Source organism: Cryptomeria japonica, chromosome 9 (genome assembly GCF_030272615.1).
Source record: "Cryptomeria japonica chromosome 9, Sugi_1.0, whole genome shotgun sequence".
Taxonomy (NCBI): Eukaryota; Viridiplantae; Streptophyta; class Pinopsida; order Cupressales; family Cupressaceae; genus Cryptomeria; species Cryptomeria japonica.
Window position 1 is genome coordinate 464,973,497 of NC_081413.1, and position 144,179 is coordinate 465,117,675.

The 144,179-nt window shown below is 40.3% G+C and overlaps 2 protein-coding genes across 7 annotated transcripts; one reads left to right on the plus strand and one right to left on the minus strand.

Annotated features, from left to right (window-relative positions):
- The first annotated feature begins 6,223 nt into the window (after positions 1 to 6,223).
- On the plus strand, positions 6,224 to 119,248 carry LOC131072032 (dihydroorotase, mitochondrial). Of its 6 annotated transcripts, none has more exons than XM_058008042.2 (10): positions 7,335 to 7,426; positions 40,204 to 40,247; positions 40,400 to 40,457; positions 40,558 to 40,704; positions 40,907 to 41,088; positions 41,384 to 41,520; positions 41,748 to 41,913; positions 42,126 to 42,242; positions 52,852 to 53,012; positions 118,705 to 119,248. In XM_058008042.2, the coding sequence occupies exons 4-10, from the start codon at positions 40,592 to 40,594 to the stop codon at positions 118,894 to 118,896; spliced, it is 1,068 nt and encodes a 355-aa protein (XP_057864025.2). In that variant the 5' UTR covers positions 7,335 to 7,426; positions 40,204 to 40,247; positions 40,400 to 40,457; positions 40,558 to 40,591; the 3' UTR covers positions 118,897 to 119,248. The 6 variants fall into 6 exon arrangements, with proteins under 6 accessions (XP_057864022.2, XP_057864021.2, XP_057864024.2 ...); XM_058008044.2 differs by having other exon boundaries at positions 40,586 to 40,704; XM_058008038.2 differs by lacking the exon at positions 40,400 to 40,457 and having other exon boundaries at positions 6,225 to 7,426.
- A 9,720-nt stretch (positions 119,249 to 128,968) lies between these two features.
- Positions 128,969 to 129,995, minus strand: LOC131858439 (uncharacterized). Its single transcript, XM_059211678.1, has 3 exons — positions 129,396 to 129,995; positions 129,291 to 129,301; positions 128,969 to 129,179 (listed from the first exon to the last, which is right to left on the minus strand). Exons 1-3 carry the CDS (start codon positions 129,993 to 129,995, stop codon positions 128,969 to 128,971), a joined length of 822 nt encoding a protein of 273 aa, XP_059067661.1.
- Positions 129,996 to 144,179: the final 14,184 nt, after the last annotated feature.

Consider the following 144,179-nt stretch of genomic DNA (forward strand, 5'->3'; position numbering starts at 1 on the left):
GGAAGGATCCCTATACTTTTCCATCGTCCTTGCAGGAAATTCAAAATTTTAAATATGTTTTGCAAGACCGAGTGGCTTTCCTTTCTAACATCAAAGATCAACTTATTTGGTGCCCTTCTAAATCGGGAAACTACTTTGTTAAATAAGGATATTTTGTTGTTCAACAAATGGCTAATCAAAATGCTCCTCATCGTGCCTTTTTGTTCTGTTGGAATAATTCAGTATTACCTAAAGCTGGTGTTTTTTCCTGGCTTGCGCTGCAAAATAGAATTTTGACTAGTGATCATTTAGTCGAATTTAATATTGCAGCCTCATTTTCTTGTGTCTTATGTGGTAAAGATCTGGAAGATGTCAATCATCTTTTTCTTCATTGTGAGTTTGCGAGTAGTTGTTGGCATTTTGTCCTCCAAAAGTTATCTCGTTCATTCCCTTTGCCTTTATCTTTATGGGACATGTTTCAGTCTTGGCCAGTTTTGTATTCATCTTCTCTATTTGCTTGTTTGTGGTTTATAATTCCCTCTTCAGTCATATGGGCCATTTGGTGGGAAAGAAACAAGCACATTTTTAGATGTGACTCATCGGATTTATCTGTTGTTCTTGGGATTTTGGAAAGAAGTATTATTGAGCAAGTTAATGCTCATGTTTTGAAATATTTTAATATGAATTCAGAGTTCTCTTCCTTGGACAATTTTATGATTTCTTCTTGGAAAAGTATCATTATTCCTGTATCACCTGCCTTTCCAAGGATTCAGAAAACACCTATAGACAAAAATTCTATAAAATGGCATCCTCCTAATGCCCCTTTTTGTAAATTGAATTTTGATGGATCCTCCCGTGGAAATCCCGGTGATTCAGGAATAGGGATAGTTTTTTGTGATCATTTGGGTTCTTTATTAGCATTAAAAGCTATGCCAATTTCTTTTGGCACAAATAATATGGCCAAGGCTTGTGCTCTTTTAGAAGGTCTTGTTATGGCTAAGGATTTGAATTTCAAATACCTTCATATTGAAGGTGATTCAGCTATTGTCATTAATGCTTGCAAGGCAAGAAAAACTGATAATTGGCATTTCTGGTATTTTCTTGAACAAATATGGACTCTTCTTGATACATTTGATCACCTCATCATCTCACATGTTTATTGTGAAGGTAATGCATTGGTTGATTGCCTCGCTAATATGGGTTGTGACAAAACCGTTATTGATTCCTCTCGATTGGGGTGTGATTTGATGAGCTTCCCAAACCTATTAAGTATAGCCTGTAGAGAGTCGAGTATTTAATCTTTCTTATTATATGATTTCTCGTTTATACAAGTTGATATTCTCTCCTCTTGGTGAGGTATTCCTTTTCATAATTCCATTTGGTTTTGATTTGAGGTACTTTTCTTTACTCGATCATCACTTGGCATTCCTTAATGATGAGCTGGTTGTTATCGATGTTGTTTGTGTGTTTGGTACTCTCTCCTGGTGCAAAATATGGAGATATTTATTTTTACATTGGGAATCTGTCCTTCATATGCCATTTAAAGTTTGGCATGGCGTTGTTTTCATGATTATCTCTATACGCTGCTTCTTTTGGTTTGTCAGATTTTTTATGATATATCTCCTCTTTCTTTTCATTTACGACATAAAAATTTTGGGCTTCATTTCTCTCTATCATTTCTGCATTCACCTCTTCTCTTTTGGCATTTGTCTATAATGGCGGACCGCAAATCTCATGTCATTGGTGTCAGTTATGTTTTGGAGCCTTGTATTTCTTGTAAATTCTCTGTGTTCTGTAGTATATATATATATTTTGGTTGTAGGTGTTTTTTGGTGCAGGGGCATGTTAATTTTGATTGTAGGAGTTCTTTGTTGCAGGGCCTTCAAGATATCCCATGAAGATGGATCTGTCCTTCGATGCTGGTTTAGTCCTCTTGCTTTTTAGAGTTCTCTTCTTCATTCATTGGGCAACCTATGTTATTTCTTTTTCATGTCTTTATTTTGTAAATAAGTTTGCATGCTCCTATTCTGTAAAATGAGCTTGCATGCTCCTATTTGTAAATGAGCTTGCATGCTCCTATTTGTAAATGAGCCAACATGCTCCTTTATCGATCTCTATTTTGTAACTAGCTCCGGCTAGAGGATTGTTCACTACTTCTCTTCTATAGTCATGTTGATGAGCAATGACCAGAGTTTTTCTTGCTGGTTCTTTTCTCTGAGAGCTTAGCTTGAACCAATTTTTAAATATATTGTAAAAATTATATATTATTAATAAAATATATCAAGTGGCATTGCCACTTTGCCCAAAAAATAAAATAATAATTAAGATCTATTAGAATTAATTTAATTTATTCATCTATTAAAATTTTAATAATCATAAACTAATAATATTTTGAATAAAAAGTCTCTTTTACTTCTATGTTCTTTTGATAAGAATAAATTTTAATTTTATCTTCTTTTATTATACCTTGTTTGTTATTATTAATTTATTCTAATTATCATCATCTTCTTCTTTTAAGGTTTAATTTTCATTCACTTAAATTTTTATGTAAATTATTTTTGTCTTTTTATGGAATTACAAATAATAATTAAAAGATAATATATTTAAATTCATTGATAATATTTGTATTATTAAATTTTAATTTATTGTAGAATAATTATCTTTAATTTTTTTATTTTTTTATATAATAAAATAAATTTCAATTTAAAACCTAAATTAAAAGTTTAAATTGAGAGATCAAGAGAGAGGAATTAACTTTTGCTTACTTGTAGATATCATTTGTCCATGGGGAGTTATGCTTAGGGTAGCATGTCATTTGAATATTATCTTCATCTTTATTTCTCTCCCATATTTATATCTCCTTACCTCTCCTCGTATCACTCTCTTCTCCCTCTATTCTTTTTTATTGTATCTATATCTCTATACCTCCCTATTTTTTATCCCTCTCCCTATGTCCCTCTTTCCTATGGCTCCCTCTTTTAATATCTCTCTACTTCTCCTCTAGCCTCTTTTTATTTCTCTACATCTCTGCCCTTCTATATCTATTTATACATATCTTTCTCCCTCTCTATATCTATCTCCATATCTCCCTCACACACACATTCCCCATTTCTCCCTCCCTATCTTTATCTCCATATCTCTCTCACTCATATAGACTCAGTCTCCCTATTTCTCCCTCCCTATCTCTATCTCTATCTCCATCTCTCTCTAAAATGCTCCTCTCCCTTTGTCTCTCCTACACACTCTCTATATATCACTTCCTATATCTTTATCTTTGTCTCTCTACCTCCCTCTCATTCATTGTATCCCTCTTTATTTATCCTTCCATCTCTTCCTCTCTCTCACTCTCTCTAAATTTAATAAGTTATATATACTTGTCTATCCTTTCTATTCCTATCTCTACCTCTTTCTATCCCTGTTTCTCCCTGTTTCTCCTTCTTTTTACCCCCCCTCCCTCTCTCCCCATCACTCCCTTTGTTTATATCTCTCTACTTCTCTTCTCTCTCTAATTCATACACACACACTTGACTTGTTTCTCACTCCGTGTCTCTATCTCTATCTCTATATCTCTATCTTTTCCTATCTTTATTTCTCTCCCTCTCTCTAAACATTTCTCTATTACTTATCTCTATCACTTTATTTCTCTCAATATTGCCCCCTCCATCTCTATCTCCATATCTCTCCCCCCCTTTGCTATCAATATATCATTATCTCCACCTCTCCCTCTTATTCATTTTATCACTTTTGTATGATACATATATCTCTTCATTTCTCTTTATCTCCCTCCCGCTCCTCTCTATATCTCTTTATAGACATCTCTCTTTATCTCCTCTCCCTATCCCTCTTTGTTTATTTATATTTTCTTTTATATATCACTCTCTATTCTTCTCTCTATCTCATTTTATCGATATCTTTCGCCACCTGTATCTCCTTATTTCTTTATTTCTCTCCCTATCCCTCTCCATCTCTCTATATCTCCCTCTATCTATATCTCTCCCTCTTTCTTCATTTGTCCCTGTCCACCCCCCACATTCCCTATGTATCCCCTCCTCTCTCTCTCTCTCTCTATATATATATATATATATATATATATATATCTCCCCTTGTATCTCTATCTCTCTATCACTCCATCTCACCATTTATATCTCTCGAGCTATCTCTCCTTCCTCTATATACCTCTCTATATCTTCCTCTCTGTCTCTCCCTCACTACCCCCTACCTTTATATTTTTATCTCTCCCTCTACATCTCTCTATCTATTTTCCCTCTTCCTCTCTCACTCTATATTCCTTCCCACCTCTATATTCCTCCCTCCTCTCTCTCTCTCTCTCTACATGTGTATCTCTTTGTCTATCCATCTCTCCTCCCCCTATGTCTCTCTCCTTTTAGACCTATATATTCATCTCTCTCTCTCTCTCTCTCTCTCTCTCTCCATCTTCCTCTCCTCTTTCTCCATCTCCACATCTATCTTCTTCTCTATCTTTATCTCTTTGAACCTCTCTCTCTTGCTCTCCCCCCCCCCCCCCCCCCCCCCCCCTCTCTCTCTCTCTCTCTCTCTCCCAATTGCAAACATAACACGAGTTTGTTGGTAACAAAACTTGATTATCTTCCTAATTCAAGGTTTGGTTTCAGTTGTGATTGGATCCTTGCAAGTGGATGCAAAGTAGATTTGAAGCTATCACTTCTCTATTGAGATCTTTGTTGCACAAACATCATCATTTTCTAAATGGCCTACCAATTGACCTCATGTACTACACAAATTTACACAAAAATTGACCAAATTTTCCCTAATTGACCTTCCAAACCTCTTTAGCATACCCATTGCACACCAAGGTACAATTGCTAGTTTAATTTATATCATAAAAGATTTCTTTTTTAAAATTAATATAAATTTATGCATACAATTGAGATTAATTTTATAGTCTTTCATCCTTCTCGTCAATTTTGAACCATTGATTTCAAGAAGTAGGTGGTTCATTTCATTTTAATTTTATATCATAAAAGTTTTTTTTTTTTAAATGTAATATAAATCTACTTATATGGTTGAGATCAATTCTATAGTCTTGCATCCTTCTTCTCAAATTTGAACCATGTTTTCAAGAAGTAGGCGGTTTATTCTTTTTAATTTTATATCATAAAAGATTTATTTTTTAAAATTAATATAAATCTATGCATATGGTTGAGATTAATTCTATAGTCTTGCTTCCTTCTCCTCAAACTTGAACGATTGATTTCAAGAAATAAGTGGTTCACTTCATATAGGGAATGCCTTCAAATTTTATATCATAAAAGATTTCTTTTTTAAATTTATTATAAATTTATGCATATGGTTGAGATTAATTCTATAGTCTTTGCATCCTTCTCGAATTTGAACCATTGATTTAAAAAAATAGACGATTCACTTCATATAGGAGATGCCTTGGATATAATAAAAGTTGACCTAATTTGAAGGTCGATGTCTACTCAAACATCAAGATAGACGGTTAATTGTATTTATTAAATAATTAATTTAAAATAATTAAATTTTTTAATTTTCAATTATTTTAAATTAATAAACAAGTTCATATCTTGATGTCGCCTTGCAAGCACGACTTTCTTAAATCCTTGCCTTTCGATACCCTTGTTTCAATAGAATATTTACATGATACTGTAAACCACTGCAGCCACAAAGGAGGAGCAAACATTGTAAATCGCACTTAAATTTCACCTAGATGCTTTAAAAACCTGTCTTTATTGGCCTAGGCTTGTCTTTAATGATACTCTATGCAAAAAAAAGAAGACTTGGATGCAACAAAATAACAAATGGTTAAGTAAATGGAATATCTACTTGAACACGTGCCCCACCAATGGCAAGGAGTTAAAAGCATTTGTTATAGAAAAGTTTCACAAGTGCACTTGGGATAAAAACCTTGGGAGAAATAAAAAATACTAATTGAAGAGTTTAACCCCACTTGTAATTATCAGCAAAAGAGGTACACAGGGGCCAATATTCCTCGGAGAGCCAAAATCCTTATTACTCAATTAAGAACTAATTCTCACCAACTTCGTAGTGAAACCGGTCGTTGGAAAAGATCTAAAGAAGATTGAGAGAGAGTGTGCATTCTTTGTTCAACGGATAAAGTGGAAACGAAAAAACACTTCATTTTAGAATGTGAAGCTTTCAAGGACACTAGAGACAACTATATTAATATCTTGACAGCTAATTCTTGGAACACTCTTTTAGAGAGGAAATTGTTTGAAGCACTTATCATCAAGCTGGATAAGAAGAGAGCTGAAATGAAAAAAAAAAACAAATTTCTGGCACCCCAAAATCGTGAAACCCCAGCTTCTCGCAAATAACTCAAATCACAGACGAGTCTTCTCTCCTGAAACGCTCTTGTATAACAGAGAACTGAATTTATTCCACGGATTGTTTGGTGCGAAATGTGAAAGCTAAGCACCGTTTGAGAAACGACTATTCGAAAAAATAAACAAGAAATTCCCTCGTCCTTTTCACTGTGTTATTTTCACCAGAAATTTAATCAACTAAAAACGGAACTATTCTGTTTTCTTCAATATACCCTTTTCATTTACCATTCTTTGCTTTTCCTTACGTATCCTTGTGCCTGAGTGCACATGGTTTTCAAGCCTTCCCCATTCACCATTCAACATCAAAAAACACTCCCGCCAAGGATTTGTAGTCCAGTCAACAAAAGCCCATTTGTGTTTTAGCCGTGAATACTCTGTGATTTGTTTGGAATGCCTCGCGAACTCGCTACTCTTAATTCCACACCTACTGATATTTTTTCTGCTTAGGCTCATTTGGTGATTGACCCGCTTATTGGGGAGTCACTAGTAACAAAGAGAAAATCATAAGCTCATGTATGAAATTTGGACAAAATTCAAGAAGGATTTTTTCTTAAGCCTGCATTTTTCCGGATCATAAACAACTCATGAAAACGATGGTATTTATATGAACGACAATCGACATCCAATTCCTTGACAACAGCGATATGAGGGGCTAGTCCTTGAGGGTTGAGTGGAGGGTTTGGCGTCGTGAAAGGTGTCTGCTAGTACAAATCCTTTTGTGGGAATGTGAGAAAATCACAAAATATAGCACCCAATACTGATAAAATTGTGACTACGACATTTCCTCGAGCGCTCACTTTGAATCATTCTGGGGCACGTCAGGGATTGGAGATTGAAAAAAGTAAAAATCCTTTGTTGGTGTTGGAAAAAGTCAAGTTGCAAGACAGCTCCCCGTCATAAAAAGTTATTCGGAATACTAGTAAAATATATATTAACGTTTTAATACTATTGTGAGCATGTCTATAACATGCATGAATTTACATTCACGGTCAGCTTCACGCTACACACATTTTCACGCCTGGGAAGGAGTGAGACAAAAAGGCTTCAATAAGTGTGCTTATATCAGGAGGATTTCAGTTCGAACCGCCCCAAGAGCAACAGTATGTTTTTATATTTCCTTTATTCTTATTGCATGAAAGCCTGTATTCTTTTCACGCAATAATGTTAATGAATTGGCATAAGTTCTATTTTCGTGTGGGGTTAATGCTTCTTAATAAGCTCTTTTCTTCTTTCTATGATTGAGCCATTCTCATTCTTCTATAAATTAAAAGTATAGAGATATAAAGTGCCCCGATCTTTTAGAAGCACATAAAAATCACCAGAGATGATGCTAATCTTAATTTTTCCATCTCTCAAGGTGTCTCAATCATATATTCTGCGAAATATGTTGAATTTTTGAGTTTGAGCTGGTGAGGCTCAATTTTCAATAGCAAGGCCTAGTAGGTACTGAGAAAGATCAATTCTCAATGGCAAGCCCTATTAGCTGCCTAGGTTCACAGAGAAATATTCTCAATATCAAGCCCTACTAAACATGATTTTTTGAGTTTAAGCTAGTGAGGTTCAATTCTCAATAGATATATATATCGAGAGAGAGATAGAGATAGAGAGACTATCATCATCATCATTTTTCGAAGGATGAACATAATACCAGCCTCTGATTTGTAGTCCATGGAACTTGAAAATCTACATATCTCAGAAGAAATACCATTTCCAAAAACAGTAGTGGCCCACCTGAAAAAAATAGAAAAGAAGTGGCTCTAAAATTAAGTTAACTGCAAAGTACAGATGTAAAACCCTTTTTAGATGAGATAAAGAAACTGATGGAGAAGAAGAAAACTAATTTGAAGAGATATTTCAATCACAGCAGTTAGCAGCAGAGAGAGGATATTCTTTCCATCATAAAGCATGAGCCCAGAAGGAGGGGCTTTTTGGTATGATAAATCATGTGCACAACAACCTTACCAAACACCAGAGAGATTATCGTCATCGTCATTTTTTTTCAATGGATGAATATAATACTAGCGTCTGATTGGTAATCCTTAGAACTTGAACATCTACGTTTCTTAAAAGAAATGCCAATTCCATCAAGAGTTGTGGTCCACCAAAATACTTACCTGCAAAGTACAGATGTAGAAATCTGCTAGATGGGATAAAGAAACTGATGGAGAAGAAGGAAACTAATTTGAAGAAATCTTTCAATTGCAGCAGTTAGGGGAAGAGAGAGTAGATTCTTCCCATTAAAAAGTTTGATCCCAGAAAGAGAAGGTTCTTGGTATGATAAATCATCTGCACAACAACCTAAACACGCACCAGAGAGATCATCATCATTATCATCAAGTATTTTCTTAATGGATGAATATAGTTTCAGCGTCTGATTTGGAATCCATAGAACTTGAGCATCTGCATTTCTTAAAAAAAACGTCCATCCCATCAAAAGTAGTGGTCCACCTGAAAAAAATGAATCACAAACAAGAAGTTGTTAAGTGTAGGTTTTTATTTTCCTAGTTGGGTTTATTATTTTCCCTTTTCCTAGGTTTTTCCTACACTTTAATTAAGCTTGTTTAGGTTAATAAAGTATGTTTACTTAAGACAAGTGGGTATTGAGGCGTCGACATGTTATGAGGAGGTGCATTTACTATGTTTAGACCATCATGGTGGTCTCTCCTCATTGGCCGGTATTGCCACCTCCACCCCTCTCTTGAGTCTATATAAACATGCTACCTTGCATTCATATAGTTGGAGATAGTAATTTGATGCTATTTTGCCTTGGAGCACTTCACATCAGTTTTCTCTCGGTATCACTGTTATGCTGTTTATTTCATTTTCATTTACAGTTTATTTGATCTATCTCTTTCAATTCAATTCTGGGTTGTAATCTGTTTTTTAGATTTTAACATAGTATCAGAGCCTGTTTTGAAAGATTAGATTATTGTAGAGATCTTGTAAAATCTTGCTGTATTTTCTTTTGCATTTTGCATAATTTGAAAAACCAGCAAAGGTTTATGAAGATCCGGTAATATTGTTTTACATATATGTTTTTGTTGTAAAACAAGGTTTTTGAAGCTTAGATTTGTGAAGGAACTTTCAAATAGTGTGTTTTCAGGCCTAACAAACCTTTCTTTTGTGTTTGGAAGGCCCCAAAATCTCTATTTTCATATAAAGTGTGTGCAGATCGGACACAAGAAGCTTTGCATGTCGTTTTTCCTTGTTGAAGGCGTTTTTTTTAATACTGTGGCCCCATCTTCCGAAAGTGATAAAGAAAAACGTTTTTTGGGTTTGTTTCGCCGTTGGAAAAAACCATCTAGGTCGTTGCCAGTTTTTTTATTCACTCAACAGATCTTTTGAAAATCATATATTTGACTCACACGAGGTCTGATATTTCATATGTAGTGGGCCTGGTCTCCAGGTTCATGCAGGAGCCACATGAGCTGCATTGGAAAGCAGCTATGCGAATTCTTCACTATGTATAGGGTACTCACAGTTATGGGATTCATTACACAGCGGGCGTGGATATTGACTTGGCGGGATATACAGATTCAGATTGGGCAGGTGATTCTCAGGATCGCAAGTCCACTTCAGGGTATTGCTTCTCTCTTGGTTCTGGTCCAGTTTCTTGGTCGAGCAAGAAACAATCTGCTATTGCTCTTTCATCTACTGAGGCTAAGTATCGAGGAGCAGTTAATGCTTCTACTGAGGCCATTTGGCTTCAAAACATTCTCACTGAGTTTGGCATTTCCTTTCGAAAGCCTACAGTCATCTTTTGTGACAACCAGAGTGCTATTCAGATTTCTCGCAATCTGGTCCATCATCAACGGACCAAGCACATTGAGATTCACATGCACTATATTCGAGAGCTGATTCATGAGTAGGTTCTTGATCTTCAGTACTGTCCGACATCGGATCAAACTGCAGACATCTTCACCAAACCCTTCACTGAAAGCAAGTTCATTCATTTGAGATCTTTGCTTGGGTGGCGAAAGGTGTTCTCTTTTGTTGGGGGGGCTTCTTAGTTCCTTTTTTCTCTCTCTCTCTCTATTCTGGGGGGGTGTACTCTCCTTTGTTGGGGGGAGCTTCTTCTTTGTTGGGGGGGAGGACTATGTACATGGGTACCTCATCAGGCTTCATTTGTCGGGACCCATATTTTCACCCACCTAAGCTATGCTTAAGGGGGGGTGTTAGTGTAGGTTTTTATTTTCCTAGTTGGGTTTATTATTTGCCCTTTTCTTAGGTTTTTCCTACACTTTAATTAAGCTTGCTTAGGTTAATAAAGCATGTTTACTAAAGACAAGTGGGTATTGAGGTGTCGACATGCTATGAGGAGGTGCATTTACTATGTTTAGACCATCATGGTGGTCTCTCCTCATTGGCCGGTATTGCCACCTCCACCCCTCTCTTGAGTCTATATAAACATGCTACCTTGCTTGTATTTTCATATAGTTGGAGATAGTAATCTCATGCTAATTTGCTTTGGAGCACTTCACATCAGTTTTCTCTCGGTATCACTATTATGCTGTTTATTTCATTTGCATTTACAGTTTATTTGATTTATCTCTTTCAATTCAATTCTGGGTTGTAATCTGTTTCTCAGATTTTAACAAAAGTAGAACTTGAGCATCTGCATTTCTTAAAAGAAACGTCCATCCCATCAAAAATAGTGGTCCACCTGAAAAAAATGAATCAGAAACAAGAAGTGTCTCTAAATAAAAGTTACCTGCAAAGTACAGATGTAAAACTCTGTTAGATGGGATAAAGAAACTGATGGAGAAGGAGGAAGCTATTCCGAAGAAATCTTTCAATCATATCAGTAAGCAGCAAGGAGATTCTTCCCCTTATTAAGACAAGCTTCTTGGTATGCTAAATCGTGTACACAACAATCTTGCCAAGCATCACAGTTGTAATAACAAGGTTCTGCTAGGACTGGAATAAGCCTCACCAGTTGCAGAGGAATAAACTAAAGCCTCGGAACTTCAGGCAGCTAAAACAGATAAAGTTCCTTCAATTGCATTATTGTTTTGGTCCTCCTGGTGTTATATACTAACATTCTGTAGAACTTTAATAAAAAATTGTCTCGTTACTTGCGGACTTCAGAAAATTGGTAAGAAACTGAGAGAGAGAATAGAGTGGCACAACCATCTCGAAATTCTTGGTATAGCAAGTTCATGTAAAATGCATTCCCAAGATCAAACAATTCATGAATTGTTTGAGTGGAGTAATATGTTTGCTAAAATCATTTTCTTGCGAGGCTACTAATGTAAAGTTGTAAACCCTTTTGACATGCTAGGATTCTGTCCTATGTTCCATAGTATTTCTGGGATGGGGACAGTAGGGGATGGCAGGATGTGTTTCTAGGAGGGCAGGGGATTAGAGGTCTTCATTTAGCTGACAGCAAGGGATGGCAATAAAAAGTTAAGGAAATTTCATCATTCATATATGAAATTCATCATATACATATAGAACCATATTACATAACATTTAAAGCTGAATTAACAATTTACATAAGAATCCACACAAATTAGCAAAATTTGATTGCTTTCATTGTCAATATGCATATATATTATATTACAATTACAACAAAATGCCCAAAGACCACAAATTACAACTACGATAAGGTAAATGGATAACCTCAGTAGATTTAAAATTTATGTTCACACTTGAATCTGGTTTTCCAAAAAACATAAGTATGAAAGTGACATAATTGTAGATTAGTCCTACTTTGTAATACTGATATAGGATCTCTCAGTTAAGTAAATGATGCATGTTTCCAGCAAGCGTGTCTCATCAAACCATGTCCAAAATATGTCAAAAACACTTGGTTCTGGAGTATTTATTAAAATACCCAATGCAAAATTTCAGTATCATCTGTCACAGCATTGTGCTTTCTGAAACATAAGTATCCATATTATATAAAGGAGAGTATTAAAAACGTCAATTAGCTGTTATAACAAAGATCACACAAATTTAGATATTCAAGACATTTTGACACACTACATCCAAGGGCAGAGTCAAGATTTTGTTCTTTGATTAGCATACCCAAGGATCCACTTAAAATGATCTTTGACAAACCTATTATTGATCTGATCATTAAATAGCTAGACTTTCTATTTTCTAATACATCTTTACATTGATAATGGGCTAAGATACTGGTTCATTCCTTGCCGTGCCCAGGTCTAGGTCCAGGTCATACTTGATCTGGATTAAGGGCTGATTAACAAGGGGATTCTGTTAGGGCACGTGCAGATGATGGTGGGCTCATCCTAGATGAATGGAACCCAGCAGAATAATCATGTGCCCTGCTCAAACCCTTTGCAAATTGTGTTTAAATTTTTCAAAAGTCTCTGTTTTTTGTTTTTGTCTTGACATTTTATAAAGAAAAATGAAAGTGGCTGGTTGCCAAGCACTCACACCAGTGAGCAGGACAGGCAAGTGGAGGCTGCAGCCTGGGCTCTCCACCTACCCTATGTACTGCCAGCGCGATCACCTTCAGTGTATTTACACTCTGTTTATATCTGTGTTTCACCTGCAGCAGGCTTATGTAAACGAGAGACATATGGAAAGCAGCCAGAGAAATGTGATGGATGTGTGCTGCGATATTTTTGATCTTCTATTTGATCATTGTGATTAATAAAATACATTTTTGTCTATTTTTCCATCAATTTTTTAGCTTTCGCTAATTAATAATAGGCTTTTGTGACGAAGGTCATTTATTTATTAATTAAGGAAAGGCCTTTTAAGGTTTGAAAAATTTATAGATGTTTCAAGGATGAAGAATATAATGAATATTTGGATTTAATGAAGGCCATATATGTATGTTTTCTATATGTTTTTTTAACAGGTGACCCAACTTTATATATATATGTTTTTTGCACAGACGAATCCAACCCCATTTTTTTTTTCTTTTTGCCAAATCTATGTACTAAACCTCTGAACTTGAACTTGAACTGGCTACTGTTGTCGGGTAATTAAGCATTAAGGTAAATTGTGTTAGTGTCGGCAGTTAACCCATCGGTTGTCAGCAGTTAACCTGTCGGTTGTTAGCAGTTGGCACCAGGTAACTGACTAGACTCCTTTATATTGTATCTGTTTCTAGTCTTTGGACATGCTATTGTAGTCGAACATATTGCTATCATTGTATGTATTGGCTTATTATGAATCAATAGAATACTTGTGAGTTCCATATATTCTGTGTACATCTGTCATTTATGCAATGTCTTAACCTGACACCCTACGGGGAAAACATTTGGCACCGTTGCCTAAGTAAAAACCTGGGAGCAACGGGAAAAGGACGTACTACATGGCACATGGATAATGGGACAACCATTACCAGAAGGAATGAGTGACCCTGACAGAGAACCCGACGAATTGTTCGAGGGGGAAAAGACACTCACGAAGGATTTCTCCTGCATCCTACAGGCGGCAATCGAAACACACGTACGGAGGGAAGCCACTGCCGAAAATGTCCCAGGGCACAAGGATTTTTGGCTCTCTAGAACCGAAGGGAAGACATCTACCGAGAGAACCGACGATAGCAAATTCTACGAGAATTTAGGGAGCGCCAAGAAGAGGAGCGCAATACATGAACTCTGACGGTCAGCGAGAATAAATAAGAACACCCCCATTGTAATGAGTATGTCAGTGACATACATTATGTACGAGGGATGAAGTAATAAAAGTTTTTTTTGTTTGGTTGTGTACATGGTATGTGCTTGTTGTGTACGGAAGTGATTTATGCCCAATATACTAAATAAAGACAAAAATAAAAAGATACAAAGTGACGAATGGGAAGTGGCACAAAGAGTGTTGAATCTCATACGACATATAGAACGAAGGCGTAGGCTAAGGCAGCTTGTCGACGGACGACCGGCCGAGGGGTTGCTGGAAAGGGAACCCAGGAGGTGTCACGGAGGTTGCGGAGGCAGAGATAGACAGAGAGAATTACACTCTCTACACTGTTGTAGGGTTGCCCGAAGGGAACTTAGAAGAAGTCACAGAGAGTGCCGAAGGAGAACTCTACAGTTCACTAGAATACCACCATAAGATAAGAAGTCGCGAAGAGTTGGTGGAACAAACAAGGCGAAATCTAAACCTGATCGACGCTACAAGAGACCTCCTAAAGAACTTGTCCATTTCGGAGGACAACTAGAGGGAGACAACCAAGCGGAGGGAGACGACTGAAGGTGACGATACAACCGAAGGTGATGAGGGAACACAAGGGTACCGTACGGGAGGCAATTTGTTCGGTTCGGGGTCAACAACCTTCTCCGGAGGACCCATGAGTGGAGGGTGAGGTGTAGGAGGCGGAGGCGGCGGATCACTAGGTACAAGCACACAAGGCATCAGAGGAGCGAGACCCCACGGTGGGATGGCAAGTAAACAGAAATTGCCAAAGTTCACAGGGGACGGCAAGGAGGACCCCGTACGACACTGCCGTACATGTGAAACTATTTGGTCAGCCAACGGAGTGACGGACCAGGATGAGTGGGTACAACAGTTCCCAGCCACGTTACGCGGAGTTGCCATAGATTGGTACTCCGATGTTGACAAGCAAAAAGTGGCCACATGGGCCAATCTACAGAAGGAATTCAAGGAGGAGTTTCGGTTGCTCCATGATGACAATGAAATCGTAGCCGAGATATACAGTACCAAACAAGGTCCCAAGGAGATAGTACGGGTATACAGCCGGAGGTTGAAAGAATTGCTGGGTAAAATGGAAAGCCAACCCACAGATGGGCTGAAGAAACGATGGTTCATTGAAGGGTTGAAATCCTCCCTATCGAAGAAGATGAAAATTGTACCCCCGACGTCATATGACGACGCCTATAATAGGGCGATGGACCTCGAGAGCGAACACAAAACGTCAAAGAAGAAGAAAAGTAGTAAATTCTCATCCGACGATGATGAAGACTCTGACGGAGAAAGCAGCAGCGGTGGCGAATCGAGTAAAAAGGTGCACGCGCTCCAAAAGGATATGGAACGAATGCTAAAAGAATTCAAGGCCATGAAGGGGAGTACAAGTAAGACTGAAGAAAACGACGTGTGGTGTACGGACTGTAGGAGTGACGGACACACCAAGGGGTCTTGCCCCAAGAAGGCTTTCTGCGACATTTGTCAGATTGCCGGACATTTGACAAAGGAATGTCCCTACAATATGAAAACCAGGAGCCAACAAGTTCTCTTAATGCAAGAGCAGCCGACCACCGGAACTTTGCAAACCGCGAACAATAATGCATCATTTGGCAAATACCGGAACAACTAGCGAGGAGGGAAGACCAATAATAACAATAATAATAGGGGTCGGATCCAATATGATGCGAAGGGACGACCAATGATCCAGTGCCGAGCCTGCAATCAATGGGGCCACTTTGCGAGGGAATGCACCTTAGAAGAAACTCCACAAAAACTATGCAAATGGTGTGGGCTTGGAGACCACGATGATGGAACTTGCCCAAAGTCTGGAGTGAACCTGCTCAACATTGATAGGACGGAGGAACGGGTACTGGCAATCACACGGTCACAGGCAAAGAAGGCCACATACCCGGATCCTCACACGGAGAAGCAACGGGCGCTAGAGGTGAAGGCTGAAGTGGCAAAGGAAATGTTGGCACAAGGGAACACTTAGGAAGCGGCAAGTACTTCCCGCTCTGAGGCTGAGGAAAATATCCCGAATCAAATGCTGCAGATTGAAGTACCTGTGAAGATGAAGGACCTCCTGAAAACGATGCCGCAATTATGTACGACACTCCTACGTACAGTGCAAGTAACTCCACAGAGTTGGGTGACCCGGAATACGGATGTTCCTGGCGGAACACCAACAGACCCATTGGTCCTGACACTATACAGTGGTCGGCACTCGGTGGTGGTAGAAATGGGAATACTTGGCACCATTTTGACCGACACCATTGTCAACGGCGGGTCGGGAGTGAATGTGCTTCCGGAAGAAACCTGGAAGAAGCTTGGCAAGCTGGCGTTGTGGCCATCAACCTTCAACTTACTGGGAGCGGATCAACATGGTATCAAACCCCTTGGAACGCTCATGGCGCAACAAGTGACCATCGGGACACAACCATTTGTCCTCGACTTTGTGGTGATTCCGCTCGCAAAGAAAGGATACGACGCCATTCTTGGCAGAGGGTGGTTGGTGGCGGCCAGAGCGAATCACAACTGGAAGCGTAATACACTGTCCATGGAGAAAGCCGGGCGAAAATTTATTATCGACCTGAAAACACAACTCGTGAGTGAAGAACTCGCGTCAAAATCGGAATCGGATGACGAGGGCGGAGTTGATGAAGGAAAGTACAAAAGGGAACCGGATGAGGAAGGCGTCTTGGGAATCCAAGGATGTTCGGAAGATGAGACCGATTCCCTTAATGGGCTCTTCCACTGGCAAATGGAAGACTACGAGCTGCTGTATGGGTGCAACATGTTGGAGGTTGACGAGGAGCCGGACGAAAATGAATTTCCGTCAGCGTACGAGGAATACACAAAAGGGGATGCTCCTATCAACGAGACACCAGCACATAGGTTTGACATGACGAAACCAATCCAGTACGAAGAGTCTGTAAAACCTACAAACCTCGGCATGGAAGCAGAGCCAAGGAACATCCTGGTTGGCGACGACTGGAATCTAGTCCTGAAAGCCGCCGCGTTTAAAATATTCATGGAATACAAGGATGTATTCGCCTGGACGTACAAGGACCTCAAAGGGGTGCCACCAGAACTGTGCGTACACCAAATTTCACTCATACCTGGGGTCGTACCTGTACGGAAGAGGCCGTACAGAATGAATAAAAACTATGCTGCGAGAGTGAATGATGAAATCGAGTGTATGCTCGAAGTTGGGATTATTTTCAAAGTGCAGACCAGCGAGTGGGTATCGCCCATAGTGATATCCCTTAAAAAGGAGGCAAACCAGATCCGAATCTGTGTGGATTTCAGGTGCCTTGACGCGGTCACCATAAAAGACCTGTTTCCAATACCATTTACGGATAACATCTTGGAGGAAGTGGCCGGTCATGAAATTTATTCATTTATGGATTGATTTTTTGGGTATAACCAGATATCCATTGCCGAAGAGGACATTAAAAACGACCTTCATAGTGGAAGATGGCGTGTATGCGTATAATCGAATGCCATTCGGGTTGCGCAACGCGCCAGCGACATTTCAACAGATAATCCTTCACATATTTGACAAGATGTCAGCAGGGAACTTCAAGGCGTTCCTTGACGACTGTTCCATCTACAGCAACCAGGACGCACATCTGGCCACACTTGGCGAATGCATGGAGAGATGCAGGCGAGCCCGCTTAGCACTCAATCCCTAAAAATGCAGATTCATGGTGCCTCAAGGGAAGCTGTTAGGACACATAGTGTGTAAGGTTGGACTCAAGTCTGACCTAGACAAGATTAGGGTGATAGTGGAAATGGAGGCACCGACAGATGTCACGGGAGTCAAATCCTTCCTAGGACACAGGGTATTATAGGCGGTTTATCAAAAATTTTGCTCAAGTATCCTGCCCTCTGGACAAGCTGACGAGGAGAGGTGAATGGTACGCATGGGGGACGACTCAAGAAGAGACCTTCCAAGAATTGAAGTCACGGTTGGTAGGTGCGCCAATCCTGACATATCCGAATTGGGACAGAGTTCCATGTACACGTCGATGCATCAAATTTTGCCATAGGGGCCACATTGGCGCAGGCTAGATCACCCGATATACTTCGCGAGCAGACTCTTGTCAAAAGCGGAAAAAAACTATAGTACGACAGAGAGGGAAGCCCTAGGGATGGTGTACTCCGTCCAAAAGTTTAGACATTACTTACTGGCCACGCCGTTCACATTCTATGTGGACCACCAGGCGTTAATGTACCTGGTGAATAAGCCAATCATTCAGGGGCGAATTAGCCAATGGCTGTTGCTGTTGTAGGAGTTTACATTTAACATTGTTGTACGACCTGGGAAAAGCCATGTGATAGCCGACCAGCTATCTAGAATCAAGTCAGGGGAATCGACGGAAGGAGTAAATGAAGACTTCCCGGACGCCCACTTATTCCGCATTGCCGTCCTTCCTGCCTAGTACACAAGCATCGGGGAATATCTGTCGACATCACAATTCCCTAGAAAGATGCCACCAGGGGAGCAAAGGAAGCTTGTACTAAGGAGTAGGACGTTTCAACTCATTAATGGCCTTTTGTATAAAATGGGACCTGACCAGGTCCTATGGCGATGTGTCCTAGAGGAAGAAATTCAAGGTGTTTTACGGGAAGCACATGAAGGCCTGGCAGGAGGGCACATGGGGCCCGACACCATGGCCAGGAAAGTTCTATTGGCAGGGCTATGGTGGTCAACACTGCACAATGACGCCCGAGAGTAGGTGACAAGTTGTGACACGTGCCAACGGGCAGGGAGGCCGCTGAAGAGGGATTTTATGCCCCTCAACCCGTCGAATGCCCAGGAACTGTTTGAACGATGGGGGCTGGATTTCATCGGACCTTTGAAGGCAAGTTGAGCCCGGCGGTGCAGATACATCGTGGTGGCCACAAAATACTTGACCAAGTGGGTTGAAGCACGGGCTTTGCCAAACAATTCGACCGTTAGTACGGCAAGGTTTATCTACGAGCAAATCATTACACGGTATGGGATTCCAATCCAATTGACAAGTGAACGGGGAGGACATTTTGTTAATTACATAATCCGGTTGCTCACGACAGAGTTCAAGATATTCCACTCCTTATCAAGCCCCTACTATCCTCAAGCGAACGGGCAAGCCGAGGCGACAAACAAAATAATTGTCTCTGTGATTTACAAGTCTTGCGGAGTGGAGAAGGAAGATTGGGAGGAACGCTTACCGTCGGTACTGTGGGCGTACCGGATGACATATAAGGTCACCACAGGACAGACCCCCTTCCAGTTAATGTTCGGGCAGGAGGCGGTGGTGCCAGTGGAATTCATGGTGCCGAGTCTTTGGATCGCCATTGACAATAGACTAGGCGACATGGAGAGTCTCTGAGAGTGGTTGTACGCCTTGAACAAATTGGATGAGCGACGAATGATGGCTCAGTGGGCGACAGAGACGGCACAGCAGAGGCGGAAAACGTGGCACGACAAACACCTACGAAGATTGCAGTTTACTCCCTGACAACTTGTGCTGAAGTTTAACGGATGCAATGAAATAAAGCTTGGCAAGTTCAAGGTAAAGTGGTTGGGTCCATTTAATGTTCGCGAAGTTGGCGTGAACGGAGCCATTAAACTGTGGACGCTCGACGGCAAGGAAATAACCGAGGCAGTCAATGGCTCAAATTTGAAGGTGTACCGGGAACGACGAGAACGCCCAGACCATGAAAATTGAAAAGCGAAAATAAAAAATAAAAAATAAAAAAAAATAAAAAAACAAACAAAAAAATAAAAATAAAAAATTAATAAATTTTTTTGACTTCTCCGATGCCTTCGCCCAACTCAAAAGTGTATTGTAGCTCAAAAATAAACTGGGGGTCTGGGTCAGCGCCCCTGCCGCCAACACCAATTTACCATCTTCAGAACCACACAGAAGTCCCTGGCACACATCATTTTTGTGATATTTCTTTTACAAGCAATCATTGCCAGATTGACGGAAATCACTGCCAGATCAACGGAAATCATTGCCAGATCGACGAAAATCATTGCAAGATTGACGGGAAGCATTGCCAAGTATGGAATGTTACACATTAGTACGACCATATTAGTACAGACAAAGACAGATTAGTACAGACAAAGACATATTAGTACGGACAAAGACATATTCGTACGACATTTTAGTACGTGGTAATTTCGTACAGACCTGTACGGACAAAGGCGTCAATCGAACTACACAAATCCATACGGCCATGAGCCTAGGCATTTTTTTGTACGAAACAATTCCGTACAGCTCCGTACGGACTCAACTCTAGAAAAGAGGAAAGACAATCCCGTACGGTCATTGGTGTATGAAAAAGACCATATGATTCATTAGTACAGGAAAAAAAAGGGAATCGTACGATGGCGAATTAATCCATGGGAAAGAGAAAAGTCCGTAGGGTTTTGAATTGACGATGTTTTGATCTATAGGCCCATATTTCGTACACCATTGCATCAGGGAAAGAGGTCGAAACTGCCATGCCGTACACACTACGGCAGTCGTACCACCATAATGAAATTGGCTATATGCGTACCCCAGGAAACAAAATTCAGTTGATGGAGCAGGCAACTAGAAAGTTGAAGAAATTAGATTAGCGAAAGAGGCTACGGGAAACTCAGAGAGGACAACACGGAAAGGATTCGATGGGTGATCAACAGGATGCGAGCCGGGGGAAGGCCGTGGTGCAGGTTGCACGCACGCACAAAGTCACGCCGAACACTGTGACGTTTGAGGGACTAGCTGGCAGTACGTGTAGACAATGGTGGGAAACGACCCTAACCCCAGCCGACATTGAGGTCAAAGTAGCCTTTCCCAAAGCATGCGTCCATGACGCAATACAAATGCCCATCTTTTCTATTAAGGAATTTGAACCATGCTTGCGCACTATGATCAAAACCTATGATCCAGAGTTGCGTACGTTGTCATTTAAGTTTCAACATACAGATATCATAGTTTCTTTCAATCCGGATGATTTCGAGAGGGTTTTTGGCATTCCAGATAAAGGGAGAAAGATTGACAAAAATACAACAAAGCTGTCCCAAGAACGGAAAACGCAACTGTTTAAAGAAATGTATCAGGATGACTTGACGACAGTTGACTGGGCAAGGATTCTCGCACCGCAGGGCAGAGGGTTAAAGAAAACATTATTGAAACCTGGCATCTGGCAGTGCTTGCTCGATTTGATGCAGAGTCGATTAACTGGTGCAAGTAGGGCGTCGGATGCAACGGTACCTATGATTGCATTGATGCAAGGCTTGAAGAAAGGTACGGTATATGATTGGGCGAGTTTGTTGTTGGATAGAGCCCACGATTTCTTGATGCTGAAGCACAAAGTTTTTTACAAAGTTTTTTACATGCCTTACAGGTAGAGAGTAGTGCAGACGAGAGTGTGGAGTCCGAGGAGACATCGAGGTGTTCTGGAGGGGACACTACTTTCCGACTCTCGGAGCTGGCCGAAGTAGAGGTGGCGACAGGGATCCCTGGTGCGGAAGCTGGCGGCTGCGCAGTGTCTTTTGGCCAAGTACCACGTGGAACCCGTGGGCTGCCAGCAGGGGGTGTGGCACGACCTCCAGGAGAGGGGGTTCGGGCAGGGCAGTTGCTATTCACACCCGCATTCCTGCACGTGGCTGGGGAATTGAAACCACTTTCCTCGTCTGGGGTGACGACGGGAGTCCTCCCTGGGGTGGCCATTCTAGCATTCGGGCAGAGGCATCCTTGTCTTATAATGCAGACACCTGCAGTGACCACCACTCCTTATATTCCAGTGCGCTCACCTGTCACAGACCAGGAAATAGGGACGGAAGGCATGGGGCAGGCAAAGGACAGTGGGGAAGCAGTGGAGGACACAGACACATGGTTGGATCGGTATGCTGCCACACCCATAGTTCCGGTAGGACCACCACCTGCTACACCTCGCCATCCTACACAAGCCGAGGTAGTTGATTTGGGGGAGCATCCTACGCGGGTAGAGGTAGTCAAGTTGGTGGAGCATCCTGTAGAGCTGGTTTTACCCACTAGTGGCAAGGAGGAGATACCTTCACGAATGGGCCTTTAGGACGGAGGTGTAGGGAGGACCCAGCCTACTGCCGTAGCACAATTTTTTGCTGAGATGGAGGGGGCAGTTCAACGGTTGGTAGCCTCCACAGTTGAGGAATCCATTGTTTAGCGAACCTTGGAGAGCCTACGTAAGTTTGCTACTATGGGGGTAGGAGAGGCATTCTAGAGGTGCTTTGAGGCACGGGGATGGCCGACCATATACCTACCTGAGATGAGAGCAGAGTGGCAATTTCAGGAGGCGGCCGAAGAGAGTCGCGTGCATACTTTGGTGAGACAGATTGAGCAGGTTGTGCGGGATGGCTATTACAGACTCCGGGAGGCTCAGATCCAGGCAGATAGAGCTGCGGAGCTGGCCGCTCGCATCCCGTCGTTCGAGACAGAGTTGGCCCAGCAGCAGGCCCGAGCCGACCGTGCGAAGGAGGTTTTGGACACAGTGCAGAGAGAATTGAGCTCTGTGAGAGTAGCATTGGCGGCTGAGTCAGAGATGAGGACCATAGCAGAGACTCGCGTTACCAGCCTTCCGGGAGAGTTGGAGGCGAAGCAAAAGGAGCTCATGGAGGCTGTATTCAGGGTGAAGCAGTCACAGGAGCACCAGTTGGTGGCCGAGCGAGACCTTGCTTATCGAACTAATCAGGTGATGCAGTTGCGGGTGCAGCTGGCTTCGACATCAGCGACCCCTTCTTCTTCAGGGACGCCCTCTTGCCCTCCCCAGTGATTTGTTGTTTTGGGTTTCAGTTTTGCTTGTACATCATTCCCATTTTGGTTGTATGTCGTTCGAAGACAACATTTCTTTTTGGGGGGGATGATGTTGTCGGGTAATTAAGCATTAAGGTAAATTGTGTTAGCGTCGGCAGTTAACCCGTCGGTTGTCGGCAGTTGGCACCGGGTAACTGACCAAACTCCTTTATAGTGTATTTGTTTCCAGTCTTTGGACATGCTATTGTAGTTAAACATATTGCTATGATTGTATGTACTGGCTTATTATGAATCAATAGAATACTTGTGAGTTCCATATATTCTGTGTACTTTTGTCATTTATGCAATGTCTTAACCTGACACCCTACGGGGAAAACAGCTACATATATATATGTCTTTTGTACAGATGAACCGAACCCCACATTTCTTTTTTCTTTTTTTGGTCAGTTCCATGTACTGAACCTCTGAACCCGAACATGAACTTGCAACTTAGATAATGAGCTGAAAGATGGAATTGAGTAACAAAAAACAGATATTTGGTGCAGACTTTACCTGATTTTTACATCTGATATGCCAAATATGGAACAACCAGTGCCAGTACAAATGTTGATACCATTTTCAATAAACATTGAGCAGATTTGTGAGATATTTCATGAACTGGATAGCAGGGATACTTTTTTCATCAATACTTGAAAATGGCCATGTTAGATTGGTGCCATTAGCATGATTGTAATGGTTTGAAAGTAGCATCAGTAAAGCGTTCAGTTTGAGTGGCTTATCTTTTGGGATGATGGACATGTTGATTAGATTTAGGGTCGTGTAAAGGGGTATGGGGGCCTTGTGAGTCCCCCACCCTTTTTTTTCTCACTTTTTTTTTCCCAATTTCTGATATTTTTGCTGGCTGTCCTGGGGACAGAGAGTTGTTTCATACATTGTTTTGGCATTTTCTGGTTGTCGAATATTTTGACAGTTAGAGACAGCCCTAGGGATGCTTCCTAGCCATCCTTGCATCCTTAAAATGTTTCGGGGATAGGAACGATTGGAAAAGTCTGGAGGACTTATCCCTATTTAACAATGGACTTTTCTCATAAATTTTGAGAGTGTTTATTATAACTCATGCTGCATAGTACAGTACTACATATTTCGACTTTGAACTTCAAACCTCAAAATCAATCACAAACTACAAAATACAAATGTCAACTAACAAACTATAAAGTAACACCAAATGGATGGAGTCAATGAAACTAGCTGCTAGGAAATGCAATCCACGATGGGGGCTGCAAGTTGTGATGATGAAGCTCTAACATTCATGTCTCTCCCAATTTGATTCAATTGCACTTCATCAAATACCTCGGTGCTCCTCAAGATAAAAAATTCTTCCACATCAAAAAATGGCTCCTCTTCATTTGTGATCCATTTTAAATTTGGATTGATCTCATCAATTTCAATTGGTTGGTTGTTCTTGATTCTTTGATATAATCAAATCAAATGCATTAGTATGTATATGTAGAAAATAGGTATTCTAATTGCAATTTGCAAGAAAATAATAATGAAACTTTACAATCTAAAATGCAAGTTTTTGTTAAATTGAAGTCTTTTTAAGTGAAGGTGGAGGTTGTGGTGGACAAAAAGAAAACCATTCATCCATTGTTTGTTGAAGTGTATGGGTTTAAACACTCTCCAAAAACACTCACAAGCAAATTAAGTACATGGTTGACAACATTCTATTATCATATTGAATTTCACACTTACAAACAAACTTTGATTTTTGTGAGATAATAAAGGAAAGGTTGTTGTGAACATCTAGTTTTGAATTGGAACCTTTCATGGCACAAACAAGGGCAATAAATCCCTTTCACTACTCATATGAGGCAGCCATGCGATGATTGCCTGTGATCTTGTGATATAGTGTCATACCCCCTTTCTGTAATAATGCTATTAGGTGTCAAAAAGCCTTATTTCGGAATTTTCTTCCTCTCTTACCCAAGAATTTTGTGGTTAGTTTCCTCTCTTCCTCTTTTGGTGTCATTCTAGGTTGCCAAAGTCTTTATGTTTGGTTGAGTTAGGTATTCTTGTAGGAGTTAATGGTGACTCCTCAACACCCCTAAAATCAGCTGCTAGACCAAAATATCTTCCATGAGAGAAAATGGCAGGAATAGCTTGCTTCAACAATGCAAGATTGATTTATTGAAAATATGAAATATACAATGAGTGCGTTGCTTATAAAGGCATGGTGTGATGTTGTATGAACAACTAACATGACACAAACATTAAATGACCAAGGACAAGAAGTAAATAAAAGTCATAGAGATAAGATATGATAGATTTTCTCCCTACAACTAAGACTTCTAGAAGAACACATAGGACCTAAGTAAACTTAAGTTGTAAATAAGTTCCCTGCTAGAAACTAGCTAGGTACAACATTGTTACTAGGTACAAAACCTTATTCACACTAGCACCCCCCTTAAGTGCAACTTAAAACTGTTGTGACGTTTTTGCACATCACCCCATTGCAAATGGGGACACCCACTTTTTGCTTTTAGGGTAGTCATTTTCTTAGTTTGCTTGGCTTGGCAAAGTTGTTAACCTTTCCTAGTGAGAGGGGGTGCGTCTTGTGAATGTCAGGGTTGAAAATTGCTGTAATGTCCTCGATATAATTAAATAGTCAATTTAAATAATTTATTGTGCGGCCTCATACTTAATAATATCTTTTGGGCCCTTTTTGTTAATTGTTAGTTATAAACTTTTTGGTGTCGGCCCGTTTGTAACCCTTCGGGAAACTTCCTGGAGCCCATTTATAAGGCCGGGTTTGGCATAGTTGTAGGCATGGTGAATTTGATGTTTTCTTGGTATTTGCGAATTCTAGTTGGAGTTCCGTTCTGTTGCAGTTTCGGAGGTGCAAATCCTTTCTATTCTATATTTGTAGTTTCGGTGGGAGTACCTCCTCACCCTATTCTGCTCGTGGTCTGAATCTGTAATGCCTTCATTTGAAGACGCGTGTCATCGAGTTCTAGATGAAATACATGTTCTCAGAGCTTTCATTCTGTGCACTGAACTAATATAAATATGTATATATATCCGAAGAGTATATTGCGTATTTGACATCAAATTCGAAAGTGTTTCCAGAAGATTGCCGTACGCAAGACTTGGTAGAACTATTTGCGCAAGGTGAAAAGGGTGACTGTACTACCTGTGGTCGGGAGTAGTAATCGTACAGATACGCTGTATGGAGGTGCAAGTAAGACTTCACCGTATGGGTGAGACATAGTCACTGTACGGGTGAAGTATTGGATCCTCTCACCGTACAAATGGAGTGTAGCCACCTTACAGGCCTGTTTGCATAGTCATCGTACGGAGCAGCATATCACACCGTACGATGAGTTATTAGCCACTGTGCGGGGTGTGAGTAGGGCGTGTCGTATGGCTGGGAGAGCTGTCGAGACATTATAGTGGTATTAGAGCCTGTAATTCTGCGAGCCTATCAGGTAGTGGATGCAGAGCGAGCTCAAAGTATACACCAGAAGGAGATACCATTCTGTGGATAGAATTGGGGATCTCGATGTTGAAATCACGACATTGTTGAGGGGGCTAGCCAGAAGTCAAGTTGAGCTCAACGAAGCTATGGTCAAAGGGGAACAACAACAAAAACTCATGGAAGAGACATTGCAAAAATTGGCAGAGGGTAGAACAAATGGAGAACACAATGGACATGGCGATAATTCTGTCACGGGAAGGTCTAACACAACGCTCATATTCTCGACTGTTGATGTCGACATTTCCCCAAAGAACAAAAGCCACTCGCAGGGAACGAGAGCCCACTTTTCAGGAGATGCAGAGGCAGCTGAGACAAGATTGGAGAGATGCGGATCTTGAGGGGGATATATCCTTCAAGGATTATGTAGACCTATGGATGAAGTATTCGGATGGCAGGAGTCGTGGCTACTACAATGATGACATCAAATAGAAAATTGGCAAGATACACTTATCATCCTTTGATGGGACTGAATCAATGTCTGCGTGAGCATGGGTACAGGAAGCAGATACCTACTTCCAACTCAACCTGATGCCTGAGATTAAATAATAATTTCTAAGGAAAAGCCTAGCAATGAATTGTGGGCGATCAAGTTTGCAGCGCTTCAACTGGAAGGAGTCGCTCACGAATGGTGGCATCACGATATGGTCACCCTTGGTCACGGTCAAGTAACTTCATATGCTGATTTCACAGAGAGACTTATAGACCGCTTTGATGGAAAAGATCCAGAGCTCAACATCAAGGAATTGGCTCAACTGAAGCAGTCTGGATCAATGGAGAATTACATCACAGAGTTTCAGAGAGTGTCAGTGTTGGTGACAGACATCTCGGAAAGGAGACTAGGTGTGTTGTTCATGGATGGGCTGATGGAACCCTTGAAGGATTGGGTCAAGGGTTTCAACCCCAACACGCTCACTAAAGCGATTAAGAAGGCTCGTGACATGGTCACCTCATCTTCTTCCGCCAAGAGTTACTCGCATGACAAACCACCCCTTGCCCCAAAGGAGAAAGACAACAAACCCCATCTAAAGAAGCCATTATTGGATGAGGCCACAAGGTAGGAACTCAAGAGGAAGAAACTCTGTTTTACCTGTAGGGAGTCGTGGGAACCAGGGCATCGATGCTTAGGCAAGGGAAAGATCCACTACATTGAAGTGGTGTCCGATGACGAAGAGGAGATTGAGGAAGATGGTCAACAAGGTACTAAGGAGGCTAAAGAAAACATAAACCGTGTAGAGAGAATTTCCACACTGGTACGGAGGGGAGGCGCTATCGCGATATTGCTAGGCACTCCAAGGTGCAGTATATTCCTAGTATGTGGCACACTCCAAGGACAATGGGTTGTAGTCATGCTCAACAGTGGGGCCACACTCAACTTCATCAACTCATCACTCGTCACCTGGAGGGGTTTGTGAATGGAGGAACACAGTCATGTCAAAGTCAATGTGGCGGGAGGAAATCTCTTGTCATGTACCCATTTGGTCCTGCAACTGAGCAGCATAATGGGAAATTACACAGTGGCCGATGATTTCTTTGTGGTAGATCTGGATGATACAGATGTCATATTGGGCATTCAATGGATGGAGACCCTCGACCAGTACATAGAGCTTCAAGAGGATGGAATTCTCATTCGAAGTGGATGGCAAGAAGGTGGTACTAAGTGGAATGCCCAATGGCGGCGTGAGGGAAATTTCGGCCAAACAGATGGAGGCAATCTTCAGACATGATGACATCGTCTGGGCAACACACTACTTGGTCTCGAACAAACTATTGTGTGGGCAACATGCATACTACCAGGATGATGAGCTTCAGGCGGTGTTGGGCAAACAGAGTTTGGTTTTTGCAGACATTCACCTGGTATTCGCTCACACTGAGGTTTTGAGCACGCAATCGAGCTAGAGGAAGGAGCCAAGCCTGTTATCACCACGCCCTATCGCCACCCTAAGAAATTTAAAGATGAGATAGAGAAGACGATCCAAGAACTCCTCGACATAGGATGGATCAGGCCCAACGCTAGTCCCTTTGCATCCTCTATAGTTTTGGTAAAGAAGAAGGACGGGTCCCTCAGGATGTGTGTCGACTACCGTGCATTAAACAAAAGGACTATAAAAAATAGATACCCCATCCCCAGGGTTGATGAGCTGTTGGACGAACTACATGGCACAGTTTACTTTACCAAAATTGATCTTCGCTCCGGCTACCACCAGATTTGCATTAGGGAAAAAGATGTCGAGAAGACAACTTTTCGTTACCACTACAGACACTACGAGTTCTTGCTCATGCCATTTGAGTTAACCAATGCTCCAACCACTTTCCAATCCTGCATGAACCACATTTTCAACAAGCAAAAGCACAAGTTTTTGTTGGTGTTCTTCGACGACATACTCATTGCGATTAGATATGAATGTCGAGTAAGCATGAAAGGTTCTACAACAACATCAAGGTTGAAAGCTTCACCACGTAAGAAGGAGATCAACACATTCAAGTAAAGGATGAATTCACAAGTATTAAAAGGGCATTCAAGTTTCAAAAGAGTGAAGCACATGGAAGGAAGCAAATGAAGATGCTGCAGCAATGAAGAGGTTGAGGTTCAAGTCACACAAGAAGGTGGATAGATAATTCATCAACAGCATGCAAGAGGGAGGCACCAAGGAATTCAACATGTGCAAGACAAGGAATCAAGTGCAAAAGGAGTTGACTAAGGCAAACACTGTCAAGCAATTTTACAAGAGGACTACACAATGATATTAAAGGTCATTTCAAGGAGGTGAGTACAAGTGAAATATTATCAACATACACATAATAAAGATGAGGAAATTTGACAATCATGAATTTCCGAAGGAAATCCAAGGATCATTGCTAGTACAACAAGGAAGTAATCTAAGACAAGAGCTTCAAGATGAGAAGGTTTGAGATCAATGCTAGGTTCAAGATGGAGGTTTATTATACAAGGAAGTGAATTCCCAAGCATGAGGATGGGAAAATCCAAGTATGATTAGGAAGGGATAGTTTCAAAGGAGCTAAGTAAAGTTAGGTGCTTGATCATGATGATAGAATTTGGGAATATGCCCCATCTCCATCGCATTGAGCAATTGGATAATGTTGAGTATCAAGAGAGATTGCTCAACCACATACTTCGTGATGATCTACAAGGCAAGCTAAGGTGGCATCCTATTCACGTTGAAACCATTCAAATTGTGAAAAGTCAACATGTAATGTCCCCTTTCTAGCTCATGTTGTATAATGTTGTCGTTAGCCGATTCCGCCATGGTCCCATAGGCTAACTAAGACATTTAAGGGATCTTGAGGATATTTGGCCTAGGCAGTTTCAGTTGCAAGCGATTTTGAGGTGTTTTGATGTGTTTTTGGGACATTTATTATTTATAAGTCAGTTGGGCTAGGTTTGGATCATCAGTGATAGTGTCATGTCGATGGTAAATGTTCAAAATTGACTTGAGAATTTAATATCATTGATATGATTTATTTGTGCATTGATAAAGTTAAGTTCTTAAGTTAAATATAAATATTTAAATTTATTAATGCAGGGACTATAGTAAGTGGGAAATATTAAAATATTAAAAGGTCCTCTTATTTAATATTACATTGGAGACTTAAAATGCAAATGGGAGTAATTTTATTTATCCCACATTGGCGAGTTGAGTGAGTGAGCTCTTATGTGGGCATTATAAAAGACTCCAAGAGCTCATTTTCAGATATGCTTGGTTATTTGATAATTTGATATTGGAATTTCTCCATAGTTGCTGGTGTGACAGTGACAACTATTTTCAAGGACGAAAACCCTTGGGAATGTGTGTTGGACGGAAACCCAACTCCACGTAGAGAGGTGGATTCATTCAGAATTCATTTTGGGGCTTATTTGTAGTGACATGAACAGTGCATGAATAGTGGCGTGAACAGTAACGTGAACAGTGATGCTATAGTGGCGTGAACAGTGCGTGCAGTAGGTGTAGATTTGTTTGAGCAAGGGTTTTGTTAGTATTTCATTGCTAAGTTGTGCTAGGGTTTGGAGGAGATTTTGGAGAGTTTGGCATCACCAAATTATAATCAGCATTGTATTTCAGACCTTCTAGATATCTACGGAAATCTCAGACTTGTTGGAGTCCATATTTGAGTTTGTTTCATCATCATATGGTCTTCTACATTGCTCATCTCATTGCCATTGGAGTTATGCATCATTCGGGTATGTTGTAATTGTTGGACACTCAAATACTTAGGGTTTGTACTTGCTGTTACAGTGATAATTACCTGATTTATTTGTAATCAGACTTCTTATTTCACCAATAAAGGGTTCTTTGGTATTGTTGAGTTGTTTGTTATGTTCTCTCTTATTTGGTACATGTAATTGCAACACAGTCAATCCAAAATTCAAACAACAAAACTCAGAAATTCAGATCAGACCCAGAAAAATCAGAATTCAGAGGTTTGCATGCCAAGTGTTTGGCAAAATGCCAAACCATCAAAACTGAAAAGTAAGGGCTGAATTAGCTGGGGTTCCTACACAACACATCTAGATACATTGAACTTGACTCATTCAATGATGGAGCAAGTAGCACATGGTACTTCATCAAATATTATTTTATGTACCTAACCTCAATTCCTATTGGTTAGAACTCTAAGATGGACGTGTGTCCCAAATAATGTAATTATTTCATAGGTCGGATGGAGTTTGTTGTAACAAAACTTAATCAGAGTTTTACTGTTAGATCTCGACCATTGATTTGAGTCATTTGAGCCATTCATAGTAAAGAGACCTCTATATGAGGCTCAACTTTGTCATTTGTAAAGGTTAATAGTTAGTAGCCAAAGAAATCAGTAGATCATGAGCAATTAGAGTAGAGTAGGATGAAGGAGATTGTTGCCAAGGCTCATTGTAATAAATATACTTTCTTCAATTGAAGTTATGGTGATTTGGATATGCTATTTCAACTTGTTGCATGGTCTCTACTTCCCATAGTGTAAATTTTTGTTAGATGAATGAAAGACTTTATTGTTGATGAATGCTGAAACCTATGTTCATACCGCTTGGAGTTTGTTGATTGCAAATTGCAGTGTGTGGTTAAAGTGAATTTGATTAAAAGCTTAACTGCAATTACTTTATGCTCATTGTTCATAATGTTGGTGTGCATGGGTGATATGAAAATCATTCGCTCATCCTTAGGAGATTGCACCATCTTTTTGTAGTTGTTCTTGCATGGCAAAGCAAAGCTTGGTTTGGTTGCACCAAGTCGATGATCATTTCTTACATTCTTAGGATTAGATTAGCTTTCCTAACCCTTTATCTCTTTTGTCTTTATTTCCAAGTGAGATAGTATAGATCCCACGCTTTAGTAGAGTTCAAGCAAAGCGTAAGTCCCCTTGTGATTCCAACAAAATCACATCATATTACTGTGTCTATCCCAAGCATTTAAGTTGCATAGTTCGCATTGTAAACCTTGGTGTTTCCTTATTTGATCATATCATTCAACATATAAGGTTTCTTTGTTCAAGAGAGGATAGAATACCTTGGTATTTTATTCTGTGTTCAAGGTGTCCTAAAAAACACATCAACAAGAACCACGTTAGATACCCATTTACAATGCAAATCTCTCACAAACAGAGAAAAGAAGAAAACCCATTGGGACAAAACTCCTCTCCAAAAGAGAGAAAGTTACAATGAAGTGATGGAAAATGGAGGACTCAATGATACGCCCCAAGGAATGCATCCATCACAAATTCAATAAATCTCCTCTCCATACGAAGATACAAGAGAAACTATACAACCCCCTTAATGAGATAACATGCTGGAAAGAAGCACTGGAAGTACATTGTGGACTAAACTTTAGAATCCTCAATCTAAGCAACGAAGGACAAGATATATTTGATGCATGGAATACTGGAAACTCTCAATCATGGAGTATCTTTGGAATCATATAAGATAATAAAAAAGTCTCGCTGTGAAGGAACAACTAGAAAACTCTTGATTGGCACAACTCTAGAATTTGATGAAGCAACAATTGATTGATCGATGATTTGGAACTGAAATGAAGTGCGTAGATGAAAACGACACCTTCTCTAGTAATAGTATGTCCAAGAAACCCTCTAGGCTACCCATTAGGCAAGAGCTGAAATAAAATGTACCTAGGGTTGAAATTGGAAAAAAGTGCATGAATAGTAGGATAGAGCTCCTTAATACCTTTCGAATGCCGCAAGAATTGCAAAAATTGGAGATTGCGGCGAAAAGTAATGAGATCAGAAGTCCAAAACGAAGATCTGACTTCAAATAGAATAATTTGGTACCAAACAACAAAACCTGCAAAAATTACCTACTCCACTGGAAAGTACATTGAACTAGCTTTTCGATAGTATCTCAATTTTGAAAAATTGACTCCATGTGCAAAATTTATGGCCTTTTTCCCAACTAGGGTAAAATTGCCAAAAATGGAATTTTTCTAGGCCCCAAGGGTTTGGCCATCGGACCCACTTGATTTGTGGCTCCATTGGCACAAAAAAGGCTTATTGCCCACAGTGGTGGCTGCTGGGCAGCATGCCAATTGAGTTGGTGGCGCTGCTAAGTGTTGGCCTCCCATTTACACTCAACCAAATTTGATTTTTCTCAAGCTTGCCATACACCATTGCTCAATATTTCAAATTTTCATCTCTGTTTGCACTTTTGAAACAATTTTCCAAAACTTTTCCAAAACAGGCCCGATACATCTTGAGCAGTTCAAACCGCCTAATCACAAAGTCAATTTCAGTCGATGCTTTTACAAGGTTGATCCTCACCTCATTTTTGTCTTGTGTGGCTGATTTTTGTGTCGAGTACCTTACCATTTGGGATATTTTAAAATTTCAGTTTTTCATAAAGCATTTCATGGAAAGAGCCAAAATTTGAGTTTCATATGTCTGGATCAAAATTAAAATATGGTTTATGTTTTGGGTTTTACTGTACACCATTTGGTCAAAATTTCATGCAAGAATGAGTTTCTAGTCAAGAGTTATAAGGTGGTCAAGTTTCAAGGTTAATTTTTTGACTTTAAATGTCATTAAGCCCTTCAAAGATCATATTTACATTCAAAAATCTAAGGGGTTTTGAAATTTCATTAAGTTAGATTTTCATGTCGGAATCCGATATGGTTGTGACAATCTCCAAAAACCCCAACAACCACTTCAACAACGAAGGGAGAAAAAGTGAAATTTTGATTCATTAGAGTTTTAACAAAGTTTCACAACTTGTTTTGGGGGTTTAAAGGGTCGTTTCAACCATCAAGAGGCCGATACATTGTTTTGAGCCTGTAAAAGAAAGGCAAAGCGAAATTTTTTCGGCATCTTTCATTAGCTGTGAAAATAGCTTTGGGACTTGACAAGATCATGGCAATTAGTCAAACTCTCAACGGTCTTGCTAGACTCCATTCCCATATGGTTTTTCTCAACCCGGCCCTTCATTGTCATCATAGAGATTAGGGCAAGGAATGTGTTCTATTGTAAACACTCACACCCCATTGCAAATGGGGACCTCTTTTTTTTGCTTGCTAGTTTATTTGTTCTGCATAGTTTCCTTAGCTTGGCAATGATTTTGGTCTCTTGGCCTTTAGGAGGGTTTTAGTTTTATCAAGTCCTGAGGTAAGTTAAGGGAAGAAATTGAAAGGAAGACTTGTGAAAATAGACAAGGGTGAGAAGTGTGACATTGAAAATTGAAAGAGAAAAGTGTGAAAGGTGAAGATCTAATCAAAGTCTACGATTACCTAATAGGAATTGCAAGTATCACATGCAACTATCAAATGGTTATGTATCGCATACAACCTCATTCAAAATTGGAAGGCAAGGTCTAAAATTCGCTTGAAATTGTAAGGGCAGGGTTAAAGTCAACTCAAAATTTGACAGCCTAAGTAAGTATCCACCTGAAATTATAAGTCAATGTTAGAATTTCATTTGGAAATTGCAAGTGAAGGGTTTAAAAATGCAAAATTAACCTTGCAATCAACACTTAGAGTTTCACCACAAAATACAAGGCAATGTTGAAATTCGGTTAAAAAATTGTTAATCCCTTTGCAATTTCTGCTTGGTAATTTTTCTTTATTGCATGTAAACCTTGCAATCCTGCTACTTAATGCATGATCACCTTGTAATGCCACTGGAAAATGCAACACAAGATCTAGATTCTGCTGGAAAATTCATACACATGTCAAATTTCCGACCTACAATGCAAGGCGACCCTGAAATCCCGCCAAGGAATGCATGAAGAGGTCAGATTCTCGCCAAGGAATGCATGAAGAGGTTAGATTTCTGCCCAGGAATGCTGGTCTAGGGCAAAAATCTGCTCAACAATGCAGGCAGAGGTCATATTTCTGCCCAGCATTGTTGTAAAATGTGAGCACTCAACTTGTTTAAATACCCCCTGTAATGTCCCCAATTTTCCAGCTTCTCTAGCAAGTTTTAGTAGCTGACATTCTGGGTTCTCGTCAGCTTGTTCAGATGGGTAATCTGATGTTTCCGATGAGCTTAGTTGGTTTATTGGAGTTATACGCCACTTTCCGAAGTGATTTCTAGCCTTTGGATTGGTCTCCAAGAATCTTGGAGAAGCCATCTATTTTTAGTAAGTCGCTCGATTGGCCTCGTTTGCTACCATTCGTCATCAGGATCACTCCGGTGCGATTGGAATTTGATTCCGATATGTTCTGACAAGGTTTCGCAAACTTGGTGCGTTAATGAGTTATTTTAATTATTTTGCTAAGGTTGCTTAAATTTAATTAAAATATTTAATTCCAACCTTAGTGTTATAGCTTGTTGGAACCGGGGCGAGAAGTTTTAAATCTCGGGCGCATAAAACAATGACCTTTAGTGTCAAAATATTATTATATTATTGAAAGGGTCATTTTTAGAGGAAAAAAGGAGTTTAAATTAATAAAGTGACTATTAAATTTAAGCACATTTAGTTATAAAGTCACTTTATTTTTTGAAAGATACATTTTATTCACTTAAGTGAAAAGTGATATTTTAAAAAGGAAGTTATTTATCCCACATTCTTGGTGCATTGGGATTTGAGCTTAAGTGAGGTCATAAATAAGGGCATCTAATGTTGGAGACATCTTGGTAAATTGTATTTTCTTGGAAGTTGAGATTTCTGGATTCAGTTCTGGAATTTCTTGGCATTTGGGGACGAAATCCCTCAGATGTGACATCTTTCTTGCCTGTGAGAGATCAGGCTGGGAAGGTTTTCTGAAGACAAACTTGCAATGGAGGAGTTGAAGAGCAATTAAGCTACAGTTCGAACTCGTGCACAATAGGGGATTTTCACAAAGAACTCCAGGTATTCATATCGCTTTTCCAATTCTGTATTTTAATAGCAAGTTGGCAGAGTTAAGGAGGTCAGTTTGTGGACAATGTTTCTTTGGCATGGACAGTAGAGGAAGTAGATGATGGCTCCAGGAAAGTCACAAAATAATCTAGTCGCAGCTCCTAAGGGTGAATGCCATTTGCTGTGACAGCGACTGTAATAGGGTGCTGTGAGTGTGGTCTCAGTTGAATGTTTGGGGAAAGAATTAATCTTCCTACACCCTGCTTTGAAATAGGCCAGACGTGTACACACTTTGGTTGTAGGCCGAACTGGGGTAAGATCACCTTGGACGTCTAGTAGAGTGCTGGAAGGGCGCGACTGGAGATACCAAAGTCTGCAGAAAAGAAACTTCTGCCTTCTAAACTTCTAACGCCAGTCATAGTCATCTGTTGGGCATGTAAACTGGTGTTGGAACGCAGTATCAAACTTTGAGACAGCGCAATAGTCAGCTGGAAACTTCATTGTGAATTCATACTGGGTTGGACGAATATTCTTGTGGTTTGATGCAGGAAACTCTCCAGGTTGGGATGTGAAAATATCATCTGTGCTAGGTGTGGACATTACCTTTGCTGGTCACACATTGAAAGCTGGAACATGTAGTGATTGTTGGGAGCATATATAAGGAGCTGAGTCAAATCACAGTGTGCTGGGCGTGACAAAAATCACAAGGAAATTACCAGGTTCTTTGGCTGTTCGATAGTCTTGTGTAATTGTTCTTCTAAATTAAAGCTGAATAGATACATGATCTTTATTACAAAGTTATGACTGTTGGATGAAAAGTAAATTTGAAAAAAGAAAACAATGTAATTGTTCCATATAATGCTTATGTGAAAAGTTGATTGTATGAATGCTTATAACTTGCCAATATTCGAGTTCGCAAACATTGAAAACACACCAGGTATCGACTAAACATTGAAATCAGATAAAAGAAGTTTGCATGGCAATTGTTTGACAGAATTATTCTGAGTTGCAGCAATCAGATTTATTCCCAAAACAGGGTGGTATACTACACCCCCCTTCAAATGCAAACATGTAAGAGTCACTTGGCCGACTTGGATTAAAGGAAATATGAAATTCTTCCAAAACATGTGAAGTAGAAGGAGAGAGTGCAAATGTGTGTAGAAGGTGAAGGCTGACCTGATTCAAATTGAATATAATTTGTATTTTGGAGGGAAAGCAAACAAAATAAGAAGAAACAAACCCTCTTGGCCAATCTCTTTGTCAAATGAGAATTGTTTCAAGGAATGCATATTAAAGTGAAGTCCAAGTAATTATTTTACAATGCAAATCCAATCAAGTTTGCAGCAGAAGGAATGACAGAGCAAGGTGCAACTTTAATACAAGGAGGTCAGATTACAAATAAGACAAATGAAGGAGGAATGCTTGAAGTGTTAAAGAATCAGAAGCAGACAAAGATCAATTCCAACAGCAGAAAGTGCGAATTAAATCAGACACAAGCAAGTCATAAAGGAGAAAGGAGAGAGTGCTTGAAGTCTTCAAGAACTAAGACAATAAGGATCAAACAATCAATCCACAATTCTATATCAGAGCAAATCAACAACAGAATGAAGAAATCAGATTCCATGGCAGAAGGGGCGAATTGTAGCAGATTTAAATACAAATCAGACCTGAAGAAAAGTGAATCAGATCCAGAAAAAGGTAGATCAGACTTGAAGTGAGCAATAAAGAACATAAGATCAGACCTGGAACAAGTTTAAGGAGCAGGGAAGGGCGAATTTTTGCAGAGAAGTCAGCTGATAAAGAGCAGATAGGTGCGAGTTCAATGCAAGAAAAGCAGACCCCAAGCTAAGTGTTGAAGGAGGAGGGAAGGTTGATGTTTAAGACAGAAAGGAAGTGATTTTTGAAGAGAAAAACTAATCATTCACATGCAGATCCGAGCAAATTCCTCATCAATTTGAACATTTTTCCAGATTGGAGACTTCATTTCTAGAATTTTCCAAGTTTGGAGGTGTTATTTCCAGATTTTAGAAGGGTTTCTGAAGCATTTTTTGATGAATTCTTAATGTTATCTTAAGATAAAATGTGTTTCACGACTTTCCCTTAAAGGTTGATTGTCATGAGAATTCTTATAAGTGTTTCAAGATGAATTTGGAATGCAAGATTTTAAAATATTAACTTTCATTTTCTTATCATAGTTTCTTGCATTCCACATAGGAATTCCAGAATTGACTTAGGTTTCATTCACAATTATGATCTAAGGTACTTTCTCTCTTTGCAAGGAATGATGCATGGAATGATGATGAATGATGGTGAAAGATACAACAACATGAAGAGGTCAAGGTCCAAGTAATGTAAGGAGGCGAATTGCTCTATGATAATTTTCTCAATAAGATTGATGGAAGAACACTTCAAGAAGATGACAAGGAAGGACATTACAAAATGGACGATACAACTACGACAAGAAAATCAAGGTCAAAGATATCCAAGGAAGAAGATGGTGAAAGATGAACATGTTGAATGACACAAGTCAGGATTTTGAGAGAAGAAAGTTTTTTAATACATACACAAGCTGAGGTGGTGTGTAGTCACCTCCACCAATCAAACAATCCATGGTCAACATGTCCAGATTCATCAAACTTGACTCCTACAGAGAAGGAAATTGGCATGTGGGAATTACATTTAATATAATGTTACAACTCATTTTTTCGTTGGTCCTTTCTCTAGAAGGACGTGCATTCAAAGTTTTGTAATCTTCTCATTGGTCAAAAATGTTGTGAGGTGTTACTTATAACTAACCCCACCTTATGGTTTTATTATTTAATCTTGGCCATTGATTAGAATCAATCTATACCCTTCATTTGTAATTGGAAGTCTATAAAAGACTTGGCCTTTTCATAAAGGTTAATAGAATAATAGGTGCAATAGTTTAAGAGCAAGTAGAAGTAGTATTAGTAGGAGGAGATCATAAATTGTTGCCAAGACTATGTTGGAATAAACATGTAATTTTCATTGAAGATATGGTGCATCTTTGTATGAAGTTTCAACTTTTTGCATGTTTTCTACTTCTCAAGTATTTAGTTTAAGTTTTTTTATTTTAATGGAGAAATGTGAAGATATGTGATGAATTCCTTGGTTCATACCTTTTGTAATTTGTTGATTGTAAATTACAGTGTATGGTTAGTCTAAACCTCATTTTAGCAATAGTTTGATTGCGGATGCTCATTTGAATTGTGCTAGCATTGGGCATTTGGATGGATGTTTGCAATAATGAAAACCATTCACTACCTTTGGAGATCGCATCAGTTTTATGTAGTTGTTGTTATCATGGCGAAGCAAAGCTTGATTTAAGGAAATTGTCTATCTAACACTATCCCATTATTATTATTGTCCATAGGACTTGGATTAGATTTTCTAAACCCTTATCCTTTTATCTTTTGTTTGAAGTTCGAGTCAGTTTAGTGTTCAAGTCCCAATCACTTTGTAGAAGTGAAAAGCGCAAGTCCTTTTGTGAGAAGAACAAAATCACATCATTTCACTGAGTCTATCCGTTGCAACATCAAGACTTAACATTTGTAAACCTTGGGGTTACCTTATTTGATCACATTGTTTAACATTTGAGGTTTCCTTGTTCAAGAGAGGATAGAATACTTGGTATATTATTTTGTGTTGGAGAGTGTCACAAAACACACATCAACAGAATGGATGTCTGTCAAAGAACAATGATCATGAATGTTTTATTAGATGTTTTGTTGCAATTATCCCACAGAAATTTGCAAAACATGGACGCATAGATTGGGCCAAATAGAAAGAGTAATCATCTGCTCATAGATTGAATAGGGCAATTGATAGTGACATGGACAAGACATTATACGAAATGGGAAAGATAGAAATAATCACTATGTGTGGCTTATGGAACCATATAGAAGGCGAAATAAACTATATAAAAAGAACACCTCAAAAAGATTCCATTTCATCGAATGTAATGATTGTAGGGTGCACAAAATTTTTATTGGCTTAAAAAAATATCAAGTAAAATCCAACTGGTAAATTTGAGAAACGACATCCACACAATGTCAAAGAAACTAACATATACAGATGAAGGCGTAAAGTGGAAGACAACAGGAAGTATCTATTTTGTTAGAGTTGGATGTTGCACAGTATATATTTTGTTTGATAGGATACTCATTTACTTATAGAGGTTTCTCTCTTCTAGTTTGGGGAGCATATGAGAGGCTCATGCTGTGAAAGCTTAAATCTAGCACTGCGAACTATCTATCATTTTGTCTACATTGTGGGTCTAGAACTTAGAACCAAGAAGCGAAAATTATAAACCAAGACTGTGAGATATATAATGAATGGGCCAAGGTCTAGCACTGCAAGCTAGCAGTTATCATGAGTTATGCCTCTTAAGATGCAATCCTTAAACAGTACAGCAGCATATTTTATTGATGTTAACTACTCTTTTCTATTGTGATTCAATTATATACCTTGTGGATTTATTTATTTATTTTTGTTAAATGTATCTTGAGTCTTATTCTCATTATAAATCTGACAATTGATGAAACTCTGGCGGACAGACATGTAGGTGATGCATGCTGCATGCATCTTAGAGTCTTAAATGTCTACTGAGTAGTGAGTCTGTGTTTGTGGCAGGAAACCGAGATTTTTAGCAGTTCAAACTTCAAATGCAATGTAATGTGAGTAGAACTGTTACCTATTGAAGTATTAGCTATTTATTGTTTATATGTATCTGCTGTTTTCATAGAATTGGTGAATTGACGACAATCTATATGCTGAATGTGTGAATAACATTTAGAATTTGCAATTAATCTGAGTAACATGTGTTTAGACATGTAACATATAAGTACTGGTGACTGAGTAAGATTGAATGGAGCTCACATAAGCTTGTGAGTAAAGATGAGGGAAGGAACAAAATCAAGACAGGCATATTCCTTGTTCTTTCAACTTTACCAATTTGCAGTTTTTATGACTTGAAATATGTTATAGGAATCAAGAGAATTTATATCTGTTGAAGGGAAACATGGAGGTGGAAGTTTCTAAAGTTAGGAGCATAGATTTCACAATGACACAACCAGATGATTGGCACCTTCATCTTCGAGATGGTGACCTCCTTGAATCTGTTATTGCTCACAGGTACAAATGAAAAATATTACATGGGGCAGATCGAAGCTTCTTAAATTTGTCAAAACTTGCTGAACATAAGCATTTTGTCATTAAATTTGTGATAATGTTATTCCTTCCAACTAACATTTTGGTTCAGATTAGTGATTTTTTTGTTTTGTTTTTACCAACAATAACTTCTATTCTTCTGTTGTTGAATTTGTTAATCTGTTAGTGCAACTATATTTGGGCGGGCTATTGTGATGCCAAACTTGAAGCCTCCTATAACCACTGTGGCTGATGCTGTTTCTTATCGGGAAAGGATATTAAAGGCTTTACCATCTGATAGCAAGTTCACTCCCCTCATGACGCTCTACCTCACTGATAACACAAATCACAATGAGATTAGACTTGCAAGTGAGTCCATGACACTGTTACTCATTTTAGATCTGCAATATTTATGCATATTGAAATTCAGATCTCTGGGCTATTGTCATTATTAGATAAACTGATGATGCCTAATTATAAAAACATTTATCATGAAAGGAGGATTTGTGAAATGGCTAACATTTGTAGTTTATTCAGTAGAGCAGATTGTGCTTCCTCACAGTTATTCCAACAGATTTTAAATAAATAAGTTAATACAAAATTTCAATTATTGATCTGACATGTCATATCTGATACTGATTATCTTGAGTTTTTCTTGAGTCAGGGGAGAGTGGAGTGGTTGTTGGAGTGAAGTTGTACCCTGCCGGGGCAACTACAAACTCAGAGGATGGTGTGACAGACCTTTTTGGAAAATGCATGCCTGTTCTTAAGGAAATGATGGAATGTGGATTGCCATTGCTGGTATAATTTAAACTATGGGGCATTTTTAGATACAATCACAAGAATAAAGCTAGGGAATAGTACTCTGGTCCAGGATAACATTTTGGATATTTTCAAATTGAGTATGAGGGTTAAATTTTTAAATTACAGTTTTGGTGAAAGAAAATGAGGGTTTTGAGTCTCTTTTAACACTTTCTTTACTATGCACACTGATTTGACAAATACCAGCTCCACTACCATGTTTCTAGGTTCATGGAGAGGTCACAGATCCAAATGTTGATGTCTTTGATCGGGAAAAGGTCTTTATTGAGAATATATTAAAACCATTGGTCAATAAATTACCACATCTTAAAATTGTTATGGAGCACATCACAACAATTGATGCTGTAAACTTTGTAAAATCATCTGTAGAAGGTAATTTTGTGAAATTTTCCTCTATCTTTCAAGTTCCATTATACTGTGAAGCTTTTGTGATTTTTTTTTTTATAAAAAAACTTAAACGAAAAAAAAGGAAAAACTCTCTTAGCTTTCTCTGTCTAATCTTTGTTAGAGTTCAAAACCTAGATTTCAAGTTCCTGTGGGAAGTTGGGGTAAAAAAAAATTCATGTTGATATTTTCTCTTGCAGGTCTTGTGGCTGCAACAGTGACACCGCAGCATCTTCTTTTGAATAGAAATGCTTTATTTCAGGGTGGACTACAGCCACATAACTACTGCCTTCCTGTCCTTAAACGTGAGATTCATAGTATGTCTCTATCTTGGCTACTTTCTAACTAATAAGACAAATGCATACTTTTTTAATTCCCATATGTTTAATTTTTTTGTCCCTTTATATTTACAATATCAGTAGTCTACGTACTAAACACTTATGAGTCTCATTTCACATTTTTTTTTAGGATTTTCCACTGACAAACACACACTTAAGTTGCATGGCAGGGACATGCATAGCACTCAAAATTCTGGGAAGTGTAATAGCTAACCAATCTTAACTCAAACAGGATGTCTGGATTAAAAAAATTAAATAAGCTTAATGGGTAACTGGTAAGGATTCAAACTATCCATTTAAAAATCATGGCAATTTTGTAGAAGCAGTTTCAATCTCTGCATACAGTTTAGTCTAATCAAATCAAATGAAGACTATTTTTCCTATGGGTGTGTTGTCCCAATTTTTAAAGTAATGAGTACTTGGGAAGAAGTCTCCATCATTCTATTGAAACGAAGGTCTGCAATGCCTTATAGTTTTTTATATGTACTGCCATGCATTTGTCATGTAATGACCCAAATATTTTTTGGGTCTATGCAATGTTGTTATTGTTTACCTCACTGGGTAAACAGGAAGAATACAGAAACTGAACAGCAATGTACAATGCAAATATAAAAGAAGTACCAGAATAAGCTTTCCATTAATGTCAAAGGATGTTCATATTATATCCGTCGTCAACATTACATTACATCTGACACGGCTAACATTACCTGTCTCAACACCCGGAGGTGGTACAATATATGACTGCCGAAGGGGTGCGACCCAACCGTCGCGACTCCAACTACCTACCCGTCGGCTAACTACTATTGATAATTAACATTACTAACCATACACTTTTTCCCGATAACATCATCCCCCCCAAAAAGAGAAGTCGTCTCCGACGACTTACAACAAAATGGAGACAATGTAATATAAATATACAACCAAGTGAAAGTCAAGGAGGGGGCTGAGGAAGCGTCCCTGAAGTCGAAGGGTGAGATGCTGGTGGCTAGGCCGCCAGGCGGGCGCGGAGCTCATAGACCTGCTGGGTGCGCGCTGCCACATCCCGCTCTGCTACCAACACCTTCTCTAAGGCAGTCTTCACCATAAGTGCAGCCTCCAGTAGCTCCCTCTCCTTGGTATCGGCGGACTCTGTCATGCGAACCAACTGGGCCTGAACACCATCTAACTCCTGCTGGACGAGACGCCGCGCACCCTGTTCCTCTGAAAGACGGGCGTCCACCGCAACCTTCTCTGCGCGGGCTGTCTCAAGCTGTGTGACCAACTCTGATCTCTCGGCTGCCCACGAGGCTTGTTGCCTGGCCATGTCCTGCTCTAACTCCACTTGAGCAGCCTCGCGAACCGCGGACTCATGCTATGTCTGGCGTAAGGTATAGTAGGCCTCCCTATAAACCTGCTCAATCTCCCGGACGAGAGTCGTCACCCTACTCTCCACGACGGGCTGAGGCACACGCCAAGCCTCCAACATCGCCTCCGTCTGGGTAACTGGCCACCCTCGTGCCTCAAAACATGAGGTGAAAGCTGCGGGACAGCCCTCTCGCATAAACTGGAGGACCTGCTCTAATTCCTCCACAACCTGCTGTAGAGACCGTGTCTGGGCCGCGGCCACCACTCGCCGACCCCTCATCACCATATCTGCCAGATAAACCTCAATGTCCTCTCCCTCTAGCCCCGATGTAGGTACAGGAAGCCCACGTGGTAACTCAAAAGTCTCCTCAACCACACCAACTGCATCCTGCTGGCCCAATGGTGTCTCTCCCGCCCCCTCAAGTGTAGCAATCGCCTGCTCTGGGCTGGTAGGAACACCCTCTCCAAGGACCTGTCCCTCTGCTGGTGCCTGTGTCTCCGCCGAGGAATCCTCCAGATCCACCACCTCAGTGGGAGGCTCTCGCCGAGGTGAGAGTACAGCTGCTCCTACGGGTGGCGTCACTGTCATCTGGAATCTCCGGGTCAGCCAACTCCCCATAGCCGCCACCGATGGAACTGCACTCAACACCTCTGACCCTCTCTCCCCCTCGGAAACATGTCCCGCGACGGGCTCCTCCAACAAGGAGGCCGCAACCGTCACCACTGCATCGGATCCTACGACATCCAGTCGCACCTGAGGCTCCGTCTCAACTATCTCCTCTGCCACGCCTCCCTGCGGTGGACCACACAACTCTGCCGTGCTGTCGGTACATGCCTCGGCTGGTATGGTGGAAGGTGCTGCGGCCAGCTGCACGAGCCTGAGTGTAACGGGCGTGCGGCTTTGTCCAAATACCGGAATCGAAGTACTGCCCGCGGACGACCCCACAAGTGTGCCAAGTGGGAGTGTGGGTGGTGCAAACAACACTCGCTCTCCGGCGGGCTCCATCCTCCCCTCGTCTGTGGCCCGACTACTACTGTCGTCCTCATCCTCCGAATCCTCGGACTCCTCTGCACTGCTAGAAGTTTCTCGCCCACTATCTGGTTCTGCTGCGGTGGTCTCTAATACTCGTTTCCGCTTCGCGGAAGAGTGTCCAATATCCAGATGTCGCCAATGCATGATAGGAGGCTCACCCTCCGCCAAGGGTCCCTGTGGCCGTACCTCCAACTCAGCCTCTGGCACTGCTTCCCGCGTAGCCTCCAAGAACAGTCCAATGGCATAGTGGGGCATGTAAAAGGTGCGCTGCTCCATCAGCAAGAATGCGCACATCCGCTCTGATAACAAGGTAGCCCAATCATAGACGACTCCGTTCATCAACCCGTTCATCAATACTATCTGTGGTAGAGCGATGTCTGATGCCCTACCCGACCCTGTCAACCTGCTTTTGATGACGTCCATAATGCATCGCCAGTGACCCTCTGCGACAAAGGACCTGCGCATCCCACGACCCTTCGTGGCGTCTGCGATGCTCGCCAACTCTGCGGGGGTCAAGTCTCGGGACACTCGCCTAATCCAATGTTCCTTTTCTTCCCGTGTCATCTTCTTCGGCTTCAAGTCCACTTTCTTGCCATGTATGCCTGGGATGCCAAATACTCTGGTGAAATCTGCAGGTTTGAAGGATATGGTGATATCCTTCCCCAAATACTCAAATGTGCTCGTCCGTGAGCGGCTATCAAAGGTGTCAACCATATACCGCAATGCTCCCTCGTACTCGCGAATGGCGAACACAGGCATCCGTATAGCCCATTCTACCCCTGCTCGGCGAAGACTTGTTTTTACCAAATTATCATCCGACGTGTCTTGCCACCATTTCCGACATTCCACCCCATTCAATCCCTCAAAAGTGATATTCTGTGAAGTGGAGGTGTTCTTCCCTCGTGCGGTGGACTGCTGTGGTGTCTTTTTCTTCTGCCTGGCTTCCATTGTGCCACCTGCTATTTGAACACCTGAAGGGAGAATACGTGCATCCGGCTTCCTATGGCTGCTATCCTGCAATTGTTTTTTCCAGTTTCTTTTTCCCGCAGACTCCATTAGCTTCCTGTAACTGATTCTTGATTTTAGCTGTAGTAAAAAAAAAACGGCTAACTGCCTCCAGGCACCGAAGAGCGAAGACTGTGCGGTGCGTTTTTTTTTTTTTTTTTCACGCTGTTCGCCCAGAATCCCCCTTCTTCCTTCTACCGCACGGTAGCTTCTTTCTCTCCGTTTTATCTCCCTTCGGTAGGCGTGGCTGTGCGGTGAAGGCGCGGCTGTGCGGTGTAGGCGAGGCTGCGCGGTGACTTTGTCTCGTGCGGAGCCTGTGCTTCGTGCGGTGTTTTATCCTAACCCTCGGTGGCTTCGTGCGGTGTTTTATCCTTTGCTTCGCGCGGTGTTTTAGCTTCTTTCCCCTTCTCTCCGTTTTGTCTTCGGCAGCTTTATGGGCGTGTTGTGTTCTTTTCTTTCTTTGTGCGGCTTTTATAACCCCGGCTGCCACCGCACGGTGGTGCCCACCGTGGGTGGTGCCTTTTTCCCCCTTTTTCCAATTTTTTTCAATTTTTTTTTTTTTTTTTTTTTTTCAATTTTTTTTTCAATTTTTTTCAATTTTTTTCAAATTTTTTTTTTTTTCAATTTTTTTTTCAATTTTTTTTTTCCATTTTCATTTATTGCCTGACTGCGACTGTGCGCCTCCTGTCGGGCTGCTCCTGCGCGCTTCCACCCTCTGGTGATACACTTTCAGTTTCGACCCATTGACGCCCTCTGGAATTTCCTGTCCGTCGAGGGTCGAGAGCTTAACGGATCCATTGGCTGCGACCTCTTGGATCTTGTAAGGGCCTAGCCACTTCACTTTAAACTTGCCGGGCTTAATCTCGTTCCTTTCGTTATACTTTAGGACTAATTGGCCCGGCGTGAACCTCGCCCGCCGAATGTGTTGGTCATGCCAGTATTTCCTGAGTTGCTGGGCCACGTCTGTCACCCATTGTGCCATCGTTCGTCTTTCATCCAACTTATTTAAGGCGTATAGTCTCTCTCGAAGGCTTTCCATGTCGCCTAGTTTGTTGTCAATGGCGATTCTGAGACTTGGCACCATGAATTCGATCGGCACTACAGCTTCCTGGCCGTACATCAATTGGAAAGGTGTCTGCCCGGTGGTTACTTTGTAAGTTGTGCGGTACGCCCAAAGTACCGAAGGCAGACGCTCTTCCCAGTCTTCCTTTTCCACCCCACAGGACTTATAAATTACCGACACGATGATTTTGTTGGTTGCCTCGGCCTGACCGTTTGCCCTGGGATAGTACGGACTCGATAGAGAATGAAAAATTTTGAACTCGGTTGTCAGTAGTCGAACAATATGATTTACAAAGTGCCCCCCTCTATCACTTGTCAGTTGAATCGGTATTCCGTACCGGGTGATAATCTGTTCATAAATGAATTTCGCCGTGCTGACGGCGGAGTTGTCTGCCAACGCCCTGGCTTCGACCCATTTGGTCAAATATTCTGTCGCCACGACAATGTATCTACATCGTCGGGCACGACTCGGTTTTAATGGACCAACGAAGTCTAACCCCCATCTTTCGAACAATTCTTGAGCATGCGCCGGGTTAAGTGGCATGAAATCTCTTTTTAATGGTCGCCCAGCACGCTGACATGTATCACAACTTGTCACCCATTCTCTGGCGTCATTATGCAGTGTCGGCCACCACAAGCCAGCTAGTAGGATCTTCCTTGCTGTCGTATCCGGTCCCATGTGCCCTCCAGCAGCCCCTTCATGGGCTTCTCTCAATACTCCTGGGATTTCCTCTTCCAAGACGCATCGTCGTAGGATCTGGTCAGGTCCCATTTTGTAGAGAAGACCATTTATAAGTTGGAATGTTCGGCTTCTTAATACAAGTTTCCGTCTTTCACCTGGTGGCATTTCCTTCGGAAATGTTGATGTTGACAGATATTCCCCCACACTCGTGTACCAACGAGGAAGGATGGCAATGCGGAAAAGATGGGTGTCCGGAAAATCCTCGCTAATGCCTTCGGCCGGCTCTCCCGACTTGATCCGTGATAGCTGGTCGGCTATGACGTGGCTCCTGCCAGGTCTGACAATGATGTTGAACGTAAATTCTTGTAACAGCAACAGCCATCGACTAATCCGCCCCTGGATGATTGGCTTGTTCACCAAATACATCAACGCTTGGTGATCCACATAAAATGTGAATGGTGTCGCCAGTAAATAATGTCTGAATTTTTGGACGGAGTATACCATGCCGAGGGCTTCTCTCTCCGTCGTGCTGTAGTTCCTCTCTGCGTTTGACAAGAGTCGACTTGCAAAGTATACTGGGTGGTCCAGCCCGTGGCTGCCGACCTGTGCCAGGGTGGCCCCTATGGCGAAGTTGGATGCGTCGACATGTACATGGAACTCTTTGTCCCAGTCTGGGTATGTCAAGATTGGCGCACCCACTAATTGTGACTTTAACTCTTGAAAAGCCTCTTCTTGGGCCGTCCCCCAGACGTACGGCTCCCCCCTTCGTGTCAGCTTATCAAGTGGGTATGATACTTGGGCAAAGTTCTTAATAAACCGCCTATAATACCCGATGTGTCCAAGAAATGACTTGACGCCGGTGACATCGTCGGGCGCCTCCATCTCCACAATGACCCGTATTTTGTCAGGGTCCGTCTTCAGTCCAGCCTTGCAGATGATGTGCCCTAGTAACTTGCCCTGAGGCACCATGAATCTGCATTTCTTGGGATTTAGGGCGAGGCGGGCTCGTCGGCATCTCTCCATGCATTCGCCAAGTGCGGCCAGATGTGCCTCCTCCGTGCTGTAAATGGACCAATCATCCAAGAATGCTTTGAAGTTTCCCACGGACATTTTATCGAAGATATGGAGGATTATCCGTTGAAAGGTAGCTGGTGCGTTGCACAACCCGAATGGCATCCGGTTGTATGCATAGACGCCATCTTCTACGATAAAGGTGGTCTTCAATTTGTCCTCCTCTGCAATGGAAATTTGATTATATCCGGAGAATCCATCCATAAATGAATAAATTTCGTGACCCGCGACTTCCTCAAGGATGGTGTCTGTGAATGGTATGGGAAATGGGTCTTTAATTGTGACAGCATTCAAACACCTGAAGTCTACACAGATTCTTATCTGATCGGCCTCCTTTTTCAAGGATATCACAATGGGTGATACCCATTCACTCGTCTGGACCTTGAAGATAATCCCTGCTTCAAGCATGCGGTCAATTTCATTATTTACCCTGGCCGCATAATTTTTGTTCATCCTGTATGGCCTCTTTCGTACGGGCACGGCTCCGGGAACCAGAGGAATCCGATGTACACAAAGTTCTTGTGGTACCCCCTTGAGGTCCTTATATGTCCAAGCGAACACATCCTTGTATTCGGTGAAGATTTTGAACGCCTCCGTCTTTAAGACGGGATTCCAGTCGTCGCCGACTAGAATATTTTTCTGTTCTGAAGTTTCTCCAAGGTTTGTAACTTGAAGTGCGGATTCTTCATACCTTATGGGCTTACTTTTGTCAAACTTGTGCGCTGGTGCGTCATCCACAGGGACATCCCCTTCCTTGTATTGTCCGTACTCTGGCGGAAACTCGTTCATGTTAGGTCCTTCAATCCCCAACATATTGCACCCGTACAATAATTCATAGTCTTCCATTTGCCAATGGAAGAGCCCTCTCAAAGAATCCGTCTCATCCTCAGAACAGGCTTGAATTCCTAAGATGCCTTCATCATTTGGTTCCCTGCCCTCCTTCCCTTCGTCCGTATCGTCTCCGTCAGACTCTGACTCTGACGCCAACTCTTCACTGACCTGTTGAGTTTTGAGGTCAATGGTATACCTTCGGCCAGCCTTTTCCATGGACAAGGTGTTTTTCTTCCAATTGTGATTTGCTTTGGCCGCCACCAACCAGCCTCTGCCGAGGATAGCGTCGTACCCCTTCTTCTTCAATGGGATGACCACAAAATTCAGGACGAATGGTTGTGTTCCGATCGTCACCTGTTGCGCCATGAGTGTGCCCAGCGGCTTGATGCCGTGTTGGTCTGCTCCCAATAAATTAAAGGTGGACGGCCAGAGAGTAGGTTTACCCAATTTTTTCCATGTTTCCTCTGGCAAGACATTTACTCCCGACACGCCGTCGACAATTGTGTCGGTCAGGATGGTGCCCAATATACCCATTTCCACCACTGCTGGGTGTCTACCATTGTTGATCGTCAGGGTTAATGGGTCTGCTGCTGTCTCGCCAAGGTTGTCCTTGCCATGTATTGGTTGGCCTACTGGGGTTACTATTGCGGATTGCAACAACGTCGCTCGCAAGTGCGGCATACTTTCCAGGAGGTCCTTCATTTTGACAGGTATCTCGACCTGTAACAGTTGGTTTATAATGTTTGTTTCTCCTTCAGAGCGAGAAGTACCCGCCAGCTTTTGTGCACCCTTGCTCCTCAACATCTCCTTCTCCAATTCCGCTCGTGCCTCCAGTGCCTTTTGTTTTTCCGTACGGGGGTCTGGATAAGTGGCTGCTTTCGTCTTGGACCTCGTTATGGCGAGTGCATCCTCCGTTTCTACATTCAATAGGTTCACGCCAGATTTGGGACAATTGCCATCATCATGGTCCCCGGGACCGCACCACTTGCAAAGTTTTTGTGGTGCTTCCTCCACCGTACAGTCTCTGGCGAAATGCCCCCAGTGATTGCAAGCTCGGCATTGTATCATCGGCCGCCCTTTAGCGTCGTATTGGATTCGGCTTCTATTATTCGTATTGTTATTATTGCCTCTTCCTCGCCTGTTGTTTCGGTAGCCGCCAGACGAGGCGTTGTTGCTCGCAGGCTGGGACGTGCCGGCTGACGCAGATGGTTCTGCAAAGAGAACCTGTTGGGTACGGGTCCTCATATTGTACGGACACTCCTTGGTAAGGTGTCCGGCAATCTGACAAATATCACAAAATGCTTTTTTCGGACAAGACCCCTTGGTGTGTCCGTCGGTACGGCAGTCCGTGCACCATAACTCCCCTTCGTCGCCCTTGCTTGTGCTTCCTTTTGTTGCCTTTATCTCTCTCATCATTCGCTCCATATCTTTTTGGAGAGCCCGTACCTTCCGATTAGAGTCGTCATCACTGCTATCACTTTTGTCCGAAGAGGAATCATCGTCCGTCGAGGATTTATTTTTCTTCTTCTTGGACGTCTTTTGTTCACTTTCTAAATCCATTGCCCTGTTATAGGCGTCCGAATATGAAGAAGGGGGTACTATCTTCATTTTTCGTCTAAGGGATTTCTTTAGACCTTCCACGAACCACCGTTTTTTCAATCCGTCTGCCGGCTGGTTCTCCATCTTTCCTAGCAGCTCTTTGAGCCGCCGGCTGTAGGTTCGGACAGTCTCGTCCTTCCTCTGTTTCGTGCCATAGATTTCGGCTACGATCTCATTATCGTCTCTTAGGAGACGAAACTCTGCTTGAAATTCCTTCTTTAGGTCTGCCCATGTGCCAATTTTGGCCTTATCCGTGTCCGAAAACCAGTCGATGGCTACGCCCCTCAGTGTTGCGGGAAACTGTGTTACCCAATCGTCCTCATCGGTAACACCATTCGCTCCCCAAATTGTTTCACACGTGCAACAGTGGCGGACAGGGTCTTCTTTCCCATCCCCATGGAACTTTGGAAGTTTTTGTTTTTGTGCCATACCTTGCCTTTTTACTACTGGTGGTGGCTGTTGTCCTACTCCTGATGGGTCAGATCCTATAAGGGGTGCTTGACCACCGTGCCCCGGTGTCCCTCCGACACTCCTGGCAGCCCCGGTGTCTTCTCCCTCTCCTGCCTCCTCCCCACTCCTTGGAGTTTTGCTAGCCTCTGGTGTGTGTGGCAAGTCCCTCAACTCCCTCAACTGAGTTTGGGTACACTCTATCCTGTGGCGGGTTTCCGCAAGTAACTCCTCCCGACTCCGTGGGTGGCCTCTGGCCTCACCATCCCCTTCGGAGCGTTCCTCCTCTCTTCGCTTATACCTCTGTCGCCTTTCCGCTTGCTGTTCAAGGATCAAGGCACGTTGGGCTACTGCACGTTCATCTATATATTGTGGCTTGTTTTTGTCTTTATTCAGTGTATTGGGCATTAATTCCCAGACCGCTTTCTATATACTTAATGACATAAAAAGTAGAACACTTTTATTCATTCATAATGTGGAAGACAAGTTTATGCCAACAATATGACATAATTATTACAATAAGTGTTCTTTTATTCCGCCCCGTATGGCTCATGGTTCAAATGCCTTTGGCGCCATCTCGTTCTGCTTCCCGTTCCTCGTACTGTTGCAAAATTTCTTGGCGTCGCTCCTCCCAGGCAATCTCCTCCAGGCGAGCTTGTTGTGCCAACGATGCTTGTGCTAGCAGTCGAGGGAGATGGTTCATCAACCGATTCACCTCCGGACTCACTTCCAACGCTGTCCACACGGCACTTGGTGGGACTCCTGCCTCCGCCGCCTCTCGTCGCACGTGGGTCTGAATGGCTACTTGGAGTAGAATCGAAAATTCTCTCGTCGCAGTGTCTTCTCCTATATAGAGTTCTGTTTGGGCATCGTCGACCTCCGGATTCACCTCACCAACGGGTAGGCCCATTGTGTCTGTGCGCCATTCGTGTCTCCGTGTCTCCTGTTCCCGAGTTCGTGTCGGCAACGGCGCCAAATGTTTACCTCACTGGGTAAACAGGAAGAATACAGAAACTGAACAGCAATGTACAATGCAAATATAAAAGAAGTACCAGAATAAGCTTTCCATTAATGTCAAAGGATGTTCATATTATATCCGTCGTCAACATTACATTACATCTGACACGGCTAACATTACCTGTCTCAACACCCGGAGGTGGTACAATATATGACTGCCGAAGGGGTGCGACCCAACCGTCGCGACTCCAACTACCTACCCGTCGGCTAACTACTATTGATAATTAACATTACTAACCATACACTTTTTTCCGATAACAGTTATCTCATTTTTTTGAGCAAGTATGAGTTGAGATTTGAGCAAATGCACATGCCAGGCTGAAATTACTTTGGAAAATTCCATATAAAACTTGAAATCAAATTGGTCTAAATCCTTAGTTGTGATGAATCTGTTAACATTTTTAAAATATCCTTCAAAAAGGTTTGTGTCTTCTTTGCTCTTGTATATTTCTATTTTTATTTGTTTTTGGTCATTAATTTTCCATCATGTCATTCAGGACAAGCAATTGTTTCTGCCGTTACAAGTGGAAGTAAGCAATTCTTTCTAGGCACTGACAGTGCTCCTCATGAGAGGCACCAGAAAGAACGCTCTTGTGGATGTGCTGGTATATACAGTGCCCCAGTTGCCTTGCCTCTCTACACAAAGGTTTTTGAAGAGGTAAAGTTTAAACAATTAGGAAATATATAAATATATATATATAGATTTTAGTTCTTGTAGATTTTAAATGTATTTATGAAGGCTGAAATTGTTGCCAAGCCATTTTGTCAGCTATTAATAAATATTTAATGCTAGTTTGTTAACCATTAACTGAATCAGCAAAAAGATGAGTTGGAAATTTAAAAAATAATGATATTAATAATGTTGTCAAATGGTGAGGTCTTGGAGGGATTACTGGTGTCACAAATAATAATAATGAGGTCATAATAGTTAGTATGTAGACTTATGTTATTGTAATATGATTTTTATAAGGTCATATTTGTTTGGTTTATTATACTCCTACTTGGTTGCATACTGCCCTACTTGATCTTAAGAATACGATGAATGGCATCTCTGTTAATCTTACACCTAATCTGGGCATAAGTACAGCACTTTTCTTCTTGATTATAAGTATTTTTGGAACATACACTTATATTTATTTAGTCTTTTTGAAATGTTCTTGACTTATTAGGCTCAGTGGAGGGTGATCCTTCCTTTGTCTTATCGTGCCAGAGTTTCTCTTACGATTTTGGAAAGTGTCTTGTTTTAATTTTTTTTTTACTAGATACCCGATATTGGCTCAGCTGCCTTGGTACAAGGCCTTATCCCATCTCTCAAATCTTTTAAATTTCTTTGTACATGTAATGTGAAGGCTCATTGAATGTCTTTCATAAAATCTTGGGGGCTGTGATTTATATCCTGTCTTGATACCTCTAATGACTTCTTCATTTCCTTGTTCTGAGGTTTCCTCTTGAATTCTGTTTGCCATATTTGGATTATTAATAGAAGCTCTCCTCTCTAGGATAAATTTGATATTTACATACCCTTTTTTCATCTGTCCATTGTCCTCAATACATATTATGATGGCCCTTTTAATTGCTTTTTTAACTGTGCTCAAGTGTTCCTATAAAAATATTCAACAGCATAAAAGTATGCATGCCTTGATGGTATATCTTCTCCATTCTCGTTCTTATTTGCATAATTTCTTTCACCACTTGCTCATTCTAACAACAAACTCTAGGTAATTATCCAGATATTGCTTAAATTTTAGAGATTAACCTAAAATTGGTGGCCTTGACAACTCCAATCTTAATCCTCTAGCCAAGGACATTATTATATGCTTAGGCATTGCAATCTGTTTGGTAAACCATAATAAAGACATGAAGAATCACACATGCACCTATACTGAGAAGTGGGGGTGAATCAGTATAAGAACAACTTTTTCAATTTATAACTTTAGCAATCTTAAACAATAATCAAAACATTGACACAGTAAGATCTAGCAAATTAGAACACAAGATGCACACACAATTTTACATGGAAATCCTTATGGGAGAAGACCACGACAAAATATTACTTTTATAGAAAAACTTCTTACAACTCTATAGGCACCAACCCATAGGAGACACCAATCCCCTCCATTTAACACCAACTCAGCAAGTGACACTGATCTCTTTGAGTGAGAGGCTCCAACCGCTTGAATTTGCAAGATAGAAGGCACCAACCTTCGAAAAGCAAATTGATTGTAATGTTGTTGGATCTGCCCTAAATCCCTTCAAGGACTTCACAAAAAATTGTGCACTCCTTCACACAAACCTGCCTTGAATTTCTGCTCTCTAATCTTAACTCAGATCTGCAATATGATCCTCCAAAATATGCTCATAAATCTGAAATATCTTCACAACAATCCTATATGAATCTCGTGCGAATTCACCATAGAAGCTCCATAAGCATCAGACAAAATAATCTCATAAATTGTGCTCTCAAAGTCTGCTCCTCTTTGCTGTAGATCTGCTCTAGAAATACAAATGATATTCAATGAATGGTGTGTACCAAGGATGAAAAACTCTGCGCTTTTTTAACAGACTCACGAGTAATCGCGAGTCACTCGCAGATAAACTCACCAATGATTTTTGTATAAATTCGCCGCGAGATAAACCCTAAAAAATGGCCGAAAATCGCAGAGACTCGCAAGAAAAATCGGCACCAAAAACACGATATTTGAAGGGTTTAATAATCTCCTTGAACATTCGCCTCGGGACTTGTCGGAAATCTGTCTCAAAAGGAAGAAATTGGACTTTCCAGTCCGTTAAAGGAGTTCTGATTGATAGAAGTGAAGCGACTTCCCATGAACTGGGCAACACCCAATTTTGTTTTTTAATTTTATCGCACGTAATCAATATCGAAAAATGTTAGCCGTCTAAATTAAATTAAACTTTTTCGATTTGAACTTTTTGCAAATTAAATTAAACTTTCTCGATATGAACTTTGAAATAATAACATTAACCGTCTAAATTAAATTGCTTTTAATTTACTCGAATTTTATTTTATCTTTTAATAAAATGTTAGGGATAATTACTTGACCTTAGATTATTTAAAAACGTTATTATTAATTTTTTTTAAAACGTATTTTTAGTTTGAACTTTGATATGTATGTATTTATGATTTATAGTTTTCATTTATATAAAACTTGAAATAATATTATTGGTTTTTTTGTGTATAAATGTGTTTTTTAAAAATTTATATATTTTCAAATGTTCGATAAAGTTGTCGAGTATTGCCCAGTTTTTCCCCGAGTTTTTAAATTTTTTTGGCCTTGCCGAGTTTTTGCAAAAAACGAGTTTTTCAACCTTGGTGTGTACAAATGACCTCGTGTGCAAATGAACTCAAGACCTCCTTCATTTATGCCCATGAAGTGCCTCTTCAACAAGGATCGGCTAGCACATATAAAATAATTTTTTTTATTAATTAATTCTCCTTGCCCAAAGTTGGGCGCTCCACTCTAGGAGGTCTTCCCATTAGGAAGGGGTACCAAACAATTTAAATGCCCATTTGTCAGATGTCATGTCTTTTCAAGGAGGTCGGTCTATTTTGGTAGATATATATTTTTACTTAAATTATTTCCTTTCTTTTTATTTCCTTTCCAAAAGAGGTCGGCCCAACAAGCATGTGATATTTATTAATCTTGTTTTGCTTGCCTAAGGAAGTTGGCCCAAATAGAGAACCTTTGACATCAGTGAGAATTTAATTCAACAATCTCCCCTTTTTCATTAATTCAAAAATGATCTTTTTGAAACAAGTCCCCCTGATTGAAATGCTTCCCCTTACTCAACTTCTCCCCCTTTGACGGTATCCAAGGCTAACTGAATAAGTCAATGAATAGCTCCCCCTAAACTCATTCTATGCTTGAAGAACTAAGTGAATGGATGCGAATGACATCACATCCAATTTCTCCTTTAGGTACTTGAAATTTTCTTTTAGAAGAGGCTTATTGAAGATGTCCGCAACCTTCTCCTTAGTAGCAACATACTCCAACTTTACTTGCTGCTCAAGTACTTGCTCCCTCAAGAAATGATACTTAATTGGAATATGCTTTGTCCTTGAGTGCATAACTAGATTTTTTGATATGTTAATGGTACTTGTATTATCATAAATTTTGGGGATGAGATTCTCATACTGAACCTTGATATCTTTCAATGTCTAATAACATACAGGTTCTATGGATGAAAGAAAGAATGCACCTCCATTGGTGCTTTTCCTATCATCAGTATTGCCAGCCCAATCCACTTCCGTGTATGATGTAAGGGTGAAATCTTCACCTCTTGGATACCACAATCCGAAATCCATAGTCCCCTTTAAATATTTCAATATTCTCTTGACTGCATTAACATGGCTTTCTTTTGGACCTGCCCAAAACTATGCTACCAAACCAATTGCTTGCATAATGTCAGGCCTTGCTGATTTGTTGCAGGAGAATCATCATTTCTGCTCAATTTGCAACCAGTAATCATAGGCGCACTTAGTAGATTACAATCCTCCATTCTTATTTTGACTTGGAGGCTTAGTAAAAGTACTTTTGCTAAATTTTGCTGTCTCTAAAATTGTTACACTTATAGCATATGAGGTTATGCTTATAATCCATTAGAGGAGCAAATGAGTTGAAGTTTGTTTTTGAAAATCACGAAATCATTTCTTGTACGCACTCTACACTCTAATGCTCTATGACCATATTGATTGCATGAAAAACAAAAGCCATGAAAGTAATTGTTGAACCTTGTAGTACGTGGCTTTCTCTTAGGGAAGGATCATTTGAGGTTGTTCATGTGTCAACAAGCCAATTATTCAAAGTCGAGTGAGTAGGTGGTTATTATTATTACAACAGTTTACATTTACCATCATTGTCCAACCAAGGAAAAGCCATGTTATAGTTGATCAACTGTCAATGATTAAGTCTTGTGAACCACTTGAAAAAGTAAATAAGGATTTTTCAGATGCTCATCTGTTCTAGATTGCAACATTACCTCCCTAGTATGAGAATATTGGCATATCTACTTCAACCTTCCCAAAGGAGATGACACCAAGAGAAAGAAGGAAGTTAGCCCTCAAGAGCAAAACCTTTCAACTCATTAATGGATTACTGGATAAAATTGGATTTGATCATGTCCTGAGGCAACGTGTCATGCAATAAGAAATAACAGGTGTACTGAAAGAAGCACATGAAGGGCTTGGTAGAGGACACATGGGACCAGATGCCATAGACCAAAAACTCCTTTTGGTGAGCCTATGGTGGCCAGCATTGCATATGGATGCTTGAGAATGGGTGGTAGGATGCAACACTTGTTAGAGGGAAGGGAAACCACTTAAAAGAGATTATATGGCACCGTTCCCCATCACAACAACACAAACTTCTTGAGAGGTGGGGGCTCGACTTCATTGGTCCACTCAAAGCTAGCCAGCTACATAGGTGCAAGTACATTGTTGTGGCTACGAAATACCTAACCAAATGGGCAAAGGCTCGCATATTTTCGGACAATACAACAATTAGTACAAGAAGATGCATTTATGAGCAGATTGTCACTAGGTATGACATTTCTATACAAATTACCAGTGATTGGTGAGAATATTTTGAGAACCATGTCATTTGCCTAATGATGAATGAGTTCCACATCTTTCATAAACTTTCAAGACCGTACTACCTGGGAGCCAATGGACAAGCAGAGTCAACAAACAAGGTACTTATCAATTTAATTGACAAGTCTTGTAGCATTGAAGAAGTAGATTGGGAATAGAAGTTGCTAGTTGTGCTATCGGACGAGGCAACTATCAGATACACCATTCTAATTGATGTATGATCAGGAAGTGGTGATCCTTACTGAATATATGGTACTAAGCTTAAGGATTGCAGTGGAAAATCGGCTAGGTGATACAGAGAATTTTATAGAATGACTTTTCTAGCTGAGCAAAATTGATGAACAAGGGGTGCTTGCCTAGTGGGCAATTGAAGCACAAAGAAAATACTAGCAGAACAAAACACCTTTGATGAATGAACTTCCAACCTAGACAGTTAGTTTTTAAATATGGTGGTTGTAACGAAATCAAAGAAGGCAAATTCAAGGTAAGATGGCTGGGATCCATTAAAATCCAAGAAGTCTCTAACAACAAAGCCATTAAGTTAGAAAATTTGGATGGCACCTTGCTAAAAGACATCATTAATGGCTCAAAGTTAAAGCCATACAAGGAAAGAAGAGGCTACAATTACAATCAACATGGTGGATTGGACAACCTACGTAGATGAACCTATTAACCATCTCAGAGTAATACTAAAAAAACAACTTGTCTTCAAGGAGGTTGAAGGAGTAGCCATAGAAAAGACAAAACAACACTTGTTTGTTTGGCCCACCAACTATAGAGATAAGACTTTTTGAGGACACTTGGATAATATATGCTCCATATTCTAGAAGGGCGGGTTACGTAAGCTATGAAATTGACATAGACACAACAAATGGAGAAAATGATTAAGTAGACTGGCCCAAATCTGCCAATGAAGATGGTCCGAAACTACAACCTATATTAATGGCATAATCCTATATGGTAGCAAAAAGATTAGTGTACAATGAGGTTTTAGTTGAATATGCAAAGGAACTCAAATAACACTACCACCATTACCTTGCACAATTGGGCTATGGCGAGCTATGCACAATCTAGTAGGTAGTTCGGCAATCCAAGAGAGGAAGTTGAATGCTACTAACAACGTGGAGGGAGATTAATTGATGGTTGCGGAAATATGGAAAAATGTATGACAACACCTTCTTTGGTTGATAATTTTTGTGACTTTGAATATATTGGTATCTTTTGCAAATATGAGTGTTATAAAAGACCATACTAATTCATGTATGCTAAGGAGATTAAAGTACAAAATATGGAATTGAATGGTCCAAAAAGGAAATTAAAAGGTGATGAAAAGTAAAATGAAAAAAGCCAAAAAATGATACTAAAATATTAAATTCTAATGAACATTATAAAAGGACCAACTATAATGTACAAGCCAAAAAATGATACTAAAATGTTAAATCCTAGTGAACATTATAAAATGGACCAACTATGATGCACAAACTTTTCATTTTCTAATGGTACAACTGTTGTCACGAAGGATTGCTCCATGAATACTAAGCTCTGTTGCTTAGCAATCCTTTGCAACATGGGATCATCTCTAAGCCTGTGGGTTGCTTATGATAGAGATGAACCTCCAGATTATGGGCTGGTTCCCTTAAGATACCTCCTAAAACTACTGAAACTTGCTTGTGAAAAGGATAGAAAGATATTGCTTGAATTGAAAAATTACCGCTAGTAGGATGTGATGCACCAAATGTGATTCTATTTTGCCAATCCTAAACTCACAACCAGATCTCAATAGAGAAAAACTTGTTCATTCACAACCTAAATCAGATCATGAAAATACATAAATAATTTATAAGAAGGCCCTTTTGTTTCAATATTTGCATAGAGGAAACTATGTTTCACAATTTCAAACAAACTGAATCAACCTAACACAACTCATAATCTGCATTTAACATGAGCTCTTTTGCCTTAACAGTACATAAATGAGACACATTTAGAGGATTCATAAAAGAAACACAGCAAACATATCAAATCACTCCTCCACAAGGCCAAAACAAAAGACATTTTGGAAGGAAAACTGCTGCTCTTTTATTAAAATTTGGAAGGAGTTGCTGATACAAATCTGAAAATTTTCTTTAAACTGAAATGAAAATGAGTTACAATTGCTTTGTGCTTTGCTGAGAATGCAAGCAAAGAAAAGAACTAGCAAGAAAAGAAGAAGAAAAGAATCTTCCTCTAGTCTGAAAGATAGGACCAATGATGAACTCCAGGTCTTTGATTGCATGATGACTTTAACTTAGCTTGAACTGTGGTCTTCCTTTGTGAAAACTCCATCAACTTGCATGAATAACTCATCTTGGGTCGAATTTGAGGAAGAAACATGAAAAAGAGGGCTTCAAACTGCTCTGAACTGCTGTTTAGTGGGCCCAAAAGTTGTCTCAACTGGTGTATAACTCACGTGGAGTCCTTATCTGTACTTGAACTGCTGCATTTGCTCTCAAAATTCCTGTTTTACCCTCTCAAACTGATGCATGAACTGAAAACTGAACCTCTTGCCTTTGAACTGGTTGATGTTGACCAAGCTATTTGCATTAGTCTTAACAATGACTTTAACATGATGCAAAGGTTTATGGTTTGACTTGGAGTTTGCTTCTCTCCTCTCAAGGCATAGGTGAAATGCATTTGTTTACCTCACTGGGTAAACAGGAAGAATACAGAAATCGAACAGTAATGCACAATGCAAATACAAAAGAAGTACCAGAATAATCTTTCCATTAATGTCAAAGGATGTTCATATTATATCTGTGTACATATTACATGTCCTCCAACACCCGGAGGTGGTACAATATATGACAGCCGAAGGGGTGCGACACAACCGTCGCGACTCCAACTACCTACCCGTCGGCTAACTAACTATTGATAATTAACATTACTAACTATACACTCTTTCCCGATAACATCATCCCCCCCAAAAAAAGAAGTCGTCTCCGACGACTAACAACAAAATGGAGACAATGCATATATACATCCAAAACAAAGTCAAGGAGGGGGCTGAGGAAGCGTCCCTGAAGTCGAAGGTTGAGATGTGGGTGTCTGGGCCGCCAGGCGGGCGCGGAGCTCATAGACCTGCTAGGTGCGTGCTGCCACATCCCGCTCTGCCACCAACACCTTCTCTAAGGCTGTCTTCACCATAAGCGCAGCCTCCAGTAGCTCCGTCTCCTTGGTATCGGCGGACTCTGTCATGCAAACCAACTGAGCCTGAACAACATCTAACTCCTGCTGGACGAGACGCCGCGCACTCTGCTCCTCCGAAAGACAGGTGTCCACCGCAACCTTCTCTGCGCGGGCTGTCTCAAGCTGTGCTACCAACTCTGATCTCTCGGCTGCCCACGAGGCTTGTTGTCTGGCCATGTCCTGCTCTAACTCAACTCGAGCAGCCTCGCGAACCGCAGACTCATGCTGCGTCTGGCGTAAGGCGTAGTAGGCCTCCCTGTAAACCTGCTCAATCTCCCAGACGAGAGTCGTCACCCTACTCTCCACGACGGGCTGAGGCACACTCCAAGCCTCCAACATCGCATCCGTCTGGATAACTGGCCACCCTCGTGCCTCAAAACATGAAGTGAAAGCTGCGGGACAGCCGTCTCGCATAAACTGGAGGACCTGCTCTAATTCCTCCACAACCTGCTGCAGAGCTCGTGTCTGAGCCGCGGCCACCACTCGCCGACCCCTCGTCACCATATCTGCCAAGTAAACCTCAATATCCTCCCCATCTAGCCCCGATGTAGGTACAAGAAGCCCATGTGGTAAGTCAAAAGTCTCCTTAGGGACCACACCTGCGGCCTCCTGCTGGCACAATGGTGTCTCCCCCGCCCCCTCAAGTATAGCAATCACCTGCTCTGGCCCCGTAGGAACACCCTCTCCAGTCACCTGTCCCTCTGCTGGTGCCTGCGTCTCCGCCGAGGAATCCTCCAGATCCACCACCTCAATGGGAGGCTCTCGCCGAGGTGAGAATACAGCTGCTCCTACGGGTGGCATCACTGCCATCTGGAATCTTCGGGTCAGCCAACTCCCCATAGCCGCCACCGATGGAGCTGCACTCAACACCTCCGACCCTCTCTCCCCCTTGGAAACATGTCCTGCGATGGGCTCCTCCAACAAGGAGGCAGCAACCGTCACCACTGCGTCGGATCCCACAACGTCCAGTCGCACCTGAGGCTCCGTCTCAACCATCTCCTCTGCCACGCCTCCCTGCGGTGGACCACACAACTCCGCCCTACTGTCAGCACATGCCTCTGCGGGAGTCGGTCCTGCGGCTGGTGCACAAGCCTGCTGCGGTGGTATGGCGGAAGGTGATGCGGCCGGCTGCATGGGCCCGAGTGTAATGGGCGTGCGGCTCTGCCCAAATGCCGGAATCGAAGTACTACCCGCCGACGACCCCACAAGTGTGCCAAGTGGGAGTGTGGGTGGTGCAAACAACACTCGCTCTCCGGCGGGCTCCATCCTCCCCTCGTCTGTGGCCTGACTGCTACTGCCATCCTCATCCTCCGAGTCCTCTGCACTGCTAGAAGTTTCTCGCCCACTATCAGGTTCTGCTGAGGTGGTCTCTAATATCCTTTTCCGCTTCGCGGAAGAGTGGCCAATTTCAAGGTGTCGCCAATGCATGATAGGAGGCTCACCGTTTGCTAATGATTTCTGTGGCTGTATCTCCAATTCTGCCTCCGGTACTACTTCTCATGTGGCCTCCAGAAACAATCCGATGGCATAGTGGGGCATATAAAACGTGCGATGCTCCATCATCAAGAACTCGCACATCCGCTCTGATAACAATGTAGCCCAATCATACACAACGCCATTTAGAAGTCCATTCATCAATATGATCTGCGGGAGAGCGATGTCCGATGCCCTACCAGACCCTGTCAACTTGCTCTTGATGACGTCCATTATGCATCGCCAATGGCCCTCTGCGACAAAGGACCTACGCATCCCACGGCTCTTCATGGCATCAACAATGCTCTCTAATTCTGCTGTGGTTAAGTCTCGGGATACTCGTTTAATCCAATGTTCTTTTTCCTCCCACGTCATCTTCTTAGCTTTCAATTCCACCTTCTTGCCATGTACTCCTGGAATGCCAAACACTCTCGTAAAATCTGCAGGTTTGAAGGATACCGTGATATCCCTCCCCAGGTATTCAAAAGTACTCATCCGTGAATGGCGATCAAAGGTATCAACCATGAATCGTAATGCTCCCTCATACTCACGGACAGCAAATACAGGCATTCGGACGGCCCACTCCACTCCTGCTTTCCGAAGGCTCTTCTTCACCAAATCATCATCTGGTGTATCCTGCCACCACTTCCTGCATTCGGACCCATTCAATCCCTCAAAGGTGATCTGCTGTGGGGTCAATGCGTTCTTCCCTCGTGCGGCATGCTGCTGTGGTGCCTTTCTCTTCTGCCTGGCGTGCATTGTGTTACCGGCTATGTGAACACCCGAAGGAAGAACTCGCGTATCCTTATTCATGTGGCTGCCCTCCTGCAACCATTTTTTCCAATTCCTCTTTCCTGCAGACTCCATTAGTTTCCTGTAACTGATTCTTGATTTTACCTGTAGCGTTGAAAAAAAGTGGCTAACTGCCTCCAGGCAGCTAAGACTGTGTGGGGGTGATGTACTTGTGTGCGGTGCGTTTTGACCGCACGGTGTTTGCACAAAATTCTATTTCCGAAATAACACAACTATCTACGGTAGTCAGTCCATTTCCATCAGCCGGCCGGTGGGGGCGAGAAGTATGGGATATGTCCGGTGTTTATTCCATCAATCACCCGGATCTAGGCATTTGGAACTTTATTCTGATTTTCCTCGAACTGCTACACACACGGGTCCTGTTGGGAGAAAATCTGAAAGTACTCAGTGCGGCGCCTTCACTATTTCAACCCTCCTCCTCAAAGACCCGCATTTAATTGATTGCATACTATATAATTGAATGAATTCTTTTCAATTTCTTGGAATCAAGGATATATTTAGAGAGGAAGGAAAAGATATGAAAGATAATTAGGATCAGGCTGATGTCCTTTTCAACTGTCAGGATTCCATAACAGGCATATGTTTTCTCCCCCCTTAGTGGATATGTGGAAGTACGCTACGATGATCCAGAGAAAAATGTGGTTTCTGAACCAATTGGGATGACCCAAGAATCCCGCTATTTCGATTTCGCTAGTCCTTGGGAACAAATGGCGCATAGCGACGAAGCTGAAGTCGCCTTTCCTCGCTTCCACCGCACGGTAGCTTCCTTCTTCCTTCCCTTCGGCTGCTTTTGTTTTCCCTTCGGTGGTTCCCTTACCGCGTGGTGGCGTGGTGGTGCGGGGTTCGGCGGCTGTGTTCCTTCCCTTCGGTATGTGTGGCGTTGTGATAGAAACCTCTTCGGTGGCCAGCCTTTATATTCCCGCAGCCTTCGGCGGCTTCCACCGCACGGTGGCTTCCACCTTCGGTGGTGCCACCGCACGGTGGTACCCACCGTTTGTGGTGCCACCGAACAGCCACTTCCGGTAGTCTTTCTCCCGCTTGAACCCGCCCCCTCTTCTTCAAAGTCGATTCGATTTGCTCGGCCCCCCTACCATCCACCGTACGGTGGTCGTTTTTCTTTTTTTTTTTTTCCCATTTTTTTCCATTTTTTCTTTTATATATACTTTTTTTTTTTTTTTTTTTGTTAAATTTTCGTATATATATATATATATTTTTTTTTTTCCATTTTATATATATATATTTTTTCAAATTTTCTAATAATTTTTTTTTCATTTTCTTTCATTATTTGACTGCGACTGAGCGCCTCCTGTCGGGCTGCTCCTGCGCGCCTCCAACCTCTGGTGATACACTTTCAGTTTTGACCCATTGACGCCCTCTGGAATTTCCTGTCCGTCGAGGGTCGAGAGCTTGACCGATCCATTCGCTACGACCTCTTGGATCCTGTATGGACCTAGCCACTTCACTCTGAACTTGCCGGGCTTAATCTCGTTCCGTCCATTATACTTTAGGACTAATTGGCCCGGCGTGAACCTCGCCCGCCGAATGTGTTGGTCATGCCAATATTTCCTGTGTTGCTGGGCCACGTCTGTCACCCATTGTGCCATCGTCCGTCTTTCATCCAATTTATTTAGGGCGTATAGTCTCTCTCGAAGGCTTTCCATGTCGCCTAGCCTGTTGTCAATAGCGATTCTGAGACTTGGCACCATGAATTCCACTGGTACCACAGCCTCCTGGCCGTACATCAATTGGAAAGGTGTCTGCCCGGTGGTTACTTTGTAAGTTGTTCGGTACACCCAAAGTACCGACGGTAGACGCTCCTCCCAGTCTTCTTTTTCAACCCCACAGGACTTATAAATTACCGACACCATGATTTTGTTGGTCGCCTCAGCCTGACCGTTTGCCCTGGGATAGTACGGACTTGATAGGGAATGAAAAATTTTGAACTCGGTTGTCAGTAGTCGAATAATATGATTTACAAAGTGCCCCCCTCTATCACTTGTCAGTTGAATAGGTATTCCGTACCGGGTGATAATCTGTTCATAAATGAATTTCGCCGTACTGACGGCGGAGTTGTCTGCCAAAGCCCTCGCTTCGACCCATTTGGTCAAATATTCTGTCGCCAAGACAATGTATCTACATCGTCGGGCGCGACTCGGTTTCAATGGACCAACAAAGTCTAACCCCCATCTTTCGAACAACTCTTGAGCATGCGATGGGTTAAGTGGCATGAAATCTCTCTTTAACGGTCGCCCAGCACGCTGACATGTATCACAACTTGTCACCCATTCTCTAGCGTCATTATGTAGTGTCGACCACCACAAGCCAGCTAGTAGGACCTTCCTTGCTGTCGTATCCGGTCCCATGTGTCCTCCAGCGGCCCCTTCATGGGCTTCTCTCAATACTCCTGGGATTTCCTCTTCCAAGACACATCGTCGTAGGATCTGGTCAAGTCCCATTTTGTAGAGAAGGCCATTTATAAGTTGGAATGTTCGGCTTCTTAATACAAGTTTCCGTCTTTCGCCTGCTGACATTTCCTTAGGAAATTTTGACGTTGACAGGTATTCACCCATACTCGTGTACCAATGAGGAAGGATGGCAATGCGGAAAAGATGGGCGTCCGGAAAATCCTCGCTAACGCCTTCGGCAGGCTCTCCAAACTTGATCCGTGATAGCTGGTCGGCTATGACATGGCTCCTGCCAGGTCTGACAATGATGTTGAATGTAAATTCTTGTAACAACAACAGCCATCGACTAATCCGCCCCTGGATGATTGGCTTGTTCACCAAATACATCAACGCCTGGTGATCCACATAAAATGTGAATGGTGTCGCCAATAGGTAATGTCAGAATTTTTGGACGGAGTATACCATGCCGAGGGCTTCTCTCTCCGTCGTGCTGTAGTTCCTCTCTGCGTTTGACAAGAGTCGACTTGCAAAATACACTGGGTGGTCCAGCCCGTGGCTGCCAACCTGTGCCAGGGTGGCCCCTATGGCGAAGTTGGATGCGTCGACATGTACATGGAACTCTTTGTCCCAATCCGGGTATGTCAAGATTGGCGCACCCACCAACCGTGACTTTAACTCTTGAAAAGCCTCTTCTTGGGCCGTCCCCCAGGCGTACGGCTCCCCCCTTCGTGTCAGCCTATCAAGTGGGTATGATACTTGGGCAAAGTTCTTAATAAACTGCCTATAATACCCGATGTGTCCAAGAAATGACTTGACGCCAGTGACATCGTCGGGCGCCTCCATCTCCACAATGACCCGTACTTTGTCAGGGTCCGTCTTCAATCCAGCCTTGCAGACGATGTGCCCTAGTAACTTGCCCTGAGGCACCATGAATCTGCATTTCTTGGGATTTAGGGCGAGGCGGGCTCGTCGGCATCTCTCCATGCATTCGCCAAGTGCGGCCAGATGTGCCTCCTCCGTGCTGTAAATGGACCAATCATCCAAGAATGCTTTGAAGTTTCCTACGGACATTTTATCGAAGATATGGAGGATTATCCATTGAAAGGTAGCTGGCGCGTTGCACAACCCGAATGGCATCCGGTTGTATGCATAGACGCCATCTTCTACGACAAAGGTGGTCTTCAATTTGTCCTCCTCTGCAATGGAAATTTGATTATATCCGGAGAATCCATCCATAAATGAATAGATTTCATGACCCGCGACTTCCTCGAGGATGGTGTCTGTGAATGGTATGGGAAATGGATCTTTAATTGTGACAGCATTCAAACACCTGAAGTCTACACAGATTCTTATCTGATCGGCCTCCTTTTTCAAGGATATCACAATGGGTGATACCCATTCACTCGTCTGGACCTTGAAGATAATCCCTGATTCAAGCATGCGGTCAATTTCGTTATTTACCCTGGCCGCATAATTTTTGTTCATCCTGTATGGCCTCTTCCGTACGGGCACGGCTCCGGGAACCAGAGGGATCCGATGTACACAAAGTTCTTGTGGTACCCCCTTGAGGTCCTTATACGTCCAAGCGAACACATCTTTGTATTCTGTGAAGATTTTGAACGCCGCCGTCTTTAAGACCGGATTCCAGTCGTCGCCGACCAGAATATTTTTCTGTTCTGAAGTTTCTCCAAGGTTTGTAACTTGAAGTGCGGATTCTTCGAATCTTATGGGCTTACTTTTGTCAAACTGGTGCGCTGGTGCATCATCCATAGGGACATCCCCTTCCTTGTATTGTCCGTATTCTGGCGGAAACTCGTTCATGTCAGGTCCTTCAATCCCCAACATATTGCACCCGTACAATAATTCATAGTCTTCCCTTTGCCAATGGAAGAGCCCTTTCAAAGAATCCGTCTCATCCTCAGAACAAGCTTGAATTCCTAAGATGCCTTCGTCATCTAGTTCCCTGCCATGTTTTCCTTTGTCGGTATCGTTGTCTTCGTCGGACTCTGACTCTGACGCCAACTCTTCACTGACCAGTTGAGTTTTGAGGTCAATGGTATACCTTCTGCCAGCCTTTTCCATGGACAAGGTGTTCTTCTTCCAATTGTGGTTTGCTTTGGCCGCCACCAACCAGCCTCTGCCGAGGATGGCATCATACCCCTTCTTCTTCAATGGGATGACCACAAAATTCAAGACGAACGGCTGTGTTCCGATCGTCACTGGTTGCGCCATGAGTGTGCCAAGCGGCTTGATGCCGTGTTGGTCTGCTCCCAATAAATTAAAGGTGGACGGCCAGAGAGTAGGTTTACCCAATTTTTTCCATGTTTCCTCTGGCAAGACATTTACTCCCGACCCGCCGTCGACAATTGTGTCGGTCAGGATGGTGCCCAATATACCCATTTCCACCACTGCTGGGTGTCTACCATTATTGATCGTTAGGGTTAATGGGTCTGCCGCTGTCTCGCCAAGGTTGTCCTTGCCATGTATTGGTTGGCCTACTGAGGTTATCATTGCGGATTGCAACAATGTCGCTCGCAAGTGCGGCATACTTTCCAGGAGGTCCTTCATTTTGACGGGTATCTCGACCTGTAACAGTTGGTTTATAATGTTTGTTTCTCCTTCAGAGCGAGAAGTACCCGCAAGCCTCTGTGCATCCTTGCTCGTTGATATCTCCTTCTCCAATTCCGCTCGTGCCTCCAGTGCCTTTCGTTTTTCCGTGCGGGGATCTAGATAAGTGGCTGCTTTCGTCTTGGACCTTGTTATGGCGAGTGCATCTTCCGTTTCTACATTCAACAGGTTCACGCCAGATTTGGGACAATTGCCATCATCATGGTCCCCCGGACCGCACCACTTGCAAAGTTTTTGTGGTGCTTCCTCCACTGTACAGTCTCTGGCGAAATGCCCCCAGTGATTGCAAGCTCGGCATTGTATCATCGGCCGCCCTTTAGCGTCGTATTGGATTCGGCTTCTATTATTCGTATTGTTATTATTACCTCTTCCTCGCCTGTTGTTTCGATAGCTGCCAGACGAGGCGTTGTTGCTCGCAGGCTGGGACGTGCCGGCTGACGTAGATGGTTCTGTAAAGAGAACTTGTTGGTTACGGGTCCTCATATTGTACGGACACTCCTTGGTAAGGTGTCCGGCAATCTGGCAAATATCACAAAATGCTTTTTTTGGACAAGACCCCTTGGTGTGTTCGTCGGTACGGCAGTCCGTGCACCATAACTCCCCTTCGTCGCCCTTGCTTGTGCTTCCTTTGGTTGCCTTTATCTCTCTCATCATTCGCTCCATATCTTTCTAGAGAGCCCGTACCTTCCGATTAGAGTCGTCATCACTGCTATCACTTTTGTCAGAAGAGGAATCATCCTCCGACGAGGATTTATTTTTCTTCTTCTTGGACGTCTTCTGTTCACTTTCTAAATCCATTGCCCTGTTATAGGCGTCGGAGTATGAAGAGGGAGGTACTATCTTCATTTTTCGTCTAAGGGATTTCTTTAGACCTTCCACGAACCACCGTTTTTTCAGTCCGTCTGCCGGCTGGTTCTCCATCTTTCCTAGCAGCTCTTTGAGCCGCCGGCTGTAGGTTCGAACAGTCTCTTCCCTTCTCTGTTTCGTGCCATAGATTTCGGCTACGATCTCATTATCGTCTCTTAGGAGACGAAACTCTGCTTGAAATTCCTTCTTCAAGTCTGGCCATGTGCCGATTTTAGCCTTATCCGTATCCGAAAACCAGTCGATGGCTACGCCCCTCAGGGTTGCGGGAAACTGTGTTACCCACTCGTCCTCATCGGTAACACCATTCGCTCCCCAAATTGTTTCACAAGTGCGACAGTGGCGGACGGGGTCTTCTTTCCCATCCCCATGGAACTTTGGAAGTTTTTGTTTTTGTGCCATGCCTTGTCTTTTTACTACTGGTGGCTGTTGTCCTACTCCGGATGGGTCAGATCCTATAAGGGGTGCTTGACCGCCGTGCCCCAGTGTCCCTCCGACACTCCTGGCAGCCCCGGTGTCTTCTCCCTCTCCTGCCTCCTTTCCACTCCTTGGAGTTTTCCTAGTCCGGTGTGTGTGGCAAGTCCCTCAAATCCCTCAACTGAGTTTTGGTACACTCTATCCTACGGCGGGTTTCCGCAAGTAACTCCTCCCGACTCCATGGGTGGCCGCTGGCCTCACCGTCCCCTTCGGAGCGTTCCTCCTCTCTTCGCTTATACCTCTGTCGCCTTTCCGCTTGCTGTTCAAGGATCAAGGCACGTTGGGCTACTGCACGTTCATCTATATATTGTTGCTTATTTTTGTCTTTATTCAGTGTATTGGGCATTAATTCCCAGACAGCTTTCTATATACTTAATGACATAAAAAGTAGAACACTTTTATTCATTCATAATGTGGAAGACAAGTTTATGCCAACAATATGACATAATCATTACAATAAGTGTGCTTTATTCCGCCCCGTATGGCTCACGGTTCAAATGCCCCTGACCTGGCGCCATCTCGTTCTGCTTCCCGTTCCTTGTACTGCTGCAAAATTTGTTGGCGTTGCTCTTCCTGGGCAATCTCCTCCAGGCGACCTTGTTGTGCCAACGATGCTTGTGCTAGCAATCGGGGGAGATGGTTCATCAACCGATTTACCTCCGGACTCACTTCCAACGCTGTCCACACGGCACTTGGTGGGACTTCCGCCTCCGCCGCCTCTCGTCGCACGTAGGTCTGAATGGCTACTTGGAGTAGAATTGAAAATTCTCTCGTTGCGGTGTCTTCTCCTACGTAGAGTTTTGTTTGGGCATCGTCAACCTCCGGGTTCACCTCACCAACGGGTAGGCCCATTGTGTCTGCGCGCCATCCGTGTCTCCTGGTCCCAAGTTCGTGTCGGCAACGACGCCAAATGTTTACCTCACTGGGTAAACAGGAAGAATACAGAAATCGAACAGTAATGCACAATGCAAATACAAAAGAAGTACCAGAATAATCTTTCCATTAATGTCAAAGGATGTTCATATTATATCTGTGTACATATTACATGTCCTCCAACACCCGGAGGTGGTACAATATATGACAGCCGAAGGGGTGCGACACAACCGTCGCGACTCCAACTACCTACCCGTCGGCTAACTAACTATTGATAATTAACATTACTAACTATACACTTTTTCCTGATAACAGCATTGAGGTTAAAATGCAACTAGTGTTATCATATCTTTTGCTTCCCATAACTTCTTGATAACTAGGAAACACCCACTGTCCTTCTGATGCAAGCTTGACTCTGTCATTACATTCTTCCAACTGTCTTATTTACACATAGTTCTATCATAGACTGCACAATGGAAGTTCCTGTCTCCTTAATAGGACTATCTCACATATACATCATTTTCTTCACTGTCTCTGGCCTTGATATGCTATGAATGACTATCTTCTTGTAGAGTCTGCTATCTTCCTTTGATGAAAAGAACTCCCTTAACACTGTCTTAGGTCTGACTCACACTGAGTTTTCATGATTTCTGGACTGTGATCTGCAAAGCTTGCTTTGACTTTTACAATTCATCCATACTGTTATAACCTCCATGATTGCTACAGGTTGCTTTCATTGTTCATTAACCTTCCATGTGCTGTACTGTAACAATTCCTTATGACTGTCATGAGGTTGCAAACATTACTATCATGTGTTGTTCTAACAAGTTCTTGCTCTGTCATTGTGATGGCCTGCTAGGTTGCTCTCCTTTGTACTGTAACTTTAACTGAGACTGTTCAGGGGAACTTTTACCCCTTTTTGCCACTGTTATTCATCCTTTTTGGCCATAATGCTGTAATAAGGACTTGTACTTTTTAGGATTGAAATTTTACTGTCAACAAGGTATCTATGTAATTGCAAATCTCTGTCTCAAGGTAGGGTTTGAAGGAAGTTCTTATTATGAGTGTCACATCATGTTGCTGTCATTGACTTTTGTAGGACCATCACAGATGTGGGTTCATGGTCTTCACTGTTTTGGTGATGCATCTTGAATGCTTGAGATCCTTTGATATTGTTTTCTTTATTGTTGAACAGGCTGCTATGACTGTCATTGAGTAACCTTTGCTGTGAACACTTCATAATTGCACTTTAGCTGCTCATCACCAGTGTTGCCTTATTCTATGTCTTCATTGGAGATCATTTATTCTATGCATTGGTCATTACACAAGGCTTTTAGTTAAGCTGTCAATACTCTTATATCAGTATTTGCTCGTCAATGTCCATTGTCTTGACTCTGATTTTGTTAAACTGTTTTGTCATGACTGAAATGTCTTAATGGTCGAAGCCTGCTTTTTTTGGAGATTGTTCTCATTAATTCTTTATGAAGCTACAACATGTTTGCAGGCCTCATTATGATCTAATTTTTTGTTGAGCATGACTGCAAAACCTTTGGAAACACTGAATTTGTCTCCTCATTTCTCATCTCTGATGATTGTTGTTTTCTATTCTGGACTGTAAATGATTTCCATTGCTTGATGACCCTTGTATTATTGGATGTCACTATCTGATTCTGACTTTTTTTTTGCAAAATCTGGGCTTAAGGGGACTGCTCTTTGTATCTTTTTGACTATTGTGGTTATGATACCTTTTGCCATAGTGATCATGCAACAAGGCTTATCTCTCAGACTTTGCAATCTATGGCTGCAACTCGTTGTTAGTCATGCCTTACATGCTTTGACTGTTGTTGGGAACTATGACTGTTGCAAAGCTTCTTTTTCTCTGATCTTGCAACTGTGTAACAGCCTTCATTGTTCTTGGACTGCAAACTCCCTTCGTAGTTGTTACTTTCACAATGCTGCTGCATTTTTCTATGTAGCTTTTATCATATCAATATGATGCTGTCTCTAGCCACCACTAGCCACCATTTCTTTGACAGTTGAAAGGGAACACAAAAGTAGTGAACATACTGTCCATTACCATCTCTGGGACTGCCTCTCTGTTCTCTGAGATTTGTTTTATAAGCACTGCCATTAAGCATCTATCTTTGTTGAAACACTTGGACTACACTCTGCCCCTTCAAATGCTGCAACGATTTCTTGGCACTGTTTTGGAAACATCAACACCTTATCACAGTTGTGGAAACCTATCATTCACTGTCCTAGCCGGTTTGAACAGGATTTTCCTCTGTCAGCTATCCTGTCTGCTCTATCTCTTATTTTGCCTCTGTCATTGCTCAATGGTGACTGTCATCATTGTTATTCACTGTTATGAGCTTTGAAATGTCCTCCATTATCCACTATTATTAGGGCTATCACCGCCTATTGCTAGGGTTTGACCTTCATTATTTGCTACAACAATATCCTTGATCTATGAAAGTTTCTATTCTCTTTCTAGCATATGTTAGATATAAAAAACCCTAAAGGTTTCAAGATGAAAACATATACAAGGACAAGCATTTTAAAAAAAAAACAATTATTATCTGTATGGACTAATGAAAGCTTGAGAGATTTTTCCATGAGTGACAATAGGAAGCTTTCTGAAAGAATAAGACTGACCTTTTGATGAGATTATGTGCATGACCTTTGTTCAAGCTTTGCATGGAACTAAGGAGAGCTCTACCACATGTTAACTACTGTCATGATGCATGTTTCATGTTGAAACTCCTCTGAAAACAGCTCCTCAATTACATGAAACTGCAGAATGCTTAGAAGACCAACCTTTTGGCTGATGAACTGAAGATGATGGTGTAGGAGTGGCTTGAAGTATGTCTTCAACACTGTATTAAAGGATTCAACCACCATTATAGGTGCGCATGAGAAGAACTTGCAGAAAAAATAGGGTTTTCATTGTTAGACAACTCAAACTTCATTGCCCAAAACCCTAGCTCAACCCATGCTACATAAAGAAAACTGCTCTTGACTTCTTTGTGCCTCATGGATAACTCTTTGTTTTGATTTACTTTGGTGAATCCATGTGGGATGGGCTTTGAAAAGCTTCCCTTGAAAATTTCGTTTTAAAAGTTAAGCCTCATTTTCTCCAAAAGCACGTGGATCTTTTCAATAAAAGGCCTCCCTTTAAAAGATCTTACAATGTATTGCAAAAATGAAGACCTTTGATACTTTAAGACCAAACAAGATTATAAAAACCTTATTCAAAACATAACATGTACTTTTGAAACCTAGAATTCCTGGCAAACACTTGCTATTTGACTTACAAAACCAATCCTACCTAAAGTTTAAAAAAAAGACATAAGTAGACCTTAAACGTGTATTAATGATTGGAAGTCAAAAATATATAACAATAACAACATAAGGTGAAAATTTGGTGGAAAAAAAGAATCAAATATAAAATACGACCAAATTTTCATTCTATTGTACGGCCACATTATTTTTATGTTGCACATATACACAGGCAATTAATTCTTTTAAACATCAAGTCGTAAACATAGGGGTTCATTCTCATCATATGGTCTCCTTGGTGGGATCAAAGAGTTCTAGTTGTATGACCTCATCAGCATTATCATTCCTTGCACAACATATGGCAAGTATTCCCATTCATTTGGTCACATTTCATCCTTACTTTTCACTACATACGACATCTCCTAGTCTTGTTCATATGACATTTCAAGCACATCATACAAATCACCCGAGTCATTAAGTAATTGTACCGCAGACGATCTCATAGCATACAAGGATCTTTAGCGTACACCAATACATTCCTTGCTTCAGTTTATAGTGGTGGCCTTACTTGCACAACATTTCCCTACTTTACGGTGAGCATTCTGCTCCATTGCATGACCACTCATTCAGTTGCCATCCCCTTCCTGCGTCATATGGCACAACCATGCCATCAATTGCAATGTATGGCAGTCATTGGGTGTTCTTCTCATTGCAAGTTCATTCCCATCAACATCAATTAGGTTGATGCTAACCTTTTTCTTTGGACATCTAGTCTTCATGGTCTCCAAGTCCACATTGTCTACACAATATTTGCACTTTCTCCTTTTTTGGGTAATCTCTTGCAAAGTGTCCCCATTCGCTACATTGTTGACATTGTATGATTAGATGTCCTTTGCGGTCATATTATATTTGGATTTGACCTCTTTGATTTCGATAACCTCCTAGAGATGCATTGTGTGGGTTCGATGGAGTGGACTTCTCTCCTTGAATCAAGAGTACTTGTTTACTCCTAGTCTTCAAATTTTATGGACACTCCTTTATTGAAGACCCATAATGTGGTGATTGTCACCATTGTCATATGAACTTCCATTTTCCTCTTTTTTTTTAATTACACAAGGACATTTTATCTTCACCTTTCTATGTCCGTTGCCCTATTGCAAGCTTCTTCATATCATGAGGGTAGTATGAACATCATTTTTTCCTTATTGAAGAAATTAGACCTTCAATGAAGCATCTTTTTTTGAGACTGTCAACCGCCTCCTTTTCTAATTTTACTAGGATTTCTTCGAGTCTATGATTATAAGCATTGACATTCTTGTGATTACCTTGCTTTTGTGTTATAAATTTCTATTACAATTTGATTATCACTGTGCAGAGCTTGAATTCCTTTTTGAAATAGTTTTTTAATCTTTCCTAGGTAGTTCAAGAATTTTGTTTGATTTTCATGTAATAATCAATTGCTATGCCCCATAGCGTGGTTGGGAAGGACCATAGCTAATAGGATCTATCATGTTGGCTGTTCACAGCCTAGATTGTTTCATAGGTCTTGCAATGCCTCGTTGGATCCTTCGATCCATTGCTTGTGAATTTGGGAAGTTTCTACTTTTCTCAATGCTAGGGTTTGATGGTGCAGTCACAATATTTTTTTTTTGATGCAACCTTAGTGTTTTGAACCTTCTCACCAGAGAGTTTTGATTTGGATGTTTTAATGCTTCTCTCACATCTTGAGTCATGTGAGAATCCTCAACTTGTCCTACTTTAGTGTTTTGCAAACTTGTATTGGCTTCAAGTTCACTCTTGTACACCCTTGGTTTAGGAGTTTTTGTTTTAATTCCTTCAATCACTAATTCTTCTTCAATCAACAACTCTTTTTTGTGTCAAAGGTTACTCTCATACACTTTATTAATGAAATTGCAGATTCTATCTCCCACTCTTCATCATTTAATGGTGGATGTATGGACTTTTCCTTTTGGTTGGAAAGATTGATCCACAGTTTTTTAGGTAGTGGTAAGTGCCTTGCCATATCCTACCACTTTTCTCTTGTATGCCTTATTGTAGTGGAAATGTTCATGTTTTCTTGACTATGGCTTCTACTTCATCTCATACTTCAACTTCAACTTTGTTCTTGGGTGGGATCCAATTTTAGATTTGTACAGTTGGGGTTTTTTAGTTCTTCCAGTGGTTATATTCTTTGTTCTTTTTGTTTGATGATACTTAAGGATCATCCTATCTCTTCATCTTGACCATGTTGTGGTCTCTTCTTGCCTTAATGTAATGACCCCTCTTTCCTAGACGATCACTTAGATGGTGAGATTTGCCTATTATCCATCTCTATAGGCAAATCCAATGGATATGAGATGTTATTCCTAGCACGGGAGGACTTTATACGCTAGAGATTGTTAGTTGGTGGACTTGATTTATGAGCAAATAATGTAATTTTATGGCTAAGTCACCTTTTGCTAAAAATAGCATTAAAGTGACTATTTATGGCAAGTTATGAAAATCATAAAGTAACCTTATAATTTTAAGTTATAAAGTTAAAAGAAGATAATAAGTTAAATTATAAAGTAACTTTATAATGTTAAATTATAAAGTTAAATAAAGTTACTTTATTACCTCAAATTGGACACCACCTAGGGATGGGCACCACAATTGGACTTGAAAGCCAAGTTAAAAGTGACTAATTGGGGCGTTGGAATCCAAAGTAAGAAAGGGGTTTTATAAAAGAGAATTCATTCTCTTATTTGCTCATTATGTACGTGAATTTTCAAAATTCTTTCTCAGAGAAGCTTTCCTAGGTATTTTCCAGAGGATGAAAACCCATGGAGAATCATGAATTGGATGAAAACCTAGTTCACCATTGCGGGATATCTACACAGGGTTCCCATTTGTGCATCTTCAGAGAAATTTTCAGGCAGATTTTACAGGTTTCTTACAACAATAAAGCATCAAGGGTTTGGTGCATTCAAATGAATCAAATTCAATAAAAATAATTGCTTCTTGGAGGTCGATTGTGTTGAGACATGGACCAGCTAGGACTCGAACCTAGGACTTTCCATACGCTGTTGGAGTGCTCTACTACTGAGCTACTGGCCCCTCTTGGACCAATCCATCGTTGGTTCGGGTGTGGCTTATTTCCAACACCAACACCCCCCCTTAAGCCACACCTCTCATGTGCTTGGGGCTCCTAGCCTGGACCTGGCTCTGATACCATGTTGAGACATGGACCAGCTAGGACTCGAACCTAGGACCTTCCATACGCTGCTGGAGTGCTCTACCATTGAGCTACTGGCCCCTCTTGGACCAGTCCATCGTCGGTCCGGGTGTGGCTTATTTCCAACACCAACAGATTGGACATTGTTTGATGAAAATTTCTGCAAGGGACTCATTGGAAATTGTTTGCAGCAGATACTGGTTGATTGCTGAGCAGATTTGGAGGGTTAGGAACCTCTTTTACCAGCCATACATTTCCTAGGGCAGCCGTACCACTTCCAGGCCAGCCATACCATCTCCTGCAGGTTGTACCATCCAGAATTGACATTTGGATTTGTGCAGATTTCTTGATCAGTATTTATCAGCTGCAAATTCAGAATTCGTTCAAGCAATAGGAGTATTGTTGTGACATTTTCACGCATCACCACATTGCAAATGGGGACCCCCACTTTTTTTTTTGCTTCTAGGTTAGTTTTTGAGTCTTTTAGCTATTAGCCTTTCACTTTGAAGAGGTGTAGTTTCTTGAGTGGCTAGGAGTAAAATAGGACAAAGCTCTCTCTCTTTAGGATGAAGTCAAGTACAACACTTCCTTTGCCCAATCAAGCTTCCAACCTGCTTCTCCCAACATTGCCAGTGGGTGCCCAAGCCTGATCTATTCCCTTTCCAACTTTCCTTCCTATCTTTCCACTTCACCTTCCACTCCCATCTCCCCTCACTATCTTTCTCCACTTCACCTTCTCCCTTGCCTTTCTTGCATCTTCTATCCCTTCCCTCATTTCACCTCTTCCATTTCCCTTTCCTACCCTTCCCTGCCTTCACCTATCATTACTATCTCACCTATATCTTCTACCTCTTAACCATCTCATTGACCTTCTCCATTTCCTAACATCTCATCCCTTCCATCTTTCCCTTCATCCTATCCTTCGCCTTCCTTTACCCCCCACTTCCTACCTTCCATCACCCCACTTCTCACCTTTCTTACTACCTCTTATATCTATCACTTCCTACACCCTCTAACGCCCATCCCATTTTTCTTACCCCTTTATTTTCTTAACATACCCCTCTAATACCCATTCATCCTCTAACCTCACTTCATATCCCAACACCCTTTACTCCCCTTAACTTACACATCCACTACCTATACCTCCTTTAGCACCCTTCCTAACTCCATCCTCCTACCTCCATCCTATATCTTACACTCCTTTACCACCCTACCTCCTACCCCTATCCTATCCTAACCCATCATCAACCCATTGCTATCCCCTCATAACCTGATCCTACCTAGCTCACCCCCCCCTTAGCCTTTCACTACCCCTTGTACCTCCCACATCCTCCACCTACCTTACCCCATGGTATGTCCTATCCTTCCCTATATCCCCCATATCTTTATCCCTTATGTCTCCCTTTCCCACAACATCCTCTACCTCCCTTCCTCACGTGGCACCTTTCCTTACCACTCTCCACTTTCAACCCACAACACCTCACATTTCTCTCCCCTTCTACCATGTCATTGCTTGGGCCGCACCGAACTGTAAGGTGAGGAAAAAGTTTTTTAAGGCATTAAAAAAAACAAAAAACATCCACCTCACTGTTCCTTTGACCTCTAATTATGACACATGCCCAAGCTCCTTAAAATCTACGATGACACAAGAGGCAAGGTGTGGCCTAAAGGAATAAGGAAGTTGGCCTTTGAAATAAGAGACCTGTCATTTAAACAAGACCATTTGGGATTTAAATTCAAATAAAGTAAATAAAAGCAAATTCAAAATTAGATTATAAAAGAGCTATGTTCCACGGGGATGCGTCCCCTGCCCTTTTTCCCTCGTACCCGTACCGGGGACGAAACGGGGACGAGAATTTGCCATTTCCTAAGCGTCCCCTTTTTGGCAAAAACACATGAGACGTTTTGGGGACGGCTGTTGGGCAATAGGGGATAGGGGATGGCCAACTGTCCTTGGGACAGCTAGGGGACGCCTGGTGTCCCCTGATTGTCCTCGAGACAGCTGGCCGTCCCCTATGGCCCAGAATTTTTATAAGTCCAAAATAAATAAATAAACACATTTTTAATTTACAATAGAGGTTCGGCTGGCCCCACCAAGACCCCAAATAAACATTAAAATTTAACAAACCCTAATCTAATGCATAAAACAAACAAAAAGAAGAAAAAGACACTCATTTTGACATTTGCAAAATAGGAAAAGAGCAGCAAGAAGAGAAGAAGCAGCTGGTTAAGGAGTGAATAGCAGGTGAAAGAGGAATTGGTCCAGTTCCTTTGCTGCAGAGAGGAATTGGTCCACATATAGCTTCATCCAATTATTCAAGAGGAACCACCTTACCTCTAGACGATCAGGGAAGTTAGTGGCTGTTCACAGTGCATTGCGGCTATAGGATCGCCATACTCTAAGTATCATCAGACTCTAGCCTTACGTTAGGATGTCAATCCTGAAGATGCTATGCAAGTTGAGGAGGACGAGACACCTCCAGGATTGCTTGGGGTTCCATTGGTTGAGGAGGGCAGCCCCTCATATTGATAGTGACTCAGACAAAGACTCTAGCTCTGATCTTGATTTAGACTCTTAGTCTTAGACCTACCATGTGCTGATTATGGACAGCCATATATTTTTTTAGTTTATCCTGAGTCTTGACATTATGATAGATAGTTGATTATGGACTTCTATGTTTTAACATTTCTATTTACAGTTTATGTCATCTCTTAGTGTTATGGATGTTTATGACATATGTTTGTTGGCAATGATTGATAAAAGCATTTGAATTTTGGTAAAATGTTCGTCAATTCTCTTGTGAAATTTCAATTCAAGTCTAATGCAATGTATTAATGCCTATGATGAATGCTTTACCATTGTTATGACATGCATATTTGAAATTTCTCTATATTTGTAAAAAAAACCCTATTTTTTTAACAGCCGTCCCTTGCCGTGCCCCCGAAAATGACCCAAAAGTACCCCTGTACCGGAAACATCTCCTAGTGTCCCCTGCCGTCCCTGTCCCCGAAACTCTGTGGAACATAGTAAAAGAGTAAACTGTTCCAATTACAGCAGCAAGGAAAGGTCCAGACTCCAAACAATTATTTCACAGAAGGTGCAGATTTAAATCAGACTCAAAATGTGAATTTCCAGCATAAAGAGTGAGCGGTGTGCAAAAGCAATCACTTTCCTCTGTCAATCTTAAGTAATGACAGGCAGAGATAGGTGCATACTTATTATTATATTATAAAGTAGAATCAGATTTAGAGCAAGACATTGAAGGAGATATAGTTTCCAGCGAATTGATAGCAGAATTAAGGTAATTCAACTTGGAATTTGTTCAAGGAGGCCTACCTGGCATTAGGCAATTCAAATCAATCGAAAGTAGAAGAAGAGTTGATAAGTATGAATCTGAACATACAAATCAGAATTCAAAGACAAGTATTGAATAAGGGAGAGGCCAATTTTGTCAAAAAGCATGTCAGACCTGAGAAGGAGGAGATTGTTGGAGGAAACATAGGACATTCATTACCCAGATTTGAGTACTTTGTTTCATCATTTTGATTGTTTTTCAGATGTGGAGCAGCATTTCTATAACTTCCAAGGAATCATTACAAGGGAGATGAAAAGGAAATGATGTAAGGATATCTCTACAATGCAATGGAAATTAGTTCAATCAGTTGGAGGTCTTCACAAGGCAAGCAATCAAAAGTTGATCAATCCAATCAATTCGTGCAAATGAGAGCAAAAATACCGATTAGCAAAGAGAGAATTGATCAAAGAGGAAGTAGGTAATATGTTCATCAAATCTTGTTTTGTGCAAACCAAGCCCAAAAGACCGATTTGATTTGTTGCTGCAAGGAGACCAAAACTTGATCAATTCAGACATCTGCTACGAATGAAGCCTTGAAGGTGATTTGCCTTAGAGCATTGAGGTGATAAAAAATGCCCAAACTGACCTTGATCTGCAAATGAAGTCATTGAAACCGATCTGCTTATACAAAAAGGCAAAAACCGAATTGATCATGCGAATGAAGGATGAAACATTACCCAAGCAAGGTCAATCATATGTGAGTAAAGAGTCTAAGACCGAATTGATGGAGTATGCGAATGGATCACTTATGCTTATACAAATGGAGGGCTTAATGCCGATAGGCAAAATAGAGTGAATTGTGCAAACAAAGAGTTTATACAAATGGAAACAAGATTACCGCTTGAGTTAGATTAAATCTTTGCCCATCAAAAGGCCCGACCTGTCCTCGGAAGCGATCTTTTTTGCCAAACAAATCTACGACAAGGATAGGGGAAGCTTTAGCGCTTATCTCAAGGAAGAAGCCCACTTAAAATGAAGGTGGCGCATAAGTTTGATTCTCCAAGGCATTTAATGAAAACAACCAAGTCGGCCTCAAGAATTGATTACAAGGCATTTGATAAGGGTGCTGCTTTAGTGCAAAGCATTTAATTTGGGTGAGCTGGATTGGATTATAACGAAGGATATCTTTAAGACGCCATTTGTTTGGATCCTTCCACGATGCAAATTAAATACGCTTTGATCAATGTAAGAGATATGTGTAAGGTGCGTCCTTTCTACAAAGCACGATAGATGCCTTCATTTAAAATATGAGCTTCACTATCCAAAGTCGACCTTAGTAATTGGTTGCAATTCATTTAATATATGTTGCCCACTCTCGTGAAGTAATTGTAAAACATTTAATGACGGTAACAAGGCACTTTTGAGAGGATGCGGTCCTCTTTTTGAGCCTTTACCATTGTTCGAAGGCAATTTTTCATAGGGATTGATATCCATCAAAGCAAGGGCAAATTCAATTAGAGAGTGATTCTAGACAAGAACAAGGCATTGTAGGCTAAAACACCATCCGTTCTAGGCTAGAACACTAGTCGTTCCAAGTTAGAACACCACCCGTCCTAGGCTAGAACCATCTCCTCCTTTGACCAAAGCTACCTGTCCTAGGCAATAACACATCCCGTCCTAGACAAGAATAAGGTCCATCATGCGCAATGACAATCAGTGATCGAAGGATTAACACCTCTTTTGCTATGTGAAATTGATGCAAATCAGGCTTGAGATTCAAAATCAGACTCAAATTGATGAAGGGTTAAGTCAAAAAGAGAGAAATCAGACTCAAAATCAGATGTTTAAATGATCAGGAAACTCATTTCTAGACTATCAAGAATGAAATCAGAACTTAATAACATCTATTTTTCTGGAAAAGGGGGCAAATTTATGTATTTATAATCAATTTACAGTCATGATTAAGATGTTTTTATTGTCTTTCTAGGTCTGATGCAAGCAATCAGCATGAGGAAATAATGGAAAGGCAACATCAAGGCAAGGAGTAGCAATCAACATCAAGCACTCAAGGACGAAATTTTCACAATCTTGAATTTCCTTTCACAATCTTGAATTTCCTTCCGAAATCTAAGAATCATTGATAAGTAGATGGAGGCTCCACAATGCAAGTGATCAAAACAAGAGATAGTTTCAAAAGAGTTAATTAAAGTTACAAAGATCAAACAAGCTGAGGTGGTGCCTAGTCATCACTTATCCAATCATATCATTTTAGGATAAGGCGTCCAGATTCAATGTACCTGACTCATCCATCAAAGAAGATAACTACCACATGTGGGCACAAAGTTCGATGTACCTACCGTCACCATCTATTAGTCGAATTTTCAAATAAGGGCATGTCCCATCAAATGTAATTTTATCATTGGTCAAGCATTAATTGCTTTGCAATGGGTGTAACAAACCCTAATTAGGGTTTCCATCTTTCGATCTTGGCCATTGATTGTGAATCGATTTGAGCCATTGAAATGTAATGAGAGCACTATATAAGGCTCCACTTCTTCGTTTGTAAAGTTAGTAGTCAATAGATAGAGTTCAAGAAAGTAGCAGAAAGCAAATAATTAGAGTAGAGTAGGAAGAGAAGGCAGAGATTGTTTCCAAGACATTGTTGTAAAAGGCATGTAAACTTCATTGAAGATATGGTGAAATTCATATGTTCATTCAACAATTCGCATGGTCTCTACTTCTCAATTTGATCAATGGTGAAATTCTTATATCCATACTACTAACACCTTGCCAATGGTATAGTGCCCTGTGTAGTCAACTGGAGCCATCTTAACCAAGCTTAACTTCAATTATCATTCCTACATTGATATGTATTAACTTGATGGTGTCTATGCTTGTGGTGGTGATTTGAAAATCATAAAGCTATCCTTAGGAGATTGTACTAGCTTTGTGGAGAAGTTGTTTGCATGTCAAAGCCTAGCTTAGTTGAATTTTATCAAAGATTGTCCTTTGCTCTTACATTCTTAGAGTTAGATTAGCTTCCTAAACCCTACCCTTTTTTCCTTTTTTATAATCAAATGAAATTCCACGTTCTAGCTTCATTCAAGCATTCAAGCATTCAACGCAAGACCACCTTGTGATCCCAACAATATCACATTATATGCAACTGAGTCTATCCAAGAGCACATCAAAACCTGGCATTCAAGAACCTTGGGGTCGTCCCACTTGATCACGCAACATAGCATTTGGGAGTCTTTGTTCAAGAGAGAATAGAATACTTAGTATTTTATTCTGTCTCATAGTGCGTGAAAACACCATCAACAAGTATTTTATGGATCAGTTTGCTTTGGCACTTAGAAGATTTCCAGTCTCATTCAATAATTTTGCCTGCAAGCCAGACGTAGGGTCTAGTACTTCTACTGTTTCTTCCAATATTTGTTTTTGGTAATTATAGTTGATGCAAATAAAGCCAGTTGGAGCCACTTTTGCCAGTTGGATGCTTTTATATTGTGAACTCCTTTGAATTCATCAATAGAAATCCTTCTTTGGTTGAGCACTAGACTTTGGGTATGCAAATCTTTGTTCTTGGTGATTTAATTCCGATAATTCTGAATAATTGCATTTGCTGTTCTTAAAAATCAGAACTCAAATTTATCAGTCAATTATATTTTTCCAATTGGGTTCAAAAGTATTGTTTCATTGGCATATACTTCATGTTAAAACCTTGTTCAAACATTGGCATCCAAACTCAAACAAAAACACTTGAAAACTTTTCCAAAACCTCCAATCAGCAGACATCAGAATAATAAAAAGCTAGCTCAGATTTGGTTGGGGATCTTTCACTTAATTGGGTTCTAAGGGCATCAGTATCTTAAGTTCAACTTGATTTCTTTTAGGCAATGATGCCAAATGTTTGTGTTGGTTGAAAATTTTGTACACCCAGGAGGATGTGCAAAATTGTGGTTTCAACCATAGCACGTGAGTATAAACTCTCCTAATTTAGGGAAGGCTCCCCCTTTTCTAACACTTAACTGAAACTAATTTAATCTAGTATGGATAGGACATCAACCTTTCCTCTTTTTTCAGAAAATATTATTTTCTTTTCTCTTCGCAAAAAAGAAACGACAATTTTGAAGGAATAATAATAGCAACTTTTAAACAAAACCAAGAGAGGAAATGAAGTTTCCTGAAAGCACAAAGACTTCCGTCACCTCCTTCGGGACGGGAAAGCAACAACCAAGCACAAAGTCTTGAGTTTCTAAAATCCTATCCACGCTTTTCATAATGATGAAATAAGAACAACGTACAACATATGGCAGCACAAAGTCTGCGAGTATGATGTACCTTCAAGTCACTTTAAATGGGAATTACTACAAGCCCAAAGTCTTGCAACTCTTCTCAGATTCTAATCACAAACTAAACTAATTCAACCTTCAATATTTGTAGCACAAAGTCTACAAATATTCAAAGTGAAGCTCTTTTCAACAACTTTCCACAACTACAAGCAAGTACAAAGAAATGTCCCAGTATGACATAAGAACACAATAGACACAAAGTATGGCTTCAACACAAAGTCTGAAATTCCAAAATCTTTGATATTACTTGAGAGAAAACAATTTACAACTATAAAGCTCAAATTCTCTGAGTGCAAAATTCTGCAGAGTTTTCTTACTTGCCAAAAATATAAAAATTACATAGAGCACCCTCGTGTATGTTGTCCTCATTTTTGTTTCAAAAAATGAAGGAGCATTACATGAAATTTTTGTCAAAAAATGAAAATTTTACTCTATGGAACGCTTCTCGAGGCATAATTTTGCCTAATCTTTGGACTGACTTAATCCTTAGTCCATCCTCGAACTGCATTTCGAATTTCGTCACATTCTGGGTTCGTTTGCTATGTCTTTCCTTCAATTTCGGGTTTTTTCTCCCTGACTGTAGGTGGGAAATTTTCCTTGAATTGCAAGTTTTAATGATTTCCTTTGTTTTGGTCTTTGTAGGGAAATTTTAGGCTAATTACAAGTGCACTTTATTGAAAAATAAGAACTTGTAATTTGCTTTTTATTTCCCCCTTGTTGCTTTTTGGTTATTTAAGTTAAAATAGAGATTTTTTGGATAAGTTACAGGTTTACTTGTAATTCTTTTGAAAAACCCCTACTTTAATGTCTTTTGCTTGTAATAGGGATTTTTAACCTCTATTACATATGTGCAAGTTATTAAAACTTGTTGTAGGGATTTTATTTTGCCTTTACAAGTAAAATGTAACTTGCACATCTCTCTCCAAAACCCGATTTTGCCTAGAAATGAAATAAAGTGACATTTAAAACTTGCTATTTTGCCTAAAAAACCCGATTTTCTCTATAAAGTGCATTTTGGAGGATTTTAAACTTGTAATTGCATTTTAAAAACCCGATTTTGCCTTGTTGATGGAAAAGTGCAATTTTAAACTTGCTATTTCATCTAAAAAACCTGATTTTCTCCAATACATGCAAAATCGAACTTGTTCATCTTTTTCAAAAACCCGACCAGCCAAGAAAACCGGATTTGTTGAAGATTTCAAAGCAATTTTTGTGGAGATTTGTTGGAGATGCAAGGCGTTTAGGATTCCATCCTATTCTCATGCATTTACAAACACATTTCACGCCATTTGGGGTTTATTGTTACTGGTTTTTTGAGCTAAATCAGCAAACACATGGTTCCTTGAATCCACATTTTGGGCGATTTTTACTCCACAAATCTGCAAACTCCTAAGGCGTTTTTGCCTTTCATGCTTATGTTGGCAAATGCACACTCCAATGAGAAATTGTAGGTGATTGAAGGTATTGTCATTGATGGCAACCTTACAATCATATGATACCGACAGGCACCGGCACCAGCAGACTCCACACCGGCATACAGTTCACCGGCACCGAAAAGATTGATTATCGGCACCATGGCCGACAGGAATTTTGTTTAATTATATTTTGTATTTAATTGTAAAATCTTTTTGTAAGCCGACATGGCGGATTGTAATAAGACTCATATAAGTATAAGATCTTAGAGAACGTTTGTAAGTAGGATATGGTGTGGATGTGGCTAGATTATTGCAGACCTAATGTGCGAATTATAAGGCAGATTTTGGATAAGGGTTTATGATTATTATAGAGCTTAAACCGGTACTGGATCTGGCATAGTAGATGCCCTTTTGTAGCAGTACATGACATTGGATTTTCATAATCCACTTTTGTAAGTCAATGAGACTTCTCTTTTTGTATGTAAGCAGTGAGCTTTAGGCAGTTGGCCTTCCTGCATGTGCAAGCCCCTATTGTAACAGTAATATTCTCTTATTGGCCAGTAAGCGAATATTGTGGGTCACAAATCCCACCGAGGTTTTTCCCACACCGGGTTTCCTCGTTAAAATTGTTGTGTTATGGTGTGTCTTTCATGTTGTGGTTGTTGCTCTTATTTACTGCATTAATTTTGGTTTACCAGTACACAGTTCTGGAATGCTTTTCATATAATAAATTCAGAAAATTCATTAACCAGTCAGATACTGATTCACCCCCCCCCCTCTCGATATCTTTGGGAATCTTAACAGCCTAGGCGTTGAAGTTGGGAGAAGTTTTAGTCACTTCTTGTACCATTTTAGATGCATTTGATGCCACATTTTTCCCACGTGATCCTTCAAAGGCTACGTTTTGGAGGGTTTTGATGTCATGTGTTCATCTCTCCCTTAGGCGTTTTTCTTTGGGACTCTTAGGCGTGATTCCTCTTCAAACTTGCATTTAATACCACGTTTTTCTGCCCTAGGCGTTTTGGTAAAATGTGGCAACGGTTTTCAATTGCGGTTAATCTCTATTTAAGAGCTATTCTTCCTTCTTTCAAAGATTGATCATCTTTTGGAGAGGCATTTTCAGATTGAAACAAGGTATGATTTCTTTCCTTTTCTTGTTTCATTTTCTTGTTTTCTTATTTTTCTTTCTAGTTGTAAATTTGTAAATATGTTGTTCTTGCCCCAAAAATCGGTTTTGTGAGAGAGATTTTCCCCCTTGATAAGCAATTTTTGAATTGCATTGATCTTCCCTATTTTCCCTCTTTACTTGTATTCGGGATTTTAAATCCCGATTACAAGTTGGATGAAAATCATTGTTCTTCCCTTACGGTTAAAATTTTTAACCATCTTCTTGTTGAAATTCCAAGTTGCAAAGATGAAAAATGCCCATCCTTCCAAAATCGGGTTTTTATAACTGGATTGCATGTTCAAATTTCTTCCCATTTTCATGAAAATATCATTCTCAAAATCTTTCCATTTTTATCCATCCATAACGCCTATATCCGTACTTTCCATTCACGTCATTTCCCGCAAGTCTAATTCCCATTTTTCACCCATTTCTCCATTTGCCATTTTACAAGTATACTTGCATTCGGGTTTTAAAAATCCGATTGCATGTGCATTCTTCTCAAACTTGTATACTTGTAAAATTTTCCCCAAGATCCGAAAAGTCAAGATTCCTGGCATTTCTCATTTATTTCCCCTCTTTCTCTCACAAAATCGTGAAGTGCAAGGGTTGAAGTTCTTCCCATTTGAAGAAGGAAAAATGTTAGTTGCAGCTGATTATGATATTGCCTTAACACTTTTAAGTCTTCATCGCAGTATACCAGGTTGTTCTTCAATGTCAGATTTGCCGTCATCCCCAATTCCAAAAAAGATGAAGTATAAATATGATAAGTACCAAAATGAGTTTTCGCCTTCTCAAGTTTCTTCTCCTTTGGATCGCATAAAAGATACAAAGATAGGGCATGTGGACATGTCAGAATTTGTCAAGAGGGTAGAGGATCCCCAAGATAGCAATATGCAGCGACTGTTGGACAGCCATATCCATCATGCATCTTCTTTCCCAGTGGCTGTCCTAGAACCTGAATTTGTTCTCGCTTGCGCCCATCACTTTGACAAGGAGACAAGAACCATTAAAAATGATGATGGTGAAACAATAATCCGCCTTGACGCAAATACAATTGAAAAAGTCTTTAGAATACCTCCTGCACCTGTTTATATGGAAATCTCCAAAGATAGTGCAGCTGAGTACTATGTGAAAAAGGAGAAAGATTGCAAACGTCATATTAATAGGTTGATTCATGAGCCACGAGCCGCCTTCTCAAGGTGGTCTAAGTTGTACCGCTGTGACTTCAAATGGGAGATTGGAGACATCATAACTCTTCTCAGTAGGATAATGGGTCTTGAACATTCTAATGTTTTTGAGCCCTGGATGTACCAGTTCATCATGTTCATAAGGCAGTCCCATCATATATCATGGGGAGAAGTCATCAGCGATGCCTTGTGCAAACAACTTGCAACTGTCCCTTCCACCATGACTTTTTATATGAATTCATACTTAGTGTATTTGGCAGCGTCACTCAAACATTTCCCTGGTCTTTTTACCAAGGGTGACCACTCACTTATACTGGTATGGGAATACTATGATCAGCTGCCTTTGAGACCCAACAAATTGTATTTCAGAAGAGTTCAAGATGCATTCTTCGATTACTTCATGTGCCAGTTTGATAGAACTCTGAAGAACAAAAGGGTATCTGATGAGGCATGGGAAAGAGTGAATGAGTATGGATGCTTGTTTCTTCAATTCCCGACCTTTACCTATATGAGAGTCGGATGTTATAGTGGGCAGCCATACATGCTCCCTAGATACCCAACTGATAAGATCACTCTTATGGAGTTGGGAAGATAGATTATGGCTGTCCACGCTCATTAGTCCGTCAGACATAAGGTTGGAATGGGGATTTCTACAACAAACCCATTGAAAATTGGCCGGTATTCTCTTGTCACATCCGTCAAAGCTAAGGCTATGGAGACTAAGATGCAAGAAATTAAGCTCAAAAGGTTTAAGTCCAGAGCTGATTTTGATTACTGGGGTATGAAGGAAAAGATCAAAAAATCCTTTGTGCACGTGCATCGTATTGAGGATATCTGGGTAGATCTCCGTACAGAGGTTGAAATTCTGAAGATGAATTACTGCAGGCTCACTGTTGAGCAAGTTGTTGATTTGAACTTGGTGGATATTCCACAAGGGATGATTGACGATGGGCATGTACTTGATCTTGAATATATTTCACGAAGGGTTGAGGAAGCTCCACTTCCTTTAATCCAATGGTCACACAAGGAGTGCATATCCATTCTTGAGAGATTTCAGCCTATCTTGGCTAACACCAACGCTTGGCTGAAAAGTAATGCTGTTAGACTCATTAAAATTAAGATTGGAAAAGAAGATGATTCTACGGGGCCTCTTGGACGTAAGTCTGAGATTTAGGTGGACAACAAGAAAGGCGCATCATCTTCTGGCACCAGGATCAAATTGCGAGTTAGTCGGGCAGTAGTGCTTCCTCCTGAGGAGGCAACAGTTCGTGGGAAGGAAAAGTCACGGTTTCATGTTCAGGTGATCGATCTTGATAATCCAGAAGAAGGGCAGCAATCTGATGATGCTCCTAAGTCTCCAGTTTCGGACTCGCCTCATGAGATCCCTTCCTCAGTTTCCATTGAGACGCCCCTTTCTCCTCCTGACTTAATGGTGGAAGAGTCTCCTCAAAATGTCGTTCCTATTTCAGCATACGAGCCGCCTCCTGATCATCAACAAGAGAGTGTGCTAGAAGTTCCTGAAGATACTCCTGCATGTATCCAACTATCAGAAATCTCACCTGATACCTCCACTTCTGGCTTTGAAGAATTTATGAGGCAATCTTCATGCCCATTGGTTACTGAGCAAACCGTGGTCACCATCCAAACAGATACTCCTCCCAGGATGACCAAGGTTGTTCAAACAGAAACTGCTTCTCCTTTGCTTACAGTTGCTACTGAAGGAGAGTTGATGGCTTTACCTCCATGGCTTAGTTCTTTTACTCCAAAAAGGAAAAAGCAAGAAATCTCACTTGATGCCTTTGATTATCAGCAACTTAAACAGTCTAGACCCAAGGTTGCTAAAAAGGCCAAGACTATCTCCAGAGTAACTATTGACAACAACAAGATGAAGGTAGCTGAAATTGTTGAACCCATTGCAAATAAGTCACTTGAAGAGATGGCAGCTGCTGATTACAAAGTTACAAGGATAGAATTGGGTAAGCAAACGCATGAGGTGATTAAACATGATGCTCAGTTTTCTGTAGCTTCACTAATACAGCGGTGCGATGAACTTTTAGCTAAGAAAGACAAGCTAGAAGAGGATAAGCGACAACTTGTTGTAGTTGTTCATAAAATCACAAAACATACTGGTGAAGTGAGTAATCCTTCAAGTTCTACCGAGCCACGAGAATCAATTCGTAGAGTTGAAAGGGCTGCTCGGAAAGTACAAGCATTAGATTCCTGGGTTGATCAGCTTCATGATCTATGTGCACAAGTGCTGAAAGACATTTTTCAAATGATGTCTAAGTTGGAGACTATTGAAGATAAATTAAGTCATACCTCCGACGCTTTTAAGAAGAATCTGGAAAGTGTTGAAGGTAGTTTGACAATCTGGTGCACCATGCCCCAACAACAGTTGAGTGTTCTATAGGAGCATGCCATTATCCCTTCCAAGGTCATGTACTTGGAATTTGAAGAGCTTCTGCAAAATAAGGCCCTTGTTCTTAAATCCCTTATTGAGGAGATTGGTGATGCAATGAGATTACGGGGTGAAGTTTTCCAAGATATTGTTTCTCATTGTGAAAAGGCCTCTTGCAACATAATAAGTCAGGATGGAGAGATGATACCAGAAGAAGAAGTTCTTGCAGATTTACAGATAAGGATTCATAATGAATGGAGGAGCGAACAATTCTCAGCTGCTTTAATTCAAATTTTGATGAAACACCAAATTTTTTTGCATGAAATTCAGTCCATCTTGGAGAAGGACAACTCTACGCTCTTCCGATGCCATGATACCATTGTGAAGACCATGGTTGTTGCCAAGAACACCCCTGAACCGGATCCTGATGAACTACGAATGATCATCCAGAAGTTTGAAGGATTCATGTCTTCACGTGCTGCAACTTAAGTGTTTTTCAACACTTAGTTGTATTTTTCCAGATTTGTAATCTTTTAGTTGTAGTTTTTCTTTTGACAAGTTACATGTAAAAGCCTTTTTGTAAAATGCAAGTTAAGTCTTTACTTGCACTTTCGTAATTACATGTAAGGCAACTACAAGTTGTGTTCAGTTAGGATTGTAGTTGGAATAAGTCTTAGTTAGTTATTGAATAAGTCTTGGTGGTTGAGAGAATCTCTCAAGTTAGTTAGGATCCTCCCACCTTTTTCTCAAGGCTCCTCTTCTATAAATACTGAGGGGTCTATTGTAATTTTTATCTTTTGGAAAGCAAGCAAAAACTCTGCCAAATTTACAACAAATAAGTCTTTGAGCTTTCATGTGTAAATTCAAGAATTGAAAGAAATATAAGGAAATTGCTCAAGCTTTGAGTCTTTCTGCTACATTCTTGAGTTTGTGTCTATATTATCTTTCTTGCAAGTGTTTCTTCAAAGAACTTAATCGAATTTGATTTGCAGTCTTTGTGCTGCAAGTATTTGAGGTTAATATAGATTAAAATAAATATTCTATTGAGAGAAGCTGTAAGTCTTTGTGCTTTCACATGTTCTTAAGAGAATTTAGGAGCAGATTTTGTGAGAAATAGCTGTGCTTATACTACTTCCCATTGTTTTATGTTGAAAAGAATAAGATATTGTAGTCTTTGAGCTCTTATAATTTGTTCTTGATAGCATTAGTATAGAAAAGGGTAGATAGGACTTCACTTAATCAAGTCTTTGAGCTTGATATTGCTGTCCTGTCTCGAAAGAAGTGACAGAAGTCTTTGAGCTTTCAGGAAACTTAATTTCCTTTCTCTCATTTCATTTCGAAAGTTACTGCTGTTTTATATTAAATCGCTATCACTTTTCTATAAAGAGAAAAGGATATTGTCTTTCTTGAAAGAAGAAGAAAGATTGTTAACCCATCCTATTTTATTTTCAAAGTTGTAGTTAGATAGGGGGAGCCTTCCCTTAATTAGGAGAGTTTTACTCACACGTTGTGGTTGAAACCACAATTTTGTATATTTCCCCAAGTGTACAAAATTTTCAACCAATAATGTATACATAGGAGAGGGACTGAGAGCAAAATGTGGGAGAAGTCTAACTAACTAAGACTTTTTCCACAACTAACTAACTATGACTTATTCAAATTAGAGTTCTATTGCTAATCAACTTTTAATTTGTTTACATGTAATTACAATTTACAAAGTTACAAGTGAAAGCTCACTTGCAATCATGAATCCTGACATTACATGTAATTTGTCAAAAACAAAATGCATATACAAAATGTAAGTGTTGAAATACACTTCTATTCTTTTCCATCTCTGGCCATGAGGGACTGGAAACTGTTGATAGATTTTTGCAACTCATCAGGATCCAAACCTGTTGTATTCCTGGCCACTGCAACAGTCTTAATGATGACATCGGAATATCTAACTGTTGCCTCTTTGTGTTTTTCAAGAGTGGATTGCATCTTATCAAAGAACACTTGGTAATTCATGAACTTGTGGATCGAAGCTGCAGAAAATTGCTTCGATTCCAACTCCTGATGAAGGCTCGACACTAAGTCAGCAAGAATCAAATTTTTAGCGAGCATCTCTCCATCATGACTTAAGATTTGGCAAGATATTTTGTCAAAACTGGATATGATATCCTACTCAGCTTCATCACTCATTTCAAGGGTGACTTGCACGTTTTTTATGAGATCTTTGATGACCAATGACTTATTTGTCATAAGCTCCTCAAATTCTATGTATTTTTCCCTACTTGGAGTTACTATATTGTTGCACAAAATTTCCAGTTTGATCTGGTCCATCTCATGCCAGATCTTCAAATCTTTCTCAATTGAAATGAGACTTTGGTTGAAAGTTTCCAAGGTCTGATTCAGCTTTACCTTTGCTACTCTTAGATTGCTCAACACGTGCAATGCTTTCTTCACCACTTGAGTACTCTGATCAATCAATTGATCAACCTAGGAATCAATTGCCTTAGCCTTTTGAGACTTTCTCAAATTGTTTTATAGATTCTTCAGATGTGGAGGAGATCAAAGGATCAAGTTGTTCTGAAGAATTTGTGATCTTTTGGATCACCGTGATGAGCTGTGAATTCTTCTCTTTGAGCTCATTCTTCTTTGCTAGCAGCTCATTGTAGCTTTGGACCATCGAAGCTATTGAATCTTGGGCATCATGCATGAGACCAAAATGTGTTTTCTTTTCCCAAGTTCCACCCTCGTGAGCCTATAGTCTAGCAACTGCATTTCTTCTAGCGGTTTCTCAACTAGAGGCTTTGCCACTTCTGCATATTTCATCTTGTTGCTATCTACTACCACTTGTGAAACTATCTTCGCTTTCTTACTGGCCCTTGGCTATGGTCTCCTAAGCTGCTGAAAATCAAATATGTGTAGAGAGATCTCCTACTTCTTTCTTTTGGGTGTGATTGAACTCAACCAAGGGGGTAGTTCCAATGAGTTCGCGTCTGAGATTGCAACTATGGTTTGTGAAGAAACAAGCTCAACCTGCACCATTGTTGTCACTCTAGGAGAAGCCTCTATCTGAACAACAACAAGCGTCTGTTCGGAGGACAAATCATGACTTGCTTCCGTCATGTACTTATTAAAACTCATAGTAGAAGTATCAACCTCAAGAAAAGAAACATTGGACAAGATGGCATATGAGGGATTCACATCGAAGACATTCTCCAAGCCACCGTGAGAAGTCTCAACATGTACTTCTATGCTAGCACAGGCAAAAGTGCCTGGTTCCATTGGTTCCACATGAACGATGGAGAAAGAATCTACATCCGTATCAATTGGACATTGATGTTTATAGCTTTGGTCGGATTCCTTCTATGACTGACCTAGCCAATCTAAATGTCTAATTGGCCTATCGGCCTTAGACATTTTTTATATAGGTTCGAGTTATAAATATTGTAATGCACTAATGTATTAATTAGTCGATGTAAGTATCATTTATATTAATCACAACATGGCTGACTTGAAAGTTGGCCACCTTTGCATTGGGACATAACCTCTTGAAGGGTGCTGACTCCTGGAGAAGAGTCACCCTCAATAGGCATAAAGGAAGACAATATCTTCCTCTCTTGGCAGTTAACATATCGTCCTTCAACAATGCTATAACCATCTACAAGCAGATCAAATATATACGATAGCGAATCAAGTATACACCTTCAATAGTTCGATATCCATCTACAGCAGATCAAATGCCATTCTTAGTGGTTTGTATTCACACAACAGTTTGCATCATACATAACAAGCAGATCGCATTACATATACATAGCAGATCGAACATATCTTCTACAGTTCGTGGTTTGCATTGTGATCATCAATTAATACTTTCAAATCGGAGTGTGTAATCAAGTGTTTGATTTGCTTCAAGGAGTGAAGCGAATCTATTGTAAAGACGTCTTGTGTATTAATAAATAATAAGGAACTTTGTTGCTAGGTTTTTCACCTTCAAGTTGGAAGGTTTTCCCAGGGTACATTCTATGCATTTTGTGTGAATTATCTCCTATCTAATCTGATCATTAAACTTAACATGGTATCAGAGCCAGGTTGAAGTATATTGTGATCAGATTTCCCTACAACAGCAAAGTTCTTTTTCATCTCTCACCTTCAAGAAGGAACATCAAAGCCTCGAAAATGGTGAACGGTCTTAAAGTCGAGGATAGGCTTGAAGGCGCATTGAACTTCACTTCGTGGAAGTTTAGAGTGCTTATTGCACTTGAAGAAAACGATCTTCTTCAATTTGTGGAGGAAAAAGACTTATTTGAGCCAGAAGATCAAGAGGAGAAACTTCAATTCAAGAAGAATGCCATAAAAGCGAAAAAGATATTGATTGACTCCGTGAGGGATCACTCAATGCCTCTCATTTCCAAGATGACAACTACAAGAGACATGTTCAAGACCTTGGAAGGCCTATATGAGATCAACAACACAAGTAGGGATCTAGCATTGAGGCAACAACTTCATCAAGTCGAGATGGTGAAAGGAGAATCAGTCATGTCATTCTTCATGAAGATCTCCAAACTGAGGGATCAACTAAGCACTATTGGAGATCTAGTGGTTGATAAAGACCTTGTCATGTTGGCATCGAATGGCCTTCCTCATTCTTGGGAGCCATTTATTCAAAGTATAAGTGGGGGATCTAGATTGCCTAAGTTTGATCATCTTCGTGCGGATTGCATCCAAGAAGAATCCAGATTGGCTACCAGGGGAATTGTCAAAGGTTCTCAAAATGAAGACACTCATGTTCTTGCCACTCAATCTACCAAGAAAGGAAGAAATTGGAAGAAGGGCAACTTCAAGAAGAATAGAGATCAAAGATCAGATTCTGCACTTGATTCAAAGAAGAAGAAGAAAGATCTCTCTCATAGTTAGTGCTTTAGATGTGACAAGTTTGGTCACTATTCAAGGGATTGCTTGACAAGGCCTAAGCAACAAATGGCGAACATTAAATGAAGTCTCAACTCAAAAGGAAGCATAAGACAATTCTAATGGATTCCTCTTCATATCAACCTTATCAAGTAATGTTCCCACAGATAGTGACACTTGACTAATTGATAGTGGAGCTTTTCGACACATCACAAGCTATTGAGAACATCTTTTAGATTTGGTGGAAAGGGAGTCTAATCTCCAAGTAATCATTGGAGATGATGCACACTATTCAGTGAAAGGATTTGGTACCACATCACTCAACCTAGAATTTGGAATTTCTCTTCATTTAAGTGATGTCTTATTTGTGCCAGGAATCAAGAGAAATATTGTGTCTATTTCAGCCTTGGAGGATAAGGGTTATCAAATAGCATTTTCTCAAGGGAGAGTCCTTGCTTGGCCAAAGAACTCCAACATCAAGACTGCTCGTGTGATCGGGAATCGACATGAGAGTTTGTATAAGCTTTCCACTCATCCAGTTCAAGCCCTTCTACACGACTTTTCCAGTTCTAGCGAACTATGGCATAGAAGACTTGGGCATCTACATTTTAGGGCTCTTCCATCATTGGAGAAGATGGTTAATGGTATTCCTAAACTTAGTCATGTACATGATAGTACTTGTAAAGTTTCTGCTATGGGTAAAAATATTAAGAGTCCATTTCATAGCAGTGAAAGTAGGTCAAAAGAAATTTTAGATCTTGTACATCCTAATTTATGTGGTCCAAAGTCAATAGCATCCCTAAGTGGATTTTTGTACTATATAACTTTCATAGATGACTACTCTAGGAAGACTTGGATTTATTTCTTAAGGTCTAAAGAGTTTGATGAAGTTTAAGGCTCAAGTAGAAAACTTTTTAAGAAAGAGAATTAAAGTTTTAAGGTCTGATAATGGAGGTGAATACAACTCTGGTAGCTTTCGTGATTTCTGTATTGAGGTAGGGATCAAGAGGGAGTTTTGTGTCCCTTACAACCCACAACAAAATGGGGTTGTAGAAAGAAAGAACATATCCATTGTTGAAGCTGCAAAAGCAATGATCCATGATCAAGACCTTCAAACCTCTCTTTGGGTAGAAGCTTCTAGAACAACAGTGTATGTTCAGAATAGATGTCCTCATTGGATATTACAGAATATGACTCCAGAAGAAGCCTTTTCGGGGATTAAGCCCGATGTCAGTCACTTGGGGATCTTTGGTTGTCCAGTGTATGTTCATATACCCAAAGACAAAAGAACCAAGTTAGAACCGTCTGGCAAGAGAGGAATATTGTGGGCTACAGTGAAACCTCTAAAGCCTACCGAATTTACATTCTTGGTCAGAAGCAAATAGAAGTGAGCAGAGATGTTACATTTGAGGAAGATTTTGCACTCAAAAAATCTAAAGGTTCATGCATGGAGATAGATGATGAAAATCATGAGACTCCTCAAGACATGGACATTTATCATACTCCTGAGATTCAGAAGGAGTCCATTGAACCTGTAGCAAATGATGATCCAATTGAACCTTTGGATCCTACAGATGGGCCTAGAGATATTATTTTGAATCGAAAAAGACCTCTGTGGGCAAGAAACACTATGCAAGAGGTAGAAAAGTTCGCAGCTCCTAGAGGCACATTAAAAGAAAGTAAAAGACCACAAAGATTCTCTAGCTATGTTGCATTGATGTGTAATCTTATTGAGACTGAACCTTCCAGTGTTGAGGAAGCCTCTAAACAACAAGTATGGAAAGATGCTATGGATGAAGAATATCAATCCATTATAAAAAATGATGTCTGGGATATTGTACCTAGACTTGAAGGAAAGTCAGTAGTATCTTCCAAGTGGCTATACAAGATTAAGCATGCAGCTGATGGAAGCATTGAGAAGTACAAGGCTAGATTTGTGGGCCGTGGCTTCTCTTAGAAAGAAGGAATAGACTATGAAGAAACACTTGCTCATGTTGCTCGCTATACTTCCATCAGGACCATCATTGCCATTGCAAAATCTAAGGGATGGAAGCTACATTAGATGGATGTGAAGACAACTTTTCTCAATGGTGTGATTGAAGAAGAGGTCTACATTGAGCAACCTGAAGGCTTCGTGATTCATGGGAAAGAGTCTCATGTATGGAAATTGAAAAAGGCGTTATATGGTCTTAAGCAGGCTCCTTTGTGCATGGTATGAAAGAATTGACAAATACTTGGTGAGTTTGGCTTTCTGCAAGAATGATACTGATCTAAATCTTTACTTCAAGGTATTCAATGGTGAAGTTTTAATCTTGGTGCTATATGTTGATGACTTATGTCTTATCGGGGAAGATCATCTCATCCTTAGATGCAAGGAGTTGACTTCAGAAGTTGAGATGAAGGACCTAGGACTCATGCATTTCTTTCTAGGTTTGGAAGTATGGCAAAGGCCTAATGAGATTATCCTGAGTCAAGGAAAATACACCATTGACATCTTGAAGAGATTTGGAATGTTAGATTGCAAGTCTATGTCTACACCGATAGAAACAAACTTGAAGAAATTGAGGGAATCTGTAGCTAGTTCAAATCTTGTGGATCCTACTATGTATAGACAGTTGATTGGATCCTTGATGTATCTAGTTAACACTAGACGGAATATTTGCTATGTAGTGAGTGCACTTAGTCAGTTCATGTGTGAACCAAGGCAAATATATCTAGTTGCAACCAAGCATATCTTGAGATACTTGCGTGGCACAGTTGGATATGGCTTGAAATATTCTTCTAGTGTGACCTGAATCCACAAGGCTATTCTGATTCTGATTGGGTAGGGAGTGTTATTGATTGGAAGAGCACCTCTGGTTGTTGCTTCAGTTTGGGATCTGCTATGATTTCCTGGTGTAGCAAGAAGCAGTCTTGAGTGGCACTGAGCACCGCAGAGGTAGAATACATTGCAGCATGTGTGGCAACTCGCGAAGCAGTGTGGCTTCGGAAGCTCCTCGCGGGATTGTCTGGACAATCGTTGGAGCCTACAGTTATTCATTGTGATAAGAAGCTATTTGTCAATCCAGTATTCCATGACAGAACAAAACATGTTGAGATCCAGTACCACTACATCAGATATATGGTACAGAGGAATGCCGTTCAATTGAGATACATTTGCACTGAGGAATAGACGACTGACATTCTCACCAAGCCCCTTGCCAAAGTGAAGTTTGGGCATTTTCGAGACAAGCTTGGAGTTGTGGAGAATGAAGCACTTGCTAAGAGGGAGTCTCAGCATCAGTGATTTCATGGGATGTACTATAATGCATTCTTCTCTGTGTGGGAGAAGTTTGAGGTGCAAGCCCTTGTTAATGTATTCTTCTCTGTGTGGGAGAAGTTTGAGGTGCAAGCCCTTGCTAATGCATTCTTCTCTATGAGAGAGAAGTTTGAGATGAAAGCCCTTGTTCCACCCTCTGGGAGTAGCCATGGTGGATGTCATGTGGGAGACTCCATGACTTAGCACTTGTGTTTATTCACCCTCTAGGAGTGGCCATGGTGAACGTCATCACGTCGAGTGACTCCGTGATGAGTATGTGTGTTCATTTGCATTTCCATACATGGGAGTAGCCATGATGGACCCACCCTCTGGGAGTAGCCATGGTGGATGTCACTATGTGACTCAAATATCGAGAAGGATTCCTCCCTAGCTAAGAGGGAGTGTTGATGTTTATAGCTTTGGTCGAATTCCTTCTATGGCCGACCTAGCTAATCTAATGTCTAATTGGCCTATTGGCCTTAGACATTTTTTATATAGGTTCGAGTTATAAGTATTGTAATGCACCGATTTATTAATTAATCGATGTAAGTATCATTTATATTAATCACAACATGGCCGACTTGAAAGTCCGCCACCTTTGCATTGGGACGTAACCTGTTGAAGGGTGCTGACTCTTGGAGAAGAGTCACCATCGATAGGTATGAAGGAAGACAATATCTTCCTCTCTTGGCAATTAACATATCGTCCTTCAACAGTGCTATAACCATCTACAAGAAGATCGAATATATATAGTAGTGAATCAAGTATACACCTTCAGTAGTTCGATATCCATCTATAGCAGATCAAATACCATTCTTAGCGGTTTGTATTCACACAACAGTATACATCATACACAAGAAGCAAGTCGCATTACATATACACAACAGATCGAACATATCTTCTACAGTCTGTGGTTTGCATTGGGATCATCAATTAATACTTTCAGATCGGAGTGTGTAATCAAGTGTTTGATTCTACTTCAAGGAGTGAAGCGAATCTATTGTAAAGACATCTTGTGTATTAATAAATATAAAAAAGGAACTTTGTTGCTGGGTTTTTCACATTCAAGTTGGAAGGTTTTCCCAAGGTACATTCTGTGCATTTTGTGTGAATTATCTTCTATCTAATCTGATCATTAAACTTAACTTTGGAGACATGGGTACATCCAATGATAATCGGGGAAGGGCTGTATGAGGAGAATTTGAACCTATTGAAGGGGGTGAACCCGTTGTATTCTCCTCATGAGTATCATTGTCAACATCAATAACCTGCATTTGCACCTGTGGTTTTTCCTTCCCTTTTAGTGACACTTTTGGTGGAGGAATAACCAAAGCCGTGCTGACCCTCAGCTTGATTCTAGTGCCAAAAGAGGAAGCACCTTCTTTGGACTTGATCCTGACCTTAGACCTTCGCCCAACAGGTCCAGCTGAATCATCTTATGCTCCATTTTTAATCTTTATGATCTTGACATTATTGTTCTTCAACCAAGCATTGGTGTTTGCAAGAATGGGGTGAATCATGTCAAGGATAGAATCACATTCCTTCTTTGACCATTGAGGAGAAGGAAGAGGGGCTTCGACAAATCTTTGTTCTATGTACTCCGGATCAAGGATCTTTCCATCATCCACTATTCCTTCCAGGATCTTGGTCAAATCAAGATCTACAATCTATTCCAAGGTGAGCCTGCTCTAATCCATTCTTTTGATATCTTCTTCAGTGCGAAGATGAACCCATATATCTTCAAGGCGATGAATATGAGTGAAAGCCCTCTTGATTTTGTCCTTCATCCCTCGGTAATCAAAATCTTTCCTCTCCTTGAACTTTCTCAATTTGTTTTCTTGAAGTTTGGTCTCCATTGCCTTGGCTCTTGCTGAGGTATTCAAAGAATACCGATCAATCTGCAATGGATTATGGGAGGAAATGTTGATAGCTAACTTGTGATTGGCAAGTTGTAGTGCATGAACTGCCAATGGCTATCTTGCCAACTCCATCAAGATGATCTTGTCTGTAGGTTATCTTGCCAGCATGTATGGTTGACCCTCAAAGCATCCAACCCTCATATATGTGAAAGTCAGGAATTGCAGAAATAAGCACCCATACTCATTCACTTTCTTCCAAGTTGCCTCAGAGACTTCTATTTTTGAGTGTTTTGCCAAAAAGACACATGAAGTGACCAAAGAACACATCTTGCATCCTTTTGTAATGAATTCTGTTGGGCCTCAGAGTCAAGTGCTCATAATATTTCCATACTAGCACTAGCAACCTGTCACCCTTGGTAAAAAGACCAGGAAATTGTCTGAGTGATGCTGCGATATACACCAAGTATGAATTCATATAAATAGTGAGGGTAGTGGGAACTTGTGACAGTTGTTCACACAAGTTGTCGCTGATGACTTCTCCCCAAAAAATGTGAGATTGCCCCTTTCTCATGATCACAATATACTTATACATCCAGATTTCAAACACGTTAGAGTGTTTCAATCCCATTATTTTGCTGAGAAGAGTGATCATGTCACCAACTTCTCCAATGAAGTTGTAGGGATACAACTTGGGCCATCTTGAAAAGCAAGTCCTAGGAGTATTAAGCCACTTGGCATTGATGTGTTTAATGCAGTAAGATCTTCTCTAGTTATAATAATCTAGAGCACTCTTCATAGTGATATCTGCATACGCAAGAGCTGCGGGGACTTTGAAGATCATATCAATGGTCTCTGCTTCTAACTTGATAATGACGTTCCCATCATCATCTCTGATTGTTCTAGTCTCCTTATCAAAATGAGAGGCACATACAAGCACAAACTCAGCTTCGAGGGCAGCCACTGGGAAAGATGAGACCAAATGGATATGGCTATTCAAGAGCAACTGCATCCCATGTGTTGGTGAGCCCTCTGGTCTTTCCAAGAACTCAGAGATGTCAACATGTCCGATCTCTGTGTCTTGGATCTCATCAATGAGAGAGACTACTTGAGTGGGAGCAATCTCATTCTAGTATTTTTCATACTTATATTTTATTTTCTTGTTTGGAGGAGATGCCAGCTCGTTTGTCATCAAATAGGAATCTACAACACTGTGATGAAAACTTAAGAGGGTAAGAACATCTTCAGCAGCTATTGGGAATTCCATAATCCTCAAACCTTTGAAAACTAATGCTCACATCAAGATTTGGGTGGGTTTTTATCATGAAACAACTTGGACTGACTCAAAGATGCTTTACAGATAAGCTTGGACAGCAATGGGAAGGAGATCGGATCTCAGGAAGCTGACTGCAAGTGAAAGAACTTTCACAACTTACACTTTTAATCGGGTCTCCAAGACCCAATTGCAAGTGTAAGTGTAAAGTTTGAAGGCAAGTGATAGTGAATGATTGTAGTCGGGTCTTGAAGACTAGATTGCGAATGCAATGAAACTCTTGGAAGCGCTACAAATTGAATAAGTATGATGGCAAATAGAATAAGCTTTACAATCTTGAAATGCAAAGACAAATGCAACTTGCACTCGGGTTTGTGAGACCTGATTGCAAGTGAACTTTGGGTACAAATTCTTTGGGAAAGACTCAAAAATCTTTGCTTGTAATTGGGTCTTGGAGACCCAACTACAAGTAAACTTTGTGATGCATGACTTGTTAATGATTTGTAGCTTCGGTCGGAGTAATCCTATCGAGGAAATTATATACATAATTTGGAATTGTATTTTATGTAATTATTAATCATGCTGATTATGAAAATCGATTATGAGAATCGATTATATAAACTAATCATGTATTAATCTACTTTGATCATATAAACCGATTAAGAGAATCAGTGATGTATACTAGCATTATATTAAGTAAATCAATCATATATGAATCCATGAAGAGAATTAATCATTATCATGAGAATCGATTATGTATCGATCTGATATTATGAATCGATCTTATATTGATTATGAATCGAATTATGCTAAGATGCTGATTGATTATGTAAATTGAGTTAGAACTTAACATATGTAATTAGATCGCTGTCTAAACACAACTGATTAATTGAGGGGAGCATGCCTCTTCAAAGAGGCATGACTCCATGTGAATCTGATTCACGTGGAGGCATGACTCTTTGAAGACATGCCTCCTCCAAATATTATATATATTGAGATGAGTATCGATTCATTGATAAGTACAAAAATCGAAAGTGCAAGTCAAAGACATTGAACTCATATATATACCAGATCAAGTTTGATTCATTTGAATTATTAGTATTCATCTCTTATCAGAAGTAACCTTATTGACAAGTTGGCAAATATATCCAACCGAGTTGAGTAACAGCAATAAAGAATAAAACTAAAATTCTTCTAGTTCCAAAATCTGTTCAATTTTAACATGGTATCAGAGCTAGTGTGAGGAAAGATCCGATCAGATTGACAAGAAGAAACAACTAACTTCCATTAAAATTTTCTAGAATTCTATATTCGACAAAATGGTGAATGGAGTTAGACTCGAGGATCGTCTTGAAGGAGCTGCAAATTTTGTATCATGGAAGTTTAGATGATGCTCGCACTAAAGGAACACGAATTGAACACGTTTGTGGAGAAGGCTATACCCGAACCTGATGAAGAAGACGATAAACTTCAATGGACAAGGAATAACAACAAAGCCTTGAAATTATTGGTGGATGGAGTAAAAGATCATATCATCCCTATTATCTCAAAGTTAAATACAACCTATCTATTGTTCTCAACTCTAGAAAACATGTTTGAGATAAATAATACTAGCAGGGCTCTTGCTCTGAAACATCAGCTCCACCATATCAAGATGAACCAAGGAGAAACTATCACTTCATATTTCATGAGGATAACGGAGCTAAGAAACCAACTATCTACAATTGGTCACACATTCGATAGCAAGGAGTTAACCATGTTGGCACTCAACAGGCTTCCTACCTCTTGGGAATCATTCATTCAAGGGATTAGTACACGATCCAAACTTCCCAAATTTGATCGATTAAAAACCGACTGCATACAAGAAGAATCAAGATTGGTCACTAGAGGGATTGGAATAAACTCTACAAATGAAGACATGCAAGTCCTAAGCTCTCAGTCGCACAAAAGAGGAAAGAAAAATAACTTCAAGAAGAAGAAAGGCAAGGAATCAATCGGGAAGCGTTCATTCAAAAGGAGAAGGGACCTATCTAAAGTTCAATGCTTTAGATGTGATAAATATGGTCATATTGCTGTAAAGTGCCCAGACAGGCCCAACCCTCAAGCCTCAACTGCAGAAGTCAGTAAGGCCAACTCAAATTTTGAAAGACTTGTATTCTACTCAGCTCTCTCCAGTCAAGTATCCACCAGCCTTAACACTTGGGTAATAGACAATAGGGCATCCCGACATATAATAGGATTCAGAGAGCACCTAGACACTGGTAGAAAATTCTAATGAGGAAGTCACAATTGGAGATGATTCAAACTACCCAATGAAAGGGATCAGAACTTGTACCATTAAACTAAAATCAGGCATCTCCCTTCAATTAACAGGTGTACTATTTGTGTCGGGCATCAAACGCAACCCAGTTTCCATATTAGCTCTTGAAGACAAGGGATACAGAATCGCCTTCATGGATGGAAAAGTCTTAGCCTGGCCTAAGAACTCAAATATCAAGAAGGCACACACCATTGGAGTTCAACATGGGTGTCTGTACAAACTTTGCACTTCTCCTTCACAAGCACTTATTCATGAATCTTCTAACACTTGTGAATTATGGCATAGAAGATTAGGGCATCTTCATTTTTGTGCTTTACCCTCTATAGAGAAAATGGTGACAGGGATACCTAAGCTGACTCAAGAACATGAAGGAATTTGCAAAGGGTGTGCCTTAGGAAAGAATACCAAGGGCACATTTCATAGTAGTGAAAGTAAATCCAAAAATTTATTAGAAATTGTTCATTCTGATTTATGTGGACCTATGTCAGTATCCTCTTTAGGAGGATTTTTGTAGATGATTATTCTAGGAAGACATGGATATATTTTCTAAAGTGTAAAGAGTCTGATGAAGTCCTTAAAAGGTTTAAGGAATTCAAGGCTCTAGTAGAAAATATATCAAGTAAAAGTATAAAGACCCTTAGATCAGATAATGGGGGGGAATACATCTCTGAAAACTTTAAATTTTTTTGTAATAATGTTGGGATTAAGAGGGAGTTCATTGTTCCTTACAACTCTCAACAAAATGGGGTAGCAGAAAGGAAAAACATAACTATAGTAGAAGTAGCCAAAGCCATGATGCATGACCAGAACCTTCATACCTCATTTTGGGCCGAAGCCTCTAGTGCTGCTGTGTATATCCAAAACAGATGTTCACATTCCTTTCTTGATAACAAAACTCCTGAAGAAGCATTCACAGGAATCAAACCTGACGTAGGTCACTTAAGAATTTTTGGCTGTCCTATTTACATTCACATCCCTAAGGAGAAAAGATCTAAATTAGAACCCTCTGGAAAAAAGGGAATCTTTGTTGGGTATAGTGAAACTTCTAAAGCCTATAGGGTCTATATTCCTGGTCAAAGACAAATTGAACTAAGCAAGGATGTAATATTTGAAGAGGATATTGCATTCAAAAGATCTAAGGATGTTAATGAAACAAATGATGAATCTCCTCAATACAGTGAAAAAGATCACTCCTCTGAGATTTAGAGGGAGACTCACGAATCAATTGAAGGCAACAATCACATTGAACCTATGGACTATACTGATAAACCTAGAGACACTAATGTTACTAAGAAAAGACCACTATGGGCCAGGAAGATGATTGAGGAGGCTGAAAATTATACAGCTCCAAAAGGAACTTTCAGGGAAAGTAAAAGACCTAATAGATTCTCCAGCTATGTTGCACTAATGAGTGAAATCATAAATTCAGAACCTTCTAATGTTGAGGAAGCCTTCCAACATCAATCCTGGAAAGAAACCATGACATAAGGGTATAAGTTTATTCTCAAGAATGATGTCTGGGACATTATGCCTAGGCCTAAGGACAAATCAGTGGTGTCTTCTAAGTGGCTTTTCAAAATCAAACATGCTACAGATGGGAGTATTGAAAAATACAAAGCAAGGTTTGTCGCCAGAGGTTTCTCTTAGAAAGAGGGAATTGATTATGAAAAGACATTTGCTCCTGTTGCCCGATACACTTCTGTCATAGCTGTGATTGCTATTGTTGCATCAAAGGGATGGAAAATCCATCAAATGGATGTAAAGACCGCATTTCTAAACGACGTAATAGAGGAGGAAGTCTGTCTGGAACAACCTGAAGGATTTGTAGTGCATGGACAACATTCTCATGTTTGCAAATTGAAGAAAGCCTTGTATGGGCTCAAACAAGCTCCTCGGGCCTGGTATGAAAGGATAGGTCACTATCTATTAGGACTTGGCTTCTCGAAGAATGATGCAGATCCGAACCTTTACTTCAAGGTAATAAATGGAGATATTTTAATTCTTATTCTTTATGTTGATGACTTCTTAATCACAGGCGAAGAGCATCTCATCATCAAGTGTAAACAAGACCTTGCATCCGAATTTGACATGAAGGACTGAGAGCTTCTACACTATTTTCTCGGCTTAGAAGTATGGCAGCATACTGATGGGATTATCCTAAATCAAGGGAAATAAACTATTGACATTCTGAAAAGGTTTGGAATGATGGATTGTAAGCCTATGTGCACTCCCATGGAAACAAACTTACGCAAATTAAGAGAGGCAGCTGCAAGTTCTGAATCGACAGATTCCACCCTCTACTGGCAGATGATTGGATCATTGATGTATTTGATCAATACTAGACCAGATATTTGTTATGCAGTGAATGCACTCAGTTAGTTCATGTGTGAACCGAAGCAGTTACATATAGTTGCAGCAAAACACATCTTGAGATATCTTCGTGGAACAATTGGATATGGCTTAAAGTATAAAGATGTAGATCTAAACTTATATGGATATATAGACTCAGATTGGGTTGGAAGTGTGGTGGATCGTAAAAGCACATCAGGGTGCTGCTTCAGTTTAGGATCAGCCATGATATCCTGGTTTAGCAGGAAGCAATCTTCAGTTGCTTAAAGCTCCACAAAAGCAGAGTACATTGCGGCATCTATGAGAGCATGAGAAGCAGTATGGTTGAGAAAACTCCTTGTAGGATTGTTTGGACAATCCTTAGATCCTACCATCATCCACTGTGACAACCAGAGTTGTATAAAGCTTTCAGTAAATCTAGTATTTCATGACAGCTCTAAACATATTGAAATACCTTATCACTATGTTAGAGACATGGTGGAGAGAAAGGTAATCCAGTTGAGGTATATTAGTACTGAAGATCAAACAGCAGGCATTCTCACCAAGCCTCTCGTCAAAACAAAGGTAGAACACTTCAAAGGTAAGCTTGGTATGATTGAAATGTAAATTCTGAGATTGAGTCTCAGTATTATTATCGTACTAATATATTCTAAAGATGTTTAATATAAACTCCTTTTGTCATTTCATGACTTTATGGTCCCCTGTGTGCATCATTGAGAAGTGACGACTTCTTAATGATAATCACTTGTATTCTTTTGGTAGTTATTGCAAAGTGACGACTTTACAATAACTTTACTATCTATCATGATAGATATCTGTGAACATGTCATGATAGTTCATATCTCTTAAAACAATATCAACTAAGTAATGGGTATCATGGAGATTGATATCTATTAGTTGTATTACTGAGATACGTCATGGTGGATGTTAAGTGTTTTAATATCCGTGGATATGCCATGAAATTTAGATCCCTATGGTAGGCATCATATGGTTGATGCTAGTGCACATACCATATTGGATATTGTGAGCCATTGGTGAATGTCATAAGTGTTGATATTTGTAGACCATTGCTCTTGATATCATGAGATGATATCTACACCATTCCTTGTGTGGTTCTTCTGTGTATAATTTGTGATCATCCTCCCTAGCTAAGAGGGAGTGTTAATGATTTGTAGCTTCGGTCGGAGTAATCCTATCAATGAAATTATATACATAATTTGGAATTGTATTTTATGTAATTATTAATCATGTTGATTATGAAAATCGATTATGAGAATCGATTATATAAACTAATCATGTATTAATCTACTTTGATCATATAAACCGATTAAGAGAATCGATGATGTATACTAGCATTATATTAAGTAAATCTATCATATATGAATCGATGAAGAGAATTAATCATTATCACGAGAATCGATTATGTATCGATCTGATACTATGAATCGATCTTATATTGATTATGAATCGAATTATGCTAAGATGCTGATTGATTATGTAAATCGAGTTAAAACTTAACATATGTAATTAGATCGCTGTCTAAACACAGCCGATTAATTGAGAGGAGTATGCCTCTTCAAAGAGGCATGACTCCACGTGAATCTGATTCACGTGGAGGCATGACTCTTTGAAGACATGCCGCCTCCAAATATTATATATATTGAGATGAGTATCGATTCATTGATAAGTACAAAAATCGAAAGTGCAAGTCAAAGACATTGATACTCATATATATACCAGATCAAGTTTGATTCATATCTTATCAGCAGTAACCTTATTGACAAGTTGGCAAATATATCCAGATTCACGTGGAGGCACGACTCTTTGAAGACATGCCTCCTCCAAATATTATATATATTGAGATGAGTATCGATTCATTGATAAGTACAAAAATCAAAAGTGCAAGTCAAAGACATTGATACTCATATATATACCAGATCAAGTTTGATTCATTTCTTATCAGCAGTAACCTTATTGACAAGTTGGCAAATATATCCAACAGAGTTGAGTAACAGCAATAAAGAATAAAACTAAAATTCTTCTACTTCCAAAATCTGATCAATTTTAACATGACTTAAGCATACAATCAGGTTCTACTCGTCCGACTGCAAGTGAAAAAAGACTTGACACTATGCTCAAAGAAACCCGATAACAACTTTATGAACAAAAGTAGAGAAATACAACATAATAGCAAGCACTTGTAATCGGGTTCTCAAAACCCGACTGCAAATGCATATGAGGGTTGACTTGCAATAAGCTTTTGGTAATACCCAATTGCAATAATCAAGTGAAGACCAACATTCAATGCGCGGGATGCTTATACAGGAATGATGTGCGATTTTGACAAAGCACAAACTTTATGCGAATGAAGACACAAAGGGAAATTATGGGATGGGAAGCGAATGCATGCATGAGAGACACCAAACCTGAATGCACAAGAGGATTTGCAAGCTTGCAATATAGACAGCAGCACATACATATACGAGTTTGGTAAGAACCATGAAAGCAAAGGCCTGAATAACAGCGTTTCCCTCGCAATGCTTGACCAAAAGAGATTGAATCACAAATTACAAGAGCTTAAACACGAACAAAAATAAAATGAAATACAAGAAAGAAAAAAGGAAATACCTGAAAATGAAAACCCTTGAAAGAGACAACTAAACCGCCAATGCAATCTTGAAGTATTGAATGAAACTTTGAAACCCTTGCAACGAACTAAATAGGTGATTTAGAGGAAAAATACTCCTTGGATTCAAAGACTAATGCATTAATTGAATACCTCCAAAAACACAGACAAAGAACATGGGAGTCGGGCTATAGAAGACTTGATACAAATGCAAAGAATATTGGTATTTGTTTGAGCACAATGAGCGCTTGTAATCGGGCCATTTTCCTCCGATTACAAGTGTTAATGCTTTATAATAAAAGAAAAGAACTTTATGTGCAATTGGGTTCTAAGGGTCCGATTGCACATACCAAAACACTTTATGAAGACCTTATCCACTTGTAATCGGGTCTTAAAGACCTGACTACAAGTGAATAAGTTTCACTTGTAATGCTTCTTAAAGGATCCTAACTTGCATTGAGACTTCTAAAACCCGAAATTGCACTAGAGACACAAAAACATGAATTTTAATGAAAAATTCAAAGGAGTTGCTCACATTTTTGAAACTCAAAATTGGGGACAACAGTTTGTTCTTTACCTGATAAAACTGGTATTTGAATTATTGACATAAATTAGAATGCATACTAGATGGAAGAGTAAATGTATATCTTTATTCACACATGAAGTTATTACAGAAAGAGACCAGAGATGGTTAGCCAAGGGTCATAATGATTTCTATGACTATGCAAAGTGCTATTTAAAAAACCCAACAGTTGCCATGAGAACACAACTGTCTATCAACTGACTCCTATAACTACTCAAAAGCTGACAAACAATTCAATCATAGCCGGATACAAGCATATTAACAAAATATAATAGAGGCACTGTATGTTGAACTGCAATTTTCTCATTTGAATCACAGGGTTTTAAACTTGATTGAGAAATTGTGAGTAATTGGCAAGATTAAATGAATTTGTTTATTTTGTCTTATGATTGTTTCTAATTCTGTGCATGATATCAGGCATGAAATAACAATAGCAGCTTTGTTTGTCTGTATTTTCATGGATATTTGAGCATTTTTTAATTTTCTGGGGTTTTCCTGTTTTAAACCAAAGTAATTGAATTTCATTTATGCTTTCAGTTTGCTGTGCCAATGCCTTGTAAATGGAATGCTACTATGATACTTATACAATATTTTCTTTCTTATACAATATTTTCTTCTTTCTACTGTTTTACAATGAAATATTTCTCTTTTTTTATTGCCTAGATCAGTGAATATTATTACTAATAATCTGGATTAGATCCTATGAGAAGCAGGAGTCTGAAATAAAAGCCTGCAATAAGTCTAACTAATTAAAAGCATTTTGATGAACGCTTTCCTTAAATTCTTTAGTTAAGTCCTCTACAAGTGGAAGGGTCACCTTTCCGCAGATACATGCAGGCTATTTTGGTGTTTGCTTGGCACAAAATGGGGTTACACAGCAAAAATGGAATCTTTTATCAGTTTTTGTACCAGTAGAAACAGAATTGCAGTGTTTTCAAACATGAGATCTCTATCATGATTGGACATTTTTGATTCAGTGAAGTTTTAGGAAATTCTTGTGCACTGTGCAGTGATGCATAAGGCTAGATATGCCTTATTTAGTTTCTGCACAACTTTCTGCTGTAGAGCATCTCAGGGGTCATGCAATCTTTCATCATCCAAAAAGATGTGTTTTTTTTGTTCCCAATATACAAGTGACACATTTGGTCATTTGGGGCCATTTTGATCCTTAATAAAAATCTGTTTTCTGGCACCAAATATTAAGTCTTTCTTATGTTTGGGAATTGATTAAAGGAGGTTGTGAATGATAAATGTTTCATATTGTTATCCTTAATTAGCATGGCATTATGTGATGACAAGTTTTCTTCCTTGGAAAGATGTTACAAGTTTCCTTTGGAAGTTACCTATACAAGCCAAGGGTTTAGACTCATTGGGGAGTGTGGGTCTAGGAGCAAGGAAGCTTGCAACAAAGGTATTGTTGGTGTTGGAAATAAGCCACACCCGGACCGACGATGGACTGGTCCAAGAGGGGCCAGTAGCTCAGTGGTAGAGCACTCCAGCAGCGTATGGAAGGTCCTAGGTTCGAGTCCTAGCTGGTCCATGTCTCAACATGGTATCAGAGCTAGGTCCAGGCTAGGAGCCCCAAGCACATGAGAGGTGTGGCTTAAGGGGGGGTGTTGGTGTTGGAAATAAGTCACACCCGGACCGATGATGGACTGGTCCAAGAGGGGCCAGTAGCTCAGTGGTAGAGCACTCCAACAGCATATGGAAGGTCCTAGGTTCGAGTCCTAGCTGGTCCATGTCTCAACAGGTATAGTGAGCTTGGAGAGCAGAATTGGAGATCCAAGCAAGAGATCTAATCTAAGTGTGAACCAAGTAGCAGAATTCAAAAGTCGCATGGCACATCAGTGAAGATTTGAATGTGCATTCCTCGAGGTGTAAGCAAAGGATTGATGATTGATAGTATTGCTCATGTTGTGGATTGTGTAATTACCCATTTTTGACAAGTTGGGAAATAAAATATTATTTATTTCTTTAAGACTAAAATGTGTAAAAAAGAGGAATTAAATTTAATTATTTAATATTATTACCAAATGGAAAATCAAAAGTGATAATAATAAATAATTATTAAAAATGACTTTAGAAACTTAATATTAATTAAAGTCACTAATTTGCAACCGTCTGGAGAAACTGAAAAGAATATTATAAAAGAGACTTTGGAGTTGATATGAGACAGGGAATGATTGATTATTTTTATTATAGTTCTGAGGAATTTCTTGGAGTTGCAGACTCAGGACGGAACCCTGAAGTCACCATTTTCAGTAGTGGGACTGATCTACCCTAGATGGTCTTGGAGGAGTCAGGCAGGCTTCTCAGATGGAGTCATTAATTGAAGTTTTGTCAAATAAAGGTTTTGAAGGATATTTTGATGGCTTGAATTAAATAATATTTGAAATGCTTTATTATGTTGAATAATAAAATATTATTTTGGGGGACTGTTTGAATGCCGGAGTTTATTTTATTCCCATGTCTGGGCACACATAAACTATTGACGGGAATATTAATGCTAGCTTTGGAGAAATACATTAATACTTGTAGCATGGATTTCTAAGGTGGAGTCGGGCATTCAATTTTGATGCTGTATATTGGCTTGGTGAATAATATTATTTTCTTAGACATGGGTAATTGATATCAAACTTGGTCTACATTATATTAAATCATATTGACGGCAATTTATAAACCTCAGTTGGAAATATTGTTAAGTTGTGCGATTATATTATATGCTGAGAAAAATAGTCATTTGGTGAAATCGTGGAATTGGCGGAAGAATATCTGTCTGGGTGATGATTTATTGGCATTGAAGATGTCTTTAGCATGAATCAGGACTCTCAGTGCTGGGTGCTGCTTCATTCATATAGGTGCAAGTCTCTTCTCTTGCTGTATGTGGGAAAGAGAAGACAGGTCAGTATTCTTGAAGGGAGTGTGAAAGCAGTTGGAAGGCGTGAGAATATAATACTAAGTCTGGGTGCAATTCATAGTGTGTGGAAATTGTGGACCGAACTGAGTAACCTGCTCTGATATCTTGTGGGTAAGCCTACCCTTCACACGAGACTTGCGCTGGAGCCAGTTTCTTCCTGAAAATGGTGTATGGCTTGGGTGAAATAAAAGGTGCAAAAAAATCATTTAACTCTGCTCTCAATAAACTCTGTATAATTCATTTCTCTTAATACTGGCATTGATTTCAGTTTTGAGAATTTCAGGAATAAACTATAATGTATTTCCTGTATTGAGTTCAAACAAGTATTCTTTTTCTGTTTACCATTGCAACTGATGGAAGGAAACAGACAAGTAGCTGGTCAATCAAACTTGCATATCTAATCTGTTCTTTCAACAATACGGAATTCCTACCACAAGGTATAATTTTTGGGTGACAATTCAACGATGAATTGACCGAGTCCTTACAGATTTGATATTTCTGTCACTGTTTTTATGTGCTGTTGCATCTGATGTTTCTATAATGGTGGTGGAATTAATGTAAGCAAACAAAGAAAATGTATATGTCGAAGCTACCACACAAATCATAGCAAATCAGAACATACCAAAATCATAGGCAAACAAACTGTTAGACAAAATGTTAGAGGGATGAAGTTGCAGATTTTGAGTTCAGTAATAGTAGGGGTTATTACAGATTGTAACTCATATATGAATTGGGAATGAGTTCCTGATGAATTCTATTGTTTGGATTGTTGGACATGGTGTGTGTTTATTTTAAGGCTTCAAGGCTTGATTGTAAGGCCTAACTGCTTGATGTAATTATTGCGGATGAAATAAAGACATCATTTGATGTTCAGTTTTCTATGTATTTGAATTGATTTGCTGTTTGATTTGATTTGGGTGTTTGATACTTAGATCTAGGGGTCAGGGATGCATGGTTGGATAGTCTTTCATTAGACCCTCCATCCATGACTGCATCAAATAGTATTAGAGCTTAGGCTATTGTTGGAGTAAGCGATAATGCCATGATAGGAGTCTAGTGCACGTATTTGTACTGCAGGTAATCCATTGGAGGTGTGGTTCACATAAGGAGAGTGAGGGCTTCTTCCAGTGTTGTGGTGTTGGGTAGAAGATATCCATGTGTGAGCATCTTTCAACAAGTGTGAGTTAGGTAGAGGTTCATTGGATCAAAAGAAATCCATTCGAAAGGAAGGTGTCCTGGAGTGCTGTAGTGTTGGATCGTGGTTGTTGACTGGGTGCCGAGGATAAGGTAGTCAACACCCTTGACATTGATTCAGCGAGAGGAAATCTGCAGGAAGTTGTGAAAGAATTTGCAATTTACAGTTTGCAAAGGGAGCAATAACATAGGAAGTGCTAGCAGATATGCAATGACACAATTGACATTAGATGTAGTTAAGTAGTTTCCCTATAGGCAATAGGTGATTCTCTTGAGGATCAATGAAGATGAGGTTAGGCAACCTACTCTAGGCAGTGTGAAAGGTAAACAAATTTGTAAGCAACATGTGACTGATCATGGAAGAGTAGATGTTTGTGATGTTTCTAATGTTGAAGACAATAAACATTATGTTTGATCTAGTGAAGAATGTGGTAAATGATTAGCAGATATTGGTACGAAGGATGGTGGAAATGACTAAAACCAATAATACAACAGGGGAATTTCTAGTTTTGGTAACATTGATTCTTCAAGAGATGAGGAAGATGAGTTCCCCTAAAGGAATCAAGAGGATGTTTTGAGGAATGAAGAAATCCAAAGAGGTCACGTGTGGCTGATAGAAGAGAAGTGAACTTCATGGTTGAGGATCAAAGAATCAAAGTGATTGAGGTGATGCCAAAAAGATTAGAGGCATTGAAAAATAAAGGTATCCAAGATGTGCCTGCAAAAGGAGCAGTAGTGATAATGAACTTTCCATGGATTGTCTCCTTGGATAGTAGTGAACTCAGAGGTGATATTTCCGACTTTGCAGTCTAGGATTGTAGAATTGCTTTACAAGGAAATGGATATGTTACATGAGTTGCCATATAGTGTCATTTTGGATAGAGATATTAAGTTCTTGCATCATTTTTGGTAGACATCAAGAGGTAAGCTTGCACAATAGGATTTTATATTGGCACAAGATGAAATTGAAGAGATTAGACCTAGACACCATTCTAGTTAGTGTCTTGGACATTTTTTTGAGGGTGTTGATCCATCAAGTAATTTAGTCGGTGAGTGTGCTATAGAAGTGAGGAAAATTGATGTTGGACCTATGTGTAGTAGCATAAGGGTGGGAAGGAATTGCAATAAGCCTAATGATTGTAGCTGGGGATAATCCTTTAGGAGAAGGAATGAGTAGAAATGACAACCTATTGGCAACAACAATAAAGATGAAGGATTGTGTGAAGTCCTTACATTGGGAAATAATTAGTAACCTAAAAGATGTGGTATGTATTGGAATTGAGGAAAGGTTAAAAAATGTGGTTCAAGAGATTACTTCAGGTGAAGACATTTCATTGGTATTGATGAAGAGCAGAGATGCTTGGGTGGAAGAGACCAAGTGGAGAAAAGAAGTGGGATAATGAAAAGATGCTGATGAACTTGAGATTATAGAGGGAAAGATGTTAATAGCACAGTTCCACAGAGTTTCATAATGAGGAAATGAGGGGATAGGTTTTGGGGATGAGGGGACTAGCAAGGGCGGTGAGGGTGTGGTGCAAATACATATAATGCTTGAAAATTTAGTTATACAAAGATGTGTAAGGAATAAGTATAAGAATTTCAACTAAAAATTTGGCATACTATGTAAAGTGTAAACCAATAAACATTAAAAACATGACAATGATTGCATTGAACATTAACAATGGTGGGCAACGTTTTGGAACTTGGGAGAAAATCAAGAGTAAGAATAAGAATTGCAAATAAAAATCTGGCATCTAAGTGAAGTTTAAACTAATAAACATAAAAACATGGCAATGATTGCATTGAACAATAACAATGTTTTGTGGAGGTTTGTGGTCAAGCGGTATCGGCCCATGTGGGGATTTTGGGGTAGAGTCCCCAACGAGGTCAATGGGCAGTGACCCTTGCAGGGGTTTTGGGGCAGAGCCACCAATGAGGTCAAGGGGCAACGCCCATTGCGGAGGTCTGAAGGTAGAGCCCCCAACAGGTTCAAGGGGTAGTGCCCTTCGCAAGGTTTGAGGTAGCATAAATAAGGCTTACAAAACCTCGCAAACCTTCATGACAAATGTCATTTTCACAATTTTATCACTTTTTTTTGCTTTCAGTTGGAGTTTTTGATTGGAAGTTGTGGGAGATGCTTGGGTGTCCTCGAGTCCCCCATACGTCTTGGCGTCCTTGGGATGGTTGGGGACTCCTCCCCAGGACTTCTTGACATCCTCGACGTCCCCAGCATGCCAATGAAGGTGGCGGTGCAGTAGGGGTATGTTTCCCCCAAGTCCCTTTGTCATAGAAATGTCACCATCCTAGAAATGTCGGGATTTTTTTTTGTGGGGGTTGTGTCCTTGTAGTTCATTGGAACTTGATAGTGTGTGTGATAACATCTACAAGTATAAGAAGGTTGCAAAGAAGCCTAAGAGGTTGCAGTTAGCACAAGGTGGATACAAACCCAACAAAGGATGGCATGGTGATAATAGGAAGCTAAAGGCAGTTATTGAGAGCTGCCATAGGGAAGGTAGGTAAATGAGATACAAAAAGTTCACGTGCTCACTAGAAATTCCATTGGAGGAGAGTTTGTGAACAATGATTTCATTAGAAGCATGAGGAGGAATGTGGCACTAGATTAATGCAAAAGCAGTAGTAAATATTTTGAGAAGTCACGAGTATATGGAAGCATCAAAGTGTTGAGTAAGGTGCAAATGTGCATTGTAATGATGTGGTAATAGCTATTTTGAGGGAGTTATGCCACAAGAAAATTCAATGGAAGAACACTTGGAGGTGTATAGTACTAGTGAGACTCTAGTTCTCTAGGAATGAGGAAGAGCATAGTAGAACCAGCTCTTGGTTGAGTAGCTCAGTATATGCCCTAGATTTTGCTTGTAGAATTGAAAGAGGTGTAGGAAAATATGCAAGCATATTTTTTGAAACCTAGTCAATTGTTGAGGATGCGCTGAGGTTGGGATACCATCTTAAAGGGTGATTTTACCATGCAATCCTTGTTAGCTCGACGCTTCTTATCTGAGGTGTTTGATGTAGGAGCATCTTAGGGGTCATTCAAACTTGAATTATCCAAAAAGATATGTTTCCTTTTTTTCTTTGTTGTTCTTTTGATAGATTTTTGGAGTTCCAGTTAGAGTTTGGCTTTGTGGGCCTAAGAATGTATATTGTGGTGGTGCATGGTCATTGGTTGAGTTTTGGTTGTTGGATGAAGATTGAGGTCTATTTGACAGTCTTCAACCAGTTCAGTAATGCTAGAGGAAGCATTTTTAATCTGGAAGCACTATGTAGTAAAACCATTGAACTTTCTTTGCTCATAATTCATGCTCTAAGGTGACATGAAGATCAAATTATTCAAATTGAAGTTGTTTTCTTTAACTCAGAGGACAAAAGGATACATATCATAACTTGTGGTGAAGAAAGGTGCTAACTAGAATTATTCCTGAGGTACAGGTCTACACATTTGGTCATTTGGGGCAATTTTGATCCTTAGTGGAGAGCTATTTCTTGGTGCCAAAAAATTAAGGCTTCTTTATGTGTAGGAATTGATGAAAAGTGGTTGGAAATGATTGATGTTTCATAAGGTCATCTTTAATTAGCATTGGAATTATGTGATGGCGAATTTTATTAGTTGGAAAGATTAATAAATTTCCTTTGGGAATCACCCATATAAACCGAGGATTTAGATTCACTGGGGTGTATAGAGCTAGGAGTCTTGAAGTTCACAGCAATGGTACAATGAGCTTTGAGAGCAAGTTGAAGATTTGAGCAAGAGGCCTAATCCAAGTGTGAATGCAAGTAGCAGTATTCAAAAGTTTTGTGATGCATTAGTGAAGATCTGAATGTGCATTGCTTGTAGTTTAGGCAAAGGATTGAAGACTGTGGGTAGTTTTCAAGTGCAGAATAGATCTATAACTCATGTATGAACTTGGAATGAGTTCCTGGTGAAGTCTATCGTATTGGACTGAGACTTTTTGGTCTGTGATTGTTGTAAGGTTTTAAGTCTCTGATTGTAAAACCTAATAGCTTGATGTAATTATTGGGGATGAAATAAATAAAGATAAGATTTGCTGTTCATTTTGTATTGTTTCACTTTTGATTTGACTTTTTCGTGTTTGATTCTTCAATCTAGGGGTTAGGGCTGCATGTTTCAACACTCTTTCATGAGATCCTCCATCCATGACTGCATATCTTTCATTATTCACTTCAAAACTTTAAATATTGTTCTTGTTCTTTATTTTGGTATGGATGAAATATATGAAGTACTGTAGTTTTGGGGATATCTTTCTGAATGTTCATTAAATATATGGTTTACAACAATGGTGGTTTTTCCTAATCTATTTCAATTTCTAAATGGATCTCACAGGCAGGAGCACTTGAAAAATTTGAGGCATTTGCAAGTTTTAATGGACCTGATTTCTATGGCCTCCCTCGTAACACATCTAAGATCACCATGCAGAAGGTCTCTTGGCAAGTACCAGAGGAATATAATTTCAGTTTTGGGTCAATTGTTCCGATGTTCAGTGGTCAGATATTGGAGTGGTGTGTGGTTGATTAAACATGTCAGCAAATTCCTTATATACTTCTTGTATCTCATTTGGCATGTGGTGAAATAGATATTGATGTAATTTAAGACCCATTTTGGAACCAGATATCTGAAATATTCACTTGTTTGTACTTATAATTTATTAGAAATAGAATTAGACTATTGTCCTAGTTCATAATTTATATATAAGGGTGATGTGTTTATTAGTTGAGATCTGCTCATTAAAGTGTAAGGAGCAAAAACACGTCTGCTTCTTACCAGAACACAGACTGAATTACCTGGACAAGGCTTGAACTGTTAACTGAATTATGTACTGGAATATTAAAAATGACAAATAACCACAATTGCTGTGTGCTCCAACTGATTTAGTTTCCAAGATTATTTATACTCTGGTAGACTTTGTGGAGCAAGTCCATAATTAATCACAAGGGACTTGATTGGTCACACTGAAAAGTCTGCAACTATAATTGCTCACTAAAATTACTAGCATATAATTATCTGAATATGTTTTGCACATATTTTTTTTACAGATATTTGGATGAAAGATTGACAAAATTAATCTGTAGGACAGATTTAGAAAGGATGAGTTCCTGGCTAGTTTGAAGCTATGCTAGAGAAATTTGAGGATAACAATGATCAATTCAATGCACCTACTCAATCGATGAGTAAGGCTTGTTGGAACCCTTAGGGTGAGGAAAGGAGTATTGAATCTTCAAAACTTATATCTCTTTATGTGTCTTTGAGTCATATGGGTGGGTTGGGAAATACATCTTTGCATTTGGTGACTGTTGTTTTGAATTTGATGTCTTCTTTACAAAATCATCTCCCTTTGCAGTTGAGTTTGGTGAATACTACAAAACAATGGTTTTGTTTTCTGGCTAACTGTTTCACTCGAAATGCTATATTTCGTACATGCAGACCATCTTTGTCTCCATGTGGTTTTATATTTTTGCCTCTTTGTAGTTGCAGCGATCTCTTGGGTCAGGTAGGGCCTTCTACTCATTTCTTCCACCGTGCATGATATTAAAATCTTGGCAAACATTGTAATTTTAATGTTCTTTGACTATGCATAACACCACATGCACCTTATGGAACCAACTCAGGTCTGATGCCTTGATTGAATTGGATATGGCTAAGGTATTTCAGATGGAATTAGGCATTCCTCTTCCAGACTCAAAGCTTTAGGATTCATCATGTGGTAGGGTGCATAGGCAGCTATACCACTACTCAGATTCTTTGGTTTTGCTCATTAGTGAAATGGACCACATGCAAATCTATGAGAGGACTTTGCCATGGCAACTCTTTAATCCCATATCCTTTTCTTAAAATTGGAAATTGCCTGTTTTGAAAATTGCGGAGGCTAAACTATGAGGTAAGGTTTATGTGTCATCAATAACCGAAAGAGACAACACAGATAACAATTTCCATTCTGGGGATGATACTTTTTGTAGATCTCTTCTTTTATTTTTTGTGAAATGACATTTATGACAAATCCTTAATATGTACCAATTGGCCTCTGGAACAACTCATTAACAATCATAAATCCATTGTTATTTTTGCAAAACAGACATAGTTTAAAAATAAAAATTTCTTGGAATCCTCTTATTTGTATAGGGCAGCCTTCATTTGACATATTTGGGTTTTCCTCTTAATTGGAAACCGAGGAAATATTGGAAACAACTATGGCCAAGTTGCACAAAGAGGTTGAATCTTTGGAGAAGGACGACTTCCTTCTCACTCCAGGTGCAGGTGTTGAACCAACTCAACACTTCAAAACTTACTCTTAAGCCTATCCTAACAACTTGCAGAGGAAAAGGGAAGAGAGAAATGCTTGAAATAAGACGAGGTGATGCACCAAGAAGAGATTGTTCCTCTCCCCACCCGAAATGGCACAAGGAACCAATTGAAATGCCCAATACATGCACAAACTTCAGTTGCATGGGTGACCCCAATGCATGTATGAAGGTTAGAATCCACTAAATGCCAAGAAGGAAGAAGGTTTCCCACAAGTCACACTCAGAAAAAATAAGTTAACATAGCATATATGGAGAGAAGAGCCACAAAACATACACTTATGATGAAGGTAAGGAAACATACAAAGCATGCATAAGTTGAAGGAAAGCAAGAATGAAATTTCAATTCATTCAAAGGCCAAAGGCCAAACTTACAGTTGCAGAAATGCAAAAATAATTACAAGTCTTCAAGAGAAGAGAAAGAGCATAGGAAAGCCCAAGGCAGCAAGGAGAGAACCCTTTACAATGAGGCTTAACAACCTTATATAAAAAAATGGTTACAAGAGTGATCATGACCCCTACATGTCAATCTGAGAGTGCAGGAAAGTGCATGCACTTGACTTCAGTACTTGCAAGCAACCTAGCCATACCCACATAAAGAAACCCTGAGAAGGTGGATCGACTAACCTTCCAAAGTCAGAGTATGCAGACATGACATAAGTCACCACAACAAGCATGGCCCTGTACCTCCCTTGATGGAAATCCTGCCAAAAACATTAAATGCACCCCTGTGGCTCCACAAAAGAAGGTGCATAAGTCACCAAAACTGTCGGAGCATTTAAAGCCTTGAGTGTTGATCATGCCATTCGGAAGTGTCGCCAGTCAGAAGGAAGTTCGGGGACTTCGGAAACTCGGGTTCCCGAAGTGGGGAAGACAAGGAAAGAACTTCGGAACCTCGGGGTTCCGGAGTTTCGGGAAGGAGAAAAGAGAGTAGCAGGTAATAGGTTCCAAAGTTCCGAGAAGGAGAAAAGAGAGCAGTAGGTAACTTCGAGACCTCGGGGTTCCAGAGAACTAAAAAAAAGGGCTAAGGAAGGAACTTCGAGACCTCAGGGTTCCGGAGTTCCAGAGAAGGAAAGGAAGAAAGGCTAGGAGGGTACTTCGGAACCTCGGGGTTCCAGGGTTCCGAAGTTCCGGGGAACTGAGAAGGAGGTAAGGAGGGAAGGAACTTCGGGGTTCGGAAGTTTCGGGAAGGTGAAAGGAGACACTAGAAAAGGAAAAGGCCAAGGGGAGGAACTTCGGAACCTCGGGGTTCCGAAGTTTCGAAAAGAAGAAAGGGAAGGCTAAGGAAGGAACTTCGGAACCTCGTGGTTCCAGAGTTCCGGGGAAGAGGAAGAAGAAGAGGGAACTTCAAAACCTCGGGGTTTTGAAGTTCCGAGGAACATAAGAGGAGGGGAAAGAAAGGGGGGAACTTCGGAAACTTGGGTTTTCGAAGTTCTAGGAAAAGAAAGGAGAGGCAGCAAAGGGAAGGAACTTCGGAACCTCGAGGTTCCAGAGTTCCAGAGAAAGAAGAAGCGAGAGAAGGCAAAGAGAGGGAACTTCAGAACCTTGGGGTTCCGGAGTTTCGAGGAAGGAGAACATGAGAAGGCAAAGGGAAAGAACCTCGGGGTTCCGGGGAAGGAAGACAGGCCAAGGGAGGAACTTCCTCTGGACAAGGCAACACGTCACACTTCATGATTCTTCTTCTTTCTCCTTGATCAACTAGGGCAGCGCTGGTCCATGGACCGTATCTCTGATCGGTTCTTACTGATGGACCAAGGGTGTCATAAAATGACAACATTTTTGGCGTCTTCTGCGGGATGCTTGCTTACTAAGCATGAAGTCCAGAAGCCTTAAGCATCCATTGGGCACTGAGTCATTGAAAAGACCCAAAACATGTGTGCGCCATCACTTGGAGGAAAACTGAAAACTAGAGTGCACACCCTCTTAAGGAGAATGCAGCATGTGCATAAGCACTTATGAAAGTAAAACAACTTCTAGTCTAATATTTACATAATCATCAACACCCTCTTTAGAAGCAAGGCTTGAGATGAATCCCATTCACTAGGATTGGAAGAACTTCGCCATCAAGCTTGGAGAGATAAAATGCATTGGCCTCCTTGCAACTAGTGATGACATATGGACCACTCCAAATAGCATCAAATTTGGAGTTTCGCCCAACTTTGGCTTTGTCTGCATCCCACTTGAGAATTAGATCTCCCTCTTTGAAGACCCTATTAGTAGCCCTTTTGTCAAAAACCTTCTTGACCTGCTCTTGATGAGTCTTAAGTGTATGCATAGCTTGACTTCTAACCCCCTCCAACTCCATCAGCTCAACCAGTCTTACTGTCATGGCATCATTCTTTGTCAATTCCAGCTGATGTGCTAGTCAAGAGAGGGTAACTCTAGGGAAGTTGGGAGTCTTGCTTCCTTCCCATATACTAGTATGAAAGGGGAGTTACCAATCGCCCTCTTGGGTGTGACCCTATCAGCCCATAAGCTTGTCCTTAACTTAGTATGCCATGCCCCTTGATTGTCTTCAATTGTCCTTTTAATTATCCTGATGAGGTTCTTGTTGGAAGATTCAGCTAAGCTGTTACCCTAAGGGTAATAGTTGGATGATGTCTTCTTAACTGCCCAAGAATTGATTTGGGTTCCAACAAATGCTTGGCATTGTCTGATATGATGGTGGAGGGAACACTGAATCTTGTCACAATTCCATTAAGGAATTCCAACACTGAGGCCTCAATGGCATCCCTCAATGCAACTGCCTCTGTCCACCTAATGAAGGAATCTATTGCCGCCAAGATCCACTTATGGCCAGCACTAGAAGGTGGGTTTATCATGCCAATGAAGTCTAAACCTCATTGGGTGAATGGTTGATTTGCTTGGATGGGATGAAGAGGTAGGGCAGCTAGTCTTTGCTTCCCAAAAAAGAGAACACATTTCTTGCAACTCTTCACCCATCTATGAGAGTCATTGAATAAGGATGGCTAGTAATAACCAGCCCTCATTATTTTGATAGTCGTAGTCCTTGCTGGAGAAGTGGCCCCCTGAAGAGCCTTCATGAAATTCCTCTAACAATCTGTTGACTTGGTTTTGCTCGATACATCTTAGTAAGACTCCATTGGGTTTTTCTTCGAAAAAGAGTGCCATTCACTAAGACATAGGGAATGGACTGCAACCCGAAATGCCTTTTTTTGGTCTTGTCTAGACCTTGGGGGTATCTACCTTTCATTAAGAAGGTGGTCATGTCACCTACCCAACTAAATTGAGTGTTGTTGCCAGTTGGTTGATCCTCTTGTAACACAAGGGCAACCTCTAAAGTAGTCTCAGAAGATGAGACAAGTTGTTCACATAGGCCCTTGCCTCTTACAAGCTTGGTGATCTTGATGTTGATGTCATACTCCATGACCTTGGTTATCCACCCAACCCTCTTCTCACTGATATCCTTGTTTAGAAGGAAATCTTTGACACTTGCATGCAGAACTAAGAGCTAGATCCTGTTGTTGAACAACATGTGTCTAAAAGTTTTTAATGCCCTTACAACAGTGAGGACTTGCTTTTCTACATAACTGTACTTAAGCTCATAGTCTTTTAGCCCCTCACTAAAGAAAGCAATAGGTTGCTCCAAATTATCATTGTTCAGTTGTGTTAGGACAGTTAAGATGTTGGATTCTCCTTCGAAGGTATAGAGGATAAAACCCCTTTCATAATTAGGATTGACAAGGGTAGGGGCCTGAGCAATTGCTTGTTTGATCTCTTCGAAATCGACCCTCCCCTCCTTGGTCCAACTGAAAGCCAAGTTTTTCTTCAACATGGAAGTGAGTAGTTTTACCATGGTGGCAAGGTTGGGAATGAACCTCCTCACAAAGTTGATCCTACCAAGGAAACTTTGCAATCATTTCTTGTGATTGGGGAGTGGAAGAGAAATAATAGCCTCCACTCGCTCTAGATAAATGGTCAAACCCTCCTTGGATACGATGTGTTCTAGCAATCTTCCTTGATCAGTAGCAAATACACACTTTCTAGGGTTCAAGGACACACCATACTCCCTGCATTTCATGAAAACCTACTCAAGATGACCAAGATGACCAAGATGGTCAACTGCATGCTTTGAATAAACAATTATGTCATCAAGGTATACAAGCACAAACTTTGCTAATACACCCTTGAAAGCCATGTCCATTGCTCTTTGGAACGTGGCACCTGCATTGGTTAGCCTAAAGAGCATTTTACAATAAGCATAGGTACCCCTTTTAGTAGTGAATGCAGTCTTGTATTGGTTTGATTCTTGGACCAAGATCTGATTGTAGCCTGAATACCCATCCAAGAATGAAAATCTTTCCGAGCCACTGACCTTTTGGAGAATCTGCTCCACAGAGGGAAGGGGATAGTGATCCTTGAGGGAGGCTCTATTGAGATCCCTAAAGTCTACACATAGTTTGATTTCCCCATTCTTCTTTCTTACAGGGACAAGGTTGGCCATCCAGGAGGAGTGCTTGATAGGGAAGATGATATTGACTTCTATGAGCTTGGTCAACTCCTTCCTCATTAGTGGCTCAATCTTGGGGTTTATTGCCCTTTGTTTTTGCCTAACTGGCTTTGCATCTGGATTTAGCTCTATAGTATGATGGGCTAAGCTAGGGTCAAAACCCTTCAAGTCTTCATAGGTCCAAGCAACTATGTCATCATACTTTTGACATACTTTTGACAAAGCTCAGCAAAGCCCTCTTGTTCGGTTGAGGAACACACCTTGCCCAAGTTTAAGGACCTACCCTCGGCGACAATAACTAGCTTCTAATCACCCCTCTTTGTAGCCAAGTTCATCTTCCTCCTTAATCAGTCATCTGAGTTAAAAATGCCCTCCAAGGTAACTAGACCTTTAGGCAACTTGTTGGAGTTGAGCTGCATGATTTGATGTTCATACTGGTCTTGCAACTTAGACTGATTTTTAGTAGAAAACTCTGCTTCATTTTGCAAGAAGTTGATGATCTGTTGATTGCTTTCGAACACTTGCCAATTTACCTAATTGTCTGGGACAACAGGCCTCACAACAAGCCTGATGTGTTGCTCCTTCTCACTTGTAACATGTGTTGGTATGTCGAATTGAGCACCAACCACTACAAGCCTATCAACATGCTTGTTCTGACTTCTAGGAATGCTCTGGATATTGAAGGCCTCAAATCCTTCAATCAAATCCCAAAGCCTGTGTTTGTATGATTTGAGTAGGTTGTTTTTTGCTACACTTTGGGCTCGGATGTGGTTAACAATCAACTCACTATCTCCAAATACTTGCAAAGATTTGATCTTTCTGCTTTGTGCAAGTTGGAGACCTTGGATCAAGGCTTCATACTCAATGACATTGTTGGTGCAACCAAATTGAAGCCTAAAAGAGAAGAAATATTTCTCCTGCTTCGGAGAAACAAGCATCACATCGACACCTGCACCATTCTCGTTTCTTGAACCATCAAAAAACATGCTCCATAACCCCTCTGAGTCTCCTTGCGTCTTGATGAGGTTAGGGATAGGAGTATCCTCTTTATGGATACAATAGGTGCCAAGCCCAGTCTCTTCAGTCTCAGCTAATGGATCAAACTGGAAAGCATTGGCCCATTCGTCCAGCAAGCAATCAGGAACCTCTTGCAAAAGAATGGCAGGCTCACGGACAATACACTCCTCCCCCTCTTCATGCAAAGTGCAATTCATGTTTATAGGGTTGGGGGTGTAGGGCTCAATGTGGTTTTGGGCAATGGGCTCTGCCCTTATGGTGACCTTGGTACCATACCTTGTTCGAAATAGCATGTGGGACCAATCAGAAGACAGGTATCCACCTATCTTGGCGATGAAGTCTCTAGACATGGAGGGAGGTTGATGATTGATATGTCTTGCAAGACAGTGCAACCAGGACATGCATGCAAGGTTAACTTCAATTTTTTTACCACCTCTACTGTCTTAATAGAAATGTCATCTAATTGGACCACCCCTTTGGTCACAGGTTCATATTCTATGCCAAGAAAATTGGCTACCTTCTTACGCATGACTGAGCTACTAGCTCTTGAATCTATCATGCAATTGTGAACCAAGTTATCTCCTCTGATTAAGGAGAGAAAGAAGGGAGGAGGCTTGTTCGCCTTGCTTGAATCCTCTTCATCCTTGGGTTGCACCAAACTGGTGGAAACTGCCTTTCCGCTGACTGTTGCCTCATCACCTGACTGATCGACGTCCTTCAGTGCCTCTTTAAGCAAATCCCTTTGAGATGGGATTGAAAGGGCCTCCCACATAGTGACGTTGAAGTTGGCCTTCTTCATCTGATCAACTATGTTGAAAGGAACACCAATTGACTTTAGAGGCCCCTTTGAGGCTACAAGGTCTACTTTTGCTCCTTGAACGACTTGGGCCCCCTCCTGCCTCTTGCTCACTTGCATGGTACTCTAGCTTGTATCATGGGTGGCTACATTGGGTGTTGGAGCTTGGGTTGATGTTGAAGGTGAGGCAGCCTCCATGGCTCTCTTCTTCGACCTTGTATATTGCAACATAGACTCACCATTTGTTTGGTTCAAACCACATAATTCTGCCTCCTACCAATTGTCAAAGGTAGAATCCCCTTGTAAGTAAGCCCGAGTGCCAACACTAGGCTGATTTGGGTCATATTACTGGCCAGAAGTGGTCGGCTCATCCTGCACCACTAAGGTTTGGACAAACTCTCCATTTTGGCATGCACCTTGGTTGTGTGGCTGATTGCATGGTTGACACCAATCTTGCTCTTGGGCGAGGTTGTTTTGCATTGGAACAATTGCTTTTGAGCTACTTGCAGCTATGGGGTTTTGTTGTGACCTTTTCACACATCGCCCCATTGCTAACGGGGACCCCCTCTTTGCCAGCTTCCTGCGTTGTTAGGTTAGGGTTTTGGCTGCTTAGTGGGCAATTTTGTGTTTCTCGAGCCCGAGTCTCGGAGTTTTGATCATGCCTAGTGCCATTTAGGGTTTTTGAAGTGTTAGGATCAAGTTGCAAAAGATGATATTTTTAATGATCCTAAGTTTTGCTAAGTGTTTGACCATTTGAACGTTAACGTGTTTTTAAACACGCACATCAATGATTTTAAAATGCCAAAGTATTCGCAAACCTTTTGGAGTTGTTTTCTCGCTCCTAAGGTATTATTTAAATCAAAGATGTAAATATCTTAATCGGCAATAAATCTTTTGGCCGAAAATTTTTAAAAAATCGGGAATCGAGAAAAAATCGGCAATAAATCGACAAAATTATCGAACATTTGAAAATATATAATTTCTTAAAATATTCTAATAAAACACATGTATACACTAAATTTATAGAACACAATAGTATATTACTAGTTTCCATCATATATAAATCATAGTTTGAGTCAAATACATACCATATAGCAAAGTGATATACCAAAAAACAAGTTCAAGTTCTAGAATCTAAATAGTAAATACGTTTGAGTCAAAATTCAAATACATATTGTAGAGTCTAGAGTCTCTAGACCACAAAAACAAATCAATCTGTGAAGTCTGAATACATATTAACTATTAAGTTCATGGTTTCGTATCATTGAAAACTAGTAATCATAGATTGCGTCTACGACTAAAGCTCAAAAAACTCTATTGCCACTGAGTGGGTGCTGAAGTAGATGGTGTTGTAGCAACAGCTGCTGCTACAATAATATCCCAAACAGGTGAGGAATCTGCCTCTTCTGGATCAACAAACTCATCTCCCGCCTCCTCACGTTCTACCACCTCTGTTGCCCATTCAGCTGCCTCCCTCTCCATCTCATCTAACTGAGCATCAGTGATAAATGCATCCACATCAATATCACCAGTAGCACCATCAGGTTCAGCAATCCAATCCGCTATGTATGGATCAATCTCATCAATGTCAAGCGCATCATATGAATTGTTCCCTTGTACCCTCTTTTCATGCAGTCGAAGGTTGTACCGCACATATACAAGGTCATTCAAACGCTTTTGAGTCAACCTATTGTGCTTTTTTGTGTGAATGGCCTCAAAGACACTCCAGTTGCGCTCACAACTAGAAGCACTACAAGGCTGAGATAATATGCGGATTGCAAGTTTTTGGAGATTAGGCGTTGTGGCACCATAATCTTCCCACCACAGATATGCAAGCATACAAATTGGCATTTATAACTTGGTAAAGTTTTTTATAAACTTAAAGATTGAAATAAATGGTAAAATAGATTTAAGAGCACATTTTTTTTTACTTGACAGCAAGGTGTCTCTCTTACGAATACCAATAGGTGAAGAAAACAATGGCCCATCTTCCTTCTTGTACCTCTGCTACTCATCAACAATGAGGTCTTGAATATTTTCATCAGGAACCAACCTCTGAATACATGTGTCAAGGCCAAGTTGAACCTCCTCATCTATTTTGAAAGTGCGGGAGTAAAAGAACTTGGGGTTCAAATAGTAGGCAGCAGCATGGATATGTTGGTGGAGTTGTCGGTTCCACCTTCGATCAATTATGCGCCATATGGCTTCATATTTGGTCCTGTCTGACCCATACAAGTGTTTAATTGCCTCTTTGGCCTTATCCATAGCCTCATATAGATACCCTATGGGGTTTTTATCCCCATCCACCATCCGTAGAACCCTCACCAACAGCTCTGACAACTAGACATGACAAATTTAACAAAAATCAGCAATGTGTAATATTAGAAAATTAAACAATAAATCATCAATTGAAATTTGAACTTTGAAAACTTACATTGATGATCTCCTCCATGAGTTTGTCAAAGCTATCATCAAAAACGGCCTTTACGACCTTCTCTGCTTCAAGCTTCCTACAATAAGGATTCTCCAACCATCTTTCACTCACAAACATCCTCTTCAGGTTGGGCAATGCATGTAATATGCTCTGTAAGTTGAGGAAATTCGTGGCAAGCCGTGTGACTCTTGAACGCACAAGATCCTTACCATCAGTGTGTTGTCTCTTAAGCTCCAAGACCCATGTGTGGTTGTAGATGTACTTTGTAATTTCCCTTCCATCTTCAACCACATTCTTCGCCCAACTAAGTTTCCCTATGTCCTCGAGAAGTAAATCAAGGCAATGAGCAACACAATGGCTCCAAAATAATGTCGGATGCCTAGCTTGTAGAAGTTTACCGGCTGCCACATATGCAGCTGCATTATCGGTCACAACCTGAACAAGATTTTGCACTCCCACTTCAGTCACCACCTCATCCAACATGTTGCACAAGGTTTCTGCATTTTTCACTTCATCTAAGGCATCAATCGATTTTAAAAATACCACCTGTCCCCCTGAAGCAACTAGAAAGTCTATGAGTGTCTTATTCCTACTATCCATCCACCGATAAGATAAAATGGTGCAACCATTCTTTTCTCAATTCCTCCTTTGTTGTTCCACCAAATGATGTGTGTTTTGGACCTCACACTGCAATAATGGCCCACCCAACTCATAATGACTTGGGGACTTGAACCCCTTACCAGACATGGTCAATCCAACGACCACTTGCTCCCAATATGGACTCTCAATAATACTAAATGGAATATTGTTGTAAATTCAAAATCTAGCCACTGCCTCTTTTGTTTGTTGATGCACTTCCTTATTCCATGTAGTACCTAACAATCTGGGTTGCGCACCAGGAGTGTTATGAGGAATGAAGAAACTAGATGTATTGCTGCCCACTCCAATATTTTCGGGCCCTGTAGAACTGATATCTCTCATTGGGGCTGCCATTGCCTCTGCTGTCCTCTTTTTTTCTGCCTTAGTTTGCTCATATCCTGAAAGTCTTGCTTTTGCCTCCCTCTGAACCTCTTCAGGAACATTGCCACATGTCATAATATTTTTTCTAGGGATCTTTGCAAGGTGATATTTGAGTTGATATATGCCACTGGTCATAGTTTTCGTGCAATGGTTACAAATAACCTCTCCTGCCACTGCACTTGGTGTGCCATGTTTCTACAAAGGATCCCTCTTTTTACCACCACCAACAGATGAAGAAGCTATTGTCTTCTATAAATATTTGAAAGAAACCTAGCAAAAGAGAGAGTCAACATAAAAAATCATATTCATATACACTTACAGTATACACAGTCTAAGACTCTAAGATACACAGTCTAATATTACGCCATTACTTTATTATTTGAAAATTCCGGTTGTACACAGTCACAATTAAACTATTGAAAACAAGACTTCAACTTTAATGAAAGAAGACTTCAATAACTATTAATAATAATGAAATAGTTCCATTAAACTAGTAATTATTAATAAAAATGAAATAGTATAAAAATATACTAATAAATTAATAATGAAATATTCATGGAAAACAATATATATTAACAGTTTGGGGTTACAATATACTAAGTTACTAACAGTTTAATTGTCTTTTCCATGTATATTTCAAACAGTATACTGTTTACATAATTATACATGAAATATATTATGTAACAATATACTATTTGAAATATATTATGTCACAGTTTATGAAATATATTATTTAAAATATATGCTATTAAATTTAACAATATGCTATGAAATATATTATACTAACAGGTTACATAATATATTTCATAAATTCATAAATATAAGTAACAATTTAACAATATACTCAGTGTCAATATATATTAACGGGTTCATAATATATTTCATAAATTCATAGTATATAGTTATACTATTAAATTTAACAATATACTATGAATTTATGAAACATATTATGTAACCTGTTAATATATATTAGCAATGAGCAGTGAGTATAATCTTAAAATATGGTTTAAATTTTCTTATTCAAGAATTTATGAAATCCCTTATGACTTTTTTTGGAAATCCGAAATTCATTCAATTTTTCAACTATGAACTAACAGACCAACACTTATTAAATTAATAACAATGGCACTCACAGTTGCGAAAATGAAGACGACGCAAATGGTTGGTTGTCGTTGCGAAATGTTGTCGTCGTCTTAGCCCCCTCTATCGTTGTCTTAGTTCGTGCGTTGATTGTCGTCTTAACCCGCACGATGAAATATTCACATATTTGCCATTTAGGCCTAACTTAAAGCACTTTATCAAATAAAATCATTTGCCCTTTTTTTCCGACGATTTTTAACCCCGAAAATTGCGATTTTCAACGATTTTAACGGTCAAACTCGGGTCGATTTTTGCGAAAAATCTTTCACGATTTTACCTGCGATAAAATCAGTTTAGGGTTTGAACCGGGGAAAATTGCAATTTTCTTGATTTTTCCCCGATATTTTCATCCTTGATTTAAATTGATTTCGCACTTTATTCCAATATTTTCCTAGCGTTTCACTCATATTTTGGAAAATTAGCTTAAGTCCAGTTTAAATTTAATGTTTCTAAGTGATTTTGAGTGGTTAAAATGATAAAATTCTAAGGGAAATCTTTATTCCATGGGTTAAAGGGTCAAATTTCATGCTAGAGGTGCTTTTCCCCTCACATTCCAAACTACCCAACCCATTCCCCCACTCAAAATCCATACTACACATGGGTTTCCCCTGAAATCCACATTGGCTACTATTTTTCCCCACTGTTTATCCATACCTGGGTCAAATTTCCCCTGGAAGTGTTAAAATTTGTCTAAGTGTCAGGATTTATCCATACTGCCATCGATTTTCCACCGGGAGTGCGGACTGGAGTGCAAGGATAATTCCATGTCTGGGTCGATTTTCCACCAGGTTTTTTGTGACAACTAAGTGAGGATTTTTGTCTGGATTTTTATCCAAACAGAGGTCGAATTTCCCCTGAGAGCATTTGTAAGGATTTTTGTCCGGATTTTCATCCAAACAGGGATCGATTTTCCACTGGGAATATTTGAAGAGTTTTGAGTCCGGATTTTCATCCAGACTGAGGTCGAAATTCCACCAGGGAGGTTTTTTCCAAGTTAAGTGAGTTTTGAGTGTGGATTTTTGTCCAGACTAATATCGAATTTCCCCTGGGGGGTTTTATTTTGCAAATAGAGTGCATTTTTGTCTGGATTTTTGTCCAAACTCATATCAATTTTCCCCTGGGAGGTTTTTTGTGTGCATTTTGATGAAGTTATGCATGGATTTTTATCCAAGCATGGGTCGAATTTCCCTTATAGGGCAATTTTTGGGCATTTTAATGATTTTTAAAGGGATTTTTCAATCCCAACCTATATCAATTTTCCCCTGGAGGCTTATTTTGGATTTAATATACAATATTTTAATAGATAAGCCCCATTTAATTGCTTTTAAATAATGATTAATGATTATTTAAAATTTAAAAGCAAATTTAATAACTTGCAAATAATCATTCAATATTTGAACCTTCTAGAAGCAAGCTAGGTTTTCACCAAGCAAGTATTTATACAAGTGTTTTATCCCACATTGCTTGTGTGGTGAAAGAGAGAGGTGAAAGCAAGTATATAAGAGAAGACTTATCATTATTTTATTATTAAATCTGCCAGGTGTCTCCATGAAAGCGGTTTTTCTCCAAGTTAGGCGAATTTTTTAGCAAGGCATTTTTGGGAAGTGTGGGATTGAAGATTTATTTTCCTCCATTTTTTCTAGCTTGCTGATCTATTCCTCTTGGCTGCCATTAAATACTAGTTTTAGAATTTCGATTTTGCTAAGTTTGGCGATTTTTTCAAACTTTAGCATTTTTTGGTGAAAATTGGCAATTTCATGTTTGGAGACTTGGGCGATTTTTCCTCCACCATTTTTGCTTGTTGTTCAGACCTTCATTGTTGCAGATTGTTGCCATTAACAACATTTTTCATAATTCTAAAAGTTTCAATTTTTTTGCTAAGGAAGGCGATTTTTTGTGTTTGGGGTATCCAATCCCAACTTGGGCAATTTTTCAGATTGTTGCCATCCTTGCCATTGACATCAATCTTTAGATTTCAGTTTGGTGCCATAGTTGGGAAAATTTGATTTTGCTAAGGAGGTGGTTTGGTGCCATATTTTGATGATTTTCGTGCATTCTTGTTGTCTACCATCATTTCCAGCCCGCTAATTCGCTTCAGATCTGAGGTTTGCTTCAGATTTTGACCTCCATTAATGGTTGCCATTAATTTTCAGACTTAAGTTTTTATTGCCTAGTCAATTCCAACTTAGGCATTTAGCATTTGGAGGTGTTTTATGGAATTTTATGTGCATTTTTTTAGACCATATTATCGTTGTTGCAGGTCTGAAACTCCATTGTTAAGCGGTTGTCCTCAGAAATTTTCATTTCCAGCCACCTAACCAATTTTGGCGAATTTGTTTGGGGCTGTTTCCTTAGCAATTTTTCATCATTTTCAAGGATTTAAACCACTTTGCAAGGTGCTGGTAAGTTTGAAGTATTTGATTTTCAGACTTGTCCTCAGAAAACTACATTTTACCAGCCATACTTACATTTCAAAAAATGATTGTTTTGATCATTAGAACTGATTTTTATCAATTTTATGCACATTTTGAAGATTACAACATGTTTTAAAAGTCTGATTTTCAGGTTGTCTTCAGAATTTTGACCTCCATTGTTGATTGCGGAAGGTGTCTTCAGACATTCATTGTGTGAAAACACAAACCTTTCACACCTTTCCTTAGTCATCATCAATCTGGTATACTCCTTTTGCATTTTAGCTTGCATATTTTCTAAGCATAAGGAGGTATTCAATGAATTTTATGGAAGGCTTCCATGCCTTAGTGTTGTCACACTTTGAACTTAATTGCTAAAATTTACCAAATGTATGGACTATTTTCCTAACTACATGCTCTAAATTAGCTAAATCTTTAGAAAGTCAGGAATTTTATTACGAATATTTTCCTAAGTCTAACTTAGAACTTTGTACAAGTGTGATGTCAAAGTCTGGATACAAAGAAAGAAAAGAACTATTGAAGACGCTGGAGACTGGATTTTATCCAGAGTTTAAGATTTCATCCAGATGGAAGGAGATCACTGATACAAACATGTATTTCCTGGACTTCGACCAGATCCAGCGTCAGATGTTCGGAGTCAGAGATCAGGTTCCTTTCCCAGCATATGCGAATATTATGAAGAGTGGCATTTTCCATGCCCCTGGATTTTCACAGTCCATACAGTGCAATGAGCTTATCCTGGAATGTGCACGATGTTACGATACGCTCACGAGAATGATTAAGAGTCCTAAGGGCATTGTCATCGCCTACCTTGCTGAGGATGTCATTGCTGAGGTGTTCAGAATTCCACACGGAACAAACATGAAGGATGTGACCTAGGAGGATTATGCAGAAAGATACACGAAGAAGATGGGTGTATGTAAGAATTTAATTAACAAAGAGTGGATGATTGAACCTAGGTCTCATCATTCCAAGGCTCCCAAGACACTCATGTGCATAGATTTTAAGGAAGAATATAGTGATTTGATATTCCTACTCAACAGAGTGATGGGGATGTCGCAAGGAGCAATATTTGATGGATGGATGTTCTACCTCATCCAGGATTGTCTTAAAGGAACACTAGTGAATTGGTCCAAGATTATAAGTGACAATCTAGATTTTCAGCTGAGGAATGTAGAGTGGTCCAAGTCATTCGCCATGATTTCCTACCTGGTGTACCTTCTTGCACGATTTCTTTCATACAGAGGATTAATATGCAAAGGTGAAGTCAGGAATGGGCAAGGACAATTTAAGAGTTATGAATGCTACCCCCAGCTGAACATGCATAGAATTGAAGACTATAAGAGAGTGAATGATGCATTCACTATGTACATCACATGGATGCTGCAAGGCGGAATCCACTAAAAATTGTCCAAGGAGGCAACGGAGTTGATAGAAAAATATGGATCGTGGTATATACAATTTCCCACTTTCACATACCTCAGGATTCATGGGTTTCAATCTGAACCCTACAGACTTCCTAGGTATCCAACCGACATAATGATATTGTTGGAAGTGGTGAGACAACTTCTAGAGTTTGATGTTATCCAGAGAGAGAAGCTCAGGACAGGAATGACATTCCCTATTTCAGTTGGGAAGACGTCAGAGGTTTGCCAATCTGCCATAGCCGCCAACACTGCGAGTGAGGAGCTTGCATTCTATCGATTTTCTACGTATAGGAAGAGAGAAAGATTAGATCTAGACAAGAAGGTCGGAAGGATCAGAGGAGAGAAGTTCACTCACAAGATTGACATAGAAGATTATTGGGCTAACCTGATGGACGAGCAAGCAGTGAAGAGAAGAATGTGGTCCAGAATGTCAGTGGATTTCATGAGGAAGTGTTGACTTTTCCTCATTCTTGATCAGGTATTAGATGATAAAGATCATACACATCCATAGTATGAGAGTGAAATGAAGAAGACAATCCTATTGCCTAATTGGTCAGAGTCAGAAGAGATTGACCTGAATATATTGATGAGAGAGGTCTTGAATTTCTCCCACCTATGGGTGGATATACAAATGAATAAGTTAGTTGACATGGGTGTTCCCTTCACTTATGAAAAGATGAAGCCAGAAGAGTCTACTTCCAAGGATGATCAGAGGACTAATAGTGATGTCAGGATTCACATGCAGACGAAGAGAGTCAAGCTCCCAAGAGAAGAAAAAACACGCCAGGAGAAGTTAAAGCCAGAGGGAAGAAGATTGAGGATGTGAAGAAGAAACAAAAGACTATCACTCCACTTATCATTCCTTCAACCCCTCCCAGTATCTCATCAATCGAAGTGATTGAAGTAACAAAACAGAATAAGGAGACTCAACAGTGTTCCAACACAATGATACTACCAAAGAATATTCAGGAGTTTCATGCCACAGTGACATCTGCACCTCCTGATGAGAATAATGATCAGTCGGACTCCCCTAGTGTCCTTCTGGAAGTTAGTTTGGGAAATGAGGTATATGATTGGACCAGGGATAATCCTAATGACAATGAGGATGTTATCTCGGCATTGAAAGGACTTGATCGAGAAGTATGTCTCGATGATGGTATGGAGATGCCCGCTATTCCTGAATGGCTGAGGAGAAGTATGGAGAAAAGTAATCAAATGATAGAGGTATAGTCTATTGATGATATTGATGACTACCTAGCTAGGAGTGCTAAGAAGAAGGAGCCCAAGAGAGCGAAGATTTTGTCGCACATATCTAGAGATGAGACAGGAATGCGGATTGCGCAGATTGTTGTTCCTATTACAGGCGTGACATCGGACATTGCTACTCCTATGGATTCCAGATCACTTCAGTCGCCCTTGGTCGTACATCCATAGAGCAGGAATTCCAGGAGATTGGTGACAACCTCCAGGCAATCAATGCAAGGTTAGACAGAGCGGTTGCGGAAAATGAAAGGTACAGAGAAGAAAATATTAGATTCGGAGAGTATATTGCAGGGACAAGGCGTGGAGATCCCACCCTTATTCCCCCTATTACAGTTGACCATGGAATACATTCACACTGCGAGGTAGCGAGAGGTACACACTCAGAAGTGGAAAAGTGGATTGAAAGCACAAGAAAGCAGGCAAATGATTTCCTTATTCAGTTTGTTCATGCATATGATAGGACAACAGGACTGATATTCAAAATCCAGTATTTTGAGGGAGTTTGGGAAGAATTCAGACCTATTCAGGACAAGACTATTCCACGCCTCCTGGCATTGAAGAAGGTTCCTAATTCCACCTTGGTCAGCGAGAACATTGTGCACAGTGGAGACATATATGATTTCCATGGCTGGTATTGTGCATTAGCCTTGAAGAAATCAGCTTATGAGAACGCCCAATCGAGTTGTATGGAGATGGAAGGATTAATTCAGGACATTCAGATGAAGATCCTTGCCTCGATTGAGAAATTATTGGGTGTTGATGTTAGTGATGCTAGTGGTTTACACTTGGCCGAATTGAGAGACAAGATAAAATATATGTATATTTGCCAGTTGGACTCTTTGAAGAAGAATCAGATAGATGACTTGGTCTCTTTTTTAATTCATGTTCATAGTTCGCAGAAGCTCATGCCAGAATGGGAGAACACTTTGAATGCTTGCTCGGATTCATTGGACATGATTGATTTACAGCAGGATACCTTGCCTAGCATTTCCATGGAGCAGTTAGATTCAGTATTGGCTAGATTCTTGGAGTGTGCTAGGAGAGAGAGAGATGTAGGAAGGAATCTTCTAGAAGATTCCCTATATGACGACTAGGTATCTTTTCATTGGGCCATATGTTGGTGGCACCATTTTTTATGTAACCCTAATTTGGGCAATTTTAGGGTTTTGTTGGCATGATCTCAGTCATTGATCTTAGATCAATCTGGGCCATCCATTTTATAAGAGACTCTATATATGCCCTCTTGTCTCTCATTTGTAAGAGAGAGTTTTTGTAGAATTGTTGGTATATGCTACAGCCATTTGAATCCTAATCATTGTTCAATTGTTGGTGATTTTGCTCTTCAAATGTTGTATTTGCATTCATGGTTCTCAATTCCTCCAAGTTAGATTAGAATTTAGATTAGAATTTATTTTCATATATGTTAGATTGAGTGGAAGATTTGTTGAATTCATTTGTGTGGAATCATTAGTCCATACCACTAGCCTCTTGCCACTGGTAAGTGTGCCCTGTATGGTCAACTGGAATTTGAGTAAGCATAACTTCAACTATTACATGTTCGTTGACAAGCACCAACTTGGATGTTGTCTACGTTTGATGGTGGTAGCTTGAAAATATTTAAGTATACCTTAGAAGATTGCACTAAGATTGTGTTAGTACCTGATTATGAGACCTTGCCTGGTTTGATTCCACTAGATCCGTTCATCATTTCCTACATTCCTAGGATTAGAATAGATTTCCTGAACCCTATTCTTTTTTCCCTTTTTTTAAAGAAGTAAAATCTAGAGCCATATTGATAAATCTTAAGTTGTCAACACACCTATTCCACATCATTCATGATAATCCAAACATTTGCATAAGCCCCCGAGTGAAACACAACAATTCACATCAACCACTGAACTTACCCACTCATCAAGACCTGACATGTAGAAACCTTGGAATCATTTTAGTTGATCTCATTCTTAGCATCTGAGGTGATTTTATTCAAGAGAGGGTAAATTACCTTGGTACTTTATTCTGAAATGTTTTGTGCATAAAAAACACATCAACAAGTTCACACTATTCAAAGGCTTGGCGTTGCTCCATTGGTTTTGCCCTTGAAAGGGTGGCCTATTCTGCTGATAGTTCTGATTTTGTGCCTGATAAGGTCTGCTATGCTGGGCTTGTTGCCTCTTTAGTGTCACCAACTCATTCCTAGAATTTTGCAATAGAACCTTGACCTCATGGAGCTCATTGGAGGATGTAGAGGGTGTGGATGATTGTCCTGCAGACACCATGGGAATAGGAGCCAAGGTGGGTTGTTGAGTAGGAGCTTTCGGGAAGAGAGGCATCAGAGGCCTTGTAGCTATCTTCCCAGCCTGAATCAAACAATTTTCTGCTCTTATGGCTATGTCATATGCACCCGGTAGAGAGGCTCCACCCATTGATTGTACCATGACAGCTATATCACTGTCGAGAGCTCTAAAATAATACAAGAAGGCATGATTTGGAGATTGCTTCACTAGAGAAGGAATTCTATTCCATGTCTTATGGAATCTGAAATTGAAATCTCCCATGAACTTGTGGGGTGCCCTCTTGATCATAGTCAACTGCTTCACAAGTGATAGGTGGTCACTTTTTGTCTTCGAAATGGTTGCACAACCTCTCCCCCAATTCGTCCCAATTGTGAATGGAGCTAGACGACAACCCTCAATACCACTGCAAGGCTTTGCCTTTCAAAGATGTGGCCAAGAGTCTGACAGCAACATCATCCTATGTGATATTATGGACGAAGCAGATGTTTGCAATATCTTGAATGTGCTCAATGGGTGTAGTAGTTGTTACACCAGTGAAGTATGGTATACTATTCAACCCAGCCACTTGTATGTCATTCCATGGAGTCAAAATAAGGGGACTCCCCCCATTGAAGGTAACAAAAACTTGATTTCTTGCCATGTGAAACAATGGTCTATTGATATGAGTGGTGGGAGCCCTTGACAGTAACGTTCTTGAAAATGGAGGGGTAGAATGAGACCTAGGAGATGGAGTGTTTACAACCCTGACCTCCCTAACTGGTGATAATGAAGGTCTACCTCTCCGCCTTCTAGATCTTGGAGATGAGATTTCTTCGAACTGGAAACTACCTCTAGAAAACACCCTTGTATGAATTTTGGGCATGAAACTAGAAACCTGCTTGAGTGAGAGACTGAACTGGTGAACAGAGACCTCGAAACCTGGGGGTTTCGGACCTCCGAAATAGCGGACCTAGGAACTTCGAAACTTGGGGGTTTCGGGGATGAGATTGCTTAGTGCCTTCGAAACCTGGAGACCTCGAGGTTCCGGAGTAAGGAACAAGTCATGTACAAGAGACTGGTCTTGTGAGTAGAGTCGTCAAGTGCTTGAAGATGATTGCCTCTAAAGGCTCAGATGCCAAGAACACTGAATCCTTAGCATGTAAATCGAATGAAGTCCCACCGGGCATGCCAAAAAATGTTATCACAAAAGCTTGCACCCTTGCTGAGCTATCAACTCAGCAACCTTGTGAAACATGGAAACAACCCTGAAGTGTGGGACCTTGCGTAAAGGGGTTGAATCTCCGGAGAAGGCCAACTTCCTTATCACTCCAAGTGCAGGTGTTGAACCAACTCAACACTTCAAAACTTACTCCTAAGCCTATCCTAACAACTTGCAGAGGAAAGGGGAAGAGAGAAATGCTTGAAATAAAAGGAGGTGATGCACCAAGAAGAGATTGTTCCTCTCCCCACCCGAAATGGCACAAGGAACCAATTGAAATACCCAAGAGATGCACAAACTTCAGTTGCATGAGTGACCCCAATGCATGTATGAAGGTTAGAATCCATTGAATGCCAAGAGGGGAGAAGGTTACCCACAAGTCACACTCAGAAAAAACAAGTTAACACAACATATATGGAGAGAAGAGCCACAAAACATACACTTATGATGAAGGTAAGGAAACATACACAGCATGCATAAGTTGAAGGAAGGCAAGAATGTAATTTTAATTTATTCAAAGGCCAAAGACCAAACTTACAGTTGCAGAAATGCAAAAATAATTACAAGTCTTCAAGAGAAGAGAAAGAGCATAGGAAAGCCCAAGGCAGCAAGGAGAGAACCCTTTACAATGAGGCTTAACAACCTTATATAGAAAAATGGTTACAAGAGTGATCATGACCCCTGCCTGTCAGTCTGGGAGTGCAAGAAAGTGCATGCACTTGACTTCAGTACTTGTAAGCAACCTAGCCATACCCACAAAAAGCAACCCTAAGAAGGTGGATTGACTAACCTTCCAAAGTCAGAGTATGAAGACATGACATAAGTCACCACAACAAGCATGGTCCCATACCTCCCTTGATGGAAATCCTGCCAAAAACATTAAATGCACCCCTGTGGCTCCACAAAAGAAGGTGCATAAGTCACCAAAACTGTCAGAGCATTTAAAGCCTTGAGTGTCGATCACACCATCTGGAAGTGTCACCAGTGGGAAGGAAGTCCAGGGACTTCGGAAACTCGGGTTCTCGAAGTGGGGAAGACAAGGAAAGAAATTTGGAATCTTGGGGTTCCGAAGTTCCAGAAAGGAGAAAAGAGAGTAGCAGGGGACTTCGGGACCTCGGGGTTCCGGAGAACTGAAAAAAAGGGCTAAGGAAGGAACTTTGGAACTTCAGGGTTCCGAGGTTATGGGAAAGAAGAAGGGAAGCAAAAGAAGATAACTTTGGAACCTCAGGGTTTCGAAGTTCTAGAGAAGGAAAGGAAGAAAGGCTAGGAGGGAACTTTGGAACCTCGGGGTTCCGGGGTTCTGGAGAAGGCAAGGGAAAGGAACTTTGGAACCTCAGGGTTCCGAAGTTCCGGGGAACTGAGAAGGAGGCAAGGAGGGAAGGAACTTTGGGGTTCCAAAGTTCCGAGAAGGAGAAAAGAGATGCTAGGAAAGGACAAGGCCAGGGGGAGGAACTTTGGAACCTCGGGGTTCCAAAGTTTCAGAGAGAAGAAAGGGAAGGCTAAGGAAGGAACTTCGGAACCTCGGGGTTCCGGGAAAGAGGAAGAAGAAGAGGGAACTTCGGAACCTCGGGGTTCTGGAGTTCCGAGGAATAGAAGAGGAGGGGAAAGAAAGGGGGGAGCTTCACAAACTCGGGTTTCCGAAGTTCCGAGAAAAGAAAGGAGAGGCGGCAAAGGGAAGGAACTTCGAAACCTCAGGATTTTGGAGTTCCGGAGAAAGAATAAGCGAGAGAAGGCAAAGAGAAGGAACTTCGGAACCTCGGGGTTCCAGGGAAGGAAGACAGGCCAAGGGAGGAACTTCCTCCGGACAAGGCAACACTTCACACTTCATGATTCTTTTGCTTTCTCCTTGATCAACTAGGGTAGCGTTGGTCCATGGATCGTATCTCTGATCAGTTCTTATTGATGGACCAAGGGTGTCATAAAATGACAACAGGAACCAACTGTGGCCAAGTCGCAATTAAAATTTAATAGATGGACTGATAAATGATTGAGTTTTGTGGTGGAACAATTCAATTAACTCAAGCAATCTTACAGGCAGTCCTGGCGTATATTTTATCTCTCATCCTCATTCCCAAACAAGCTGAAAACAAGGTCATCACAATTCAATTAAACTTTGTCAAGCAAGGGGTGGACACAACTTTCAACTGCCATTTGTTTTATGGGCCACAATTACAGACAAATAAGGAGCCTTTAATAACAAGAAAACATCAGGTTTCTAGACAAGGCTTTGCACTGAAGTAGTATGGTATATTAACAGAGGACCACAAACAATATGCAAATTCATTCTCATAATTATAAATCTAGACAGGTCTAATCAGTGCCCATCAAGCCTCTCCAGCTTCAGAACCAACATAACACGTGCAAAAAGCTTCATCCTTCCTCAAGACCACATCACTTGGCAAGCAAGCAATGTTGTGACAATCAGGTTTTGGAAGGATAGTTAGGAAGGTAAGCTTTATCACCACTCCTGAGTTCACAAGATTGCACCTCATCATGCAAGCACAAGGCTCATTTGACCTAAAGGTTAACATGTCAGACTGAACATGAATCAATCAAATGGAATATAAAATTCATAATCAAGTTAGGCAGAAAAGCACCTATCCAAATTCAAGCTTTTGGTTGATTTTTTTTCGGCTGAAGCATCATATACACATCAGCTTTGGGACTACCATAGCTAGCCCAAAGTAAAATCTTTTCGATGGCTCATTCTGCACAATAAAATTCCCACTGTTGTCATTTTGAAAGCAAAGAAGCAAAATTTGCCCCACAATTTGCCTGAATTGTGAGGAAGACTCGGATTGGCACCTACTCTTACATCCACTATAAGTATGCTCAAGTAAGGCTACACAATAACATTTCTACCTTATCCTTTCTGTGGTCAAGACCTTAGGCTAGATATTTAGTTTGTTCAACTTCCACATTTTCTTGTTCCTTAGTTTGACATGTGGAACATAAATGTAAGTTAGGTACCGAGAGACTTGTACCCTCTGTTAGAAATGTGGTCATCGATGTCAATAGTGGCAAGATGATGATAATGGGTCCAGAGTATATGTCGATGGAAATAATTGACAAAGTAACAATACATGTTTGAAAGCATGATCTCATTGTCATGTGAACATGTTTACAAGAGGTCAATATATAATATGAAGAATGCAACAACAGGGTTTATAACAGCAAGAAGGGCAATGGTGATAGTAGAGATAAAAACAAAATTATCTAAGACAAAAGATCTCAGGAACAACAATGCTTAATTTTTTTTAATGTATGAGAACAATTAAAGTCTTCCGAGAAATGATGAAAGACATCGAATGTGAACCAAATAAGGAGACATAATCATCTAAAAGACAAGTCAAGAATGAGAAAACAAGGTATTAATTAATATGATAAAGGAACGAAAACAAGGTATTAATTAATATGATGAAGGAATGACTTAGAAAAGAAATGAGGTGCGGCCAAATGCATTAGTTTGTGGTTAATACAAATGGCAGATAATAAGGAGTCCATGATGCCATTTTGATAAGAAGAATTGTGGTGCAAGGCACCTCTACTTTTCATAGTGTTTCCATGATTTAAGGGTGTCTAGTGATTGTCTTGTGTTTGTTTTGTCGCAATAATGGGTTGGATCTCAAAGATCACCCTCGATGTAATAAAATGCCCTTTGTGTGGTCAATAACCTCTCAGGTGCACATAGAAACCTAGAGGTCTATTAGGTCATGTGGGCTTGAATTATGATTTTTTGTGTTTGATGGACCTAGACTGTTGTCTTCGGTGTTTTGTAGCTTAATGATGACCTTGGATGTGTTTGACAAGGTCTAGGTGTCCAGTGATTAAAATTGTAAAATGTTGCAAAATTGTTGTCATTGTTGTCAAGCAACTTTTGAAGAATTGCTGGTAGGAGTGTAACTTCCTTCTAGTGGTCATAACCATTTACAAGTTGGTTGTGGTCATTGAAAGGAACATATATATGCTTGCACAACCGAAGAAGAAAGGTTGTTGATAGTTGTTGATGG

What these genes read in the sequence shown, in the direction of transcription:
- LOC131858439 (XM_059211678.1), bottom strand. Translation starts at nt 129,995, where the DNA reads ATGGATAGTAGGAATAAGACACTCATAGACTTTCTAGTTGCTTCAGGG.
- LOC131072032 (XM_058008038.2), top strand. Translation starts at nt 7,283, where the DNA reads ATGTCTATAACATGCATGAATTTACATTCACGGTCAGCTTCACGCTAC. An exon ending in GAATCTGTTATTGCTCACAG is followed by an intron (nt 40,705 to 40,906) that starts GTACAAATGAAA and finishes TTAATCTGTTAG; the next exon opens with TGCAACTATATTTGGGCGGG. An exon ending in ACACAAAGGTTTTTGAAGAG is followed by an intron (nt 53,013 to 118,704) that starts GTAAAGTTTAAA and finishes TGGATCTCACAG; the next exon opens with GCAGGAGCACTTGAAAAATT.